Genomic DNA, 144,179 nt, shown 5'->3' with positions numbered 1-144,179 from the left:
CTATTAATCAGCTCAATTACTGCATCAATATGAAAAACAAAAAACATTATAGGTGATTTCTATTGTTCTTTGTTTTTTTGTGTAGCATTGCACTTATTTCATGTTATATGTGCCTGTTATATGTTTGGTTAGTAGAATTTCTGATCAATGTGCCCTTTAGAAAGTAGGTCAGGTTTAGATGTGATGTAGCATTACCGCAGTTCATTTGGACACCACAAGGGGGGCGCTGGTCAGGGGGTGGGGTATTTTTCTTCGGTATGATTTTGCACCGTGTACTTACATATATGAGCATGACCGAGGAGAGGGTCTTATAGGAATGAGGTTACAGCAGAGCTTTGTGTGGACCACCGCTGGCAATGGGCTGGTGCATTAGGGGGATTTTCAGCGGCTCTTTCCATACCGCTGTCCCCGTTTGCCACCATGTCTGACCCCAAGATACAATGGCAGGATGCTGTGTGGGAGGCGGCTCAAGGTGAAGGCTGGGGTTTTCCGGAAGGTTCCAGTATGATCGGGGTTCATCAGTCTATTTTGGAAGTGTATAACATGCTGCTGTTTTGACTGTGATTTTGAGTATATGACATTGATGTTTTCACTGTATGAGTACATGTTGCCACGCCCCCCCCCCCAGTATTTAAAGCATGAAGCACGTTCTATATGTTTTATATCATTTTTCATTTGGTGTTTCCAAGTGCTAATTGGCACTATTATAGCACGATTGTCACTAGTATACAAAGACAGATAGACTTTGGAAACACATCGAAATGCACAATCAGAGAACCAAACAAAATACCGTAATGACAGCTGTAAATAGGCAGCAAAAGTCACTGTGATATTCAGCTACATTACAATCATGAAAGCGATATCTAAACATCTCGTACAACATATCTTGTATCAGGAGACCAGTCATAGAACATGTTTCCCCTACATAATCGCACAGGTCTTTCCCAGCAATAGATGGCATCATAGTTTCAAGGCTTTTAACGTGTCTATTCAGCCAGTTCTCAGCTGCCCTGCAGTGGGACAGTATCTTTCAATCTCACCCGGCTGAGGCAAAGCATGTGTCCATCAAAAACCTTCCAGTAGTGAGAGTCGGCCATTTACAAAAAGGACTTTGTTCATCACTGTGCTTTTATAAAATACTGCAGCAGCAAAATTGCAGGCAAATTAGTGTCTTATTATTCTGTGATTTGCCTGTATTTTGCTTTAAACCACATTTGCCTGAAGTCAATTAAAACAACATTTAACAAAAACGGGAACATAGAATCTTCTGTACCATGTACAACGTTTGCTGCGTTATGCTAATTGAACAAATGCGGTTTTACATTTATATATACAAAGTTAACCAATCAAAAGACCCCCCCAGAACTCTGGCAGAAAGAGAACCACAGAATTCCTGCGGGTCAGGTTACAGCCGGGTAAACCGAAAGGCTCACAGCAGTGACTTCCAGTGGCACACTTGGAAGTGAATTTTGTGTAAATGGCTGCCTTTTTGAAAACGACACCCCCTGCAAAAAAATTAAAAAATTAAAATGACAGCACGGAAAACCCCTCTTTCTCCATTTATTAAAAAAACTAAACGAGCCCAGGGGTCAAAAGGTCAGCGCTCTCTGCACTCCGTGACCCCACACTGCAGCGAATGTCGGGTAGAATATTCCGGCGAAGTGCGGGACAGAGCCAGGGTCCAGTCCCAGGGGGGGCAGGCGTGCCCCCCTCACAGGGCTGATATGGAGCCGTGGCTCATGTCCATAAGGCAAATAGAAAAAAGCAGAGGAATAAGAAACAGACACTTGTGTAAATGGGATCATCAATGTTACAGAGGGAGAGACCACTCCCTTTCATAAAAGAGGGGTCACACGGTTTGGACTGTACCACCCGCCATTAACTCAGAAAGTCAGAACATCGTGTTTCTTGTCCTATTTTGTCTACAAATAAATTATACACAGATACAAAGCAAGTAAAATGCACCACACTCATGTGCATGGAGACCCTATATAGCATTAATACTTATAAACACATGGGGTAAATTTGCCAAAATTCTAGGTATTTTGTTGTAATTGTTCTAGAGGAATGACATGCTTTTTGACAGTTTTATTTGGTTTCCCATTCTCTTGGATTAAAACACAGAAGACTGAATACATTTTAAAGTACATTTGTCATTGTCATATTTGTGTCTCTCACCCCTTGAATGTGTTTATGGTCTGCAGTGAACAGTCCTGATTCTAGAGGACGCCTTTGGACCAGCAGATACACAAAAATGCAGCGAGGTTACCACAGAATAACGCGGCTGTATGCCCCGGTTCCATCTCTGTCAGTCAGGCCGGACCACCAGCCACGATAGAGGAGATGCCATCTTCCACCTGCCAGTCAGACAGGATTTCGAAGAACATAAAGGCGGAATTGTCCTTCGCCAGACCAATGGTCCACAAAACCATTATAAACCATAGTTTATAAGAGGCGTTATAACTAAATTAATCATAGAGGTATCAAGGATTAGGTTGCAGACACTAATGGAGAAAATGCAGCCAAAAAGCAGGTCCAGGCATCACTTCTAACAAATTTGAGCATTAATTAGTTTTCATGGTTTTTTTCTGAGCTTATGATGACTGAATGACCTGAAGACAAGCAAGGTGGGGGCAGGGAGAGGGGGAGGCTGGTGTGAGTATCAGCCATCACATCTCCTAGTGGGAGTCAGACAAGGCGGTACAGCAGGGTTCCCCACCCAAATACTGGGGGTAGGACCTGTATGTATGCTGGCCTTTGTCTCGGCCACGTAAAGAGAAAAAATCCAAACCACGTGTTGATGGGATTGCATCCACGCTGCCGGGTAACGGTAACAAAAGTGCCATTCTGGTCTGCGAAACATGTGTCCTTCTTTCGTGCGAATGCCGCTCTTCAAAGATCCTCGCCCGTCAGCCAGGAGCGTGGAGGTCTGTGTGGGCCCCACGCTGATCTTCCCTCACCCCCGAGTGCGTCTCCATCACACGATGACACCCAAACCCTCTGAAGTGACTCTTCCCACAGAGCTCAGGCCACCGCCCACGCAGCGGAGGAACTGGACCCCCCTTTAGCCCTGGGCTGGGGGCTTCGCGCCGGCAGATAAAGGTCTTGTGCTCGATATACAAGTTTGGACAACTTCACCTGGCCTAAGAATATCACGCACCCAACGGGGAGGAAATGATGTGTGTGTGTGTACACTGTGTTTTCAATGCTGCCAGCCTAACATCATGCTGAGATTGGGTCGCATTTTCTTCTTGAGCAGCTGCGAAGCCTCATATGGGTCAGAGCCCCTCCAGAGCCGGCGGATTTAGGGGCTTTGCTGCAGTGATATGATTATTCTACCAGCCACGGGATTCAAACCCACAACCTTCTGTATAGTGGCATGGGTCCCTCACCCACTTAGCTGCACACTGTCCCTGCTTTTTATAAGTGCTTTTCCTTCATTTATATTAGGAGAACCAGAATGAACCAGTTGAGCTTTAATACAGGTAATTAAAATTAAAATATTCATAAAACAGACATAAACACTGGCAGATCAATCACAAATGCAGGCTGACCTGCTTTATGAGTTCATTTTGGCCCACTGTTATAGATTCACTGTGATGGGATATGAAACGGTATCAGCTGGGGTCTATTTAGTTCCTGAACCCCCGTGACCCCTGAACTGAGGGGGAAATCCGGCCACACAGCACCAGCACAAGTCTGATCTTAGCCCAAAGTCTCTGATCGGTGTTGTTGACCCACAAGCACCACAGCTCCCCCCCCCCCTGCCAAACCCCCATCTGGAGCAGAAGTCTGAGACTTCAGTCGGGCTTGAAACTGGACCCGACTTGAAACAGACCCGAGACAGACCTGAGACACTGGACAGTAATAAAAAAATGACTTGCAAAATGTTTTGCAAACCAACACAAGTTGTTTTTGTCCTCTATTTGTTCTGCTGATAGATGGTCTTTGCTTGTGCTCCGCTTTCGCCGTGTCGGAGTCTGAGATGAACCCTGAGATGCTAATTAGACCAAGCTAATCTCATCTTATGACGGTATCTTTAATGGTGCCGTACAGTCTTAGCTCATTCTATCAGGTCCATTTCAAAGGCTCTTAGCCGTGTTCAGATCGACTGAAGTGGAATTAGCATTTATTTAAATCAGCAGTACACCAAGTCAAATGTCTGCTTTGCAACAAGACAGTGTTATGAACCAGGCTGCCTCGGGAAACAGAACGGTCATTTTTTTTCAGCAGAGGACACGCATAATCATCTCTGTCTCCGTCTCCGACCGCTCAAACAGACGCCTCTTCAACATTGTTTTTTGTTCCAGAAAACTGTCTCCACGACTTCCCCTGAGTTCTCTTTGATTGTGCTTTGCCGGCTTATCATAACAAGACAGGCTATTCAATTTCACAAAGAGATAGAGCAAGACTGATGAAAAGAGGACCTGTGTTGTATAGGAATACCCCAGCTAATGGCTACGAAATGGAAAGACAGGAAATTCTGTATGCATATATGCAAGCATGTGACTGCAAAAAGTAATTTGTAATAAATGTCTCATGAAAAACATTCCTAAACAATAAAAATAAATAAATTTGATATTGATCAGGCCTTCAAAATGCATGTTTTAACTATGGAGGCTGAGTGATCTGTTAAACAGTAAATACATCTTTCCTTAGCGCTGTATATTATTGTAACTTGTGAACAATGGACCGATGAATGCTGCAGGGTAAATCATTAATGTAAGTAACACTCATATCATCTGTTTGCAGTCAGGAATGTTACCACTTTTGTAATGTTTATATCTGCTTTTACAGAATTGGTCTGAAACACAAATGTGTTGAAGAATATCCTAAACATTCTGTTGTCAATAGCTTTACATTTCAGCATATTAAAAAAATGTATTAATTAATATTTCCTCCATTACCTATTTTCAGCACATTGGTTAGTTGAAGTACTGCATGAAAGGGAGAGTGTTGATTTGTTTGGTGTGATAATTCCCACTGAAATCCAACCAAGAACTTGGCAAGAAAAGACTGCAGTGAAAATAAAAGTGTTACTTTGCACATTCTGAGCAAACCCAGGCAGAACATAAAATCAGCATCTTCCGCTCATAGGAAATATTTCAGCCTCATTGCATGGATCCTGGGTCAGGGTAACGGGCTCACTGCATGGATACTGGGCCAGGATGACGGACTGATCGCATGGATACTGGGGCAGGGTAACGGACTCACTGCATGGATACTGGGCCAGGATGACGGACTGATTGCATGGATACTGGGGCAGGGTAACGGACTCACTGCATGGATACTGGGCCAGAGTAACGGGCTCACTGCATGGATACTGGGCCAGGATAACGGACTGATCACATGGATAATGGGGCAGGGTAATGGGCTCATTGGATCCTGGGTCAGGGTAATGGGCTCACTGCATGGATACTGGGCCAGAGCAACGGGCTCACTGCATGGATATTGGGCCAGGATAACGGACTGATCGCATGGATACTGGGGCAGGGTAACGGGCTCACTGCATGGATACTGGGCCAGAGCAACTGGCTCACTGCATGGATACTGGGCCAGGATAACAGGGTCACTGCATGAATTCTGGGCCAGGATAACGGACTGATCGTATGGATCCTGGGTCAGGGTAATGAGCTCACTGCATGGATAATGGGCCAGGGTAACGGGCTCATTGGATACTGGGTCAGGGTAACGGGCTAACTGCATGGATACTGGGCCAGGGTAACGGGCTCATTGGATACTGGGTCAGGGTAACGGGCTAACTGCATGGATACTGGGCCAGGGTAACGGGCTCATTGGATACTGGGTCAGGGTAACGGGCTCACTGCATGGATACTGGGCCAGGATAACAGGGTCACTGCATGAATTCTGGGCCAGGATAACGGACTGATCGCATGGATCCTGGGTCAGGGTAATGAGCTCACTGCATGGATACTGGGCCAGGGTAACGGGCTCATTGGATACTGGGCCAGGGTAACAGGCTAACTGCATGGATACTGGGCCAGGGTAACGGGCTCATTGGATACTGGGCCAGGGTAACGGGCTAACTGCATGGATACTGGGTCAGGGTAACGGGCTAACTGCATGGATAATGGGCCAGGGTAACGGGCTAACTGCATGGATACTGGGCCAGGGTAACGGGCTCATTGGATACTGGGTCAGGGTAACGGGCTAACTGCATGGATACTGGGTCAGGGTAACGGGCTAACTGCATGGATAATGGGCCAGGGTAACGGGCTAACTGCATGGATACTGGGTCAGGGTAACGGGCTAACTGCATGGATACTGGGTCAGGGTAACGGGCTAACTGCATGGATAATGGGCCAGGGTAACGGGCTAACTGCATGGATACTGGGCCAGGGTAACGGGCTCATTGGATACTGGGTCAGGGTAACGGGCTAACTGCATGGATACTGGGCCAGGGTAACGGGCTAACTGCATGGATACTGGGTCAGGGTAACGGGCTCACTGCATGGATACTGGGCCAGGGTAACGGGCTAACTGCATGGATACTGGGCCAGGGTAACGGGCTCATTGGATACTGGGCCAGGGTAATGGGCTAACTGCATGGATACTGGGTCAGGGTAACGGGCTAACTGCATGGATAATGGGCCAGGGTAACGGGCTAACTGCATGGATACTGGGCCAGGGTAACGGGCTCATTGGATACTGGGTCAGGGTAACGGGCTAACTGCATGGATACTGGGTCAGGGTAACGGGCTAACTGCATGGATAATGGGCCAGGGTAACGGGCTAACTGCATGGATAATGGGCCAGGGTAACGGGCTAACTGCATGGATACTGGGCCAGGGTAACGGGCTCATTGGATACTGGGTCAGGGTAACGGGCTAACTGCATGGATACTGGGCCAGGGTAACGGGCTAACTGCATGGATACTGGGCCAGGGTAACGGGCTAACTGCATGGATACTGGGTCAGGGTAACGGGCTAACTGCATGGATAATGGGCCAGGGTAACGGGCTAACTGCATGGATACTGGGCCAGGGTAACGGGCTCATTGGATAATGGGCCAGGGTAACGGGCTAACTGCATGGATACTGGGTCAGGGTAACGGGCTAACTGCATGGATACTGGGTCAGGGTAACGGGCTAACTGCATGGATAATGGGCCAGGGTAACGGGCTAACTGCATGGATACTGGGCCAGGGTAACGGGCTCATTGGATACTGGGTCAGGGTAACGGGCTAACTGCATGGATACTGGGCCAGGGTAACGGGCTCACTGCATGGATACTGGGCCAGGATGACGGACTGATCGCATGGATACTGGGGCAGGGTAACGGGCTCACTGCATGGATACTGGGCCAGGATGACAGACTGATTGCATGGATACTGGGGCAGGGTAACGGGCTCACTGCATGGATACTGGGCCAGGATGACAGACTGATTGCATGGATACTGGGGCAGGGTAACGGACTCACTGCATGGATACTGGGCCAGAGTAACGGGCTCACTGCATGGATACTGGGCCAGGATAACGGACTGATCACATGGATAATGGGGCAGGGTAATGGGCTCATTGGATACTGGGTCAGGGTAACGGGCTAACTGCATGGATACTGGGCCAGGGTAACGGGCTCATTGGATACTGGGCCAGGGTAACGGGCTCACTGCATGGATACTGGGTCAGGGTAACGGGCTAACTGCATGGATACTGGGTCAGGTTAACGGGCTAACTGCATGGATAATGGGCCAGGGTAACGGGCTAACTGCATGGATACTGGGCCAGGGTAACGGGCTCATTGGATACTGGGTCAGGGTAACGGGCTAACTGCATGGATACTGGGTCAGGGTAACGGGCTAACTGCATGGATAATGGGCCAGGGTAACGGGCTAACTGCATGGATACTGGGCCAGGGTAACGGGCTCATTGGATACTGGGCCAGGGTAACGGGCTAACTGCATGGATACTGGGTCAGGGTAACGGGCTAACTGCATGGATAATGGGCCAGGGTAACGGGCTAACTGCATGGATACTGGGCCAGGGTAACGGGCTCATTGGATACTGGGTCAGGGTAACGGGCTAACTGCATGGATACTGGGTCAGGGTAACGGGCTAACTGCATGGATAATGGGCCAGGGTAACGGGCTAACTGCATGGATACTGGGTCAGGGTAACGGGCTAACTGCATGGATACTGGGTCAGGGTAACGGGCTAACTGCATGGATAATGGGCCAGGGTAACGGGCTAACTGCATGGATACTGGGCCAGGGTAACGGGCTCATTGGATACTGGGTCAGGGTAACGGGCTAACTGCATGGATACTGGGTCAGGGTAACGGGCTAACTGCATGGATACTGGGCCAGGGTAACGGGCTCACTGCATGGATACTGGGCCTGTGTCTGTGTATGATGTTGTTGAGAAGCAGCATATTGCCAAACCATACTGATCTCTAATGCAATCCCTCTGGCTGATGTAACAGCAGGAAATAAGCACTAGCAAGAAGAACAATGCCAAGATCGCTATGTATCCCATACCAGACGACTGCAGTACATCATTTACAAATCTGAGTGCAGTTTGGCTCATTTGCATACCTAAACTGTCCATAGTGTATTTGCCTTGTGATGGACTGGCATCATATCCAGGCTTCGTACTGTCCGGCCATGACCCTTTACCCGCTGGACGGATGCTTAGATTTAGTTTATATTATGGTATAACAGGGTTTCAAGTGGAAGCATTTTAACTGCAATGATCTGCAATACATCCATATTCTGAACATGCACAGGTTTTTAATAATATGTCAATATGTATTACATGTATTACTGTATGCAGTACTGATGGAATATCCGCTATAGATATGGCTTTGATTGCCAAATTTATACTTCGAATATCACAAGTTTTCTTATGAAGTTGAGACTTATTTTCTCTGGCTTAAACTTGCAAAACCATTTGTTACAATCATGTATCTGAATTTCTTTGTTGCTTTTTTCGTCACGCCATGACTATAAGCTACTTCGTCACACTCCGTGGAAAAGACTGGTGGTGTTTTATGTTCCGAGGGACAGGGCAGTAACACAGATCCCTGTCGTGCCACGGCCGTAAACAGCTCGTCATGCAAAGAAGTTAGAGGTTCCATAGGTGGGGGGTGCAGTAACGTTTGTTTGAGGAGCAGAGAGATTTCGCTTCGGCAGGACTACAGCCCCCGCTGATTGGACGGTCATGAAGGCGATCTGGCCTCTGTCTAGCTTAAGTCAGACGACAGGACGGGAATGGTTATTCCTTTGGATCGCAGTAGCCGATAAGCAGCAGGAAGGAAGGAGATCTTAGACTGTGTCTTTTCAAAATAACCAGACTCACATCCGCAGGTTCAAAAGGAGAAGGAAAAAAAATATCCAGAAAGCTGCGGTGCTCTCAGAGCAGGGGACTTCATTAGGAAATGTATTCATTTCACAGTCAGTCTCGCGGCACTTTTAACTAGCTTTGTTTTCATATTCTGCAAAGGGACTGGGTGGGGTTATGTTCTTTACTTTATAAAAGGCTGGCCATATTTATGCCTTTTAAGTCATGGTTTGAAATTAACTGACAAAAAAAATGATTACCTTTCCCAATATGGCTAAGTACTAGTATTCATTTCCAAGACCAGTAATTTCACAGCATAATATAGACTCCCATATACACAGTTTACTCGATCATTTTTAGGGAAAAAACGGCCAATTCCTCTGGAAAAATGGAATATTGTTTTCGTTTTCCAGGACCAGAATAGTCCTTTTGGTATAGCCCAGAAAGGTCAGGAATGGTATATTGGAATCTTTCGATCTTAGCCCCTGTCTTACATTCCAAAGTATGCATCTTGTTAACAATGGATAATTACCCAGAATGCCCCTGTCTCCCATTATACAAGTCCTGGGAATTTGGGAATCATCTCAGCTAAAGGAGAAAAGTAGAGCTGACAGTAGCTACAAATCAGAGAGCTACGGCTTTTTTCGTATATATGGTGTAATGGGCACTAAACCAGAGGATATGGATGTTTAGCACAAAGGGCCAGACTAACAGCACAAAGGGCAACCCGCTAACAGAACAGGCAAATGCTCGTTTACAGATGTCAGATATGCTGGATCTGGAAAAGCCGTTCAGACTCTGCTCAGACAGCGACGCTCACCAGCACTTACTGATTTTCAGAACATGAATTTAAAAAAAATGACAGACAGCTTATACATATTTTTTCACCGTAAAGGTTGTTGTTAATAATTTGCCGTGTGGCATACTCTATATAGATCTGTTCAGCTGACCTCCGCGTTTCAAATGTTGAAACTCCGGTGCAGTGTTGCCTTCAGACTGAATACCAATGACATCTACTGCCCTCTGCTGGAATAAATCCTGAATTACTCTAAAATCGTGGAAAGGCATTTATCATGCCTCGTGACATCCTGGAGAGTTTGTTTCGAAATTTAAATTTTTGTTAATGCAAATCCAGATTATCTGAATACATGCAGCATTTAGACAGGGCCAGGAAGGTCATTATGGCTAAGTAACTGAATACGTGAGATGTGTGATCTAAGTGAATGCAAACATGGGGTAATTATTAGTGCCATATATAGTGGTTCTAGCATCTCAGAAACAATCTCCTTGGGGTTTTTATGCACTACAGTGTCTAGTGCACCGCTATTCAAATCACGGTCCTCAAGGTCCGAGCACTGCTGATTTTCCAGCCTTCATTATCTGTGAGCCTGGTCTGAGGCCTCTGGCCAATCAGAATCAGTAATTATTAAACTAACTACCTGGGAGAACTGAAAACAAGGCCTGGATTTGGAATCGAGGGCCAGATTTGGAGAACCCTGCACTAAGGTTTACAGAGAACGATGTGATGAACTAAAAAACACTGAAAATGCCTAGTTACACGTCAGAGGAGAATGAGGGTATATCGCCAGCGTTTTATTACCAGTATCTGTTATGTTGTAGTGATATTGCCATTTTTGTGTTTCTGCTTTTTCACAGAAGGTACATCACATGATTTGAATCATTGCTGCAATTAAAGGTCAGCGCTCTGGTTTCAGATGTATTTTTGATTTCTTGGTATTTCGCTTGCAAACATTCAGTGGCTGCTGTATGCATATGCGCGGCTGCCAGGCCCGTTGTGGGCGGACAGACAGGACAATGCGTCTGCAGGAAGTCCACGGGACAAGCAGCCCGTCTGAAAAGAAAGCGTCCGGCTGCGAAGGCTGCAGCTCGACATGCACCTCCTCACACGTTGCCTCTTCATCCGCATCCTGCTGAACAAGCATTCACAGTGAACTGTGCACTTGCGACAGTGCGCTCTGAGTGTCCCGCTTCCGTCCATCTGGGCACAGGTGGGGGCCCCAAGTGGGGAAATCAAAACAAAGGACTACCTCAGAAACCCACTTCCTCTTTCACGCTGCGTTTACGGTACCCTGTCTTTCTTTTGGTCTTTTTTAGGCATTATGCACACGTACCTTAAAACTAGCCTTAACCGGTTAATGTGAAGAGAAAACAGCAGCACAGGAAGATGCAGGGGCCTGCAGATGTGCACAGGCAGACTCCAGAAGACACTGAAGATGGGGCTAGAGAAGTTTCGCTTGAGCATGTATTACCGATACGCTCGGTATCATTATCGTTATACGCTCAGTATCGTTACAAGCTCGGTATCATTATACGCTCAGTATCGTTACACGCTCGGTATCATTATACGCTCGGTATCGTTATACGCTCTGTATCGTTATTGTTACATGCTTAGTATCGTTATACACTCGGTATAGTTATCATTATAAGCTCTGTATCATTATACGCTCGGTATCATTATCATTATATGCTCAGTATCGTTACACGCTCGGTATCGTTACACGCTCGGTATCATTATCGTTATATGCTCGGTATCATTACACGCTCGGTATCGTTATACGCTCGGTATCGTTACACGCTCGGTATCGTTATATGCTCGGTATCGTTATATGCTCTATAGCATTATACACTCGATACGTTATACACTCCGTCACACTTTGATAGGAATGTACCAGCATTTCGGGTCACTTTATGGAAAAGGCACGTCTGAAAGTCTGAAGTTTGACCTGAATCTATGACCAGATTCACACAGCTAATGGATCTGTATGACACGTGGAAGGGTAAGAATAGGGACTTCATTTGGGTGTGGCTTTAAGAAAGTGACGGACAAAAAAAAAAGAGAGAACCAATGAAAATTGCAGAAATATTCAGGGATAACAAACAGACGTCAGGTCTCAGACAGGGGTTCAACTGAGAGAATGGATATCAATAACTAAGTGTCACAAAGACAAACAGACGTTCATTTATGGTTATCAGTAAGTAGGTGCAGGTGAATGGAGCTGCCACCTGTCACCCCCCCACACCCGACCTTATATAAACCTCTAAGCCTTTGGCCTTCTAATCTACATACAACTGCACTGACCAGAATAATTCAGCTCATCAGTTCAAAATAATTCTGATACAATGTTTACAACAGTCAGTAGGAAGGTTCAGCAAACCATCATGTCACTTTTACTCTATAATTGTGTTTTTATCCTTTATGATAATCTAAACCTGCTGAATTACATACAAATCACTTTCTCACTTTATATCTTTTCAGTAAGATTAATGTGGACTTTTTACAATATATGCACAGTACTTTGATGATAAATACAAAGGGGAAGACAGTATTATCACAGGGACAATCAGAAAGTCGCAACTTGCAGTTAACAGGGCAATTTGCACGGCAACTACTCACTACAGTCACTTTCCACATGGAAAATGGAGAATTTGAGAAGCGATCTGTGAAGATCAGTCACGTCACCTGACATGCTTTCAAACCAGTGCTTCTCTAACCCAGTCCTTAGGGACCGCTAGACGGTCCACGTTTTTGCTCCCTCCCAACTCTCAGGGTATTTAGTGGGAGCAAAAACAGGGGCTTTCTGGGGAGTCCCCGAAGGACTGGTTTCAGAAACACTGCCCTACACGATCGCTACAAGAGACTCGCGCAGGAAATGCAGGCATGCGTCTGCAGATTTCACAGGTAGCATGGCAGGAAGCTGTGGCTTAGTTACTGATAAACCTTCATTCATCTTATCAGCCGACGTCTTCTGGGCCCTTCTGCAGAGGCATCTGTGCAGCTGAACCGTCTGACATCCTGCCAGATAGCAGCAACGCTGCCGGGGGCTGCTGAATAGGCCAAAGCCTGAGTCCGGAATGCGGTCCACGGGTTTTAATGTGGCCGACCCCATCGACCTGACACGCAGACACACCTTGTGGTGGTGGTGGAGGGCGGGGGGGGGGGGGGCTTTCCTCTGTCACCCAGTCCCCAAGGTTTGCGCCACTCACATAGTTTCCTAGCCGTTAGCCAGATGCCCGAGGTTGGCACAGAGTGAGTCTGTTCTTCTCGTACGAATGGTGTCCATTTGACTAGACAAGGACCAGTTTGCATAAAAGAAATTAAGTCTGAGAGATAAGCGAGATCTTCGGAGTTTTATCAACACTAACCAATCTGACCAGTCACACCATCGTGGAGTAGGACCGCAGCGTCTTATCAGGGGCTGCCGGGCAGTCCCCGTTTGTGAAACGCAATCCCAGCATGCACGGCGAATTCCGCGTGCCATCATGCAGCTGGGCGTGCCGTGGAGGCGGGGCACTGGAGGCCTCTTCCAGGGCAGAGTCCAGGCTCTGGCAGCGTGACTGGGCCTTCCCGTGGGGACGGAGGGCGGAGTCCTGGAGCAGCTCGGCCGCCGAAGCCCGTAGCTGGGGGTTCCTGTCCAGGGCGCGGCCCAGGAAGCCACGCAGGGCGGCGCTGCAGGCATCCGCGATGTCCTCTAGGGGCGGGGCCTGTTTGTGAATCTGGGGGGTGGGGGGGTGGGGGCAACAGCAGACATTAGAGGCTGGAGTTGCGGGATCGATACGGGCGATGGCAGGCATCCCCATACCAACTCAACAGTGATTTTTCAGGTTCTTCTTAGTGTCGCGGAACGAAAACCGCACACTGCTGTTCTGTGAAACAGAGACATTGTGTTCGCAGTACCGCGGCAGAACGACCACAGGCACCGCACAGAGACTGCAGAATTAAAACTTCGATCTAAGAAAATGGGGTAACCCGCGAGATCCGGATCGCTGAGTCTTCAAAATAAATCGGCACCTTTTTTCATGTTAGAAAATGTACACGAAGCGTAGAGCGTGTGGGGGCTTCTGTCTATCTTTCACTTGTGGTCAGAGGTGAGATTTCAAAGAAACTCACCCCATCTTGCTTCTAATTATTGCTTTTCTTTCAAAACTACTCCCTGACATCTCCACAGCCAAAAGGACATGCACAGTATAGACCATCAGCAGACCAACTGAAAGTAAAATACTCTTCACATCACTCTCTTTATGGTAATGTACTAAAATATTATTAAATAAAAAGGCACAATATCACTGACAGGAGATAACTGACAGAGTATAAAAAGTGCACAGTACTGTTTAATACTGGCAATAAACACATTACCTCACTGTGTAAATTCTGTTATAAAATGTAATATTGTACAAATTAATACTCAGCACATCATTGTCCTAGGGATTCAGTCTGAAACTGTAAATTAGTTGCTTTGTTGTTGATTTTTTCCAAACTGGCTTACAGTATATGTACAATGCCTGGTCAAAAAAAAAAAGTCACGCACTTTAATATTCTGTTGGACCACCTTTAGCTTTGATGATGGTGCACATTTGTCTACGTAACATCTCAACATTTTTCTCATCCATGTTTGCGTTCATTTCCTGCCGAGATCCTGTATCGATGAAAAGCGAGTTGAACCACTTTAAACGCTTCTTCAGCACATCTCAAAGACTTTCAGTGGGGTTAAGGTCAAGACATGTGAAATTGGTTCCTCGTGCTCCCTGAAGCACCCTTTGACGGTTGGAGCCCTAAGAATCTCGGCATTATCGTCCTGGAATACGCCCGTGCCGTTAGGGAAGGAAAGATCCATTGGTGGGATACCCTGGTCATTCAGGACATTCAGGCACTCAGCTGAGCTCTAATAATGATCCAATCACTGTCACTGTTTCTTGCTCGCTTAACTTCAAACAGTGACTTTTTTTTTTTTTGGCCAGACAGTGTAGCTAGTTCAATAAAACCATTAAGATTAAACGTCCAGTTAGATGTTAGCATTGCTTGCCCTTAACCACATGGACAGCCGCTGCTGCCTGTTTCATCTGACCCCTACTTGGTCAGTACTGGTGGCCCAACACGGGATATTCAGACCCCCCCGGGAAGAGCGGGAATGTAGTGAGGACACCTACTATATAGAGGTAGGAGGGGTAGGCCGATGGGGGGTATCGGCGCACCCAGGGGGGGTGTCCCGTCTGCATGTGGATGATAGAGGCCCCCAAACTGTAGACGTCAGCCTTGGTATTGTGACCCCGGCACAGCACTACCTCCGGACTCATGTAAAGCTGCAGAAAGACAATAACCGTACAGAACAGTCTGCCAGACGTCCAGCACAGGATCTACACAAAGCCGGCGCCATCTTTAAGGGCCCCAGCCATGCCAGCCACAACCTGCCCTCACTGCTGACTCCACAGGAGCTTCCACCTCAGGCAGTGAGCCCACTCAACACAGACACCCTTCATCTGCACATTTTAAATTCGCTTATTTTATTTTTAATATTTTATTTACTATTTTCTGTTTTTTTATTACACATTTCTTTACTAGCTCTCGCGGAAAGTTATTTTGTTGTCTGCATCTACTTCTGCTTCTACACTGTCACGCATTTAGCCTTGAATTACTGTACATTTATTTCTCATCCTTGGCACTGCATCACTGCAATGTGCCGTGTATGCAGTGAGGCTCAATGGCGGATTTGCTTGCAACTTTCAAGCCGATGTAAGTGACTCTGATTAATATTACATTCCTTTTAATCAATATAATGCCTGGTGTAGCCTTTTGTCTATAAACAAAGCAGAAATCATCCTTTCTACTGAAAAGCATAGAAACTCCTCATATGAAGAATAAAAAGAATCATATTCCTGGACACGATACAGTGCAATATCATTTTGTTGCAGTATTAGACTGCAAAAAACTGATAAAAGATAAACTGATAAAACAAAAACTCACAGCTAGCAATCATGATGCTAAACCGCCAAGTCTTCCCTCCACAAACACCCTGAGATCGGGCAGTAGCTCACCTCTGTCCCACGGAAGTCCTTAGGGTAGTACAAATCCCCAGTCATCTTCACAGAGAGTCCAAAATCCACCAAGACGGCTTTGGAAGACATCAGGACGATGTTGCTGGCTGTCGGGGGCAAAGATATTTCTTATTTATTGCAAAGGCAACTGGAAGTGATTTGAAATCCCACGAGTGAACACCAATCAATGTACCAGTTCATGGTAGGTTTGTGTCAAGTGGCAAACATCTTGTCTGAGACCGTTTCATTATCTCAGATGATCAACATTATGATCGATCTCGAGTTAAAAAGGAACGGAACAACGGTTTAACCCAAATATCCCGGGACCACCTACGTTTGATGTCGTGGTGGATGACCCTGCGGGAATGCAAGTAATCCAGGCCCCTGAGGATCTGCCTGGTCACCCAGATGATCTCGCTCTCCCACATGGGCCCAGCGCTATCCAGCTTCTCCAGAACCGAGCCGCCTTCCCCGGCCTCCATGAACAGATGCATGGTCCGGTCCCAGAGCACAACACCAAACAGCTCTGCTATGTTCCGGTGCTGGAGCCCAGCCTGGATCTCCACCTCAGACGCTCCAAAATCCTCCAGAGGAATCTAGAAGATGTGGAGAAAACCAAATGAAGAACCTCCATCCACCTTTTTCTTAGTCTACAAATTAAATGGTGATGTTTCTTTTTATTACCTAAAACTGGCGGCTGGAATTCTGAGAATTAGGAGAAATGCTTAATTCGTTATTAGCTTGTACTAAAAATGACCGTAAACATCTTTAAATGTGATTTTCCAAGCCATTCAATAAGATACTTTCAGTGTCTCACGTTGATCCTGAAGTTCATTCCATCCCACAGACATTAAACGCTTTGCAAGACATTACTGACCAGCTTGCAGGCCATCCGCTTCCCCGTTTGTGTGTCCTGGCCTAGGTGGACCCTTCCGAAGGCCCCCTTGCGGACCTGGCCAAGCTGAAGATTCTGGAAGGTTGGCATCCATGGAAACAGGAAGACGTCTGCATTGATACGATAGCGTCCTTCCTTCACCGCCAAGTAGGCCTGCAGAGAGAGAGGCAGGACATCACATCATTATTTAAAGGCTTTATTATTTATGCAACATAGCAAAATACTTGACAAGTATTATAGAAGTATTTTTTTTTTGTTCCAGTATGTCTTATGAGGCCTTGGAGATGCTAAAAGAGGAAGAACATTTCCGACAGAACGTGACCTAGAAAGCGATGCCCACACTGTGCAAAACCACAAACACACTTCCCCAAAGCACTGGATCCAAAACACAAGACAAAGTCAGCAAGCGCACTGAAGGACTGATAAATTACATCTGAGAAAACACATGCGCAAATTACTCTGAAATGCACACACACACACACGCGCAAATTAATTAAAAGTAAAAGACGTGAAAGTGGAGGCTCCGAATTGACACGAAAATTTAACAGACCGGTGACAAATGTAATTTTGGCATCTGCTTGAATTCATAAATGATACTTTAACAATCTAGCCTTCACACTGTATTAATGACTGGCATACATGGGAAATATCAGCTTGAGAGTTGATGCACATTTTGGAGCGTGGACACCACCTTGATAGAGCATGAGAACCTGAACTTGCCTTGTTGATCACTATCCCCATCTCTTCTGTCAGGTCTGGCATATGGAGGCCACTTTGTGCATTTGATATCAGGTTAACAAAATCCAGGAGATCAAACATGGTCCCATATCTGACTCTGTCACTCCATTTTGTGACCAAACCACCAGGCTCAGGACAGTCATTCATCTCCTCTTTTTCTCCCATATCATCTTGGAAGACGGAGTCTTCAAAGAGTGAGCTTTGATCTCCACGAGGATGGAAAAGGTCCTCCAGTTTCATGAAGCTGCCAATATCCATATTTGCCAGAAGAAGGTCGACAGCAGTCTGGTTGGTAAGTCTCATAGTATCACTATGATTGTCTGACCTAGGAGTGAAATGTTTCTTGACTCGAAGCGTGAGCACCAGCTGTGACCCTGCATCTACACCTAGCACACACCAGTATGGCGTTACCACCAACACCATTCACGATATTCACAGACGGGGAGTGGCCTACGTAAAGCGTTCCCGTCTCAAACTCCTCCCCGTTACCAAACTTCACAAACACTCTCAGGGTTTCGTAATAATTTTTTTCACTTCTTCATATTAGAAGTTTAAAGAAAGCATGTTTTCAGCTAACTGATACAAAATGCATAGCTTAAGTCAACAAAAGTTCGTGTTTTTTTTTTCCTTACTAAAATGTTGAAGTCTGCCATATTCACATTACATTGCATTTAAATGCTTACATGTGTTCTTACTCCAGAACAGTAAAACTTCGTCTAAATCATACTGCAAGGCACAAACACACTGGGGATAGTCATACAGAGCCAACCTCACGGCAGATTTATACATGCACCTGCTATAATTTATAAATTGTAGCCAAATTATGAGGTTAAAGGGGGGAGAGTAATAAACGTTTCAGAGTGATGGCAGATTTTAGTGATGCCTCTCTGCGGGAGCGGGTGTTGAGGACAGTCTCGAAATGGGTGCATGTGTTCCGGTGAAGACGTGGTCGTCTCTACCATATCCGTGCTTTGCAATCCAGTGATGAGCCGTCACGCCGCCAGGAAGAAAGGAGACCATCGTGTTAATCTCCTTATCAATTAATGCAAAGTTCGTGTCGTGAGAAAATAGTTCACCTCTCACGGAAGGCTTAATGTAACACAACGTTATCCTGGGTGGTGCAGATGGAAACATTGCACGGAGTGTCCAGACACACAAACACACTTACAAGAAATGCTTCCCCCCCACATCTTATTTCCATATACTTGGTACAGGAAACAAACAAATGGTTGCTTACTAAACTACGTCATTTGCGGCGTCAGACAGGGGAATCCCCGTATTAACTGGATTAAATCCTTGACGCTCCATTTCCTAAATCATCTATCGAAATACGCATCTACCTGTTACTTCGTTGTACATTAAGTGTCGGGAGAGCATGCAGGGAAACACACGTACGTAATCTAAGACTCCACATATACACACTAGACAAATACACAGTATAGACTCCCAGAGCCGATCCATGCGGGTTGAGATATAGGGCGTATAAAATGCTTTGATGACCTTATTTTTTCCGGTTGCCTGCGAGGGCACGGACAAGCAAACTTTCCAAGCTCTAGTCTGTTACTGTTTAAATACATGTCAGCACCGTTCACGCATATTCTGAAATTGCAATTGCAAACGTAATATCGCGTTCTTTATGCATTTAAAATGTTTGGTCGAAGAGGAACGTACTGATCGCTGTACTGTAGCTTATCTTACTTATAAAATGCTTAGGTTATGCCAGAAAGCCCTTTCGGCAGGTGTGCCCGTACGCAGTCTGCAAACGGGAAACCCAGACCGCGAGGGCGCTGTCATTACTGGGAGCACGTGCAGGTGTCAGAATCGTTAGCGCTGACTCCTGCTTCGGCTATGAAATTAAGGGTACTTTTTTGGTTTATAAATACTCCAGTATTTCTTAAAACAAAACCACATTGTGATTTTCGAAAAATTTCAAATACCCTCGTATATTATACAAAATAATTTATATCTTGTCATGCGCCATCCTGATCTTCTTCTATCTGTCCTTCCTAACAGATCGCAATTAAAGCTTGGATCTCTTAATTTGTCCATGAATACATTATCTATCTATCTATCTATCTATCTATCATCTATCTATCTATCTATCTATCTATCTATCTATCTATCTATCTAATGTTCATCGTTGTTTTCGTACCTTATTTTTGCTGCATTGTTTTTACAGACAGGCTCTTTGGTTAACCGATAAAAAAAGACATTTCAGATCCCACCCAAAAGTACCGACGTCCGAAAAAGTACCACGGCTGGTTTGCCACTTTAGGTACCGAAACTTTTGGTCAAGGGAAAATAGTGAAAGTTCCATAACAAGGGCTACCCACGCTTCTCTGCCCTTTGCCCGTCTTCCACAGCATGACTGACCTATTTCGGGGTGGTCTAGGCAGCGCCAGCAGTTTGCGGTAGGGCTGGTTAGTGTAACTAGCAGGGCGTCATGGGCTGTTTTCCTCTACAACTAATCAGAATCAGAATTTTTTATTGTCAGATAAGCCATTGCACTTAGCGTTACCAGATGCATAATTTATATGCGGCTGCCTCCCCCGACCACTCTCACCTGAGCCCCCACCTTAGGCCCCATCACCATGGTCACCCAGCACCCCTGCACTTAGCATGCAGTTGCACATCCGTTTTATTCTGCGCTGCTAAACACCCGCCTGCTCACGCTGAACATTCGCTTTTTCAGACGGTATTTATGTGTATGTATATTTTAATGTATCGTTTATATTTACCGCACTGGCCATGGTATTGGCTGCATGGTATTGTCTATATGTATATTTTACATTTTGATGTATTTTTTGCACGTTTGTATATATTCTATATTAGTAACTACTTTATTTTTTCTACACTTTAATATTTTTTATCTATGATAGACCAATTTTATATGCTATCTACTGAATTTGAACTGAAATGAATGAATGAATGAATGAATGAATATGAATGAAATGACAGCTTTCATTATATATTCAATCTCTAAAAATTCAACCCATTCCATCCACCTTGTTTCCAACTGCATATATGTACAGAGCACAGACAGACCTGGAGTCTATCCCATGCAGCACAGGGGGGCCTGGAGCCTATCCCATGCAGCACAGGGGGGCCTGGATCCTATCCCATGCAGCACAGGGGGGCCTGGAGCCTATCCCATGCAGCACAGGGGGGCCTGGATCCTATCCCATGCAGCACAGGGGGGCCTGGAGCCTATCCCATGCAGCACAGGGGGGCCTGGAGCCTATCCCATGCAGCACAGGGGGGGCTAGAGCCTATCCCATGCAACACAGGGCACAGGGGGGGCTGGAGCCTATCCCATGCAGCACAGGGGACAGAGGGGGCTGGAGCCTATCCCATGCAGCACAGGGGGGCCTGGAGCCTATCCCATGCAGCACAGGGGGGGCTGGAGCCTATCCCATGCAGCACAGGGGGGCCTGGAGCCTATCCCATGCAGCACAGGGGGGCCTGGAGCCTATCCCATGCAGCACAGGGGGGGCTAGAGCCTATCCCATGCAGCACAGGGGGGCCTGGAGCCTATCCCATGCAACACAGGGCACAGGGGGGGCTGGAGCCTATCCCATGCAGCACAGGGGGGCCTGGAGCCTATCCCATGCAGCACAGGGGGGCCTGGATCCTATCCCATGCAGCACAGGGGGGCCTGGAGCCTATCCCATGCAGCACAGGGGGGCCTGGAGCCTATCCCATGCAGCACAGGGGGGCCTGGAGCCTATCCCATGCAGCACAGGGGGGGCTAGAGCCTATCCCATGCAGCACAGGGGGGCCTGGAGCCTATCCCATGCAACACAGGGCACAGGGGGGCTGGAGCCTATCCCATGCAGCACAGGGGACAGAGGGGGCTGGAGCCTATCCCATGCAGCACAGGGGGGCCTGGAGCCTATCCCATGCAGCACAGGGGGGGCTGGAGCCTATCCCATGCAGCACAGGGGGGCCTGGAGCCTATCCCATGCAGCACAGGGGGGCCTGGAGCCTATCCCATGCAGCACAGGGGGGGCTAGAGCCTATCCCATGCAGCACAGGGGGGCCTGGAGCCTATCCCATGCAACACAGGGCACAGGGGGGGCTGGAGCCTATCCCATGCAGCACAGGGGGGCCTGGAGCCTATCCCATGCAGCACAGGGGGGCCTGGATCCTATCCCATGCAGCACAGGGGGGCCTGGAGCCTATCCCATGCAGCACAGGGGGGCCTGGAGCCTATCCCATGCAGCACAGGGGGGCCTGGATCCTATCCCATGCAGCACAGGGGGGCCTGGAGCCTATCCCATGCAGCACAGGGGACAGAGGGGGCTGGAGCCTATCCCATGCAGCACAGGGGGGCCTGGAGCCTATCCCATGCAGCACAGGGGGGGCTGGAGCCTATCCCATGCAGCACAGGGGGGGCTGGAGCCTATCCCATGCAGCACAGGTGGGCCTGGAGCCTATCCCATGCAGCACAGGGGGGGGGCTGGAGCCTATCCCATGCAGCACAGGGGGGCCTGGAGCCTATCTCATGCAGCACAGGGGGGCCTGGAGCCTATCCCATGCAGCACAGGGGGGGCTGGAGCCTATCCCATGCAGCACAGGACATGGGCTGGGGTACATGCTGGATGGGCTGGCAGTCCCACTCTTTTCAGTAGAAGTACATTCCATTGGGGGTTTTGATAATCCTTGATAAAGCTGCTTATCTGGGACGTACATTTCTGAAAACATCCAAACCCCTAAAGGTGAGTTACCATATAAGCAATTTACAGTTTATTTCCAAATACAAATAAATATAACATTCACGACTGTGCCCTTGAGGAGGTGTCCTGTCACACACATCATATGATAGACGCTCTTTTTGCCCCCGCTCCTGTGGAAAAAGCATTGAAATGGCAGACGAGGACGTCTGTTGAAGTTCTTCTTTCCATGGTCTTAGTTATTTGGCATTTATTATAATAGACTGAATGCCACCACTGCAAACATACACTAAGCTTTGTCCAGTTACAGCAAACACACTCCACCAAATTAACCCACGCTAAATGTAAACAGCCATTTGAATACTAGCCGTAAACTGCGAACTGAACTTGATTGGTGGCAATTAGGACACAAGAAAAAGTCTTTTTTAAAACATAGGTCTACTATAAGCATGCCAGCAGTGCCCCCCAGTGGTCAAGTTATGCTGTTCCAAACTTCAAGCCAGATATTTAGAAGAAAGAATAGCAATGTTTTTTTGTGAACCGTGAACATTATTTTTGCGATATTAATATTCCCATAAAATTTCTTGAATTTTATATTTATTTTGCATTATTCCATCCATCTTCCACCAAATTATCGTGGTCAGGGTTGCAGGATTTTTATATATATTTCTCTGGGAAAAGCATGTTTATATACAGTATTATAATGGGTCATTTTTCTGTCATACAATGTTCAAAAAACAAATAAATAAATTCGTATTTGAGCAGATTAAATCTGGTGCCATTCTAGACATTAATTCTGCCTCTTGAATGTGACATATATAGTGTCAGTGCTGTTAGCTGACTGCCGAAGTGCATGATGGGAAGTCTGTGCATACCGTGATCACAGGGTTCACCGTCGTCCACAGATAAGCACAGATGTTAGGCCCGTGTAAAGTCATTTTCAGCTGGCAAAGTAATGACTTATATTTTCAGCACATGCTGCTTCGATTATATAATATATATTATGAAACTGGTTGATCTGTAGTAGGCATCACATCCCAGGCTTCACCAGGCTGTAATGTTTGCTTGGAGAATTATATTCTCCTCTGCAGTTGTGTTGTAATGTCAGCATATATCCACAAGGTGGCAATGAAGTGTTTAGACTTACGTACTGGCGGGCTCTGACTAAGGAGCAAGTATTCTTTTATCATCGTGCAAGTGCGACTCCACTAACACAACGAAATTGACCAGGCAACAAGGTCTTTCCCCTTCATCTGTGCTCAAGTTGTACGATAAACGCATCTGCAATACGTCTGTAAGGGACATCTGGGGTTTCTCTGCGATCAGCCCTGCTAAAGATGTCAGAAACACCGTCAACTCATAGGAATGCCAAAAATGTTGGCCAGCGAGAGACATGAATAAAACTGTTTTCTCAAAAAGCACCTCCCTCACCCAAAATGTAATGTTTTTAGGACCTTGTTGGAGTGAGGCTTTAAATTACAATGTTGTTTTACATATTTAATTTGTTTAGATTATTCAGGGTGACTCACATAAATTTTTATGTAAGATATATATGAAGAATCTCTACGGTTGACAAGAAGCCAGAGTCATGATGGGATGTGGAGGGACTGGCTGGTTCCAGATCTGCTGAAGGCCTTATTATGGAGGCGTGTTATAACCATGCATTTCCAACTTAGACAACATCTATAAGCAAAGCCGGACTGGAAGAAGACGACTGCGGACCGTGGAGGAAGAAGCACAGACGACGCTACACCTGGACAAAAGATTATGGAGGATTCCCACCTTTGAGGGCATATATATTAAATAAAATAGCTGTATAATTTTATTGCTTAGCGTTCTGTATTTACTATTCGAAGGGGTATCTCAGTACAGCCCCCCAGAGACATGAAAAGCAACCTTTTTGGTCATAAGTCCAGCTCCTGATGTTATCTGCGGCCGCAAGACTTTTATGTCTTTCCCCCGATCTCAGTCACATAGTGAGCTGCTAGCAGATTCAGACACACCCAAACAAAGGCCCATCTTTGAGCAGAGATCTCCTGACATACGAAAGCCGACGGATCATCCGGTTTTGACCCTCCTGGTACACGGAGGTTGACTGACACATTTTTCTTAACACGCAGAACCACAAAAAAATTTTACGGTCAGTATTATTATTAGAGTTACTTATTAGAGACATGTATACTCAAATCAGTTTAAAAAGCAATTACAAAACTATTAATAAATTATTACTTAATAAAGCAGAACATATCCTTGGTGTTCAGTTTACGTAAGTTGCTAAAATATACTACAGGAAGAAAAACATTTTCAAGGAATGATCTGGGGTGGCTGTAATTCCTGATTTCTCTCAAGTGGTTCACTTGGATGGCTCTGTGTGGGTGGGTAAGCAAAGGCAATTCATGACAAACTGGCTGCCTTTTGATTATTTTTAATAACGGGGCTTTGTTGTAGCGCTGCACACCCGAAACATTTCAGGACACCCTAAAGTAACATATTAATAAAATTTCGTGCATAACTGGGAATCATCAAAGGCGTTACTCGTCATCTCTCTTAAAGCTGGACTTTTGTTTTCTGTCCTGCTTTGAATATTGACTTACAGGTCGGGCCAACACTTTCACGGCTGAGCAGTACGTTGCCAGGGGACCGCCCCTTTAAACTTTTGCCCTTTTATTTTTACTAAAACGTTTAATTCTTTGAGCAGAAGGAAAACATTTAAGGGGATCTTGAGAGTATCATTGTGTTGTGAGCTTTGAAGCCAAACCGCAGAGTAGCAGGGCCGCATGTGTTCTCGACGGCGTTTTCAGAAACGGCTTAAATTGTCATTAAATGGTAATTGATACAGCCTTTGGGGCTTTTGAGCTGAGACGTTTTGGTGTCGACTCTGAATGTAAAACTGTGATCTGGTCCCCTTGCCCTTCTTATGTATACAGCTGTATGGGGGGGGGGGGGGGGGGGGGGGGCTGGGGGGTGCAGAGAAGCAGGAGAAAAGAAAGAGTCACCAGCTCACGCAAGGCGGGGAATTATGAGTGGGTTGGTCATGGGAATCACACAAAAGTAAAAAAAGATAATTTAATCGCTCAGCAGAGGCGTTTATGTAAAGCAGTGGGTGCTGTCACTGTAGTGGGATGTGATCTGACCTCTTACAGATACATTTTCATTGCAATGGACATTATCATATGTAAACTGGTAGACTGATCTACCCGATCTTTTAAGATGGTTTAACCCAGATGTCTGATCACAGAAAATTTTTGGTAGAATAAAATAAAAACATGTTTGGTTGCTCCCGCAGCTTAAAGGGAGGGGGTCTCCCCTGAAGGAGCAGGGAGTTCTGCTTGTAATTAAGAGGATTTTTCCCTGGGTGCACTGGATGGCCCTCCGTTTGCACGGGAAGACCGGATGCTCTTCACAGTTTCTCGGTGGCGCAGTATTAAGTCCGTCCACCTCATTTGTTTATTTTGCCACTGTGCGCTCTGTGTGTGGAGTTACCGTGTTTTCCTCAGATTTCCTGGGTTTTGCATACGGCGGTTTCCTTCCAAACTTCTAAGGGTGTGCAGGGTAGCACTTTACTTGAGGGGACACAAATACTTAGGAGTAACTCAGTTACTGCTGAAGTACAACTCATCAAGAAATATAGTAGCTATTTGAGATAAAAGAAGCATCATCATTCATTAATGATGAACAAACATGAGATCACTAGTGTTATTCATTATTGTATCACTATTGTTCCTTCAATAGTTCCTTAGTAGTTCCTCACACAGAATTAAGACAGCAACAAATAAAGTGTCTGAGATAGGTGATGCTTCATGATTCATGAATTCATGTCATGAATTCATGTCATGAATTCATGTCATGAATAAACATGAGATCAATATGTAACTAACACTTAGTTTGTGGTTAATTCATACATAAGTAACATTATTTGTGCCCCCTCAAGTAAAGTGTTATCGACATGCATATAGGCTGATCTGTGCCTCTAAAAGCCCCCAGTTTGTGATTCTGAGTGAGTGTGGGTTAGCCCAGGGATGGACTAGTGCCCAGGGTGTGGCACTGCCTTGTGACCCATTCCGCCTGGGATGGACTTCAAATTCTTCCTCAATCCTGCATTTGATTAGCAGTTGGAAGACCAATGCATGGATAGATGGAAGGAACATTTAGTTTTGCTGACATTTGTGAACCCACATTTTTTCCCTCATCTACAAAACAAATCCTGTGTCTTTTCCAAAGCACTTGTTGCTCTTTGGCTAACATTGCTGTCTTTAATTACCAACAAAGCGGACACAAAGAAATTGTTCATTTATGGCCAATGTTTATCTGAATCAGTCAAAATCATAAAGTAGTCATCAGAGTTGACCTTCCTCTGTTCCCCTCGGTATTTTGTATATGGGGATGATGTTTTAAACTTCAGAGGACTCTGTAATGGGTTGATATCCATCCAGAAGTGTTGAAGATACTGGATGTTGTTGGGTTGGTGTGGCTGACTAGCAGCCTCGATGTGGCATGGAAGAGAGCAAACAGAGGCGATGGTCCCTATTCAAAAACAATGGAGGACTGGACGGTACGTATATAGGGGAATCAGACTCTTCAGCTTCCCTTATAAATCCTGGGCCAGGGTGAGGAGACTCCACCTAGTGGTTGAACCTAGAATTCAGGAAAAGCTTGGCAAATTCCGTCTTATCTACGCAACAATGGGCCAACTCTTCTCCTCTGCACAGTTGTTTGTGGCGATATGCTAACGCAGCCGCCATGCGTCTTGTATACTTGGAAGAGGCATATGACCGCATGCCCCCGCCAGATACTGCAAGATACTGCACGGCACTTTGGTCACTAATGCGTGCTATTCAAATCCTCTATGAATGTCGCAATTTGTATACTTGGCACTAAGTTATTTAGAGTGGGCGTTGTTCTCTGGCAAGGGTCTGCACTCCTTTTTGTGATTTTCAGGGCTAGAACATCAAGGCGCAGCTGCTGCTGGAAGGCGGTTCGGTTTTTGGGGGGCAGAAGCAACACCCCTGCTAGTTACATAATGGTTTCTTGTTTTCCGCCTCATCCAACCTGGACCTCCAACACCTAGTTGATGACGAGGAAAAAGGATCAGATCCTCCAGACCTGAGGCATCGATAGTCGGGTCTGTGAAGAGTTGTTTTCTGCTTTGACTCAGTGCCGGAGTTTAAGTGACTTGGGACCTTCTTCACAAGCAATGGTGAAAGGGAACTTGAGAATGACCAATGAGGTGGCTGCAGGTTTGGGGAAGTGGACCTCAGCCCCGCATGTGTGTAGGTCTCCCTGTGTTTGTTTACTGGGTTCTCTAGATTCCCCCCCCTGTAGTCGACATGCAGTCGGACGGACTGGAGTCTCTAAGCTGCCCATGTGTATGTGCCCTGCAGTGGGCTCTGGCATCCCATGCGGGACCTGCCTTGGCTGGTGCCCTGTGTTTCTCTGGACAGGCTTATGTCACCCTGTAAAGCATAAGCAGTTGAGCTCATTGCCACCCCCAGCCTAATTATAAATTTTCCTCAACTGCTCTGAGCAGTTGCCTCCACCACTGCACTGGCCCAACTGATCTGGTTTGAGCAGGTTCCACCTCTTCCCAGTTGTGCAGTTCCCCATAAATCTAAACTTATTTTACCTTACACCCAACTCAGGGGTGGTGCCAGTGAGGGGCTGGGGGTGCTGTAGGTATCCCTATGGTAGTCATAGCACCCCTTGGCACCCCCAGGAAATATCTGTGGAAATATCTGTGGCCTTCCCACAGTCTAGAGCCCTAATACCTCAGGGTTCCTTCACCAGTCCTTCCCTATTATCCTGGATGCTGCGTTATCCTTCTGCAAATTATCTCCAAGCTTAACCCCGAGCTGCATGGCCTCTGCTAGCGGTCGCTGCCCTTCGCTGACAAGCTTGGTCTCACCTACATATTAGTCTGTGTGTCATGGAGGACAAGATGGGGTAGGCAAAAAGAGAATTTCCCCACCGGAATAATACAGTGTCATTATTTTTATTATTATTATTATTATTAATAATTATTATTATTGCAGAATGAAATTAGCCATTGGCTCCAGCTTCCCTGCGACCCAGATGGATAAAGCGGTATAGATGATGGATGGATGGATGAAATTAGCCAAAACACAAATATGTTGCAAACTTTCATCTGCACACAACCTGCCCTTTCTTTTCATGGGAGTTTCTATAAATGTATCTGAGGTGTAACCTGTCCTAAGTAGGAGTTTTGCTTTGCAAAGCCTGGATTGTGGGTTTGATAGTCATACACCAATAGATATTAGGTAGTAACAGAGACACAAAGTTACATCCTTCGGCTGCTTAGGACTCCATTGTTATTACCACTGACATGGGTTTGTGCAAATGGAAGATACTGTGGAAATGCAGATACTGAACCATCGTACTGTGGAACCCAGGCTGAGACTTACAGAACCAGCTGTGTTACGTAACTGTGCTGTGGAAGACCACAATTAATGTTGTGTTACCTAACTGTGTTATGGAAAGACCACTGTTTTGGTTGTTACCTAACCATGTTCCGGAACAGTACCATTCTTTCTGCTTGTTTTATTTTTCCGTTCTGTTTTCTGTTCTTGCACTCCAAAGCGTAACTTTAGCCAAGAGTATGTGAAGGAAATGCTTAGAGACATACTACGCCTTGATTCTATCCGTATGAGTGTGTGTGTGTGTGTGTGTATGTGTGTGTATGTGTGTGTGTGTGTGTGTGTGTTTTTGTATTAATATATTGTATTGAATTTGTGACGGATTGATGTCATTGCCTTTTTTCCATAGAGATGCCTTTGAGCCTGCTCTGTCTCATTACCAGACTTATATTACCATGGACCAAAAGTGGATACAATGTAAACGCAGAAGTATTCACTGTTTTCTGACAATTCCACATTGTAACAATTCTAACTTCCCTTAAAAGCTGCAGTATGCATAGTGGTGTTTACGCACTGCATGTGGCCTGGAGCCAATCAGAAGCAGCACAGATAGGGAAGAACCATCCAATTTTACTTTTTTTTGGGTGGGGGGGATGGTTTGCTAAGTTGGCTCCCCCTCAGAAGACTGCACCCTTGGTGGCTCCCCCTCAGAAGACGGCACCCTTGGCGGCTCCCCCTCAGAAGACGGCACCCTTGGTGGCTGCCCCTCAGAAGACGGCACCCTTGGCGGCTCCCCCTCAGAAGACGGCACCGTTGGCGGCTCCCCCTCAGAAGACTGCACCCTTGGTGGCTCCCCCTCAGAAGACGGCACCCTTGGCGGCTCCCCCTCAGAAGACGGCACCCTTGGTGGCTGCCCCTCAGAAGACGGCACCCTTGGCGGCTCCCCCTCAGAAGACGGCACCGTTGGCGGCTCCCCCTCAGAAGACGGCACCCTTGGAGGCTCCCCCTCAGAAGTCGGCACCCTTGGAGGCTCCCCCTCAGAAGTCGGCACCCTTGGAGGCTCCCCCTCACAAGACGGCACCCTTGGTGGCTCCCCCTCTCACCTAATGCATTGACCAGCACTGGATACATACATAATTCCGCACTATGGACAATTTAAAGACCTAATCCACCTACTTCCATGTTTTTGTGCCACCAAATGGAACATGTGCAAGTAAATATGCAAACTCAGAGCCAGCTGAGTGTGTAATGCTCATTAAAGTTAGATCACATCATGTTTGAGTCAGTCTTCTGTAGCAGAGGCCAGCAAAGAGACACATGGAGTGAGGAGTTAGCCAAGCCTGAGGCATTTGATATTCCTTTTATTGCCACATAACCAGGTTAGTGGAATTTGGATGACACTTTATCATATAAGGGCAACATCTGTTTTAGAATCCTTCTACCATAATCCAGTTCAATGTGCCTACAACAATGCAGTTACAAGCTGACATTGGGATGATCCATTCAGGTTGGTTGCAGGGAGGTGGGGTTGGGCCAGTTGCTAAACATTCCCAGAGGAAAATGCCTCCCCACTCCCCACTGAGCTGTCAGCTGCCCCAAAGTTTTATGCCTCACCCCAAAACAGGTGGCATTACTGCTTTGCCTTCAGTCAGCACAAGCACAAATAAACCCAGAGAAAGTGTAAAACCAAAACCCCCGCACCCACAGGTCTGTTTGGTACAGCTCTTCAGTCTATAAAACACTTAGTGGGCTTCATTCCTGCCTGCCTGCTCACCCATACAGCCTTTTTTGTCATTCCCATAATAATTATTCCTCATTTTTTTCCATTTGTTTTAAGCACCCACCTAAACCTACAAAAGGAGTTTTATGTTGGTTTTAAAGCTTGACATAAATTAAGAGACCAAACCCCTATGTTGCTGCTCCTATTTGGTAAAAAGTTCTGCACCTTAATTGTCTTTTAAATCCTGACAGATGCAACCAATTAGACAGCAAATTGCCCTACACATTACCCGCTGGTGATATCAATATGGCCTCCTAACTATAACCCCCTGGGACCTGGGCCTCCTAACCCTAACCTTCTGGGACCTGCGCCTCCTAACCCTAACCATCTGGGACCTGCGCCTCCTAACCCTAACCCTGTGGGACCTGCACCTCCTAACCATAACCCCCCTGGAATCTAGGCCTTCTAACCCTAACCCTGTGGGACCTGGACCTCCTAACCCCCCTGGGACCTGGACCTCCTAACTCTAACCACCTGGGACTTGGGCCTCCTAACCCAAACCTCCTGGGACCTGGCCTCCTAACCCTAACCCTCTGGGACCTGGGCCTCCTAACCCTAACCCCCTGGGACCTGGGCCTCCTAAACCCCCTGGGACCTGGACCACCTAACCCTAACCCCCTGGGACTTGGGCCTCCTAACCATAAAGCCTGGGACTTGGGCCTCCTAACCCTAACCATCTGGGACCTGGGCCTCCTAACCCTAACCCCCTGGGACTTGGGCCTCCAAACCCTAACCCTCTGGGACCTGGGCCTCCTAACCCCCTGGGACCTGGGCCTCCTAAACCTAACCTCCTGGGACCTGGGCCTCCTAACCCTAACCCCCTGGGACCAGGGCCTCCTAACCATAACTACCTGGAACCTGGGCCTCCTGACCCCCTGGGACCAGGGCCACCTAAACCTAACCCTCTGGGACCTGAGCCTCCTAACCCTAAACCTCTGGGACATGGGCCTCCTAACCCCCCTGGGACCTGGACCACCTAACCCTAACCCTCTGAGACCTGGGCCTCCTAAACCTAACCTCCTGGGACCTGGGCCTCCAAACCCTAACCCCCTGGCCCTCCTAACCCTAACCCCCTGGGACCAGGGCCTCCTAACCATAACTACCTGGGACCTGGGCCTCCTGACCCCCTGGGACCAGGGCCACCTAAACCTAACCCACTGGGACCTGGGCCTCCTAAACCTAACCTCCTGGGACCTGGGCCTCCTAACCCTAACCCCCTGGCCCTCCTAACCCTAACCCCCTGGGACCAGGGCCTCCTAACCATAACTACCTGGGATCTGGGCCTCCTGACCCCCTGGGACCAGGGCCACCTAAACCTAACCCACTGGGACCTGGCCCTCCAAACCTTAATCCCCTGGGACCTGGGCCTCCTAACCCTAAGCCCCTGGGCCTCCTAACCCTAAGCCCCTGGGCCTCCTAACCCTAACCCCCTGGGCCTCCTAACCCTAACCCTCTGGGACCTGCACCTCCTAAAGCTAACCTCCTGGGACCTGCGCCTCCTAACCCTAACCCCCTGGGACCGGGCCTCCTAAACCTATCCCACTGGGACCTGGGCCTCCTAACCATAACCCTATGGGACCTGCGCCTCCTAACCCCAACCCTCTGGGACCTGCACCTCCTAACTTCCTGGGACCTGGGCCTCCTAACTCTAACCCTCTGGGACCTGGGCCTCCTTACTCTAACCCCCTGGGACCTGGGCTTCTCATTCCACATTTACAGGCAGCAGACTTCTCCAGAATCAGCAGGACTATAATACTGGACGTGTGTGCGTGTGTGTGTGTGTGTGTGGGCTGGGGGAGGACATGTGCTTAGGCAGCCTCCCTTCCCACTCCCCATCTGCATCTGGCACAAGGTTTACACACATGCCTTTGATTTGAGGGGAGGGGAGCCCGGCGGAAGGTTAGCTTACCGCTCCGGAATGTTCCGCCTCCACACAAAAGTGTTTGCTCAGACGCACTCACCGCCAGTGAGGGTTTGGCGACACGAGAAACCGGAGAATGCTCACAGAAGTCTTTGCGGTCACTGTAGGGGGGGGCGGCAGCTACAGCAGGTCCTAAGTGAACATTTAACGAATGGATCACCTCAGCTGGTCCTAAGTAGACATTTAGTTGGTGGACATTTTGCAAGTGGATCACCATTTCTGATCCTAAGTGGACATTTAACAGGTGGAACACCTCAGCTGGTCCTCAGTGACCAATTGGTAGGTGGATCACCTCAGCAGGTCCTAAGGGGACATTTAGCCCATCCATCCATCCATCCAGCCCATTGCAGGGCACGCTTGTGCCATTCACTCACACATGCACACCTATGGGCAATTTAGTAACTCCAATTAGCCTCAGCATGTTTTTGGACTGTGGGGGGAAACCGGAGTACCTGGAGGGAACCTGGGGCATTTAGTGGGTGGATCAATTCAGCAGGTCCTAAGGGGGCATTTAGCGGGTGGATCATCTCAGCAGGTCCTAAGGGGGCATTTAGTTGGTAGATGACTTCAGCATGTCCTAAGGGGACATTTAGTTGGTAGATGACTTCAGCATGTCCTAAGAGGACATTTAGCGGGTGGATCACCTCAGCAGGTCCAAAGGGGACATTTAGCGGGTGGATCACCTCAGCAGGTCCTAAGGGGACATTTAGCGGGTGGATCACCTCAGCAGGTCCTAAGGGGACATTTAGCGGGTGGATCACCTCAGCAGGTCCTAAGGGGACATTTAGCGGGTGGATCACCTCAGCAGGTCCAAAGGGGACATTTAGCGTGTGGATCACCTCAGCAGGTCCTAAGGGGACATTTAGCGGGTGGATCACCTCAGCAGGTCCTAAGGGGACATTTAGCGGGTGGATCACCTCAGCAGGTCCTAAGGGGACATTTAGCGGGTGGATCAATTCAGCAGGTCCTAAGAGGACATTTAGCGGGTGGATCACCTCAGCAGGTCCAAAGGGGACATTTAGCGGGTGGATCAATGCAGCAGGTCCTAAGGGGACATTTAGCGGGTGGATCACCTCAGCAGGTCCTAAGGGGACATTTAGCGGGTGGATCACCTCAGCATGTCCCAAGGGGACATTTAGCGGGTGGATCACCTCAGCATGTCCTAAGGGGACATTTAGCGGGTGGATCACCTCAGCAGGTCCTTAGGGGACATTTAGCGGGTGGATCACCTCAGCATGTCCTAAGGGGACATTTAGCGGGTGGATCACCTCAGCAGGTCCTAAGGGGACATTTAACAGGTGGATCACCTCAGCAGGTCCTAAGGGGACATTTAGCTGGTATCTTTATTAGCATATAGGGGGAGCAAGGAGGCTGGGTGGGCAGCACTGTCGCCTCACTCCTCCAGGGCTGGGGGTATGAGTGAGGTTTGCATCTCCTCACTGGCTTGTCTGGGTTTCCTCCTGCAATTCAAAGACATGAACTTCTGATTCCTTACCATTCCCAGGTGACTCTGGGTGATTATTTAAGGATGTCATGGCCTCAGGGTACCAGACTTGAAGGATGTCTATTGCACAAATAATATGCTTCTTTATTAATAAACTTTTTGAAAAGATAAATACTGTATTACATCCAGATTAAAACACTTCTGATTCAAAACAACATAATCATAAATAATTGCATCTTCTACGCTAAAGAAACAATTATATTTTTTAGCCGATTGACTTTTAAAAGCTTTGAAACTGAAGATCTAGAGATGAAACGCTAAGAACCTTAGGTAAGACACTTTTTGGGACTTGTCATTTGTTATATTTCTCTGGGTCCTTGATAATCAAGTCAGAGAAGATGCCCCCCCCCCCCAACACCACCCCCGGCCCCCAACTCCTCCTATTAATGAAGCTGCTGTATTTACGGGACTAGAGGAGTACTATCCTAGATCCTTGGGAAACACTCAAAAAAAAGCAGCACCATTAATTATTGAAGCTGGGGATTATTTATAATACTTCTTCATCCTCTCGCCTTGTGCTATAATAGCAGACGTGCCCCCCCTCCCCTTAAAACTCATGGCCCCCCATCTGTGTATGTGTCAGACACTTCCGTGGGAGACCGGAGGACGGTCCATCCATGGCCCACACATGCAGCGCTGCTTGTTAATGTGAGAATAGAAAACGTGTCAAAGCCTTTGAAGGGAAGTAAAGCGTGAATCCCTAACCCAAAATCTGAATTCCGGCCGCGGGGGTTGGGGGCAGTAATATTTCCATTTCTGCCTCCCACAATTTCCACAGAACTGGCACGGCGCCTTCTGAAGAGCAGAGTCAGGCTGTCCCATTTCCATTCAGAAGGGAAGTTGCAGACAGAGGACAACGGCGGCTGCTCTTCCGTGGTTACGAACCCAGTTCCTAAATGTACGGTGTGGTTCATAATGTGTCGCTCACACTGCTTAATGGGCGGATGTGTCACAGCCACTTTCAGACTAATTTTTAGACTTGTTGTTTAAATTTAGCGCAAAATATATAATTCTAGGCGTGGCACAGTTACTCAAGCATCCAGGGTTGTGGGTTCAAATCCCACCTTCCTGGGATTTGTTGCCATGCTGTGCTGGCGTCTTGCTGCACGTCTTATGAAGGACATTGCAATAGTCTAACCTGCCATACCTTTTAATTTAGTATTCGATTTCAGGGCTGCGGATAATCGCTCAAGGGAGTTTTACTTCTGAGGGCAGAACAAAAAATGATTGGTTCAGTGAGAAAACCAATCAGATTGTAGACGAGGTGGGTTGAAGTAGCTACATCTGATTTGTTGGTCCCGTCTCCTGTAGTTGCTTAGACCCACCTCCTCTACAATCTGATTGGTTATCTTTCTGAACCAATCTTTTTTTTTTTCTGCCCTCAGAACATTTTCGTGTAAGTAAAACTGCCATGAGCTGGACAATCACTTTTGTCTTTGCACTCGAAGCTGTAAGAAGCAGGTCTTGGGTGTGGGGCCAACATGACTATTAAAGCACAGGTTTGAGTGAAAAATGATACCGAATGAGGTTTCAGGTGGAGTCAGCAGAACAAAAGTTTGTGGCCTCAGAGTCAATAGCCGACAGCCAGGCATTCCTGTGGTTGTAGTAATAGAGCTGTGCAAGCCTACATCTGTACACAACATTGACGTCAGCACAAAACGTGATCGATAAGGGCAGATTAATGCTGACCAGCGCGTTAACAAAACAGTATTTGTATGGTGAGATTCTACAATTTAAATTTATAGTAATTCTTGGATATGTTTCTCTTCCAGAGTAATGACCCTGTGATTCCCCCACGCAGATGGGTGTAAATTACGGAGCGGATGGGGGGTTGTAAACCCCCCCCCGAATAATCAAAACCAGCCAATAAAACCCCCTGGGGGTGGAAACCTCACCCCCCCACACACACCTTTCCCCATGCATCTTACATATAACTCACAGGTTGTGTTTGGCTCAGCCGTTTAACACTCTGTGATCGGACATGTGCCAGCCCAAATACCATGGTCGATGGAGCGATGTCACCATTGGGCCTTTGAGCAAGGCCCAAACCCCCACATTGCTCCGGAGACTGGCTGGCTCTGCTTTCTCGCGGCAAAAGCATCTGCATAGCAGATGCAGTGTAACAGCTCTTAGCCTGTTAGCGGTGATGCTAGGTTGTCTGGTTTTTAGGGTTTCGCACCATGAAGTGATATGAACCAGCCCATCTCTGTATAGCGGAGGGCATGGATCTGAGCCTGGGGGCGACAGAGGTCAGGGGATCACGCTGGGAAAGTGAGCACCTCCACCAGGCAGGGGTCAGGTCACTAATAGGCCATAAAGACATGGATCCTGAATCTCCTTAGCATGTCGCACATGCCCACTGTCAAAGAGGACTGAAGTATTCCAGAGACTAATCATGAAAAACACCTTGGGATCACCAGTGACCACAAACTGCAAGCCAGTGGAACCATCACTCCCCAGAAGCTTCAACCGAATCACAAGCTAGAGCAGAGTGCTAATTTAGCTTGGCTCTTACTGCCCCTGTTAAAAAAAGGCAACAGCATTTTAACTTTCATTTTTTTTTTACTTTTATTTCATATTCTGAATTTGTTACCGATATTTGATGCTATACCTGTAAGCCTGTCAACCAGAGACCAGAAACAGGAGTTTGTCACCGGGGCGAATATTCCCTCAGTGTTTGTTGTCATGTGAGTGAAACCTGACTTATCGCCTGGAATGTGACTCAAGATAATGGTTAGATGTTCCTAGCAGGGATGCTGTGAATGCCATTCCCACGACTTACTGGCAGAAGCCATGTGACCCTCAGACCTCAGCCTTTAATCCAGCTCTGCATGTGCAAGGTCTCACAGACAAAGATACCAAAATGTTTGGCAAACAAGGGACAAACTGGTAGAGCATTACGGAGCAAGTTTAATACAGATCACAGTGAAGAAATTATGAATGAGTGTAACTACATTGGAACAGGGAGGGAATTTTTGCTCAATTCATGGTATTAATGATATGCTGATTGGTTAGTCTCCTCTTAATGATATCCTCATTGGCTTGTTTCCACTCAGTGATATCCTGATTGGATTGTTATCTTTTAGTGATGTACTGATTGGGTAGTCTTCTCTCAGTTATATCCAGATACAGTATCTGCCAAAAATACACTTTCTGGAAACAAGGGTACTTCCTAATATTTTACGAAATTCAGCCTTGCATCAGCTTGTATTCGCATTTGGGAGCAGGACCATTGGACACAAGTCAGTTTGGGCGTATCTGGATGTTGTAGCTGTCCATCCTATATGTAATACAGTGCTGTATTACATTGTCCTGCAACTGTTACAATAAGCGATACACGACCTACAAAGCCCAGTTTCAGGCATCTCTCCATCAGCGTATACCATTCACTATAGACCACAAACATAAATGCAATAGGACATGACCCAATGAAGTGTAACTGGAATAAAGAATGTATTTTTTCAGTTATTATTTGAGAATTTAAATAACATATTAGAATATTCAAAACAAAACATAAGAGGGTAGCATAGCAGAACCCAAGAAAACTGTAAAGTGGATTTCTCAAAATAGCCACTGTTGATAAAAGCTTCATGAACTACTTACACATCTTCTGTTCCCAGAGATGCAGGGTGCTTTTAGGTTTCTTGGCTTTAACTCTTTTGTCCAGTTCATCCCATAGACCAGACCAGTGTTTCTCAAACTGGTCCTTGGGGACACCCATTATCACTTCCTCCCAGTAGAAAGCTGAACCTGTGCGGGAGCAAAAATGTGGACTATTAGGTAGGGAGCTAGGAGGGAGCAAAAATGTGGACTATTTGGTAGGGAGCTTGGAGGGAGCAAAAATGTGGACTATTAGGTAGGGAGCTAGGAGGGAGCAAAAATGTGGACTATTTGGTAGGGAGCTAGGAGGGAGCAAAACTGTGGACTATTTGGTAGGGAGCTTGGAGGGAGCAAAAATGTGGACTATTTGGTAGTGGGCTGGGAGGGAGCAAAAACACAGACCATCTGGGCAGCCCCAAGGACCGGGTTGGAAAACACTGTCCCACAGGCCTGAAATGGGGAGACTGGGAAGACTGGGCATGCTGAGTACTTGTTTTACCCTTCACTCTCCGTCTTTGTCAGTTCCTTCTTGTATGATTTTGAGGAGGGGTTTCGGTCGTTATCTTGTTGTGGGCCTAGCTCCTGATGGGATGACCTCCGAAGTATGCTGCCACAGACACGCTGCTTGTGATGGAGATCAGCACCTCTGTCACCAGCGGAGCAGACCCTGACTGCGAGAGCCCCACAGGCTGACCTCATTCACTCGCCCCTCCCTGTGTCTTACAAACAAACGCCAGCTAGACCCACACAGTATATTTCAAATTTTGACTCCATGGTCCACAAACCCAACATCCACTCCTGATAATCATTTTAAAGCGATGGTACTAAATAGCAGTAGTAAATGGATTTGGAAGGAGCCACATTATTCACTGGTCAATAAGTTTTTGTGTTTTTCTTTGTTTGTTTGTTTATTTGTTTCATCAAAAATTGGGGAGGGGTGTGTTGACAGTCAAACAAAGAAAACGACTGCCGGCACGACATTGAGCATTATTCCGACCACAAAAGTCCGATATTACAAAAGAATTTTATATATATATATACTGTATATATAATATTATTTTAACCGCACAATCCATGACCCAATAAAAATGGTTGAGAACCACTGTTTTAAAGATAATTATGGTTTCAAATAGGTCTATTCAGACCTTTCACTGGCACTGCGTGTTGGTCGCTAAAAAGAAGGACTTACAAGTTAGAAATGACCGGGAAATAGGCAGGAAGTCATTCAGAAGCCTGAAACAAAAAAAAATATCAAAGATCGCAAGAAATAAAGATTCAGCTCTAAGGAACCGATAAACCCAATTGCCGCAACATAGTGGGGAAAAAAAAATTAACTATTTTATTATATTATGTATTGATGTAAGTATCTCAGTCAGAGAGGTACATCAACATGGTAAGAGGCTCTTTAAGTACTTTCTATGATGGTGTAGTTAGGGGCCGGGGTTGGGGGGTTGGGGGGTTGGGGTTGATGACAATAAAAGTTGTAGAAGTTGACTGGGGGGCCTGTTTTTAGCAGAAGCCCCTGGGCTATTTCAGTTGTCAGAGCCCCCACCACTATTTCCTACGATGGTGTAGTTAGGGGCCGGGGGGGGGGTGGCGAAGATAAAAGTGTTTGACTGGGGGTCGGGGGGTTAGCGACAGTAAAAGTTGTAGAAGTTGACTGGGGGGCCTGTTTTTAGCACGGGGCCCCTGGGCTTCAGGCCAGAGAGCCTGTACATTAAAGCCCCCCCTGCTTTCAGTCTCAAATGACAGCTCGATGCTCGGTGGGCCGACACACGTGGAAGTACGACAGCCCACAGCTGGAGCAGCGCTTCACCATAAAGTCATAGGTCAAGGAAGAACTGATGATCGTTTGCGTTCCCTCTGCTGGGAAACTGAAACTGTATCTGCCTTTGTATCTTAGGTCAGGGGAGCTGACTGTCTTTAAATGGCAATGAACACAAACCAACAAAAGACCAGCGATGATGACAAAGGGACAGAACCTCAAGCCCTTTGTGGGGGTTTGAAAAAGAGCCCCTCCCCAAACGACAGAGCAAGACCGCACCTTCGGACATGCCCATCAAACTACAAAAATGATGTCACGCTACACAGTAACAGGAAAACAACCATCCAGTCTACAGGGGATCTCATACATTTGTTGTCTGTTCAGAATTTTGACTTGTAGGAACTTCCTTAAAGCTGGTTCTCATTTTTAGAGACATGTTTAGAGGGGACGCAGACATCATGAGAAAGCTTTCAAAGAGTCATTAAATCTGCTGCCTGCAGTGGACGGGTCTCACGTCACCATCACAGGTGGGAGAGGGTCATGTCAGGTAGACTTCCAGGTGGAATTAAATCTGCTGCCTGCAGTGGACGGGTCTCACGTCACCATCACAGGTGGGAGAGGGTCATAGCAGGTAGAGTTCCAGGTGGATGGGTGTCCTTTGGTGTAACTGGCTCCCTGGTGCCTCGTGTGGGCAGCTGATTCCACAGCGGGTCACACTGCAAAAGGTGGGGCATCATGGGTAGTGGAGGAAACATCTGGGTGTTATCTGTCACCAGGTGCGTTATGTGTCCTTGTGAACCACAGATGCTTATACCCATGTCTGTCAGCCGTCGTCGGCCTGCCAGGTAATACAGGGACAACCTTCATTATGTGAAACTGTGACTAAGAGACCGATACACAAACGGAGTAGAACGACAGACCCTATAGCCCTGACACAGAAAGGGGCAACTACAGAGGTTTGCATTGTTTAATCACCCAAAATTGTTTTTAATGTAAAAGGGAAGTGAGGAGCTGTTACGGCTCATGCCAACAGGTCGCTGGTTCGAATGCCACCCCCACTATGTGTCCTCCTGATGTCTCCCCCAGGGACGCCTTTTTTCCCCCACAGTCCCGAAACATGTTCATAGTTGAACTGATGTCTCTAAATTGCCCAGAGAGTGTGTGCGTTGTGAGGGACCAGCATCCCTGCCTTGTGGCCTCCGCTTCCAGGGACAGACTCCAGTCTGACACCACGACCCTGCACTGCATAAGCCATTATGCAAGATAGCTGAATTTTAAAGGGTAATATTATTATTCTTTTTGTTGTTATACATTGTCAGTGAAGTATGAGGGCAACTTTGGACTTTTGACTGCTGAGTTCTTTTCATGCTCCCATTGAGAGAAAGAAGAGCCGCTGGAAGCCAATAATTTTGCTGTCCGGTTGCATTGTGTCAGCGCAATGAGTGGAGAGGGAGAAAAGATACAGCAGACAATGGTTCCATTCAGCGCCAGCCGCGATATGATTGGGCGCCTGATGCAGAGTCGCCAATCCCAAGTAAGGAAACGGCTGATGTCACCACTTCATACTGGAGAGGACGACCTCATGAAGAGGTTCCCGCTACACCACAGAGGGAAAAAAAAACAGCCTGATAGGAACGTTGCTCTCATTCTAGTTCATTCCAAATCCAGGCCTTGTTTTCGGTTCATTTAGTAATCGCTGATTCTGATTGGCCAGAGGCTTCTCCCCCGGCGCACAGCTAAAGGAAGGCTGGAACATCAGCAGTGTCTGGCTCATGAGGACCGTGATTTGAATAGCGCTGCCCTAGTGTCTCCCTTTTGACTAATACTGGATTAAAAATTAAAACATCGAATCCAACCCCGTCTTCACAATACCACTGTGTGAGCATTAGGTGTTGTGTTCCTTATTGCATAATATGTTAAGTCATGCAGTACATCGGAGTGAGCCTTCAGGGATTTTCAATCTTCACATTAGTCCCTAATCTTCCATCCAGAGCAATAAGCGCCACCATGACAAGAAAGGGGAGCGATGGCAGTTCAGAATCACCGCGTGGCCATTCGGGAATGAGACCGACGGTAATTATTCAAACGACACGGCCTGTTTAAATCTCTGCCCCACTCTGTCAGTCTCTTTGATTTTGCAAACTGAACTTGAAATATAAAATTGGAATATATAATTGCTTGATCTTAAGAGCATCCATATGATATCAACTTGTCAAACTTTTCCACCCGGAAGCCCCACCGATTCCCGTGTGAAATAAGCCATACTGTACGTTCTGTATAGAAATCCTAGAGATACTTATTGCAGGCTGTAATATCTCATTTCAGATTTAAAACTCAATTGAAATGATAAAGAATTCACAGTTGCCAACAGAAGTGATTATAATTAATCAAGTGACATTTATTAAACCTCGGGGAATGTAACGAGAGCCGCCGTCACATGACCAGAAGCCCACGAGAACCTTCTCTCCCTAGTTCTGGTGGAGAGCATGTGTTTTGATTTACTCTGGCATGTGCCCCTTTAACCAGGACACCGTTTAGACCGCCTTCCACCTTTTGAAATCTCGGCGAACACTGAAAGCACTTTAAATCACAGCCAGTACCCCATGCTGTCACATGGGCTGATGCCGTCTAATTGTAATGTCATTCCAAAGCTGCTGAAATGAGGCCCACCAGCCTCGTGATCCACATCGCTTTTGGTTAGATACTGGGACTTTCCAACATTTAGGTTGCACATCTGTAGTCAGTTACAGGCAGCACTTGCTGTAACCCCGGGATTTATTTCGGAAACGACAGGAAGTGTGTTTTGGGGCTTGCGACGAGTGCGGTGGTCTGCGAGCCACAGCGATCTAGTTGGCACTAGCTGTCTGCTCCAGAGGTAACTGGAGAACCTGGGGTGTAAGTCCTTGCTAGCAGATGTGTGGATGTATGTGTGGAGCTGCTGTTTGTGTTCTTTACCTATAAACCAACACAAGACAGACGTGACATGGAAAACATTCCATTTGCTAACCAGATTTATTAAAAGTGACTTAACCAATTGGAGCACTGGGGTTCACCACAGAAGCATTTCAGAAGAGTTATATTGGGTTCAACAGCAGTCCTAATTCCGGGAATTAAACCAGCAATATTCTGGGGACTGAACCAGACTGTGTCACCAATTTTAAACTTCATAAACCGAACAAAAATATTTTGCATCAGTAGCTGAACCTTCTGTTTGTGTTTTGCTCAAGATCAACTTTCCACATATATATTTGAATCTTGCCAAAATTGCATCATATCTATATATATTGTACAGTACTTATTATTAGTATATTAGTAATTATCACTATACGGACATGTAATTTGCCTTCTATTACCATATATTACTGTCTTGCAAAACATAGTGCTTTTGTGTTTATGTACAGACTCCTATTTTCGTGCTTGCAACTCAACTTTCAAGAAGCCCCACAACATGCTCGACAGGGAACAGGAAAAAACAGCATCTGCCAGTTAAGTCAGGCCGCTATCTGAAACACACGCCCCAATCTGGACTTTTCTACAGACAGTGGGCACACGATCAATTTTAACTTAACCATGTCATGAGTGGAAATCTTTTTGCATAGGAGAAAACTGTGATAAATTCTCAATTCCAAAGATTATATTGCTGAGAGTAAAAATGCATCTGCAAGCCACGCGTTAAGCAGAAAAACAATTATAGATTAAAAAAAAAATTCTCTATAAATTTTATGCACGACAACAGTACAGTTCATGTTAAAAGACAGTCAACTGGCATCCACAGGGTGAATCAGACCTCTAAATATTTTTTAAAATAATGAAAGTGTGGTTCTATGTAATACCTGTAAGAGGGGAATTGGCGGGTCGGGGACACTTTGACAGATGCAGGGGTCCCAGCACTGTACAGGGGCCCTGTAAAATGATACATAAAATAATATAATGGTGGGTGCCAAATTAATTTTATTAATCGATGTTATTTTTTTTTTTTGTGGTTATTTTCCATTAATAATTCTGTGTCAGTAACACTGGGTTCTGCTGAAATCCTCCGTCTGGACCGCATACGCAGGTTTGTGGGGCCAAAGGGTCACTTTCAGCGTCCAAGGCCCAGAACACAAACACTTAGATTTCGTGTCACCAAAATCGTTTTGTTTTTTACATCATGCGGTAAGCTGTGGGGGGAAAAGTGTTTATCATAGGAGCCCACAGGATCGCCTTCAAATCCGTAAATAGTTTCTGCAAATTACAGGCTTTGTCGTCAACTGCATATTTCGAACTTAGTTTTACAGTTTGTGAAGGAGGTGCAGCAAAGAGCTTTGTCATTATAGCGAATCCAGCTTTCATGAAGACCTGTCCTGCCTTCCTAACTAACTTCATGTTCCTGAAAGTTCGTTAAGGGTTCACAATATTTTTGGATAATAATATGGCAATATAAAGATAATAGTAATTAGTTTTACTGATTTGCTTATTGAAGCTACCGTTTCAGAACACTTGCTTGTATTGTATGTGTATGTCATCATTAATAAATAACGCACCAGAAGATAAATGCGTTTATTTTATGCAGACATTGCGTGCTGTCCTACATTGCCTTTAAACTTACATTTCTAGCGTATAAATGCGAACTTGCTGGTCCAGACTTTCTTCTCCAAGATTTATTTCTAAGGCCGAGTTGTCGGAATCATTAGCCACCGTGTCGTGTGATTTCTGCGGAGTAATTACTCTCCGGGGGCCCAGTCACATCCGTTATAAGTGAGGCCGTCAAATGCAGACGCAACCGCATTTTTAAAAACATCTCAATAAATATACTAATAAATGAGATGTTATTTTAGACGTAAGCAGTGACCTCCATAAATACCCAAAATGAAATTAACAGGATTAAAAGAGACCATTTCATGTAAAGCAAGCGCTAAATGAAGGACTGCTGTATTTGGCAGTAACTTTGAGCTTGAGAAGTTACAGCAGATGATTTGATTTCGTCTCTCTCATGTCTGGTTAGACGTGTGAATATTCCGGACCCCCCCCCCCTTTCTCCGTCCTGTCTGGGGGCTACGGGAACTACTTTTCTATCCCAGAACATTTCCATCCATCCATCGATGCTTTTTCTACTATAGATAATATTTTAAAAGTTTATTTACGGGGTCACACATCGTGCAGTTTTTACTGTAGATTCAGTTCTACAGTACATGATAAAACTGTCATCATTGGGGTCCCCCCCCCTTTTAACACAGCGGAGGTTTAGATAGACGAAATGATCAGTGCCCCCAACCTTCTCCACTTTGGGACGAACCAACAGCGAGGAGTGCACAGTGGTGAGGAAAATGCCGTTTCACCCCCCCTTCCCGTTTTTTCTGCCGGCCCCAGTAATAGACATGCTCAGCTTGGGCTGCCGCTCCGCTCCCAGCACTGGGGGGTGGGGGGATCTGCGACAGCGGCGTCGGACGCCTTTCAGGTACGTGGGTCGCTCTGTGCTTCGGGGCTCGTTTAAATTAGCTGGGGGGGGGGTCGTCGGGCGGCGTTTCTCGCATCCCGGCTTCTATGGTTTTTTTTTTATGTGTAAGATTGGGGTAAAATGCAAGTGGATGATTCGCGTTGGGAAACGTGCACGTAAAAATCGCAGCGCTTAAAGTTGCGGCTGTCTCACGCCTTTTAGTTACGGCGTATGGACCCCCCCACCATCACCACCACCACCACCCCCCAGCCCCCGACGTGCGCGCATATCTGCGATCCCCTGCGCTGGGGTCGGGACGTGAGCGCGCCGCCGAGCGGGATGTGATCGTACGCTGTCAGGCACCGTTTTTACAAACAGATTTTCAAGTTACGGCGTCCAGGAAGCGAGTATCTTCTCCTGCTGTCCCTTTGCCTGCAGTGGTGCGTATGTACCGTGAGTAATTTGATTACTTGGGTTGATTGGGTGCATTTATGTTAAAAACCCAACAGGACAGGTACACTGCATATATTTTTTATTGATCAAGCCTATTTTTTTTTTTTACATTATCTGCAGCCTGCATACTGACTGCAGCTCTTTAAGTAGTATACTGATGTTGGATTTGTCGCTTAAACGTCTTTATTTGACAGATGATGGCTGTTTTTAACTGTGGTGAAACAGTATTTTCAATACGGCGTCTTCCGAATCCCAATGCGGGAGTTTTCGCCTTAACTCTCCACAACTAAGTTCGGAGGGGAGTCGTAGGGCGGGGGCTTACAACTGGGATGTGACACTCGGTAAGCCTGACATTTTCGAAAAAGTACAGTATTATTGTTTGTAGCAATGGAATTGCAGTAATTTGTAAAGGTTTTGTCAAACTGGCATAGCCGTTCAACAGCAGGGACCAGGCGTGCCGCGCAGGTGCGTGATCAACAACTTCGGGTTGCAATGTAACAGTAACTGCATTCAAGCCAGTTACTTGGCCCAAAATCAACAAAGTTTTCTCTCTCTTTCTCTCTCTCTCCCTTCCTCCTTCTTTCTCTCTGTATGTGTGTGTGTGTGGTGCTACTGCTGTACTGCTGTGCCCAAAATGCAGTTCCACTTGCTGTGGTTGACCTTGTTCTGATGGGGAGGTACTATTGCAGGATCTCCGTTCGGAGCTCGTCACCTCTGTGCCCACGTACCTCAGCTTGTCTGATTATCTTTCTGTCTCCCTCTGTCAGCTTTCACAGACTAGTGTGGCCGATACCCAGTCTGCCGTACTAGTCTTGGCACCAGTTCGTCAGTAAACAAAGTACCAGACGGGAAGATGGCACCACGACAACCGTTTCCGGTAAACGGGGAGCCTGGCTTTCTCCCGCCCGACGGTTTTCCTTCGAAGTGCCGTCCGGTGACTCCAGTTGCCATTCGTGCCGGGTCGTTTAGTTTGGCAGGCGGTCGGCTCTGAGCGGGGATCGCGCTCCAGTCGTTTCCTTACTTGTGTCATCAGCTCGGGATGCTAAGTGTTGAGATCATCTCTCTTCTGTAGGCATAATTACGGCAGGCGTCGCTGGTCCACAGCCGGCCAGACAGCCTAAGTTGAAACAAGATGTTTGTGATCCGTGGCTTCTTGTGGGGGTGGGTCGTAACTCTGTATACATGAAAGCTGTACACTTTACTAAGCCAGCATGGTACACGATGCTCTGTATGTAAAATATTTTTCAATAAATAGCAACTGTTTAGGTAGAGTTAAATATGTATTTTTTTATTTTGTTTTTTTACAGATGGGGAGGATTGTTTGGTAATAGAAGCAAATGAGCTAGATGGAGCCTTAAACTGTACTTAAACTGCACTGTTAGATGGCGACTCGGAGCTTGTTAAATTATTTTGATTGAGCAATTCCAGTGCCGATTGGAGCAAAGCTTTGCGGTGAATTAGGCGAGTCGCAACACTCCCTGGAGGCAGGTTGGGATTCAGCACCGCATAGTCAGTCTTTTAACACATGTGTCTTTAAATGGGGAACAGGCCAAGGGTGACGTCAGACGCTTTGTGTCGGATTCTGGTGCCGAAAGGCTCCAGTTGTGGGATTCTGTTTTACGGCTCTGATTTTTGCACAAAGTTCAGCATGAATTTACGGCAGAATTTCTGGGTACTGCTGAGAGGACCTTAAAAACAAACCTAAAAAGTATGTCTGGATTAAATTACATTATGAACAAAATTATGAAATTGCAGCAGTTTTGATATATCATCGTATCATTTGCTCTCTGCTGAATTCCTGACTTCCATGCAATGCCACCACACAGGTAAACTCTGAACGTTTTAGTTTATTGAGAAGACAAGTTCAACCTTCTACATGTAACCTTTAATGACTTTTTCAGATTTTTCAGTCACTTTCAGGCTTAAGTGTGCAATTTATTCTTCCATTATGGTCAGGATCCCAGAATGGGTCATTGATATATTTTTTAAAAAGCCTTGTGACAAGTGACAGTCACAGGGCTATTCTGGTGGTAAATTATTAGTTGCTGAGGAAAACTTAATTTCACAGCATATCAACCAAATAGCTACTCTAAAAGACACTCAACCGGCCAGATAAAAAAACATTCAGTTTTATTTCATGATTTATACGGCATAGTTAACTGTAACGTCTTAGATATTAAGGGTTAGAAATGGTAAACACCAACCACTTCAATTCCCTGTGACTCATATTTTCCTACACAAAGTTACTAATGGCTAAACAAGCCTTGGATTGAGTCCTCATTTTAGTGAGTTTATCAAAGGGGTGCGTTTTTTGATAGACAATGACAGGAATGAGAGATTTTGGTTAAATAACTAGATGACCAGTTTATTTTAATTCACCATTAACAGGATGTCTGAGTGGATCCTCCAAGCTGGTCAGCCAGTGATCCTCCCAGGCACTGAATCTTACAGGCTCTGGGTTTAAATTAGTGCCACAGATTATTGCTGGAGGGCTCTGCAGTGGACAGTGAATTGCCTCGTTTGGCCACCAGGGGGGGCTGTAGGCTGGCCAGGGTGGATCAGGTGGATGATATGTAAGCCGTGGCTGGTGGCCAGTGTAGGGAGGCAGTGCAGGCCATCATGTAGGGCCGTGCCTGACACGTGTAAGCAGGAGGCCGTTAACACCGTCGTCAGCAAAAAGCCTTCTGTGGGAGATGCACACGGCGCGTTCATGTCGGGCATTATCCTGCTAGGGGGTAGTTTTATGAATGAGCAGAAGCAGGTGTGGTGGGTGACTTGTGACCTGTGTAATGCAGAGGAACCCCCCTTCCCCCCCGCAAACTCTAACACACCTGTTTTCAGCCTCTCTTAGACAAATAGGACTAAAAATAGGATAAAAATGAACCAGAGCAAGGGACTCCCTCTCAGTAATGCATGGTCATAAAAGTATTTAAGGACTTGGGGGAAGGAGGGGGGAGGTCATTAATTCTCTCTCTTCGGGGTGGGGAGCTTGCATTAAATTAATTTAAAATTAATTTTACACTAGGGATAATATCGACAGTGCATTTAGTCATATTTACGGTCTCAGAGGACTCCCGGTTAAAAATCTGCTCTTTTAAGCAGGTACTTTACTGGAGAATTCTGTTGACACTGAGGGATTAGGGTTAGGGTTAGGGTTTAGGGTATCTTATAGGGCATTCTGTTGACACTGAGGGATTAGGGTATCTTATAGGGCATTCTGTCGACACTGAGGGATTAGGGTATCTTATAGGGCATTCTGTCGACACTGAGGGGTTAGGGTATCGAATAGGGCATTCTGTCGACACTGAGGGGTTAGGGTATCTTATAGGGCATTCTGTCGACACTGAGGGGTTAGGGTATCTTATAGGGCATTCTGTCGACACTGAGGGGTTAGGGTATTTTACAGGGCATTCTGTTGACAATGAGGGGTTAGGGTTTAGGGTATCTTATAGGGCATTCTGTCGACACTGAGGGGTTAGGGTATTTTACAGGGCATTCTGTTGACACTGAGGGGTTAGGGTTTAGGGTATCTTATAGGGCATTCTGTCGACACTGAGGGGTTAGGGTATTTTACAGGGCATTCTGTTGACAATGAGGGGTTAGGGTTTAGGGTATCTTATAGGGCATTCTGTCGACACTGAGGGGTTAGGGTATTTTACAGGGCATTCTGTTGACACTGAGGGGTTAGGGTATCTTATAGGGCATTCTGTCGACACTGAGGGATTAGGGTATTTTATAGGGCATTCTGTCGACACTGAGGGGTTAGGGTATCGAATAGGGCATTCTGTCGACACTGAGGGGTTAGGGTATCTTATAGGGCATTCTGTCGACACTGAGGGGTTAGGGTATCTTATAGGGCATTCTGTCGACACTGAGGGGTTAGGGTATTTTACAGGGCATTCTGTCGACACTGAGGGATTAGGGTATCTTATAGGGCATTCTGTCGACACTGAGGGGTTAGGGTATTTTACAGGGCATTCTGTCGACACTGAGGGATTAGGGTATTTTACAGGGCATTCTGTTGACACTGAGGGGTTAGGGTATCTTATAGGGCATTCTGTCGACACTGAGGGGTTAGGGTATTTTACAGGGCATTCTGTTGACAATGAGGGGTTAGGGTTTAGGGTATCTTATAGGGCATTCTGTCGACACTGAGGGGTTAGGGTATTTTACAGGGCATTCTGTTGACACTGAGGGGTTAGGGTTTAGGGTATCTTATAGGGCATTCTGTCGACACTGAGGGGTTAGGGTATTTTACAGGGCATTCTGTTGACAATGAGGGGTTAGGGTTTAGGGTATCTTATAGGGCATTCTGTCGACACTGAGGGGTTAGGGTATTTTACAGGGCATTCTGTTGACACTGAGGGGTTAGGGTTAGGGTTTAGGGTATCTTATAGGGCATTCTGTCGACACTGAGGGGTTAGGGTATTTTACAGGGCATTCTGTTGACAATGAGGGGTTAGGGTTTAGGGTATCTTATAGGGCATTCTGTCGACACTGAGGGGTTAGGGTATTTTACAGGGCATTCTGTTGACACTGAGGGGTAGGGTTAGGGTTTAGGGTATCTTATAGGGCATTCTGTCGACACTGAGGGGTTAGGGTATTTTACAGGGCATTCTGTTGACAATGAGGGGTTAGGGTTTAGGGTATCTTATAGGGCATTCTGTTGACACTGAGGGGTTAGGGTATTTTACAGGGCATTCTGTTGACAATGAGGGGTTAGGGTTTAGGGTATCTTATAGGGCATTCTGTCGACACTGAGGGGTTAGGGTATTTTACAGGGCATTCTGTTGACAATGAGGGGTTAGGGTTTAGGGTATCTTATAGGGCATTCTGTCGACACTGAGGGGTTAGGGTATTTTACAGGGCATTCTGTTGACAATGAGGGGTTAGGGTTTAGGGTATCTTATAGGGCATTCTGTCGACACTGAGGGGTTAGGGTATTTTACAGGGCATTCTGTTAACACTGAGGGGTTAGGGTTAGGGTTTAGGGTATCTTATAGGGCATTCTGTCGACACTGAGGGGTTAGGGTATTTTACAGGGCATTCTGTTGACACTGAGGGGTTAGGGTTTAGGGTATCTTATAGGGCATTCTGTCGACACTGAGGGGTTAGGGTATTTTACAAGGCATTCTGTTGACAATGAGGGGTTAGGGTTTAGGGTATCTTATAGGGCATTCTGTCGACACTGAGGGGTTAGGGTATTTTACAGGGCATTCTGTTGACAATGAGGGGTTAGGGTTTAGGGTATCTTATAGGGCATTCTGTTGACACTGAGGGGTTAGGGTTTAGGGTATCTTACTGTGGCATTCTGTCGATACTGAAGGGTTAGGGTATTTTACTGGGGCATTCTGTCGACACTGAGGGGTTAGGGTTAGGGTATTTTACTGGGGCATTCTGTCGACACTGAGGGGTTAGGGTATTTTACTGGGCATTCTGTCGACACTGAGGGGTTAGGGTATTTTACTGGGGCATTCTGTGGACACTGAGGGGTTAGGGTATTTTACAGGGCATTCTGTCGACACTGAGGGATTAGGGTATCTTATAGGGCATTCTGTCGACACTGAGGGGTTAGGGTATTTTACAGGGCATTCTGTCGACACTGAGGGATTAGGGTATTTTACAGGGCATTCTGTTGACACTGAGGGGTTAGGGTATCTTATAGGGCATTCTGTCGACACTGAGGGGTTAGGGTATTTTACAGGGCATTCTGTTGACAATGAGGGGTTAGGGTTTAGGGTATCTTATAGGGCATTCTGTCGACACAGGGGTTAGGGTATTTTACAGGGCATTCTGTTGACACTGAGGGGTTAGGGTTTAGGGTATCTTATAGGGCATTCTGTCGACACTGAGGGGTTAGGGTATTTTACAGGGCATTCTGTTGACAATGAGGGGTTAGGGTTTAGGGTATCTTATAGGGCATTCTGTCGACACTGAGGGGTTAGGGTATTTTACAGGGCATTCTGTTGACACTGAGGGGTTAGGGTTTAGGGTATCTTATAGGGCATTCTGTCGACACTGAGGGGTTAGGGTATTTTACAGGGCATTCTGTTGACAATGAGGGGTTAGGGTTTAGGGTATCTTATAGGGCATTCTGTCGACACTGAGGGGTTAGGGTATTTTACAGGGCATTCTGTTGACACTGAGGGGTAGGGTTAGGGTTTAGGGTATCTTATAGGGCATTCTGTCGACACTGAGGGGTTAGGGTATTTTACAGGGCATTCTGTTGACAATGAGGGGTTAGGGTTTAGGGTATCTTATAGGGCATTCTGTTGACACTGAGGGGTTAGGGTATTTTACAGGGCATTCTGTTGACAATGAGGGGTTAGGGTTTAGGGTATCTTATAGGGCATTCTGTCGACACTGAGGGGTTAGGGTATTTTACAGGGCATTCTGTTGACAATGAGGGGTTAGGGTTTAGGGTATCTTATAGGGCATTCTGTCGACACTGAGGGGTTAGGGTATTTTACAGGGCATTCTGTTGACAATGAGGGGTTAGGGTTTAGGGTATCTTATAGGGCATTCTGTCGACACTGAGGGGTTAGGGTATTTTACAGGGCATTCTGTTAACACTGAGGGGTTAGGGTTAGGGTTTAGGGTATCTTATAGGGCATTCTGTCGACACTGAGGGGTTAGGGTATTTTACAGGGCATTCTGTTGACACTGAGGGGTTAGGGTTTAGGGTATCTTATAGGGCATTCTGTCGACACTGAGGGGTTAGGGTATTTTACAAGGCATTCTGTTGACAATGAGGGGTTAGGGTTTAGGGTATCTTATAGGGCATTCTGTCGACACTGAGGGGTTAGGGTATTTTACAGGGCATTCTGTTGACAATGAGGGGTTAGGGTTTAGGGTATCTTATAGGGCATTCTGTTGACACTGAGGGGTTAGGGTTTAGGGTATCTTACTGTGGCATTCTGTCGATACTGAAGGGTTAGGGTATTTTACTGGGGCATTCTGTCGACACTGAGGGGTTAGGGTTAGGGTATTTTACTGGGGCATTCTGTCGACACTGAGGGGTTAGGGTATTTTACTGGGCATTCTGTCGACACTGAGGGGTTAGGGTATTTTACTGGGGCATTCTGTGGACACTGAGGGGTTAGGGTATTTTACAGGGCATTCTGTTGACACTGAGGGATTAGGGTATTTTACAGGGCATTCTGTCGACACTGAGGGGTTAGGGTATTTTACAGGGCATTCTGTTGACACTGAGGGATTAGGGTATTTTACGGGGCATTCTGAAGACACTGAGAGGTTAGGGTATTTTACTGGGGCATTCTGTCGACACTGAGGGGTTAGGGTATTTTACGGGGCATTCTGAAGACACTGAGGGGTTAGGGTATTTTACTGGGGCATTCTGTCGATACTGAGGGGTTAGGGTATTTTACTGGGGCATTCTGTCGACGCTGAGGGGTTACGGTTAGGGTATTTTACTGGGGCATTTTGTTGACACTGAGGGGTTAGGGCATTTTACTGGGGCATTCTGTCGACACAGGGATTAGGGTATTTTACTGGGGCATTCTTTCGACACTGTGGGGTTAGAGTATTTTACTGTATGAAATTTGTTTGTGGCATATTAGTGCTTTTTTCAGCTCATCTCTTAGTAGTATTACGATGAGCTTCTAACACTACAAGAAAGCTGCATTATTTAATACTGCTTACAAAGGTCTTTCCTTTTGTTAATTTTAACCGTGGTGTCATGCATTCCTGACTGATTTGTCAAGTCCATGTTCGGTTTGGAAATCAGTGACATGCAGTAACCCTTTTGATCTGAGCCTTTCTGCCTTAAACGCCACGACGCTACCGTGTCTGGGAACCGCAGGCCTGTGATGGGTGTTAATGAACATGATACAGACCAGTCCTGGGGGGGGCAGTGTGGGCTGCGAGAGAGCTTACAGGCCGACCCTACAGGAGACCAGTCAGAATCCCAGTGTTCCATTATAAATTTTTGTGAGCACTTCTGTAACTTTTTGGAATTTTTTGTCACTGATTGTCCACTGTTTTGGGGCAATAAAATCCTGACCAACAGGCGTAGTTCAGGAGTAGCGGTAAGTTATCAACTACAGGCAGCCAATAAGATACTCGGAGCATTTGTAACTGCAACCAGTGACCAGTATGTGTTGGTGGCATAAGTATTCTGCAGGAAAATGACCTTCCACACAACCCACTAACACTCAGGATGTCAGTCTGATTCAAGCACTGTATGAATTGGTAGTTTAAACAGTTTATGGTGTTTTTTTTTTTACCTATTTCAGTTTCAAGTTAAGTGATATTGAAATCTAAAAAGAGAATGTTCAGGTACACTTATACAGCATCTACTGAATGGAACAGTTCATGGTATGATGAACCATAGATTTTGCCACAACTTTTCTGAGGGACATCTCAGATTTTGCCCAAGGAAATTTTCTTCTTTGAAGTCCTTCCTTTCAGTCTGAATTTCATCTATTAATTACTCAGTCACCTATGTACACTTTGTGATTAGAGAGTTTAGCTGGCAGTTGGTGAGTCCTATTGACTGAAGCCACGTAAACATCAATTAGCCACATACAAAACATTCAGCTACATACAGAAGTTCAGAAACTCTACAGGGACACGCGTTGCACTGGGCGCTCATGTATACGACGTGAACTGTATGCATTTTAACCAAATTTATTTCTTATCAAGTCTAACATTTCAATTTTTTCTCACATTTTACTTTATTTTTTGTCTTTGCTTTGGCTGTGACACAGATCGTGATGTGCTTAAACTAAAGGAAAAAGTTTACGTCAGTATCAGAAATCACCAGCTGTGAAGGTGTATCTGAATTCATATAAATATATATGTTGCCTCCCTGCATTCGTTTCCTGGTTATAAACGAATGTGCCATGGGGGGTTTCTGCTGTGACCCTTGGTAATAAAGTTACAGTTATATTCTATAGTTTCAGACATTATTGGTCAGATTGTTGTTTTTTCAGTGCCCGTTTAGCTGCAAGCATTATTTTGTAAGATTAGAGTCCTTTTTGATGGCTCATGGTTTTCACTAAAATGCACAAGTTAGCCATCACCGAACTCCCTGTTTTCACTGCAGTTCGGTTGACGTGTATCCGTCTGACAGCCTTTACGGGAAAAGCATATCTGGTTTTTAGTCCAAGCAATGTTTTTTTTAAAAGATATTTGGGAATTACTTCTATTTTAAAAGTGACTCCGTGTATTTTTGGAAATCTTGACACAAGTCAAAATGCCTCACCATGCTAATGATATGTCACAGCTCCCCCAAAAGCTGAATTGCAGGCCTCAGGTCCTCCCTCTTCAGTATGTGGGATGTCCTGACTCGACCAGATTGGACTGTAAAACGCTGACGTTCCCAAAAACTCCCAGCCTGGGCTTTTACCGCTTTTACAGGCTCTGTATAATTGCCCTTACAGTTTATCCTATGAAGCGTCAACGGTTTTGTTGTGGAATGCTTAGGCGCTGTATAAGAGGGAGGAGCTTAGTAACTTGGATGAACTTCATCTGCAAGGTGAACACATGAGTGTTTATTATAAGTAATACAGTAAAATCCCGTTGTAACGGACATCAAGGGACCTGGCAAAACAGTCCACAATGTGTATCCAGAGTTGCTGTTCGCCTAGAACACAACTACAGGACACCATTTACTCATGCCACACCCCAGCAGACACACTTGTGGTATAGATTATTATATTGTACATGTAGTAATCCAACTTTACCTGACCAGATGCATGACTATTAATAATCCCGACTACGTACGTATCTGCGCTGCATGTCACCGGCACGCCACGCGCCTTGTAGGTGGAGCTGCATGTCCGTTATAGCCGAACAAAACTACAGCTAAAAGCGGCCCTGGGGACCAAATTGTTTGTCCGTTATAAGCGAAATTCCGTTATAAGCAAGTCCACTATAACAGGATTTCACTGTATTCAGTTCAAGGAGTCATTTGCAGGGACCTGTGTATGCTGTGTGACCCAGCGGGCTAAGCCTCTGTGTCTGTGATCAGAAGGTCGCTGGTTTGAGTCCCGGCCTCAGCAGAACAGTAACATGTCCGTGGGCCCTTGAGCAAGGCCCTTAACTGCCAGCTCCAAGCATGCTGCCCGCTGGCTGATCAAGCTCTTTCACCCTTCGTAAGCTCGCTCTCATCTGTCTGTCTCACATACAGCAAGACGGGGTAGGAATGAAGGGAATTTCCTCACAGGGACTAATAAAGTATCACTCTTTTATTCTGCACTTCCATGCATCACAGGTAGAGGGCGCTAGTATTTAAACATTTCCATAAATAACGTTTGTATTGGAGCTGTGGTTTTTCCCACCGTCTCCCTGGAAGACATGAAAATCATACCCTCCCCCATTACTGTAGCCAAGCTCAAAGGAGATGCCAGCACAGGCTTCTGAAGAACTGTTATTTACATGCAGACAACACAAACTGTTGCCTTGAGTGAACCACAGGGCTCTGCTGCAAGTGTATCTGTATTGGAGGACATAACAGAGATTACCGAGTAGTGACTGGGAACTACACAGGACTTTGCTGAGTCAAAAATAAGTGCGGATTTGTAGAATGGAACTCATGTATGGCCTTCCATGACGGATAACCTTAATGTCGAGACAAACACAATTAGCGTTCAGAAAATTGTGGCTGACTGGTGCGAGATGTTAACTGTACAAAGTTCAGCAGAACACCAGATACCTGCACAGTAAATGTGCCTTCCCATTTATGAGATTGCATAGCATACTCAAGCTTGATCTTGACTAAGTATTATAGTGTAATGTGCATGTGAATGGATGTATGATATGTATATTTGTGTATATGTGTGAAATATCAAAAGGCATTTCTTTTTTGTCTTCTAAGTAGCGATGAACTTTCCTCTCGATTTCATGATGCTGGTTGTGAGTGTGTGGAGCAGTTCCAGAAGGGTTTGGACTTTGTGGCTGATGCTGAAGATAAGTCTTGTCCAGTAAAGATGGCCAAAATGGATTTTAACAGACCACATATAGTTGGCTTTGAGATACAGATCTCACATGTCATTACGACATCATAGAGATATGCGAAGTTAACTAATTACAGATGAACTGCTAATGGGATGTTGAGCGACCAGAATTCGTCAAATTGGGATGTGAACGAAGGCTATCCTATCTGGCACAAACCAACAGAAGGGCTACTGTGGCACAAAGGGGAGATAATTTTGATGATGATCGCGGGAGTAATGTATCACGGCACACAGGACAGAGATGTTGACGAGACACAAAATTAAAGTCCGGGTCAAATCTGAAGTCTCCATTGTGGTTCCAATTTGACATTACTATTTATAAAAACTTTAACCGCCGATTTGTTTGTTTCTATTAGTAACTGATGTGACTGAATGGGAATCAGCTAAAAAACTGCTTGTCTCATAGTTCCTCGGGCTTATATACATTTTCAAAGTAATCCCTATTTCAAATGCCTTTGAAGCAATACAATTTTTGGAAGAACCTAAGCACTTTTGTAATGTAGATTTTAAAACTAATACTTTCTCAAAAATAACATTGATGAAAACATCCCTTGAGCAGAACACTTTAACATTTTTATGAGCAAAACTTTAATTAGTGTGAACAATCACAAACATTGCCGAAAGAGGGTCCAATCTTGGCAGCAACAATCAACTGTGTACACACACACACGCACACGCAACTGAAACCTTTCCCGATATAATTCACAAAAGATAAGCTTCCTGTGTACGAGGCAGCCAGACCAAACCAAGCCGGACTCCGCCCTCAGCTATGGTAATGTGATGTGATCTCGTGCCGCTAAAGTAAATGCATGTTAAAGTAAATCGCGATTTTTATTTTAATGTATAAAACTGATTTGTCTTTCAGCTTGTGTCAAAAAATAATGTGTTGCAAATCGAGTTGGGAGTCACGTTAAGAGTGACTGGAGTGCATCTCGAGTTCGAGTCGCGAACTCAAGTCCCAATCTCTGACAGCGCATTGACTCCGTTGCGTACGGGCCTATGCAACTGCAGACCAGTCAGCGTGCCCATGCTGACCCCTGTCCACCTTTGAAAACTCCTACAAGGGCCATGTAAATGTTGGAACTGGGCCTTGGAGCAATGGAAGAAGGTCGACTGAATCCCATTTTCAGATGCATCATGTAGACAGCCGAGTATGTATTGAGCATCCGTGGGATCCGTTGGACCGGCAAGTCCGATAGACAGCAACGTAGCCCCATCCACAGCAGTGCTCTATACAACGTGTGTCGTGATACATTACTCCCAGAAACATGTTTAGCGGGTCTCTCTAGTGATGAAAAATAGGCAAAATGATGAACAGAACACAGAAATATAACCCAAACGTTTCTGTATTATCGATTAGGTTTTATAAGAGCTGAGGCCAAATTGATATTGGAATTTATGCATTGAATAGACCTTAAATTGTCTGTGCATATTTCAATGATAATGTTAAAAGTAAACTATAGGCTATTGCTGTTGGATTAATCCATGAATTGGCCTGTTTATTTCAAAGCAATGCAATATTTAAATGAGAATGTTTTAGTGTATTGATGTGGTATTGCTTCCTATGTACGAAAGCTGGGGTTAAAGTCAAAATTTTAGTATTCAACTCTATGCTGGATTCCTGGTTACTGGATAAGTAATTAGGAGATCTGCGGATGGTTTTCCTTGATGTGTAGGGAAAGATGGGTAGCAGATGTTGTGCTTCAACACACGATTTACTTGTATGGTTAGAAGGTCAACAGAAGTTCTGGGATGAAAACCTACCATGTCTGGCAGTGCCTTGGGTCTCATGTACCTTCTTGTGTCTCCTCAGTGATGGCCGACAGTGCACAGTGCCGCTCAATCCCTAAGCTCTGAGAGCGACGGTGTGGACCTCTTGCCCCACTCTGCCAAGGGTGGAAGTTCACCATGTACAGTGTGGAGGACCTCCTGATCTCCCATGGATACAAGCCACCGAGGAACAACGCACCCTCGTCCAGCGAGGGTCACCGTCTTGAGGTCGCAGAGAGAGGGTCAACGTCAGACAGCCATGGGAAAGTGGACAGCCATAGGGAGGATACCAGCGAATATGGGGAGAGGAACTGGAAAAGCAAGGAAACCAGTAGCAGTGAGGTAGAACTCCAGGGAGACTACAGGTGAGTCCATTTCATACCATCAATGACAGGCAAGTTCATTGCTCTGAAGCCCTTGGGGGTGACAAGATAGTTTTTCAGACAAAAAATGAGATATCGCCTTTAAGAATAGTCGCCCCTCCAGATTCTCAAATTTCACATTCATGGTTTGGGTTGTCCGTGAATTGGCCGTGAACAATTAAATTGGGGTATTTTTGGAGCTTGTGGAAAGAAGCTTGCAGACGACACATAAGCCGAAAGGGGTATCTACAGTAGTCGAACATCATGAGCACCATGACCTCAAAGCACACCTCAAACCGTACACGTATCTCTGTGTTCTGCGTAGGACAGGATCTTTTATTCTGTCAGGCTGCTCTGACCAGCTGCCTCTTATAACATACAATAGAGTCAGTTCATTATTATTTAGGAATGATGCTCAGTTAATGGAAAATGTTATGTAATGGATCACTTATAAGTGAGTGTGATTATACTCTAATCTTTAGTTGTTCCAAACTTCCCTATTTTCTCACATAAAGCTGTCTCTTCATTCATGACAAGGTGTCAGGATAAACAGGAGAGATAGAAGCATGCTTCCAGGAGTCGGAGGGTTGATTTGTCTGGAAATGTCTGATTGAAGTTTTTGGGAAGTTTAGCAGCTCATGGATGACAAGCTAAGGAGCTACGAGGGCAAGGTGAAGCATTAAAGACAGATCAGCCAAGCAAGACATCAATGTAGTAACCAGACTGTCGAAGCCATAGAAGCTCTACAAATAATCAGGTGTTTTCACACAATTCAAGTTAATCAGGAATAGTTTATTGCCAGATACCTCACAGTCTTGAAAGGGCTGAGGAAGAGTACTGCAGAACTGAGTTGGCACCTGGAGCAGTCTCAAATGCTCTATTGTCAACATACATGGCTTGCCTTCCACTGTGAGATAAGGTATAACGCATGGAGATTATGGGAATGTTATCAAAGGTCACCAAGTGTGCCCAAGACACAGGGGAAACTACAGCTTTTGTCAGTATGGCTGGAGATATGGATATGTAGGACGTCCAAGAGGGGACTGGTTTATTTAAGAATCTGCAGAAAGGAGGATTGGGGAAATCACCAAATGGGGGTCTGTGAATGCTGGTTCAGCCATAGTGAGTGGGCATGGGTCCCTTGGTGACAGATTAGGGTGGTGGTGCTCTCCTTAGGGTGCTCTCCTTAGAGTGTTCCCTTTAGGGTACTCCCCTTAGGGTGTTCCCTTTAGAGAGCTCCCTTTAGGGTACTCCCCTTAGGGTGTTCCCTTTAGAGTGTTCTCCTTAAGGTGTTCCCTTTAGAGTGTTCTCCTTAGGGTGTTCCCTTTAGAGAGCTCCCTTTAGGGTACTCCCCTTAGGGTGTTCCCTTTATAGTGTTCTCCTTAGGGGGTTCCCTTCTGAGTGCTCCCTTCAGGGTACTTGCCTTAGCATGCTCGTTTTAGGGTGCTCCCCTTGATGTGGTGCTGGAGAAACAGCATAAGCAGGTAACTTACCCTGGGTCTTCTCCCTGATGCTTTATGTTGCACTGGGGAAGACAGTCACCACCCCTGATTGGGGTAATTAATAGACACCGGCCGAGTCTTATCAGTCTACCCCACGGGTGGTTTCTGGGCTAACCGTGTAAAGCCTATTGCCACTGTTAGTTGGTGAGGTTCTGAAACAGGACTGTTGGTGGGTGGTGGATTCCCAGTGGGTCACCAATTCACATCCTTCCAGCAGTAGACTGGCAATGCTCTCAGGAGGAATAGTCTTTGCAAAACTGGACCCTAGATCTGGATTTTAGGAAATTCCATTGCCTTCCTGACCACTACCTTCACTGGTTTCATTTGGCACCCTGCTTTGAAAAGAGTTATTTTCTGTGCAACCAAACAATCCTGCCCAAGGACTGGTAGAGTGAGAGGGCATGATATGCTATGCATGCACCTTGTGTACATCAAGAATCTGGAGGAGGACAATACCAGGCTATACTGTATTCTCCAAAGACTCGGGCATGACTAACCCTGAAGGACAAGTGAAGGTTTGCCAAAGACAAAATAATGTTTGTAGGCTACATAATCACCTCTGCAGCGTTAACTCCCAGAGCCATTTTGGAGAGTATGGAATGTGGTGTTGCAGAGTGATGGCCACGGCAACTACCAGAAGAAGTTTCTTTTTCTTTATAACTTTTTATTTTTATTTTCATTAAACAAACAACAAAAACAAGGACAGGGCCTGCAGTTAAGAAAAGAAAGCAATCTCTCCAAAACCAATCAATCATTCATCCCTCTCTTCAGCCACTTATCCCAGTCAACCTCAAACATTTCTCCAGAAGAAGTTTCTGCCCCCCTTTGCATCATTTATGAGGTCACTGCAAGATCTTCCCTCAGTGATTCTGAAGGAGGCCTTAACAGCCACTCCAGCATCTGAATATCTATCCTCTTATCTGCCCAGTCTGAAGTTTACACTAGAGACAGGTCACAAGCCTCTGCTGTTCCTACAGAGCACTGAAAGGACTTCCTCCTTGAATTCTGGGGTTTACATGGAGGCTGATCTTATATGACACTGTGCACTTACTCGGTAAGCAGTTAATTACAGGAGACACCTTAAACTGAGCACCAGTGAAGTACACTTCCACTCAAGCAGAGAAAGAACAGGTGGCTGATGTCAAAGTGTATGTAGACTCTTGTACGATGTTACATAAGAACATAAGAAATTTACAAACGAAAGGAGGCCATTCGGCCCATCAAGCTCGTTTGGGGAGAACTTAACTAATAGCTCAGAGTTATTAAAATCTTATCTAGCTCTGATTTAAAGGAACTCAGGGTTTTAGCTTCCGCTACAGGAACAGGAAGACTATTCCATACTCTCACTACACGCTGTGTAAAGAAGTGTTTTCTCAAATTCAGTTTAAAATGTTCTCCCACTAATTTCCACCTATGGCCATGAGTTCTAGTATTTAAACTAATATTAAAGTAGCCATTTGGCTGAACAGCATCGAGACCTGTTAGAATCTTATATACCTGGATCATGTCCCCCCTTAGTCTCCTGTGCGTGAGGCTGAACAGATTCAGCTCAGCTAACCTCTGAATATAAGACATTCCTCTAAGACCAGGAATCATTCTTGTAGCCCTACGTTGAACCTTTTCCAAGGCAGCAATGTCCTTTTTAAGGCATGGTAACCAAACCTGCACACAATATTCTAGGTGAGGTCTCACCAAGGAATTGTATAATCGTAGCATCAACTCCACACACCTAGAGATATCCAACATTCTATTGGCCTCTTTTATTGCTTCCCCACACTGGCGAGAGTGGGACATGGAAGCATCAACATACACACCGAGATCTTTCTCGTAATCAGCTACCTTTATTTCAGTGGAACCCATAAAATATCTGTACTTTATATTTCTGCTCCCTGCATGGATTACCTTACATTTATCTACGTTAAATTTCATCTGCCAGGTATCAGCCCAGTCACTAATTAAATCAAGATTGTAGCCTCTGTGCTGCAAATTTAGTATCTGCTACACCACCCACCTTGGTGTCATCTGCAAACCCGTTTACTGTATGTACTGGTGTCAATATAATAATTTTAACGAATTATTAAAATAATAATTTACATTAGGAACAATAATGGTCCTAAAATTGAACCCTGCGGTACCCCACTATGAACGCAGGCCCACAGCGACATTGTGCCTCTAATAACTACTCGCTGCTTCCTGTCTGTTAACCAGTTTTCGATCCAAGCTGCTACAGTTCGTAAAATCCCTGCAGCTTTGAGCTTAAGCAAGAGCCGTTTGTGGGGGACAACATCAAAGGCCTTCTGGAAATCTAAGTAGATCACATTGTAGGCTTCTTTGTGATCAATTTCTCGTGTAGCTTCCTCAAACTACTGAAGCAAAGCAGAAGCAAATAATAGCCAGAAAACTTCTGTGTTATTACTGCTTTGGAGGTGGGTGACCAGAGAAATCCCTCCTCCCGTCAGAGCTTGGAGCATACTGGCCCAAGAGAAGCTGGCAACTCTTCCTCAGAGGAAAACCAATAGTCATTCCCACTTCCGTGAGAGATTCCATCCTCAACATCCTACATGAAGCCCACTGTGAAACACAGAACCAGAGATTCCCAGTTGGTTTGGTAGCCAATCCTGTGGTTTCAGGTTTTCTCCTAAATTTAAGCATAAGTAACACAACACGCTGGCTTGATGGGCAAGACTGCAGCCTCACACCTCCTTCACTCTGGCTTTGATTCTTTCCCCAAGCAATGTATGTGTGCAGTTTTCGCTCAGTCCTCTGGTTTCCTAATGCAGACAAAAAACACAGTGTTTTTTTTAGTTTGCATAACGTGACTGTGTGTTCCCCTGTCATAGATGTGTAATGTGTCCAGGATTTCCCCAGGCATATTGGGACCCTGTGATCGTTTGAAATACCGGTATCGGTATCATATCACAACACCAAAAAGTGGTATGATACTATCATTTTACAGATTTCGGTATTTAAGAAGTTATGTTACATAGTGATTGTGTCCCCTGTGCTTTGGGGAGAGAGAGAGACACACTCGTCTCTTGTGGGGAGATGCCACACAGGTGGTAGCTGGAAACCGCTGTTGCCCACTGCCCACCGCTAGCCAATAAGCAGGGCGGCAGAAGTGACACATGGTGTTATTTTGGTGTTTAACAGAACGACAAGGGTGAAGTTTGCAGACCCGACAGTATGCAATCGTGGGTACGAGGGGGCGGCATGTACTGTAGAGCCTGGCGAAGGGTCCGTCTCTTGCTCACCCTGATTTATATAAGGAGTTTAACGATAAGTTTTAATACATGTTAGTGATGTAATTTGGCGGTTGTTTCTGAGCCTGTATGCGAGTTCATTCGCATCCCCTTTCCCAATGAGAAAACGAACGCAAAGCTAAATGACGGATAGGACACAGAAATATAGCCCTAACGTTACTTCATTATCGATGAAGTGTTATAACACACTTGGTGACCAGAATCTTTGCAATGAATGGAGTTTAATTAATCTATGCATATTTCATTGGCAATGTTAAAACTATATTATAGGCTTTTGCTGTTTCATGAGAATAGGTTCAACAGGATAGTACCTTGTGTCATACTGGAACCAGGAGACAGATTAGGGTGACATTTAACCCACAATAAGCTTCCCAATCTTCAACTGGCCTAGTCTGAGATTTATGGACTAGCTGTATGTTCCCCATTTATCTGTATTTATGAGAACCTCACCTCTTACTGAAATTTATCATTAGTATAAATATGTAAGCAATCTAACTTTTGGTACTACGTTGCAGGTCCTGTGACGGAAAGCTTGGAACGACCTGCCAGCCAAAACCCAAAAGAGACTTGAACTACTGGAGAAGGAGGGGCCAGGATTTCAGTGTCCTGCTGAACCACGCCGATATGCGGGGGCCACATGGGGCAGAGTACAGGGTTCAGCCACAGGGCTGGGATGAGGCGGGGTGGCCCAGGACGAAGGTGGCGGAGGGACAGGAGCCACGGAGGACAGTGGCAGACAGGAAGTGGCAGAGCTTGGGGACAGAAGAATGGAGGCCGGCGGTAGGCCTGGGGCAGCAGCTGTTTGATGGAGAGAGCGAGAGATGGGCTCGAGAGCAGCACTACACCAAGGCTGCAGAGAGTTCCGTCCACTCCAGAAGCAAAGGGAAATCCCAGTCTCTCCCCAGGGAGCTCTTATCAGAGAGCCTTCAGGCCATGCCCATCATAGGCAGCCAGCACGTCGATGCTACCACCTTCCTCGGACCTTACGGTAAACACAACAAATGTATGAGCAGCGAAGGCTTGCTGGCAGAAAGGTATCGGCCAGCTGTCCACGCTTCCCTCTTGCCCCGGTTCGGCCGACCGGTCAAGCCACCTTCCTACGACGCCCACCAGCAGACGCGGAACAGCTCCGAAATGCTCGCCGGAGACCAAGGGCCCAGGTGCAGATCCGGGGACAAGTTGGGCGGTTGGTCGAAGACTGGGGAGATGAGGCAGGACAGCTTAACATACCAGCCTGCAGGCTCTGGATTAGGGCCTCCAGGGTATATTCCTCCACCTTCCTACAAGAGGCCATTGAATCAGAAGAGGGATCAAAAAAACTACGATGAAGTTTCCCACTTCCGATTGAAGGGGGATTTGCATCCAGGCACTTGGGAGGCATTGAAGTGGTACTCTAGGCCAAGGGGAGGTTCTTGGATAGACTACCAGGGAAACAGAAGTGTTCCTTGCCAAAAAATGACTAACCCGGGGTACTGGGATCAGCATCTAGGATGTGTGCAGTACTTGCCGTTCAATGACCCACGTTTGCGACACATCTCAGGTGGACAGTGTGGGAACTCTCTGACCGACGCAGACAAGATCAGAAACATCCACCGAGAGATTCCCAATGCTAAAGTGTTAGAACAGTCTTCTCATGATAGTGCCTTTCTCCCCAACGAGGGGCTAATTCCCAGCACAGATGTTAGCAAAATATCAGTTAATGAGAATGACAGCAGCAGTGGGTGGTATGGTGGCTTGCACAGTGGGAATGATAATCCCATCACATTTGACCAAAACTGTAACGAGTATCACAGAGAAATACAGACAGCAAAACTCAGGCAGAATGGAAGTGCAGACCAAGAGTTCTCTGATTCATCAGCACAGCTGAAGAACATTTCACCAGATGCAATGGAGACCACAAAACCAGTAAAACGGAAATCCGAGACCATATTCTGCCTGGTTTCAGTTCCTGTTCATTTGCAGTCTAATAGGAAAAATTCTGATCAGAATAACAACGAAACTCTGCCAGACCCAGCAGAACAAAGTGCTCCCAGCACTGAAAGCATGGACCATTTGCAAAACCAAAGTCTCCAAATTACATCCTCCACAAGTCTGGAGCTGCCACTACCTTTAAATGGTGCGACAAATAGGATATCTATAGGGAAGTCCAGTCTGAAGGAGTCAGTACCAACAAAGTCCCTCCAGCCCAGCAAACACATTGGCCTGCGATACTCCAGCTCCTGGCCTGGAGATCAGTACAGAGACCAGGAGACACAGACCTCCTCCTCAGAGGCCACTGAGGGTTCTTCTCACAGCTGCTTGAGTTTGCAAGCACAAGACCAGGGCCAGCCTGTCTCTGACACCAATGTGGAAGGAAGCCTTACGACAGACTATAGCAGCATGTACAGTTTTCATGCCATGAAGGGCCAGAAGACCCTGCAGCCCTCTAGTAACAGTGCTTTCTCCAAGACCTCAACATACTCAGATTGGCTTAACAGGAGCACAGATCCAATGGGACGTCCGACTAGGAAGCAGAAAGAGAAAGACAGCCTCTTGGTGCGAAATATAGAAGCTGTGCCTGCTCTATGCAATGGTGAAGAAGCCTTTGGTCAGTTCATGCTGAAGCCGGTTGGTCGACGCCCATGGGATGCAATTGAGGAACTTGAATCATTCAACAAGGAGCTTCAGGACCAGTTCAGCCAAGAAGTCAGCGTTGACAAGTGCATGGAAGACATCGACGCGGCATGCAGAGACCTTTTGGAGTGCAGGACCATCGGCAATAACACTGGAAACGACAAAGTGCCGGTCCGCAAGCTAGCAAAGGAAAGCAGGTTATCTGCGGAATCTCACAAGAAAGCTACATCCGCATTCCGCAGCAGGACTGCCGTTGGCGATCCACAATACAGGGAGGGGAAGAGTGCATTTTCCAGACCCGTGGCTAAGGCGGTGAGCTTTAGCGACCATTTGCAGAATGATGTTCTTGTCCAGTCAGAAGGTAGCTTTGCAAACTATAGAACTCCTGGTCAGATGATAAAAAAGACTGAACCCAAATGGGTTTCTAAACCAAGTGTCCCCGTGTCTCTAAACAAAGATGTCGGTTTTACCGAACTGCCTTCCAGTAATGTGCAGTGGGCCGCAAAGGAGCCTGTGCACGATGTCTCTGCACTGTCATACCCTCCTGAGTTTGAGGATTTTTGTCATTCCTTACAGTTGACACATGAATCTGAAGCCTGGACCACCACAGTTCCAGTGAAATCAAGACCTCTAGACATGGATGTAATATCTCAGGATTCGTGCAAGGCCTTTAGTTCTGATTCCAAACAGGAGAGCTGGTTTTCTACAACAGAGACAGAAGGGACAGGAAAGAACCGTATCCCACGTTTCAGTGGGGTGAGGAGTGTGAATGTGCTGAAAAGTCACAGGCTTCGTGGCCAAGGGGGTCCCATCTGGATTGTGAGTAACAGGCTAACCGAAGAAAAGAACTCGAAAGGAGTAAGTGTTACAACTAGTGACTGGAGGAGTCAACTGTCATTATCGGAGGAGCACCTGGAGAGTCTCCATATCAAAGCGAAAACAAATAGCATGCCAGAGGATCTGAGCACTCTGTATGAAGTCAAATGTGCTGAGGGCATTCCAGAGAATGAGCCGATAGAGCAGAGGGCGGCCCGGATATTGGGAATAGAAGTGCCCGCAGAGTCTTTATTTGTGGTGGACCAGAAAGGAGAGAGAGAGATGATTGAAAGTTCAGGGAAGGGTGTGGCTTTCCCCAGCCAAGAAGTTCCGGAGACAAGTGGTAGTGAAAATCAGAACTTAATCACACAAAGTAAAGAGGTTAAAGATACACAGGCTAATGAAGAGGAGCTGGATGTGGAGCTGGCCGTCCCCACTGGTGAAGACGGCCTAGTTACACTGACAGCTGGGGATAGCTCGGGGAACTGCCTGGATCTCGATCCAGGACTTCCAGATGAGCTCCTGGGAGATGAAATTAAAATGTGCGCGGCTATCAGTGATGACGACGAGTCTCAGAGGGTTGGCGACATCTACCAGAACCACAGTGGCCTCTCCATGACACCTGAGATGTTACAAGATTTGAACAGCACATTATCCTGCCAAACAGATCCAGAGAGGGTCAGGGAAGCTCAGCAACCCCAGTCAAGACACCTCATTTTTAGAAGCTCTGAAGGGGACGTGGAAGATGGGACCAAGATGGAAGAGCAGCTGGTGTCAGAGGACTTCTCCCGGACTCGCCGACCGTCCCGTGGGGGCACGGTCGCCAAGCGAGAGATCACGCTGGAATTCTGTTACCCACCTGACAGTACTCTGATGCAAGACATGGAAATGCCATCCTTCTCAGGTCAGAACGGGCAGCGTGAGCCGCGTCAATGTTCATGTTGCACTACTTTTTGTATATAGGATCATATTTTTGAAGTCTTATGAAAGGAAACTTTGTAACAAAGTTATAGATATTCATTGCTTTATGACAAGGTGTCCTTGGGGAAAATTTATAATTCAGTCATAAATCAGACTTACGTACATTTTCAGGTAGGTCCAACTTGATTAGTCCCATTTTTTATGCCAATGGTCTCCAACTCCGGTCCTGGAGGGCTACTATCTAGTAGGTTTTCTATCCTACCCGGCTTCTGATGAGTCACACTAGTTCTCAGGTAAATACCAGGAGCAGGTGTGACTCATCAGAAGCCAAGTGGGACAGAAAACCTACTAGATAGTAGCTCTCCAGGACCGGAGTTGGAGACTCCTGTTTTATGCTGACATGAAATATGTAATAGCAAAATGGTTTTAGAAATAGGTGCATTGGGAGAAGAGAAGGATAAAGGAAGTATCGTTATGAATATTACTTACGCTTTACATGCCATTTGGTTTTGCCTTGTGGTCCGATGACAGACACAGTATCCATAACCAAAAGGAATGATTGTCATAGTTCTGAAATTTTGCCTGTAGTGAGCTACTTCTGTCACTAGATGGGGATATTCTCCATTTTTTTTTCAACGCTAATCGCGGTCAAACATTTTTTTTTTCAGTGTTAATTCATGTTCCCGTGGTCGTTTAGGCATTAATTTTCACGGGTGCATGTAAACTTGATGCTGGGTTGGAATAAACCTAGCTAGAGATTGTACTTTTTTGATTAGAGTGGTAGATTTTATTGTCGTTGCTGTTGGACCAGTAAGAGACAGATTATTGGCAGATTTGACTACGTCTATAGAGTTTTTATAAACGATTCATAATGTTCTTTTTCTCATGCTTTGTGTGCTTTGTGACTTCTGCCTGCCTTTTGTAGGTGTTTCAGCTGCGGTTTGTCTCGCGGGATCTGCCCTAACAGTGTGCTGTACCCCCCCCAGACCCGTATGACCCCAGCCACGTGGAGAGAGTTTAGCCCCAAATCGCCACCTCACCCGGAGATGGAGTCCCCGCACTGTGACGCTTCTTCTTCCCCACAAGAACCACCCCCCCATCTCGTCCCCATGGCTCAGCAATGGCCTTCTTATTCGAGATAAGCGATGTTCACGCTCCTCTCCAGGCTTAAGAACTGTTCCACGGCCGACACGGAGTAGGCCCCCCCCCACATATGGCCATGTTGACTGGCCAGCGTTATGCAATTACACTGCACAGTCATGAGTCCTCTATCCCCTGCCCTAATCTCCCTGAAGCCAACACGACAGAGAGTTCGTCTCCAGCAAGACCGCGAGCCCCCGGTTCTCCAGACGATCCGGCCGCGTCACCGTCACAGTTACCAGTGACAGGGCTGGAAAGTTTCGCGGATTCTTGTTTGTTTATATTTAATTGGCTATAATAATCATGCTCCACTGTTATGTGCTTCAGTTCTGTATCACAAATCCCACCGAAGCTGAAGCCGTTTCTGAGTGTGGGAGGTGCGGGGCTTTTGGGTATTGCCACGTAGGGAATGTGGAATTTATGACTCTGGCCATAATAAATGACTGGGTGGGGGGGGGGGGGCACCCAAATGACAAGCAAATTACTTTTCACAGAGTATTTATTTTAATTGCATCTAAATCCTAATCAAGCTATACAATGTAAAAATTAAAGGATATTTTAACTATTTTTGTATTTAACCATACTTTATTTACCCACTTTAATCAAGCTGGAAATACATTATGCCTGTATATTACAGTAGTTATATATTATGAAATATATAATTTTATAGAACAGTGAATGGGGAAAGGTGATGTTAATCTTTGCATGCGTGGATGGCTGCAGTGTGCTTTCTGTCACATTCCTGTCTGTCCCTAACAGGTCATGGCCGTTAATCTATGCTGACACGATTTGATTAGGCATAAGAAAATGATTAATATTAGAAATCCTGTACATTCATGCAGATTTATGCATCTCAGAAATCATTAGAATGAACATGAATGTAGGAGTGATTTAATAACTTACCTTTGTTGTCTGAAAACCAAATTATTTTTATGGCACATGTAAGTAATTTTGAAGGAATAATTTAATGTGAACACTAGAAGCCGCTTCATGTCAAATACAGTGAGAGTAATTATTTCATAAATTCCATTAACGAGGAAATAGATTTGAGACTTTTGTGCAATACTATTTGCCAAATTAACCATGTAGAAATATTATACTTTTTTGCAGCTGTGTATCTGTACACATATGGCGCATATGCAGCTGAATACCATGGAGTCGCTATGCAAGGCTTTGTGTTTGCAGTGTTAGCCATTTTCGTCTGTAGCCATTACAAACATCTGATCAGCCTTTTAGAAAACAATCCAGCAACTGAGTCGGACTTACGCATATAAAAATTATTCCCATATTTTTGCAAAGAGGCCTGTGATATATGGGTTTATCTCAGGGGTTTTCAGCCTTAAACTTAAATGAGAGACCTACAAAAGAAAAAACAGAATTTGGGACTAATGGTAACTATGTAATTATGAACTAAGGATGGGGGGAGGTGCTTTAATGTTTCTTCTTCTAAGGTGTCCTTAGAATATATATATATATTTTTTCATTCTGCATAAACCAAATGACTGTACTTAAGTTTCCTCAATTTGTGACACATCCCTGCAGTTCCTACACTGACCCCCAGGGGGTCCCACACTCCAGGTTGAAAACCCCTGGTTTAACTGATTGGTTCACAGTCTCCACTACACTTCTTTGAGGAAGAAGTAGTGGTGGGGCTTTCGTGGTGACTGCTTCTCCTGAGAGCTTCATCTCAGCTCATTAACCATCTCTGCCGCTGAATCTGCTGGTTATCCCAAGTCACAAAATGTTGCAATCTTCTGGCCCTGTAGGCCAGCCATTGGAGTTACAGTGATGTGAAAAATTACACATCTTTTGAGTGTTATTTTGAAAAGTAAAGCCAGACAACTGAAAGAGGGTGTACTTTCTTTTTCACTTCATTGTATGGATCATTAATCTTTTATATTGAAGGCTAACGTGCAGCATAGACTGTTGTACACACCTTATAGTAATATTGTCTATTTTCATATGAAATTTTAGTGCTTTTTTTGTACACTGGCAGATTTGTCCCCTTCCTTGCATGAAACATGGGGAAGACGAATATATATTTGCATTTGGTATGCTGTTGATCTAACAGATAACTAACCATTATTTTTCATATCGCATATTTTTATTTACAAATCTATGCCAAGTACTTAAATGCGAAATATATTTTTAGAGTATATTAAATGGAAGTCATTTCTTTTTCTTTGAGGTACATCTATACCTTTTATATTCATAAAACATGCAAAGCAAACTGAAATGGTCATATGATGTGCCACCATTGTAAAATGACGAGGTTCATAAATAAACTCTTTGCATGTAGGCCTCGTGTCTGCCTCCGCTCCGTAAAGTCGCAGTCGCCGTTTAGACTCTTTTGCCTGTGTGTTGTTTTATGACTGAATGCGCAGCCCCTGCCAGTGTTCCGTTTGGGGGCTGTGGCACCTTCACACTGGGAGGGTTCTGTTGGCAGGGGGGTGCCCAGGTTTTACCGGCAGCTTGCCAGTCACTGGTGAAGGTTAACTCAGAGAGGACTACCTGTGCCAAACCCTCACGCCCCCTCCCCTTGCCAAAACAGTCTGACTTCCAGAGCTCATCGTTACAAAGGATATACATTTCTGAATCACCTAGTGGTATTCTGCTTATCCAGATCTCTTGCACCTCCATGGAAACTGTGCTGTGGGATAAGCAGGACATTATCAAGCAGATCTTAGTGCAGAGGGGGCTCTGCTTCCCTACAGAATCATCCGATTGTGACATCACTGAGAGGGTCTCGGAAAGCCATTATGTCCGTTGGGACCGTAAATTAAGAACTGCTTTCTTGGAAGCCATAAAGATATGAAGCCAGTGATATGAATCCTCCATCTTGCAGAAACCAGCCCTGACCTTAATCAAAGCTTAAATTCTCATTACGTTGTCAGGCCGCAGTAGCGATTTGGAAGTGGCCTAACTACCCAGTGTCTAACTACCCAGTGTCTAACTACCCAGTGCCTAATTACCCAGTGTCCCTACCTAAATATATCATGTTTGTTACACGTTTAGATCATTTGTTTGGTCCAATATCAGTGTAACCAGTAAGACAAAATAGTGCCAGATCGATATGGTTTCAAGTCTGTCCACAATCGGGTTTGGCCGCTCTTTCATTGACCGGGACTGTAGTCCTAAACGTTTATAATCAGCGAGCCACTGACCGCGGAGATTAAGCAAATACCAGCACGGGAAGTCATTAGAAAAATGCGAACCAGTGTGAGAAGATGTTCAAACTGAGGTAATAGACTTCCCACAGTACGCATTGACAGGCGTGAGCGACGAGAAATCAATGGACAATAGAGATGGAGGAAAACTGCTAAGCGACGGACGTGATGTTTTATGTATGGGAAGGCAGAGTATATTTCATTATCCGGGATGCACTGAGGTCGCGTGCGGAGTGCTGCTCCTCCCCCCTCCCTCTTGTGGCCCCTGGAAGCACCATCCGTGGTACCTTGGGGGCACGAAACATTTAAAATGATCCATTAAACACAACAGCCAACATTCAGCAGACTTACAGGTGTGTGTGAAAAGTCACTTCTCTGTGATCCAGTGAAACGTGGAATGTGCCTGTAGCAGAAATTAAATGAGTAAATGTTTACATAGCTATTACTTTTTAGGGGTAATAGCTGAAATATGCCGTCTGCAGTAGAATGGTGCCAAGTAGGAAAATGTGAAATGACAATGGATTTGTGTCCATTCCAGTGTAACAGGCTGGACTGCGAGCATCTCTAACCCTGCAGATTGCTGGGCGTTCCCCTATGTGAAAGCTCAGAGGACCTCACGTTCTGCACTCACATTCACAGTTTATGACATCATTTTCATTTTCCGAGAAGTTATTGTTCGGTAATTGGCCGCACAGATATTGCTGATATAAGTTTCCAAGACGAGTTTTGAAACCTCTTCGTACGCCAACGGGAATCAATCCTTCGAAAGACATCGGTGCATTTAAACCGGAAAGATTTACTCTATAGAACGGCGTGCTACAGGCTTCCTATAATTGCCGGCATTAATTAAAGTACAATTTAATCATGCTTTAGCCCGTGGCGTATTTTTTCTTCCATACAATGTACCAGTGTTACTCATCTGTCGAGATTATTTATACAAAACATTCAGCATGTCCTTCTCCGCCTGACACGTCGCAGCGGCCCGTCCTGCTTGATACAAAGCAGAGCACTATCACAAAGACAGTCAGTCACGATGCCAGAGTACCATCAAATGCGAGGCAGAAAGCACAGGCCACAGAACTCGTGTAGAGCACAGGCATATTTAAAGGGGCAACCAAGGAATTTGACATGTGGTGACAATTTGCAGAAATTAAGATCTCTTGGCTGTATTTTAAAGCACCTTCTGAACAGCTGGCCAGATGTTTCTCTTTGGGTCGGTGCTTCTTTCGCCTGTGCTATGACTACTTGTTATCTTCTGAAGCTGCAGACTGAGCCAGCTCCGCAGAACGGCCCGAATCCCTGATACAGAGAACCACCTGCCTTCCTCCCACTCTGATGGATGGACTTCCACTGATGGGGTGCTGGGCCCTGAGTACTGATGCTCTTGTAAAATGGATATATTATAATAAGCCAGAAATGTGACAGATAATAATGAATCAATAATGGCATTTCAACGCATCAGATGGACAAAGCCTGCTTGCTTACAAATAAATGACAAGGAAAAGGTTAAGGGGCATTTATGACGCACATCAGAAGACAAACTCGCAAAGTCAGACCAAAGTAATGCAGACTGGTCTGCTACCAGACATGATTTAATAAACTACTGTCAGTTAGGGTGTGTTTCCAGTTCAGCCATGTTCCCTTTGTGGGTGCCACTAAATTTCAAAAATCCTCAGTTAAACAATGTGGTTCTTCCAAGTCCTTCCAAATCCCCTTATGCAGTACGGATCACGGTGAGCCGACAGGCTAACGGTAAACACAAGTTTCAAGGTATGAGGTCACCAAACCCATGATGGGCGGGACACTGCGGCACTCCCGATCAGCTATTGGTTCAGTTCATTTCCCACTGGCTGCTTTTATCCATCCTCATTGGCTAAAACCTGGTGGGAAATGCTGCCAAACCTTTGTCCTGCCACAATGTGCACATACTGTATTTCTCTGTAGGTAAGATCACAAGCTCCAAAAACAGGGATGAAATTAATCAAATTACAGAAATATCAGATCATAAAGCGTAAATAATGTGATATTTTTGGAATGCCATGAGTGGACGGTCTATTAGTCGTCCCTGTTTTGGTCCCCTTCACCTCTGGGAATTCGTGCTTGCGGATTTCCTTGTGGAGATGGACAGAGCACACGGACATCTTCTCCACATACGTCGTGAAGCGGTGGACATAGTCCACAGACACCCTCCTCCACTACCCACTAGCCAAACCCCCAGGTGGCCCGCAGTGGTCCCTGTGCCTTAGAACAAGCCTTTGTACTCTAAGTGTGCACTTCAGATTGATGTCAGAAGATATTATATCCGAAGTGTTTCATTGCCTAGCCAAAAATAGCATCTGTGTTGTTTGTATAGTATGCATGGGCTTAAACGTAATACGCGCTGAATGTTATAATATGCAAACTCCCACTTGCTCCCTCCATATTGTCTTGCTCTTTGTTACACACACGCACACACACCTTTGCTCAGTGAGATGTCTTTGGAAACATGCAGCATCCAGCAGATGTCCATATTTGGTAAAGAAGGGGCGACTGTGACCAATCCCAGAGGGAGAAAATGTAGTTAACAAAGCCTGCATGCAGCCATGTTAAACAAAGTGAGTGATGAGTGAGTACTGTCGCCTCTGTAAGGACCGTCCTGGTAGCGCGGCTCCTGTGATGCTTCAACTCAAAAAGGAAATCCTTTCCAAAACCAGCCAATGGGAACATTGCACCCATGTCACTTTCACCTAAATGTGCTCCAGACTCGAAAAAAAACGAAATAGAGGCTGTACTAAAATTTATTCTATTTGTTTGGTGTGAAATTCAATGGAAAAATACTCTCATCAAAGTTTCGCGGAAGCAATATCATGTGGATAGCCAGTATGATTTAAAATTAATTGATGATACATTTCCGCGGTTCTCGTAAGATATTTCTAAATTGCATTATTTCATTTTCATTTTAGGTAGAATTTGGGTTTAGTGGGTTTTTTTTTCCACTCACTTGTTCTTAGTGATGAAAATAAGTGATAAATTAGATGATGAGATGTGGCTGTCTTTAATTTACGGCACCACGATGAATGGTTTAGATTTTGTTTTCGTTTTTCCAAGGGCTTAAACTGTGAGAAAGAGACTGATCAAATAGTCTGCTCTGGCCAGTACCGAGGACAAACAGACTGATCGGCGTAACGATTTCAGGATCCACGCTTTTATATGACAATAAGCAAAGGATGCAATCGCACGTCTAACGCATACTCTAATGCATAATCGTGTTATTGTAGTGCGATTATATCAAGCAGAATACAATCAAACAGCCAGTGTCAGAAAGAAATTCAACAGTTGTGAGCAGCTTTCATCAGGATTCAATATCTGAACAGTATCGGTGAGCTTGACGGGATGCATTTACCTGCGAGCTTCTGGGCAGCAGCGAGCGCCTGAACCCTCGCCAGCGGCCGGAGGATCCGCCCCGTGTTCGCCGTCCGGAAGCTGCAGGGGTGAGGATGTACGCCGGAGCAATAAACAGAGCGATCTTACTGAAACGCATGCAAGTTTTTAATCCAAACTGCAAAGGTGTTACAAACTGCGAGACTCTAATCCACTAGACGTTGTAGATACGTCAAACTAAACGTACAGAGGATAAAGAAGGGAATAAAGCATTTCTTTTAATCCCTGATCGTATATTGATATAATCGCTGTATTGTCCTGGTTTACGTGCAATCAAAACTGTCACAAAGAAGGCTGCTGAAGAGGAACTGTACGATTTACGGCAGGGATCCGTTTTTGGAGATCACATTCATAGAAAAAATGTAAGTGATTGTAAAATAGTTATATTTATTAAAATAATTTTTGCGAAATAATTTTTTAAAAGAGCCGTTGTTAGAGGTTTTTAAAGCTTCTTTAAGTTACATGTAATATTGCACAACGCGTTTTTTGTGGTGTTAATAAATTTGCCGAGACTATTATGAATAAGGACAGCTGGCAGACTTATTGTTAACCTAACACTGGCGGCACTGGTATGACAGAGTGGTCATCAGGTGTAGCTTAATTTTTAGTTAACCTATGGGTAACTAATATTATATATAAGTGTTTAATGTTAGTAAAGTGTAGAAACTCATCTTTCAATTTTGTGAACAGTTCAACAATTAGCTACCAATGCAATTTAATGCGATTCCCATGCAGCCCCGATGCTGTGAAAAACCAACTGTAGGCGATAAGCGAAAAGACAGGACACTGCAGGTGATATAATGTTACCCCCAGCAATTCAATCCTTATTGTCCAGGGACCATGAGGGTAGCGATGACAAAGGCGCTGAACTATTTCAGACCCTCGTGGCCGCGCATCCTCCGGTCACGCGCACTTAACTTGCGCTACAACTAACGCGAAAAGTCCGAGCGGTCAGCGAGGTTTCCATACTAACTTTTCTATGATGGACTGTTATTGAACTATGTAACGTAACAATTGTTTGCATTCTGAAGAATATTTGGAACTGGAGCCCATTTTTCAATGCGTCTGTTGTATAATGTATGTAAAACAGATTGTGAAACATCTAACGGACATTTCCCCCTTTCTTCTATTCTTCTGTAAGCACGTATCCAATACAGGTTTGTGACGCTGTACAAATCTAACGCATTTAACATTCCCTAAAAGTTCACAGGTTCCTGGATTGGGGGACGAACACTTTCTGTTTGCATACAAGGTGTGAAAATCCAAGCTGGACTGAGTGCGTTTGTAGTTGTGCAGTTTGTAAATCCAGCATCTTTCTGCAGTGCCCTTCAGTTCTGAACCTGTCCTCTGACTGGAAAGAGGTATCAATGAGTATTCAGGAAATGACTCTAACTGAAAAAGAATACTGTCAGGCATGGAAGGGTCCCTCTAATTAAGGTGGTATGATGCATGAATAATTGATGCATCTTAATGATTCCCATTGTGGACCTGAAAGCCTTTAACTGACAGTAGTACTGGATGTCTTATTTGCTGAATGTCGCGTCTGCAGAGAGAGACAGCACGGCAAAGCACTTTCATCACTGGGAATAAGCCAAAAATCAGTGAGTTGTTTACATTATGGCACTATCACATGACATGTTGTCTTGTTTCAACTCTGTGCTGGATAAGCAGTGGGAATATGGATGGATACGTAGGCCTGACTCTAGCCACTAACCACAAGGCATTCAGACTATTTGGAGAGCAACTTTCCAAACATTAGCCGTGATGTATTTAGGTTAATGGATTTACTACTAAAGCATAGCATAAGCCACTGGCCTTTTTGTGGTTCACATTTGGCTGCATGACCCAGCCAATAACGCGTCTGACTTTGGATCAAGATATTGACGGTTCAAGTGCCTTCCGGGTTAATAAATGACTTGCAAATAATCATTGCTGTGTTAATTAAAAATCCCAGCTGGTGTTAATGTCTCTGTTGGGGTAAACATCTTGTTCAGGATTGTCAGGGGTGTGATGTCACATTGTCTGCGTGTTTGCATACTTGACACTAAATGTTATCACATCTTCCACCTAATTTGAAATCTAAATTTGAAATTTAAAAATAATACAGATCTGATGCATGATGTAATTAAGTTTTTAAGCACCACATTTAACTGCTTGTAGCTGTTGTTCAGTATCTTCCAGGCTTACTCCTCCAAGCAGGACTGCTCCAGTGCAGTGACATTTCAGGTCACTGGCGTATTTTGCGACCCAGTTGAGCTACAGCTTCATCAGCTGCAGTAAACTGACCATAGCTGATGGTTCTTCACTGGTGGTCACTTGTCTAAGTGCTGGCTCAGGCAAGCAATCCCCAAAATATGGCCGCCGCCGTACTTGAGGGGCAGTGCAGAGTGCAGAATTTGTATTTCATCAGAAATAACTCAAGACGGCCAAGTATCACATTTGACTCATCAGTCCAAAGAGGATGTCCCAGAGGACTCGCGTGGCACTGGGAGATCAACATCTGATTGGTTGGTCCCCTCTCCTCTAGTTGCCTGGACCCACCTCCTCTACAATCTGATTGGTTATCTCTCTGAACCAATCATTTTTCCTTATACCCTCACAACATTGTTGTGTAAGTGAAACTCCCATGTGCGTGGTCTTACTGAGTGATGGTTTCCACCCCGTATCCCCGGAAAGAATGAATCCTCCATGTGTCCCTCAACAGAATTCTGGCCTCTGCATTTTTTTTTCTCTCAGGCTGTTTACATGTACTATAGCAACCCTCAAAAAAAAAAAGAAATCTAAATTCCGATTCAAGGTGAACGATGTGCAAAGACGCTGGAAATCAGGCAGCAAGTAGCAAGTGATATGGAGCATATTCTGATATGAGCAGCATTTTGGGTGACGAGCAAAGATAAATCAGCCAGGAATGGGCAGAGGTACCATGCAGCCCCAAAGACGCCCGGCACTCATTTCATTGTCCAGGTACCTCTGAGCTCAGGAAATGCCATGGTCTGTTTTATTTTTAAGTATTACATCGTTACCGTTGTAAACAATGTGGACAAAACAGCAAGGATTCAATGGCAGTAATACTGTACATTTAATAAAAGTGATATTGTATTTTTATGAATTATTGGTGCACATATAATACGTGCATATTAAAAATGGGAGTGTAAAGAACAAACATATCCATAGCAATCAGTGACGCAGAAAGGACTTCTGGGAAAACAGTCTTTGACTGGGCCGTAATATTATTAAATAACTACTGACAGGTGGCTGTATAACCCATTGTTTAGTGGATTTATTGTAAACATTGTTGAGTTAATGTTATGCCGCTGTGAAAGACAATTGTGTTTCAGCATATTACCGTTCAGATTATCTTTTAAAGAGACGGCATAAGTTAGCACATGGGCTTCTTTGTCCCTGCAGACCTCCTGGCTATACTGCCTTAACTAGCACCTGCTATTCGTTGCCCCGCCCAAACGCTGCTTCAGCCAATCAAAATCAGGCTGACATCCGGCAGTCGCCAGCCATGTGCTATAAGACTGCAGCGTATTGGTGCTCCTTGGAAGGATTGGTGGCACATGTGGGCTTTTAGTAGGGGGGTGACGAAACTGCTCCCAGTGTTGCTAGCGTTTGTCCTTTTATAGAAAAAACGACGGCCAAACACTCGCTTGGGCTAGATAAGCATATTGGAAATATCGTTCCTAATTATTGTTGTCGTAGCTGCAGTGAATGCAGTGAGATGGATGATAAGAAAGCATGAACGATTTGGTGAAACCTGCCGCCCGGATTCAATCTCCTTTCCCATCCGCCCCGCAGCCCGTCGTCATCTCGTCTTTGTTCACTTTGGGTGCATGATGGCCCGTTGGGATTTACTTCTTATGGCCGTGAGATGGCATCAGGGTCTTAATAACAGAAATAACAGGCTCCTCACAGGTGAACTGTGACGCCCGGCACCCATGTGGACGGTAAACCTGAAGCTGTGTGACGTCCTGAGCCTCCTCGGATGAGCGACTGAATAATGTCTTCCATCTGTGGGCAGCTGCATCGCCAACGCCCGCACCCCTCCCCCTCAGCCCCCCCCCCCCACCCGTCAGCCGTCCCCCTGTGCCTGGGACGGTGGTACACTCTCTGGGACAATGTCGCGCTTGTTCAGAGCTGCACGCCGCCCGCCAGAGCCTGCCGAGGCCTGCCAGCCCAGTGCCAACTGCTGCTCCACACCCAGGTCCCTCACACATGCTCAGTCACCAGCCTTTTGCTGCCAGCATTGTCATGCCCATCTGTAGAAAGAGCCAGAATTCCTAGCCCATGCCAGTGGTTCTGGACACAGACGGTGTACAGGATTTATAATTTTTTTGCGTATATGTGTCTCAGATGATTTATAAGGTTTATGTTAATAGTGTATAAAGAAACAGTATAGAGGAAATGTGTAAGTATGTGTTCCTTATTAATTTGTCTTTTAAATATTTTAGCAAACCGTGTCCTGTCCAATGAATGGAGCTCATTCTGAAATGTGGTATTTTGAATCTGAACTGCCCCATAAAAGCAGTTTACTACACCCAGAATGTATCAGTATAAATACCAGAGGCGGACATTGTAGATCCAGAAAGTAAAAATCCAAACCAGGATTTTGTTTTAACCAACCAGTTGAGCATAAAGAATCGCAGTCACAGAGTACTCAACTGGCTAGTTAAAACAAAATTCTGGTTTGGATTTTTACTTGCTGGACCTGATTTGTCCACCTCTGATAAATACATGCATCAAGTTTTGTAAAAGTATACATCACATTAGCAAAAGGTCATCTTACACATGCATCCATGGTTATAAAATACAAGCCATTCATTTGGTCATTTGTGAAACAAATTGGTATTGTATTTATGACTAAGATTAAATTATGTAGCTGATTTTTTTAAGTGTTAAAAAATAGGGGGGAGAAATGCAACAAGAGCTGAATGATTGAAAGACTGCTATCTACCTTTTTCACCAAAAGCCTTTATTGTAACATTAATTGTGAGATTCAACAAATCGGCTGTCAATTCATGCATAATTAAGAGCTCTTTTGTAAGAACAGCCAGCCTACATGGCAGTGTGCCAGGACCTGGGACAACAACGTGGAGGAGATTCCTGTATTACCGCTGCCTCTTGAGGCTTGGAGGACAAACATAATTTGCCCGGCTTTGTGGCAGTGAGATCTGGCGGCTGGTGGCTGGCATTGTCCTTCAAGAGCGTGCAATGTTTGCTCATTCGATGCCCTTTTATTACTTGAAAAAAAACCGATGAAGAGAGGCCAGCAGACTGAAGACGCCCTTAAAAGCCATAAATGATCTCCCACACTGTTTATTATGTAGCTGACATCAGAATACAGGCGGCATAAAAAATTATTGGCCATATTCTTTGATGGTTTGCCTCAAGTGTTAAATGCCAACAGGATACATGACCTCAGTCCTGCCCTATAAAATGTTCCGGAATGCCTTATGGGCATCCCACTGCAGCCCACTGGTGAGGTACCAGCCCTATAATCAGCCTTACTACAGAGCCCCCTGTCGTTGATAATTGGTTCAGTCCATATACACTGGTATGTTCCATTGTAGCTCAGCCAGTTGTATACAGTTCTGCTTTTTCCCTGTGCTCCCAGGCAAGCTTGGAAAATCAGCTTCCTAACTGTGAATATGTTTAGAAAACTTCCAGTTGTGTAACAGATGCCAAATAAACAGCCCATGGATAGTATAGGAATTATATATCGCCATATGTCCGTCTGGTTCGTGTTACCGCGGGTTTACATCCAGCGATACAGCCCCAGAACTTTAGCGCACTCCACTGCTAAAACACGACAATCCCGTCCAAGTAGAATGAAAGAAAATCTGACAGGCGTGTGCAGAGGTGCGGAGGGCGGGGCGGCCCGTCGCTCGGACAGCTGAGCGTTTCGTACGCTATTTATGGCGGCCCGTGTGGTTTGGGGGCGCCTGTCTTCAGGCCTTACATGGGCGCTCCTTCTGTGGGGGGCGGGGGGGGGGGCTACTCTCTTACGATCCGCCCTGGCCATTCCTGCAGTAGGGAAAAGAGCCACACTAACCCCGGTAATCTGCCAGAACCTGGGGCTGAAGTCGTTTGATGAGAGGATTTTTGGGCCCCCTACAGCATATCTTATGGTATATTTTGAGACCCACCATGAATGTTTCTTCACTTAAACCCCTATAAAGCTTTTCTCCTCTGTTACACATTCCTCTCCCAAACATGCTCTCTCTCTCTCTCTCTCTCTCTCTCTCTCCTGGGCCCCCTTCTCTCTCCCCCCCCACCTCCCCCTCCTGTTCCTCTCCCCACATTTCATGTTGCACTTGATGTCCCAATAGGAAAGCACCGTTCTATATTTGTAAGGTCCTGAACCATCTCCATTACAGATGGAGCGTCTGAACTTTGCCTCCCTCAGAGTCTGCGCCACAGTGGCCCCGCTGGATTGAGAGGTCTGCAGCGGTGCCCCCCTCCTTCCGTCGATTCGGACCCCTCTGCCACTCCCAGGCCCCGGACCCTCCTCATCTGCGCAGAACCCCTGAAGCTGTGAGGGAACCTGCGGATAACCGCCTGACGTTTGGATATACCAGTGAGCACAGGAAGCTTACAGCAAAGTAAGTCTTCTCTCTTCTGTTTTGACATCTAGTTCTGGAAGCCAGAGCAAAGCAGTACAGGGAATCCTAACATCCTTAGGTAAGAAGCAGCCCTGCTGTTTACATATGATCTACATCGATTCACGCTTAAACTCTTCATGGGCTGTCATGCACAAAGTCCTTCGTGGGATGTTGTGGGGAATTGAGACGGCGATGAAACGCTGTAGATCAATCATTGCGAAGCTTGAGAAAGTGCTATATTTGGCGCCCAGTCCGTGTCCAGGTTGGGTCAGCCTGGGTCGGCAAACGCAGTTTTGAGACTGTAGTTAACCATGTGTGACTCCATCACCCTGTATTTGATGAAAGCTGTGGTTGAGGGCATAGGTTTGGTTTCAACATTGATCGGGACCAAAACAGTCCCAAATCTTTACGGCCCTGTAAATACACACAGTACTCCTACAGTATTGCTAGGGCAACCACACCCAAATCTACTCCCTAGAGCAAGGTTCCTCAACCCAGTCCTTGGGGACCACCAGACGGTCCACGTTGAGAAACCCTGCCCTAGAGTTTGCAGTAAGATAACCTTGTGTTGGATGATTTAGCTTGGAAGCCATGCAACAAATGCATAGTCAAATTCACAGGCTCTGTCCTGTACTGTTGTTTTTCAGCTTGTTGAACCTTCTTGTGCCTACACTTTGCATAGTAAACGTCCCAGAAGCGTTCCTATCTCAGTGTGACTTCAGTCAGTGCTGGCATTATTCCTCTGCAGGAAGATGAAACGTTAATTGAAGACCAAATTTTCAAAACACACTCAGTCCATGAATATTGCCCCCCCCCCCCCCCGAGTTTGTTTTGTAACTCGTGCTTCGTGTTAAAGGTGAGAGTTTCTGGTTTGCAGGCTGTAGTGCAGTATGAGGATGGAACTCTTTAACTCTGCTGGGTGTTACTCTCAATTCATCCGTTCATCCACACTTATCCTGCTTATGGCCCAGGGAGGGGAGGGGGGTGAGAACTGTTATTTATCTCCACACATTTTATTCTCATTTTGGTATTTGGCATTTCCATCCACAATAACTTTGTACTCATCTCTACAGTTGATTCTTTATCTGGATCACTTCATGTTAAGTGCTTAGCTAAGTGTACTACAGTAGGACACTTCCAGAAAATTTAACCAATGTCCTTCTGGTTAAAGTCCTTAACCACTGACCGCAAGGCTCACTTTATTTAATTGTATGGTTTGGTGCACATCGGGGATCGTAGAACCATCTCCTTTGCACACCCACATCTCCACCTTCACATGTATAGGCTGCTGTCCCTTTTGTTTGTCCATAAGCTAAAGCTACAGAAGTGGGAGACACTTTCAGGAGTGGTAAGCGTCGTTACATGGGCAGTAAAATCCACTGTGAGAGCGTAACTTTAAATGAGGCAGAGAATATTGACATTTTCATTTGGGCTTTTAGATTCTGGACAAAACATCTTGTTGCCTTAGTTCACGGCATCTGGTTTCTCTCATTGCTGGAAGCCGTCGGTCTGTCAACTGTCGACGCTAAACTGGCTAACGAGTGGCTACGTTTGCTTGCGGAGTCACTGGTATAAGCAAGTGCTTGGGGTGGAAGCATGACCCGTGAGGCCTCAATCTAATTCACAGGGCTATATTCCAACCCGTGGAACCAGATTATCTAATGCCGTCGTGATGACCAACTTCTATGCGTGTGTGTAGAACACATGACCGCTCAGGCTAATGGTGACATGTGGTTACTGATCTGAGCTACTGGCTTTAGAAAACAAAAACACTGTATTGATAGTTTGAGAATCTAACTCTGCGTTGGTAGTTTTAATGCATGGTGATGTTCTGACGGGAGCAGTTCTGACTGCAAGACCTCGTTATAAGATACATGATTCTTTATTAGCTGGCCGAGAATCATTAAACGTGTGAACAGTACTTACTAAGAAATGCCAGACCCTCCATATTCTGTCCCGAGGAGACATTTGGGCAACTTGACACAAGGCATTGCACGTATTGGATTCATAACTGATCAGACTTTCAGCAGAGGATGCCCCCAGACTGGGGTCACAAAACAAAAGAAATCCCTAATAAGCAGACATAAGAAAACGTGTTTCATTATTATATTATATTATATTATATTATATTATATTATATTATATAATATTATATTATACAAATGCATGGCAGATTTTTCAGGGAACATATTTCAGAATTTTTTCCCCTATTATGTATATTTGCTTGAAGCGGTCTAGAGATGTTCTCGTTTATAATTAACATTGACGAGCAACTACGATCTGTTGACTTACTGTACCTTTGCCCTTTAAAGTCGGCTCTTGTCCAGCAAGCGCACATCACTGCAGCATCATATATTTTCTGTTTAGATGTCCTTTTCCGGCAGTGGGCTGGGTCATTTAAACGTTCGTTCAATTGCAGGCGGTTCATTTCGCAGTCATGTAAACATCAGTTATTTGTGAACTGAATTGATCGTCCCGGGGGTTGGGGGGGTTGGAGTTTCTGCACTGAAAAAGGTGTTTGCTTACTCTTTATGACTGCAGTATGGTATGAAACCATCCCTAAATGCGTTGGTGGGGTCGATGTGTCTGACAACGCGAAGGAAGGAATACCCCATGAATAATTCTTGCTCTGGGGGATTCCCTTTGGGTAATTTTTGCTCTGGTGAGAAATATTTTCCATTTTATCATTTATATTTCAGACAGAATGTTATTTTGTCCCTGCCGTTTGCCCATAATATGAAACTCACTGCCTGCGATTGTTCCATTTTTTTTTACCCATGACATTGATTCCAACCAAGTCTAATAGAAGGTGAAAAGGTGGTACATCTGCTTAATTTCCACATGTGATTTACTTGTGACCATAACGCAGGTAATATGTACAGATATAATTTACTACAATAGGGAAAAAAATATTTGCAAATGAATAGTTATTACTATATTAAAATATTGTTTGCAAATGCACAAATGTCCATTAACTGCACCGTTTCACCGTCTGATGTTTGAGTAACCTTGGTGCTCTGAGGCTTCATGCTTTTTTGTCACGAAACATGCCAAAATAATCTTTAGAAGCACAGTAAACACAGCAGCACAGCTATCCATCCATGTACATCGTCCTGAATGTGCCAGTTATTCCATCTATCCATCTTCTAACCATTTAGACATGGTCACAGAGGGACCTGGAGCCGATCTCAGGTGGCACAGGGCACAGGGCAGGGGGACACCCTGGATGGGATGCCAGTCTATCACAGGGCACAGGGCAGGGGGACACCCTGGATGGGATGCCAGTCTATCACAGGGCACAGGGCAGGGGGACACCCTGGATGGGATGCCAGTCTATCACAGGGTACAGGGCAGGGGGACACCCTGGATGGGATGCCAGCCTATCACAGGGCACAAAGCTGGGGTACACCCTGGATGGGATGCCAGTCCATCACAGGGCACAGGGCAGGGGTACACCCTGGATGGGATGCCAGTCCATCACAGGGCACAGGGCAGGGGGACACCCTGGATGGGATGCCAGCCTATCACAGGGCACAAAGCTGGGGTACACCCTGGATGGGATGCCAGTCCATCACAGGGCACAGGGCAGGGGTACACCCTGGATGGGATGCCAGTCCATCACAGGGCACAGGGCAGGGGGACACCCTGGATGGGATGCCAGTCTATCACAGGGCACAGGGCAGGGGGACACCCTGGATGGGATGCCAGTCCATCACAGGGCACAGGGCAGGCGGACACCCTGGATGGGATGCCAGCCTATCACAGGGCACAGGGCAGGGGGACACCCTGGATGGGATGCCAGTCCATCACAGGGCACAGGGCTGGGGTACACCCTGGATGGGATGCCAGTCCATCACAGGGCACAAGGCTGGGGTACACCCTGGATGGGATGCCAGCCTATCACAGGGCACAAAGCTGAGGTACACCCTGGATGGGATGCCAGCCTATCACAGGGCACAAAGCTGAGGTACACCCTGGATGGGATGCCAGCCTATCACAGGGCACAAAGCTGGGGTACACCCTGGATGGGATGCCAGCCTATCACAGGGCACAAAGCTGGGGTACACCCTGGATGGGATGCCAGCCTATCAAAGGGCACAAAGCTGGGGTGCACCCTGGATGGGATGCCAGCCTATCACAGGGCACAAAGCTGAGGTACACCCTGGATGGGATGCCAGCCTATCACAGGGCACAAAGCTGGGGTACACCCTGGATGGGATGCCAGTCAGGGCATATAAGTGCATGCACACACCCAGTCAGAGGATGGCAGTTTAGAGATGCCAGTCAGTGTAACAGAAGGCCTTTGGACTTTGTGATGAGAACCTGGAGGAATCCTAATCCCCAGCTCTCATTCAACTAGTTTATTATTTAGCTATTTCAGGCTATTCCTTTGGTATTCTTCGCAGTCCGTACTGTAATTGCGTAGCATGGTCTTCATGCAGAGATGTGAAGCTGGGTATTTTGTGGAAACTCCAGCCGTCTAGTCTGAAGCAGCGAGACCCCCTGAGGTCAGTGGTCCCTAACTATTTTCCTCTGGGGGCCAAATTCCATCAGCAACACAAAACCAAGATTTTCTGCGGGCGGGTGGGGGGTGTTCCTGACAAATCGGTGGAATCAACTGGGGGGCCCTGACGGATCTGTAAAATCGATCAGGGGATCCCGCCGGATCGGAGGAATCAGTTGCAGTCTGGATTCAGTTGCATTCTGGCCCAGATGTTCACATTAAAGCTGTGGGTGAAATGAAGATCTGAGGCACCAGTTAGCGGTCGCCACACCCGCGCCAAGACCAGCCCAAATGGTCTGCCTACCTACTGCCTTCCTAGCCTTGGCGTAATCTGATTATATCTCCTTGTTTCATCCCTGTCCGGAAGGTCAAAGCTCCTGTGTGACCCATGAGAGAAGCCAAACCAGTTTTATGAACATTAGGGGTCGCTGAAGCATGTGGCTGGGAAACGGCAAGCTGTTCTGTGTTGCTGTATGTTGTGGTCCCACTATAACTGGGTATAAATGCTCAATTACTGGTTGAATATCGATTTAGATTCTCATATTTTTTTCATTGGGCTGCTTATTGACTGCTTTCTGAAAGTGACTATGAAGAGGAGATGTTCGAGATGCAATGAATATGACTGACCCTTGAAAGAAAGTTTTGGCTGGAAGTTTCTCTGCTAGATAGATAGATAGATAGATAGATAGATAGATAGATAGATAGATAGATAGATAGATAGATAGATAGATAGATAGATAGATAGATAGATAGATAGATAGATCTTATTGTATTACAGAAACAGTGAAAAGCAGTAATAATATAATAGAGTCTAATCTAATCTAAGAGTAAAACCAGATCGAACACCAGAAATTAGATCAGCAATATAAATGTCTTCCTGACACAAATAAAAGCGGAGGTTAATTGGAGTTACCAAGTTGTTCCTACACGTGAATGTGTGCGTGAATGGCGTGGCTTTGCTCCTGCAATACGCTCCAGACCCCAGCGACCCTGCTTAGAAAACGGCAGAATGCATGGATGGCTCTCGAACCAGTGTGAAGGCCTCCTGTTCTGTGGAATGAGATTCCATGGATTAACCCGGCATAGGGGTGTTCTATGAGGGGGCGTGTGTTCTATTTATGGACACCCCTGCAAGACAGAATAACATGGTAGCGCCTTCTCCACAGGCAACTTGTTGCATTGCCTTTCACTGGCACGTTGGAATGAACAAGAGCAACGTTCATCAAAGCATAACAGAACAAGAGGCTACAGGTCAGAGGTTTAAACATTTGCACAGACGGATATTGATAAGGTCACAAGCCAAAATCTTGACCAAATTTAAGACATTTGAACAAACCCCAAAAACACGTGTAAGGACTATAATCTGTCCAATCACTGTATTCTACAATTACATCACAAGCTTGTTGACGAAGCTCATCTAGGGTCACGTTTTATAGTTTTCATTAAGCCGCTGCTTTGACTACTTATCTTGGTATCAGTCATATAACCTGGTGTTTCAGGTGTCAGTCATTTCTTAATGAAAATGTCCTTTCTAAAAGCAGCAGACCTATCTGGGTCTTCTCAAGTTAAAGGTTTAATGAGCTTATGTTTGTGTCCAAATTTAGTGTCAGAATAAAACCTCTCTCACAGAGCTAGTTTTAGATTGCCGTTGCAGAGCATCTATCTGGGACCACATGCATCACTATGCATCTGGAGGGAAGTGATTTTTCATCTTAATGACCACATGTAATGCATTTCATAGTTTATGTAATGATCAGGTTTGGCGATGAGGTTTTATTTATATAAGACCATATGAATGAGAATGACCAGATTTTCCAGCCTGCGAGCAGGTACCAGCAGGTTCGTGCATTGACTAGAAGTCAGAGGTGGCAAGTTCAGGTCCAGAAAGTACAAATCCAGACCAAGGGTTGGGTTCTCTGTGACTGTGACTCTTCATACTCAGCTGCTTGGTTGAAACAAAACCTTGGTCTGGATTTCTCGTCCAAAACACTTTAGATTCATTGATTGTTTCTCAGTCCAGAAATATCACATTAAAATACCTTTTTTTTTCTGGAAAATAAAGGATATTTCTTAGTCTTTCTGAAAATCTATGGTTTGTCATTATTTTTTGCAAAATCAGCACCATCGTTATCCATTGAAATGCAATACTTTTTTTTTCAAAAGGTTGACCAGAAATATAGGTCAGTTTCATCCTCAATTTTCTCACAGAAGCCTACGAGAAACACTAAATTAGGCACCAAAATACGGCTTGAAAACAAAGATTTTCAGGAGATTCGTAACAAAATCCCTCAATCGATGCTGAAATCTTGCCATTGAAATGAAAGTGAAGTCCTCACACTTTAGGTCAGACCTTTACCCCAATGGCCATTTCAACAGCCGCTAAAGATAATAACTTGAAATTTTTTGTGTCTGTATCTGGTATCAAAATAAAACATTCTGCTTTATTAAATATAACTTGGGCCTATTTTCAATGTTTACTTGCTGGTACATACTAGCAGTAGACATTCTTTATTTATAGCTTTTAAGGTGCTCATTGGGGTCTCATGTCTCATGCCCTGTTCCTCTGTGAAGTAAGTGAAGCCCAGTGACGATCATCCTTGTTCTTCAGGACTATTACAGTGGAAGTTAAGGTCTCCACCTTGGATGTCACTCAGCCTTTTTAGGTCCATTACCTTCCTTCAGAGAAACCCTGGATGGGAATAATCTCTAAACAGTTGGCAAAGCCTCAGTTTTCTAGGCCGAAGGTATTTTGATGATGATGATGATGGTGGTGGTCGTGGTGATGATGATGATGATGATGGTGGTCGTGGTGATGCCAGTACCATAGTAATGAAAGTAGTTATGATCATTATTTTGATGATTTCATATTTGCATATGAAAGAGATCACTTTTACATTTCTTTATAAAATATCTCTCTAAGTTTAGCTCACGATTGTGTCCCATTTAACAGAATTTGATATTGCACTAATCTGCTCGGTACCCTAGTCTCGGCTATCAGAGTAAGACCTCTCCTTGGACAACACGTGACAGGTGACCTCCTGATGTTCCTAAGGACTAAACTATGAGTCATGAACCTTCTGCCAGTGTCATGCTGACTTTCATTTACATGTCAATATGTCAGTTTGGTGCAAAGCCTTTCTGCTGGCAGCTGACCTCTGACACATGTCCCACATCGGGCCTGCACCACATTCCTGGCCACTCCCCAAACTTACTCCGCTCAACAGCACTGACCTAAGATCAGAATGTACGCGCAAGCGCCCACTGTCCTCTATACGTCGTGCCCTGACCTGAGATCAGTGGGTCCAGGCTGAGGGGGGAGCCGGAGTGGAATGTGGCTGTTTTGCGGCCTGCGCCGGGTATTTTGGTTCAGAGGGTGTGTTGATCGCTTTGGACGCTCGTTGTTTTTCCTTTTTTCTGTGTGCATAAAAGTATGAGTCTAAGTATGTGTGCGTGCTTGTGTGTGTTTTTATCTGTGAGTGTGTTTGTATGCCTGGTATGTGTGTGTGAGTGTGTGTCAGAACATGCTCGACGGCTGGATGCACATCAGCAAGCAGAGGTAAACACCGGTTTGTCCTTTCGGCCAGTGCATCTGCACATTGCCTTTTTAGGGGCATCTGCAGGGAGCTCGGTCAGAGGGAAAGGCAGGCCGGGGGGTGGAGCCAAGGGGCGGCACCAGCGTGTCTGCAGGGAGCGTGGTGAGAGGGAAAGGCAGGCCGGGGGGTGGAGCCAAGGGGCGGCACCAGCGTGTCTGCAGGGAGCGTGGTGAGAGGGAAAGGCAGGCCGGGGGGTGGAGCCAAGGGGCGGCAACAGCGTGTCTGCAGGGAGCGTGGTGAGAGGGAAAGGCAGGACGGGGGGTGGAGCCAAGGGCCGCACCAGCTTGTCTGCAGGGAGCGTGGTGAGAGGGAAAGGCAGGCCGGGGGGTGGAGCCAAGGGGCGGCACCAGCGTGTCTGCAGGGAGCGTGGTGAGAGGGAAAGGCAGGCCGGGGGGTGGAGCCAAGGGGCGGCAACAGCGTGTCTGCAGGGAGCGTGGTGAGAGGGAAAGGCAGGCCGGGGGGTGGAGCCAAGGGGCGGCAACAGCGTGTCTGCAGGGAGCGTGGTGAGAGGGAAAGGCAGGCCGGGGGGTGGAGCCAAGGGGCGGCAACAGCGTGTCTGCAGGGAGCGTGGTGAGCGGGAAAGGCAGGCCGGGGGGTGGAGCCAAGGGGCGGCAACAGCGTGTCTGCAGAGAGCGTGGTGAGAGGGAAAGGCAGGCCGGGGGGTGGAGCCAAGGGGCGGCAACAGCGTCTTCATAGAAAGCTGAGCTGCGGATCTGGGCTCTGTCAGAGCTCGCTGTGTCCACATAAGGGTCAGGATGGATGGATGGATGGATGTGGGTGCGGTGGTGGGAGGGGAAACCTGTCAGTTTTTAGCTTTTTCTCTTAAGGCCCCAGTGTTTCTGTCTCCTGCACGAGTCCAGCAAGTTGGATCCTACACTATAGCTGAAAGTTATTTTTAAATGTCCTATTGTGTAAGCAGACTGGTCTAATGTTACCTAGTCAATAGGTTTGCATCTGTTTAAAGCATGTGAGCGTGGCGGTGATTTCCAGCGGAGTAGGACTGCGTGCTTATGGTTTATTCTCTGTAATGTAAGAAATGTAAAGCATTTAGTGTACAGATCCACAGGGGGCGCTGTTTTGCAATATTGTGTAAAATCATGCAAGTCATCAGTCCCTGATATTGTGCATGAAAATCTTGACGGAATAATATGAAAGATTTCAAGTTTTTTATTGTCACACGCAGTGACATTCTTGTGCCACAGGGACAGGTGCATGGAAGGACAATAGGGCAAGTAGGAGTGCAAGAAAAGACATGAGAGTGCAATAAAAGACGATACAGGAATTGTAGGTGCCCCGTGGTGCCTGGAAATGCTGTGTAGCAGTTCATTGTTACGTCATATAGAAAGAAAGAACTGTTGCATCTGAATAGTTATTGGTGTCACAGGCATGTGTTATATCTGTGCATTAATCGAAGAAGGTGAGTCTTTTGGAGCTTTTAGACTTTAACTGCTTCTCTCAGGCTGAAGTCACAGGCCTTGCGCTGCTCTGGCGTGGGGGGCAGCTCGGGAAGTGCTGTGTAAACACCTCTGGATTTTTCGCTGCCTTGTCGGTGTACCCTTTTAAGGTGCTGCTCCCTCAATACAGAGTTTGCCCATAAAGGGTTTTTTTTTTCCCACAAGGCGAAGGAATGTTTCAGAGCAGATTTCGGCCCACTCAGCCTAAGAGGAATGTCTGCGAAAGACAGATCACTCTGAGGGACTGTGTGCTCTGGCCGCGGCGTCTGTTAACATCAAAGACAGCAGCTCGCTTACTCCCCTGCAGGCTTCAGCAGGGAGGGTCAACACTACTACTCTTTAGCTTTACTGCATATGTGAAAAAGGGCCACGGTGAGGTAGAAGGTCCTGTGAGGAGATGAGGTAGGAAATCCTGTGAGGAACTGAGGTAGGAGGTCCTGCGAGGAGGTGATAGGAGGGCCTGTGAGGAGCTGAGGTAGGAAATCCTGTGAGGATGTGATAGGAGGTCCTGTAAGGAACTGAGGTAGGAGGTCCTGTGAGGAGGTGATAGGAGGGCCTGTGAGGAGCTGAGATAGGAGGTACTGTAAGGAACTGAGGTAGGAGGTCCTGTGAGGAGTTGAGGTTAGAGGTCCTGTGAGGAGCTGAGGTAGGAGGTCCTGTAAGGAACTGAGGTAGGAGGTCCTGTGAGGAGTTCAGGTTAGAGGTCCTGTAAGGAACTGAGGTAGGAGGTACTGTAAGGAACTGAGGTAGGTGCATTGGCGGATTAACGAGGTCAAGGGCCCCTAGGCTGCACTTTTCGTGGGCCAGTCTTCTGTCCCCACTCACTGAAATGATACCACAATTAACTACAAAACTATTAAATGTTAGTAACTAGAACATCATTTTTACAAAGTCAAGGAGATAGTGATGCTGTATCAAATGAGTGCAATCACATCAGAAGATCAACAAACCGGTAAACTTACACTTTCACTTTCACATCAGTCACAGGCACTGAATAAAGACATCTCAATAGCGGGAACCTTAAAACATTATACTCTGGTCCAGTGTGTGTGAACTGCATCCACAATCTGCACGCATTTATCCAAGATAGCATGGATTATAGATAACTTTACAGAGAGGTACACATTCTAAAAGAGTATAACACAAGTTCTTACCATTAGAATGTTTTCCTCTGTGCATTTTTGATAAAGACTGATCCCGTGTAACAGAAACAGACCTAGCATACGCATATCAGAAAATACACAGCAGTGTAAAACGACAGCTGAAAAAGTTCCCCCATTTAGTCTTAACCATTCACCAATGCACAGACAAATGAGTGATCAATAAAGGATCATTTATAAAAAACAATAATTAAAAAAAACTAGACAGCCAATAGGGCCCCCCCTGATCAATCTGGGCCTTTATGCTGCGGCCTAGGCAAGTCTGTTCATTAATCCACCCCCTGGGCTCCTGTGATGGCTCCAGGTCAGGGGGTTCTGTGAAGAGACCGGATCCGAGGTTCTGTGAAGAGACAGGATCCGAGGTTCTGTGAAGAGACCGGATCCGAGGTTCTGTGGAGAGACAGGATCCGAGGTTCTGTGAATTGCGAATTTCAGGGGATTCTGTGAACTGCTAAGTTCGGAGTTTCTACAATCTGCAAGGTCAGCGAAATGTAGGTTTCTCCTTTCCCCTCCTGCCCCATGACTGAGAGCACACATGTTCAGAATGGTAATAGCAGGGCAATTGGGGGGGGGGGGGGTATTTAAAAGAAGGGGGCAGATCTTTGGCCAGCTGTGCTCCTTATGGTAGATACAGATGGAATTCTCTTGAAAATCAGACCATTGGCCAACTTCTAGAGGGTCACCAAAATGTCTATATCCAGGAGATCACTGAGGCAAGCTGCCTTCATTAGGATATCCTAACAAACAAGCTGTAGTACTGACATGTTCTGTTTTTTTTGTATACTGGCCAAAGATGTTAAAGAGCAGTAAGTCAATTGGAAAAATCATCTTTCCTTTACAGTGATTTTTTGTGAATCTATTTCTTTTAAACAGACAGCACTGCCAGTAGATTGTAGAGACTGTACCCCCAGCAGACTGTATCCCAGCAGACTGTACCCCAGCAGACTGTACCTCAGCAGACTGTACCCCCAGCAGACTGTATCCCAGCAGACTGTACCCCCAGCAGACTGTACCCCAGCAGACTGTACCTCAGCAGACTGTACCCCCAGCAGACTGTACCCCCACAGACTGTACCCCCAGCAGACTGTACCTCAGCAGACTGTATCCCAGCAGACTGTACCCCAGCAGACTGTACCCCTGCAAACTGTATCCCCAGCAGACTGTACCCCAGCAGACTGTACCCCCGCAAACTGTATCCCCAGCAGACTGTACCCCCAGCAGACTGTACCCCAGCAGACTGTACCTCAGCAGACTGTACCCCCAGCAGACTGTACCCCCACAGACTGTACCCCCAGCAGACTGTATCCCAGCAGACTGTACCCCAGCAGACTGTATCCCAGCAGACTGTACCCCAGCAGACTGTATCCCAGCAGACTGTACCCCCACAGACTGTACCCCCAGCAAACTGTATCCCAGCAGACTGTACCCCTGCAAACTGTATCCCAGCAGACTGTACCCCTGCAAACTGTATCCCCAGCAGACTGTACCCCCAGCAGACTGTACCCCCAGCAGACTGTATCCCAGCAGACTGTACCCCAGCAAACTGTATCCCAGCAGACTGTACCCCTGCAAACTGTATCCCAGCAGACTATACCCCTGCAAACTGTATCCCCAGCAGACTGTACCCCAGCAAACTGTATCCCAGCAGACTGTACCCCTGCAGACTGTATCCCCAGCAGACTGTACCCCAGCAAACTGTATCCCAGCAGACTGTACCCCAGCAGACTGTACCCCAGCAGACTGTACCCCCAGCAAACTGTATCCCAGCAGACTGTACCCCTGCAAACTGTATCCCAGCAGACTGTACCCCAGCAGACTGTACCCCAGCAGACTGTATCCCAGCAGACTGTACCCCCAGCAAACTGTATCCCAGCAGACTGTACCCCTGCAAACTGTACCCCAGCAGACTGTACCCCCAGCAAACTGTATCCCAGCAGACTGTACCCCTGCAAACTGTATCCCAGCAGACTGTACCCCTGCAAACTGTATCCCCAGCAGACTGTACCCCAGCAAACTGTATCCCAGCAGACTGTACCCCTGCAAACTGTATCCCAGCAGACTGTACCCCTGCAAACTGTATCCCCAGCAGACTGTACCCCCAGCAGACTGTACCCCAGCAGACTGTACCCCAGCAGACTGTACCCCTGCAAACTGTATCCCCAGCAGACTGTACCCCTGCAAACTGTATCCCCAGCAGACTGTACCCCTGCAAACTGTATCCCCAGCAGACTGTACCCCCAGCAGACTGTACCCCAGCAGACTGTACCCCTGCAAACTGTATCCCCAGCAGACTGTACCCCCAGTAGACTGTATCCCAGCAGACTGTACCCCAGCAGACTGTACCCCCAGCAGACTGCCTGACCCCAGCTACTTGATAACATGTGTCATCCCCTCTTACCCACGCAGAGGTGGAAATTTCAAGCCCAGAAAGTAAAAATCCAGTCCAAGATTTTGCTTCAACCAACCAGTTGAGTTCTCTGTGTCTGTTACTTTTTATGCTCAACTGGTTGGTTGAAACAAAATCTTGGACTGGATGTTTACTTTCTGGACCTGAAATTTCCACCTCTGTACCCATGGAAGGTCAACCTCTAAGGTCATCTACTAAAAGGTCACTAAGGTCATCTACTTAAAAGGATTCCACTATTTGAACAGTCTGGCAAGCAAGGAACAGTTATTGTCAATGTAGATCAAAAAGCATATTAAAAGGAATTAGAGAGCGAAAGCCTAAGACAGGATGCAGTGTGGAGGGTCATGCAGGGGCCTGAAATGTTTTTGCAGTGGTTGATGTTGGTGCTGAAGTAGTTGCTGAGTTTGGGTTAAGATACAGGATCAGTGTGAAGGTCGTGCTCTCAGCATGGCCGCCACCTCTGCCCTTTCGTGAGGGCAACGACAATGGCGTGTCCATCGAGGTCATACTCTTGTCAGTTCTGCAGCTTGGGACCCAGGTTGATGTGTTTTATTGAGCAGCTCCATGTTGCTGGTTTATTGTCATGGTCTGACAATCCAGCCCACCGCTCCCCTATGTGAGTGCCTGTGAATTTTTGGCCCACAAGCTCGGCATAAATCAAGGTGTTTTTTTGTGGACCGCATGCCTCTCGCTCCGTGCTGTGGGGGGGGGTCACACTGAGATCAGGTCAGGGCGGTGGCCCCCGGCTCGCCGTCAGCAGTCCCCTTGGGCTCTTCATGCAGCCGTTGGCGTTTCTGCTTTCTGATGACACAGATGAGTGGTAATTCAGGCTTGAAAGAAAGGACTGCATCTCCTAATGTCGATACGGGGATTTGCAGCTCTGCTCTTTGTCTGGGGGGGGGGGACTTCACTCCTGCCCCACCCCCATCCTGATTCCTGTAAAACCCCTTCTAATTTTTGCCGGTAATCAGATTATCGTCTTGCGCTCCGTTAGCCCTGCTGCTCCCTTAGTTATGCACGGGCATATGCGCGAGGGCGTGCCACAAGTGCAGATATGTCAGCGTCTGCATGGCTGCACAGCGGGCTGCAGCGTCTGCCTGCAGTCTGTTATTAAGTCTAGCCAGGGCAGAGGAGTCGGTCTCTGTCACGGCTCAGTCAGCCAGGGCAGTGGAGTGGGTCTCTGTCACGGCTCAGTCAGCCAGGGCAGTGGAGTGGGTCTCTGTCACGGCTCAGTCAGCCAGGGCAGTGGAGTGGGTCTCTGTCACGGCTCAGTCAGCTAGGGCATTGGGTCTTCGGTGGGTTTGTACTGTGTACCTGTTGGGCTCCATCGCTCCTGTTATTGTTTACTGAAACCCTTGGAGACTGGATACCTGAACCGTGTCCAGTGGCACCAAAAAAGTGCCTTTGAATGATTTCCAGGAGTGTGGACACCGTGCCTGTACTCTGAGGGGAAATGCAGCAGCGTGGGTTGTTGAGTCTTGTCGTTTTTTGCATGCCTACGGTTCTTGACATTTATTATTTCCATAGCCAGCTCTCTGTCAAATCAAGCCACGTTCTCTGCATACTAGTTGTGTTTTGGATAATTACCTCTGAGTGTGTGTGTGTGTGTGTGTGTGTGTGTGTGTGTGTGTGTGTGTGTGTCAGTCTGTGTGTGTGTGTCCCTCTTTGAGTGTCAGTCCCTCGCTTGTCTGTGATTGGCTTGAATCTCGAAGCTTTAGATAAAGCTATGCTTCTGATTTGTCCCAGACCTGTAAATAAACACTGGCACATTCACTGTCTTATGAGCTTCAGTCCACCCCCCACCCCCCAACCCCCCCAAATCTGACTAATCCCTCAATCACAGACATGCGCTGAGCTCCGAGCTCCACACTGACTATAGACTTGTCTGTCGGCGAGGAGACCGGCGTTCTGCATCCTGTTTTATCCCACCGAGGGAGACACCAGCCATGAGGAGATGCGACGAAGGTACGGTATTCTTCATCCGGACTGGGGGCCCCCAGCCATTCGGCCCGTGACCAAACGGCTGAGATAAAAAGCGGGAGGGAAGTTTGCGCTTGTAGTGGAGTAGTTTGCGTATCGCGCTTGTGTTTATCCCCCTGTAAGGACCTCAGCTGGCGGTTTAAAAGCTCTTGATGTAGTATCGATCTGCTCACTGTCCAAGCTGTGCTCCGAGCCGGTTTCGTCTGCCGCTGCTCCGCCGGTCTCCCGGCATGTTCCGTAAGAGCACCGCTCTCAGCGTCTCAGATTAGCGGATAAGTGCCGACGTCGGCTAATAAACGTTAGCATCGCGGACATCCTGACACTTATGTAAAGTGGAGTGCTGCTGATGTGTTATATAAACATTGGCAGTTATGGGTTCACCATTCAGTCGTATCTTTATGTAACTGGTTAAACCTTAACCTTGTTACCATAACAAATTCTGCTGATGAATCACTTCGTGTCTTTTAGAAATACTTCCAAGATGAAGTTCCTTCTTGTTTTTTAAATGATTTGTAATGTTGATTGCGTGTTTAGTTTCTGATTATTCTGTTATGCTTAAAGGGAGACATGATCTCCCACACTGTACTGGTGAATGATACAGGGCTATGCGATCTACTCTACACTTTGCTGAATATCTAGAGCTATGTTTCCCAATCCGGTCCTCGGGATTCCACAGTCGGTCCATGTTTTTGCTCCCTCCCAGCTCCCTACCAGACCGTCCACATTTTTGCTCCCTCCAATCTCCCTACCAGACAGTCCACATTTTTGCTCCCAGCTCCCAGAACAAAAATCTGGACTGTCTATGGGTCCCCAAGGACCAGATTAGGGAACACTGATCTATGGAACCAACAGCAGTTTGTGTTTTCATAATGAAAGAACTGATGATGTGGTCAATTGTCAACAGGGTTTATTGCGAAATTGCAAACTACTGCTTTATTTCTCCGTGAGGCTCGTTCATGCGGCTGTTGCCACTGAACGCACGGATAACGATGGTGCGAGCTATGTAGCAATTACATGTGTAGACCCTGAAAGACATGGCTTCCGGAATCCAGGAAATGGTAGCTCGCACCCTCTGCCCATGTTTACCTGTCAGCCAGTGTATGTATTACCTCTATAAGTGGCACATGTGGTCTGATCTAGGCTTATAACCAGCAGGTTGTCAGTTACAAGTCTTGGGGGTGAGATTACCTTCTTACCCTCAAACATGATACTTAATCCAACCACCGCAACAGATCTCTTTACATATAAGTAAAACTGTTAGAGTGTCAACTGTGCAACTAGCTTTGTGATGACTTCATTTGTCTTCAGAACCGTAATGTTGGGCAATATTGCGAGATATGAAACTATCAAGCAGTGTTGGACATTTCAGGTCCAGGAGCAAGAAATCCAGACCAGGATTTTGTTTCTACCAACCAGCTGAGCATAAAGTCACAGGTACAAAAGAACTAAACTGCTTTGTAGAAACAAAATCTTGGTCTGGATTTCTTGCTTGTGGAACTGAAATGCCCAACATTGCAACTAAGCATGGGATATCATGATTTAAGCTTCAGGGAACAAAAAAATCCTGTCCATCATTGTGTTATGTTTTTTTTAGTCTAACTCTTGATCTTAAAACATAATTCACTTGTTGTTAATGCAGGTGACTGGGAATGGTAGTAATTCAGTGTTTAACTGGAAAATTAATAGGAAAACCACATAGACATAGTTCATGAGGTGGTTCCAGAACAAGGAGCGTCGTAGCTGTTGTTCTGCTTCCTGCTCTAGGTTTTAGCCCCTCCTTCAGTGGGCTGTCTTTAAGCTGACCAGAGGTTCTGGTAAAGCATCCATGTCTTTGACTCCGGGCACGTGACTCAGGAGTCGGCAAAAATGGATTGACTACTCAATCGTGTCAGCGGAGCGCTTTTGGGAACTCGTGGAGGCTTTGAGAAGTGCTTGGAGCTGAGGGTTGGGCTGGTGAAAGGGTGAGGGACAGTCTATGTGCACTTCGTTAACCGAGACTCATCAAAATGTTGAAACTAGCGCACCATTAAATGTTAATTTAAACTGAACAAATGAATGTATTTAAATAAATGTTCGGCTGTAGTACTTCTCTCCTGCCTGCAGACTGCTGTCCGGCAAATTGCTGGACTGCCAATGTGCTGTTAACAGCATTTTGACCCCAACTCAGCAGTATGAACTCCACAGCACCATGCGACGCCTCCATTCCTCTCTGGTACTGATTGTACTGACTCAGGCTCATCTTTCATATGCCATCTCATCTTTTATAGACTTTGGACCCGGTTCTCCGATTAGACTTGGCAACTGGAAGACGTCGGAAGGGAAAGCTTTAAGGTACCATCGCCGCTGAGGAATGGCCCGGATTTGGGCGCCGGACTGGCAGACAGGACGCGGGGCCTCACTTTTAGCCGCGGCTAAACAGTGTCACCAGCAGTCTGAGCTTCCCACTCGTATCGTTTTACACCAGCAGGGCCCCTAACCCTGGTCCTCCGCAGCCACAAGCTCGGTTTAGTTAGATATCCTAAAATCTATAATTAATCAGCTGGGATGTTTATCAGGAGTGTCACAACCAGTGGGGGAATAGAGTCTCTGAAAGTACAGCCCTTGGCCATTGCGGCTCCTTAGTATAGAACAGGGTTCTTCAACTCTGGACCTCGATTCCAACTCCAGGCCGTGTTTTCAGTTCCCCCAGGTAGTTGTTTAATAATTACTGATTCCGATTGGTCAGAGGCTTCACACCTGACTGACAGGTAAAGGAAGGCTGGAAAACCAGCAGTGCTCGGACCTCGAGGACCGTGAGTTGAATAACCCTAGTATAGAACTTTCTCCCCATCTTCAAATGACTTTTTATACCTGTGAAAATGTCGAAGACTGTAATCTTTATTTGTGGTTGTATACCATTTGTGCCTATTTTACCTTATATACAGTATGCCTAGCGCCTCAATTTTTTCCGGGTCTGAAGTATCAGAAGAGCTCTATACATACAAAGTCAGTCTGACGAGCTGTCAGAATGAGAGTACATCAGTTGCAGTTGCTTCAGCAGTTTCTTGGGGTGCTTAATGTATTGGTCTTAGACATCTGGGAGCACGATGGATTTTATTTTAAATTATTTAGGCTGTAGGATTTTGGTATGACGGTCAGAAATTATAGCGTGTATTTCCAGCGGTATTTAATGAGGCCATTCCGCTGTGGTAGCTTTCACCAGGAGTTCTCCTCTGACGACAACTCTGACGTGGTCCAGGATACAGATGCTAATCTTTTAGCCATCCTTCCCAGGGGTGAGTATATTCTTCTTTGATAAACATTGATAAATCTGAATATAGCGTTACTGTGTATCAAATTAATATTGTTGGGCAATCAGACTAGACCTCAGTAACTGGTTACAGTCATACCTCCCAAATTTTCTGGACAATATTACCTGGGGCAGGCTTGTTGTTTAGGAACCCCCTCTGAAAAAGTCACCTTACCCCTCCAGTGTAGTGACTGTTTGTGGCCAACAGGGGGGCCCCAAACCTCAGGCACCTATGCAAATGTATAGTTTGAGTAGTGGTAAACAACACTGCTCATGCTTCACTAATTATCTGGATGGAAGAGGCAGTGATGCTTGCTGGAGATGTTTGCATAAATATCTTCTGTTATTAAGACACTCCTGCAGTGTCGAGTTCACCTACCTGACCTTCTGCTTGTGCTCCCACTTACCTGTTAAATAGGGTGTTGTTTTCCTTCCAGATGGTTAACCATTTGTTCCCCTCCAGTTTCAGAACTAAGGAAGTATTTTGAGCGTGTCGCCTGCAATTTAGAGATGAACAGGTAAGAGACCTTTACAGCTGTGTCTGTGGACGGCCGCAAACTCCAGTTTGGCCCGAAGAAGGCGCTTGCGATTCTGAAATTCAAATTCAATTCAAATTCAAAAAACTTTATTTGTCCCCGAAAGCGCCTGTTCTACAGTGATGGGCAAAACAAACACTTCATGAACCATTTGCCGTATTTTCTGACACCAGCAGATGGCGCTCTGTGTTTATTAAAGAGCTCAAAGCATGCCCCATAGCAAACTAAGAGCACCGCTTAGTGGGGTCAAAAAATACAGCAAATGGTTCATGGAGATTCATTTGGCCATCACTACTATTCTAGACTGACCGTGCAAACCCCTAACCAGCCTGTATGCCCTGCCCACTTCCTGGACACACAGGAAGGAGCGCATCGCCAGGCGGCTGGAGGGCATCGAGGGTGACGCTGGCCTGGTGTCCCACCGCCTGCTGGAGGAGGACACCCCACGCTACACACGTGCCACCGATCTCTGTGAGCCGTGTGTTGTGGGTAAGGATTTCGGTCAAGCAGCTGGACACCAGCTGAGTAACATAGAGTAAAGGTCTTAGATATGATACCATTGTAATGGTAGCGATGACATAGATTTTATTTTTGAGCCTGATGGGTCTCATCTCTGTCTTCCTGCAGTGCGGAGATACAGCAGGGAAGAGCTGCCGGTCCCACCAGCTGTAGATGTTATCGCCCCAGAGAGGCAGTCCAGAGTCCGGGTGCGAGCTGAACCGAAGACCACCCAGGCCCCGCCCTACAGCTCCACATCGGTGCTGGCAGAGCTGGACTCCAAGGCAGAGCGGATCGCCCGCTACAAGGCGGAGCGCAGGCGGCAGCTGGCAGAGCGCTACGGGATCTCCCTGGATCAGGAGTCGGAGGTGGAGCCCAGCACGCCTCGCCGTGGTTACGGGCGCACACGTACGCAGCTGGAGGAGGGGGGCAGGGGCTGTGGCCAGAGGCCACAGGAGAGACACTCCTTACGGGCTTCAGGGGGATCACATAGCAGCAGCTCTGGGGTGGGCCGGGTCTTCATGGCGGCACAGCCAGGACCCCTAGCGGCTGCCCCCGGCTCCTCGGAGCATGAGAGAGTGATGAATCTGGAGAACTCCAGGCGAGACCGAGACAGAGACAGGGGAGCCCAGCCTGTGTCACCCCCCAGCTACACAGACCCGCCAGTGTCCTCCACCAAGACCCCTCCCAGAGAGACACCCTTAGCAGGAGTGCCCAGCTCCCCCAGGACCGGCCGCAGAGCCTCCCTGCCCAACCCGCGGTACGGCGTCTCCCCCGGGGACTTGTTCATCGAGCAGCAGGCACAGAACATCCTCAACAGGCAGGGGTAAGTGACTCGCATCATGGAGGTGGGGGGGGACTGACTCGCTTCATGGATGGGGGGAGTCATTCGCATCTCTGGTAGAGGAGTCACTCGCATCATGGGGGAGTCATGTGCATTACTGAATGGGAGTCATGCACATCAGAGAGGGGGAGAGTCACTCACATCACAGTGAGGGGGAGGAGTTACTTGCATCACAGGGGGTCCTCGCATTACTGGCAGAGGAGTCACTCACTTCACGGAGGGGGAAGGTCACTGGCATCACACAGGGGGAGTCACATCACTGGGGAGGGGTCGCTAGCATCACATGTGGGGTCACACATGTAGGGGGGAGTCAGTCGCATCATATGGGGGCAGTCAGAACTGGAGGAGGAGTCACTTGCATCATAGGGGGTCACTCACATCATGGAGTGGGGGGGTCACTCGCATCATGGGGAGATCACTTGCATCATGTTGGGGGGGTCACTCGCATCAACTAGAGGGGAGTCACCGGGGTAGAATTACTGCCATCACAGGGGGCAACATGCATCATGGAGAGGGGGAGTCACTCATATCAGCGGGGTGTAAATCGCATCATGTGGGGGCCAATATACTTAAACTGAAAGCAGCAGCAACATTGCGCCCAGCCTGGGGTCATTTTAAGGGCTATAAAATCAACAGTGACATCCATCACACAGGAACATGTTTGTTTGGCATGCAAACAGTCCTGTGGTTGGCAGAGTGATCATATCAATGTTGGGCCCTCAAGTAAGGTTCAGAAACGCTTAAACATGCTCCAGGAGTGTTGGAATGGCTGATCCTGCACTTTGACCCAGGTTTCGCTCTCAGTCTGCGTGTGTCTTATCGGAGAACAAGATAGGATATGCAATAGGCAGGAAAGAGTCATTATCAAGAACACTGCTACTAAATAAATGAGCAGCTAAATAACTGAACAGAAATCGCAGGTTGCTTTAGCTCTTACATGCTCCTACAATATTTATGTTACTATGAGAGTCACCTGACATGTGCGTTTGGGGTCAATTTGACCCCAGGGTAGGTATGAGGGTTGGGTAAATTCATCAGCTAAACAGCTAAATCCAAATATTACCTTTAACTTATGAGATCAATAATTATGTCTACTCGTTCTATACTGTAATTATCAACCCTACCACCAGCAACTAACTCCCTTCTGCTAAATTCAATAATGTGCCATGCAATGTCATGTTAGTGGTTAACTACCTACATACCTGCAACATACAGACAGTAAGTGACGTGGGGGAGTTTGCAGAGCACTGAAAGTGCAAAACCCAAGATGGTGCAAGACAGGGGGGCTGGAAGCAAGGGTTTATATACATAATGCAATGGAAACAATGAATACAGCAGCATAAAGGATGGAATGAACATAGTGGAAAAAACATATTAAATTATTGTTATTGTTGTTATTATTGTTATTAAATAACAGAAAAGGCCATAAATGCCAGACAGACCAGGAGGATCCACCCATCTCTGACCCTGTGAGCTTTACGGAGCCGCTGCCTGACAAACCCACACTGTAAACCCTGCAGCCAGATTCCATTTCACATCAAAGACGCAGCAGCTTCCTATATTAGCCGCAGACTGGGAGCAAAAGGTCGCCTGGGAGCTGGATCCATTACGCGACGTTCTCCTATTGTCATAAATTTGCCTACCCTGGCTCCTTGATCCCCTGTGAAGTACTTTACACGCCTGCTGTGGTGTTTAGCCTTTAGCTGCCATTCAGACTTTCGCTCGACGCCGAACAACGAGCCCAGCCCACTGGCACCGGTAATAAGCACCCGAATATTTCAGCCAGGAGCGACAGCAACCAGGGACGGTGCCGTAGCTGCTCAGCCTACAAGACGTGGGCGGGTTTATTTCTAATATTTAATTCTTCACGGAGGGGAGCTGATGAGGATGTCAGCACGTGACGGCTGTGCAACAAGGAGAGGACTGTGCGACTCTACTGTGGGAAACCGATCAGCAGGTCATAACCCACACCCACCACATCCACTGGGTCGCTGGAAAACTGCCACGTTGTGTGTGTGTGACTCATTATTCATCCCTCGCTTGGGGATATTTTGGCTCATTTCAGGAAACTGTTGCTTCAAATACTTCCTTTCCATTTCCCGTTGAAAAACTACTTACAGCACATGAAGGTTATTATCAATTAATAACGAAGGAATAGTCCTGGGCTGAGATTTACCAATCTCTACGTCCACACAATTTCGGGTTTAATTACAGTACATGGTTTTCGCAATACTGGGGCAGATTTTTGCTTGATAAACAAATGAACAGCTTCATCGGATAGGCTAATGGAGCTAGCTAATGAAGTTAGCCTGACAGGGCTGGGCCGGTATCTTCAGGCGAGCTGATGACTCGCCCACGCGATCTTCAAAACGGGATTTTCAGAACACGTCCTGACATTGGCGCTGCCTTAAAGATTCTGCCAGACGAAGGCTTCAGCACAAGTCAGCCAGGGGCCTCCTGCTGCTTAAGGTCTATATCCATCGTTATTTTTGGATCAGGGCTTGGCCTAGAAGCTTGTTAGCTAGCAGTGGTTAGCGAGCTAAGGGGAGGGATCAGAACGGGGTGTGCCAACTTTTGAGCGACACGGACAGGTGGGTGGCGGCCATTGCAGGGCCCTCAGGGGCCAGTAAAAAAGTCAGGGGGGATGTTTGTGTGGCTCATTCCCAGGGACTGGGAGGCAGCATGGTGGCATAAGACCTGATCTGGTTCCAGGCACAGGCGGGATGAGCTTGTGTTTTCGGAAACGACCATAAGCCGTGTGGGTCCCTTGGTCATGTGTGGTTGCTAAGCAACGGAGGCCTAAACTGTAAATTGATTAATATAGGGCACCTGTCTGGGAATGCTGATGTCTAGACTGCACCTCAGTGCCCACGATCAGATAGCGGGCACTGGAGACATGAGTTACACCAATCACTAGACAGAATATGACCCGGTAGGTGATTTACCTTAATGTCAAAATGGTTGCCGAACAAAGAATGTTATAGAATCGGCTTTAACAGTATGTGTGGGGGGGGCATTTATTCAAAGTGACAAAGACACGCACAGCAACCGAAAAAGGTCACCTCTGCTGAACGAGCCCCCCCCCCCCACCATCTCTCCAGGACCAGGTCTCCCAGCATCCAACCTGTCCTGCCGTTTTTATTTACAGGATATTTCTGTGCCGTCTATCCCTGTGAAGTCACTCAGGAGTCCAGCAGGTTCGGTCCTGGATTTAACCTGCATCACATGGTCCTGACTGATTGTCGGTGGCACCTTTGGTCTATTTATATATAACATATTTATATTATTGATCTTTTTATCTATATGTGTGATCTATTATTGTACATTTTTCATGTTTAAAGTCCAACTTTATTCATTCAAGCTAAGCAGGCGTACACTGAACCGAAAGAGCGTTTATCCGTGTCCTTAATAACAGCTCTGCACAGAACATGAAAAGTTAAACACACAAGAAAATAATGAATAAACAAATAAAATGCTGTATATTGTGCAACTGTCGCCTAGGGCTAAAGATGTGATCACTTTATTCATTATAACCCATATTTAACAAAGCTTGTTGTTTAAATACAGATTCCTCCTGTTAGCTATAATAATAACGAATATGACGATTGTTTCTCTGTGTGCAGTTGGGTCTCTAGGTTAAGAGTGTTAATCCCCTCTGTTTCCCTGAAGTATTAAAGCTAGGGAGAGGCGGATGAAAGATGACCTCCCACACAGGAGTGCAGAGTTGGGGTTTGACGCACCACCCCCCAGACAACACCCCCAGGTCCCCATCCACCAAGTGCCGCCCCACCCCGATCCCACGCACGGCAGGATGGGCGCCGACCCCACGCACGGCAGGATGGGCGCCGACCCCACGCACGGCAGGATGGGCGCCGACCCCACGCACGGCAGGATGGCCGCCGCCCACCCCGACCCCACGTACGGCAGGATGGGCGCCGACCCCACGCACGGCAGGATGGGCGCCGACCCCACGCACGGCAGGATGGGCGGCGACCCCACGCACGGCAGGATGGCCGCCGCCCACCCCGACCCCACGCACGGCAGGATGATTGCCGACCCCACGCACGGCAGGATGATCGCCGACCCCACGCACGGCAGGATGGGCGCCGACCCCACGCACGGCAGGATGGCCGCCGCCCACCCCGACCCCACGCACGGCAGGATGGGCGCCGACCCCACGCACGGCAGGATGGGCGGCGACCCCACGCACGGCAGGATGGCCGCCGCCCACCCCGACCCCACGCACGGCAGGATGATCGCCGACCCCACGCACGGCAGGATGATCGCCGACCCCATGCACGGCAGGATGATCACCGACCCCACGCACGGCAGGACGATCGCCGACCCCACGCACGGCAGGATGGCCGGCGCCCACCATGGTGTAAGGTCCCAGCAGACACCCAGCGCCCGGCGCCCCATCGGCCAGTACCGGAGCCCCGAGAGGAGAGCCAGCATGGAGTTTACCCCCGATATGCAAGTGGCAGGCGGCTCGCCGGTCAAGACAGAGGGGCTGCTGCGGAGCAGGAAGGCCGTGCTGCCCTCAGAGGTGCGCCACTGGGAGAGGAGCGGCGACACTCCCTATAGGGCTGGGCCAGGAGAGGAGGAAGAGGACGATGAGCAGTCAGTTCGCATCATAGGTCGACGGTTCAGCCGTAACATGGAGGATCACGCACCCAGATTCATGGAGCAAGACCCGAATGTGGTGCAGCATGCCCCGGGTCCTCCTGAGCACATCCCAAGAGACGTGCAGCACATCTCCAGGACCTCTGAGCCCATCCACAGACATGGAGATCACACCAGGCCTCAGGCCCATGCAGCATACATTCAGGAGCGCATCTCGAAACCGATGGAGCACATACCAAAGTCCACTGATAGCACCTCTAGGATGGTGGATCATATATCGAGGGCCGGAGATGTGGTCATCAGGCCTGTGGAGCGCACATCCAAAGCCATGGAGCACACACCGAGGCGGGCCAGCCACATCACAAAGCTGGGGGATCTCAACCTTGGCCAGCAAGAGGTGGAGCTGCCCGAGGGCTTAGCCAGGGACAACGACCTGGGTGATGGGACGCCCATGTACCTCCAGAGGGGCTCATCGTTCCTAGCAGGGCAGCATAAAATCACGGAGGCCCCCTCGATGGCCATGAAGCCCAAAACCCGCGTACGGTCCATGTCTGACATTGGGGTGCCCCAGAGCGCCACGGTCTACCGGAACCGGGAGAGCTGGGATGGTGGCGTGGCCAACGGGGAGCTCAGCACCCTGGACACCAGGGTCTCTGTGGCACAGCTCCGCCACTCCTACCTGGAGAATGTCAATACCAACATCAGGAAGCCAGAACCGTAGGTGGAGCGGCGCCGGACGGCTGACCCATCCATGACCTTGTCTAAACCCCCAAATAACTGCTTTTGGTGACGTCTCCCACCCTCTAACACCTGGAAATCTGCCTGATGACCCATATGGTAGAAGCAGGGTGCTCCCAATACTAATGCTGTCCTAATACAAGTCTGGCACCTAGCCTGACCAATGAAAGCCTGGCGTCCATGCTTGCGTGCCCCCGCATGTCACATGAGTTTAGATGCTGTCATAGTAAACCTCACCATTTTGTGTTTTCTTCCAACGGGCCATCCGTCTTCCTCGTTCATATTATCCCCCTTTTCTCCCCCACTGCCTCTGTGGTGGGGGTGCTTGCAGGGAGGCTAAGGTAGAGCTGGCAGCGTTGGATGTCAGGCCGGAGCGCGAAGGGGGGCCGCGGAGACCCCGCTGCTATATCGTCCCCGGTGACGATAGAAAGACTTCTGAGAGGTTTAGGACTCAGCCAATCACCTCTGCAGAACGACTAGAGTCCGATAGGTAGGCGGGGTGTGTATTTGGGGTTGCAAGGGGGCAACCTGCCCCCAGCCAATGGGGAGTGAGAACTGACTGTGAAGACGGGGCATGCTGTAAAAGAGCCATGTGATGCTCTGTTGTGAGAATGATAAGAGGGTTCCCATCTTCAAGGTGGCTGTGGCCATTTCCCAAAAATATATTTCAAACAAATGCTAAGAGGCTATAGTGGATATTACGTAATTTCCCATGATATTCCTCGTACAATGGTCATGGACCTAGTGGGAGGAAAAGAGGCTGTGAGTGCCCTCTGTGGGACGGGAGAGGAAAGGCCACACAAAGACCGTGTGAATCGCCCATTGTCTCCACCTTCTGCTGCTCTGATCCCATAGCACAGAAAACAGAGGAGAAGCTTAATTATGTCGATTTAGCATATTGCTACGGCTACCTCGCCCGTCACGTGTGCTAATTGCTTCTCACATTCTCTGGTCTTTCCCAGTTATAGGTCAGCATCTCAGCTGTTTACTCTGAGATTTTACCCCTGATCACTTTTAACTGGTAACCTTTCTTTTCCTCATCAGGACCCATTTAAGTCCTACAGAGCTACAGAAGACGGAAGGCAAGTACCAAGGAGCAAAATAAAATGGAGAGGGAAATAGTCTTTATTCTAGAAACTGAATGGATATTGTTTAGGAGTTTTGTTTTGTCTTTGTTTAACTTGATGCTTATTGTCAATGAAGGCTACAAGGTAGAGGGAAGTATTTGTTAAAAATGTGTTATTAGTGATCGCTGAAATACAATATGAAGCAACAGAGCAATTCATCTGACAACAATATTCAGATATGATTATTGGATAACTGGACTGATTTGTAATGTCTTTAGCAATATTGTGCCTTTGTTTTACTGTTTGTCGTGTTCCTTTGTGTACATTTGTCTGCATGTTCTTGAGGCTGCTTGTGTGTAGGATCAAAGGAATCTCATTTTAGGTCTCTCCTTCAGTCATTGCTTCTGGCCTGTGGGCAGCACCACGAGTGCCTGCATGTCTGTGTGAGAGGTTGCACATTACCTCGTGTTATAGTGCATTTACTCACACCCCTTTTCTGTGTGAGAGATTGCATGTTCCCTCGTGTTATAGTGCATTTACTCACACCCCTTTTCTGTGTGAGAGATTGCATGTTCCCTCGTGTTATAGTGCAGTTACTCACACCCCTCGTCTGTGTGACAGATTTCACGTTCCCTCATCTTATAGTGCATTTACTCACACCCCTCGTCTGTGTGAGAGATTGCATATTACCTCGTGTTATAGTGCATTTACTCACACCCCTTTTCTGTGTGAGAGATTGCACGTTCCCTCGTGTTATAGTGCATTTACTCACACCCCTTTTCTGTGTGAGAGATTGCACATTACCTCATGTTATAGTGCATTTACTCACACCCCTTTTCTGTGTGAGAGATTGCATGTTCCCTCGTGTTATAGTGCAGTTACTCACACCCCTCGTCTGTGTGACAGATTTCACGTTCCCTCATGTTATAGTGCATTTACTCACACCCCTCGTCTGTGTGACAGATTGCACGTTCCCTTGTGTTATAGTGCACTTACTCACACCCCTCATCTGTCTGAGAGATTGTACATTCCCTCATGCTATAGTGCACTTACTCACAACCCTAGTCTGTGGGAGAGATTGCACATTCCCTTGTGTTATAGTCCACTTACTCACACCCCTCCTCTGATACTGTTCTTTTTTCAGGGGAGGAGGAGAAGCTGGACGAAAGAGCCAAGCTGAGTGTGGCTGCCAAGCGCTCCCTGTTCAGGGTAAGCACCCCATGCGGGGGCAGAGTGGGGCACCATCTCAACAACAACACTGAAATCTAAAATGAGATGTTTCATTCCATTCCTCCCATTTTCATTCATTACATTTACATTTACATTTACAGCATTTGGCAGACGCCCTTAGCCAGAGCGACTGTTCTGTACCTCTCCATTTCCACTCTATTACATTTCCACTCTATTGCTATTTTATACCTCTTCATTTCAATTATATTCCTTTTCATTCCAGTTCTATTACACTCCATTTACATTCTTTTCTATTCCATTCTTGTTCAATTCCTCTCCATTTCTGTTTGGTTCCGTTTCATTTCTGTTCTGTTTCTGTTCTATTCCATTTCATATTCGTTTGGCTCCTTTTCATTCCTGTTCTATTCCATTCTGTTTTCATTTTGTTACAGTCCATTTCTCTTCTATGAAATTTAATTAACATTGTGTTCCATTTCATTACATTCCTGTTCTTTTCCATTCCATCCCATCTCCACTCTGTGCTGATATATTCCATTCCTGTTCTATTTCTCCCCATTTCCATTCTGGACCATTTCTTTCCTATTTTTTTCTTTCCATTTCCATTCTGTTCCATTCTCTTCCTGTTCTACTCCTCTCCATTTCCTCTCTGTTCCATTCCATTACATTCCCATTCATTTCCTTTCTGTTACCACTGTATTACAAAAACATACTTCGACAGCTAGTGAACAAAAACTGTACTGTATGTATTGTATTCATTTCATTGATGTCCGATTTTGCAGGGTAGAATGCCAGCTCTATACAGAGCTCTGTATCTCTCTTTCTCACCTCCCAGGAGCTGGAGAAGACCGGTGATGGCAGTGTGCCCAAACCGGTATCCCGCAACGCCGCAGTAGAGAGGCGGCTCAGGCGTTTACAGGAGCGTTCCCACACACAGCCGGTCACCACTGAGGAGGTGGTCATCGCCACCACGTAGGTCACCTTCCATCACACTGAATATTGTTGCCAGATGAGTGTTTTTCAGGTAAAATACGTTTGCTGGACCTAAAGTTCCTTGTTTAATAGAAAGACTCTTCCTCTGACTTATAATGAACATTCACCATATAAAAATGACTGTGATTTTATTCAAAACTTGATTCAGAAGTCTATACAGATTTAAGATGAATAAGAAGATTCTAGATTCTTCTATAACCCAGGCTAAGTTTCCTCTTCACTCTGTTTGATTTATTTTGCATTTCAGTAGATTTATTGTAGCTTAACTGTCAGTTGAATCACATTCTTCATTCTCTCCATTCTGTCCGATGTGACGAAAAGCGTCCCTGACCCCCATTCGCGAGCAGTGACCGCCCACACCACCGCCCCAAGCATCCCGACCCCCACACTAGTCAGCAGCACAGTGACACGCTTCAGGTACCCCACACGGGGCTTCTGCACATGCACAGAGCGCACAGCGCTGCTCGGCTGCCTCGCCAAAGCCTAAACTGGCCACCTGACTCTCAAGGGTTTTGTCTTTAATACTTTAGGACCAAAGGCATGCAAATTTCTATGTGCGCTGCATAAAGCTCTTGTATGATCTATGTTAGAGTGAGATACAAATGATTTTTCATTTGAAGTGCATGTATGTTCCATGTTGGCACCACAGCGCCCTCTGCTGTCTGGAGCGCTACAGCTTGGTCTTCTCATGTTTCGGTGCTATTTTTGCTAAGTTTGGGATGCTGCTTGTTTTTAAGAAGACAGCAGCAACAGTCTTTAACTGAATGTTTTGATTTCACTTTATGAGTCATTGATACTGTCATATCACTGTTTATTTGGTTTGGGGGTGCATTTGTGTTGCTTCAATGAGGTAGCGAGTGTGTAAATGTCAATGATGCTTGCATGTTTGCCTATTGAATCAGCATGCAGTTTTGTTTACAGTACTTTCACACTGACAGACATGTGCTTTAACCTTGAGATGTGTGTTTTTTAAAGAACTTGATCTCACAAAAGTGGACAAATACTTTAATATGCAATATAATTCAATACTAAAATGCTTTATTAAAAAAATATATTGTAAAGAAAAAACTAAATTCCCCTGACATATTGTTACAAGCTTTTGCATTATCTGTAAAACTTTGATTAAAAAGTTATTTGCATTGGTTTTCTTCATTCCTGCTTAGATTACCTGCTGTTTCACATATTTATTTCCAGTTATTCCATTGTATGCATATCTTTTTTGTCCATTTCCCACCAGCACACTTGATTTAGCTCATTCGACATGTCCTTTCATCTTCTCTCATGGAAATTAAGTTAGTGGGTGACAGGTTGCTATCTCTTCCTGTCATTCCTCCTCCCAGCCTACAGGGGTCCTCGCAGCAGAGCCCGGTGACTCCAGAGACTCACTCAACTGAGGCGGTGATGACATCAGCAGTACCAGCAGCAGTGGAAGAAAAGGTACCAGAGGAGCCGGACCTGTCTGCCCTCAGCCTGACAGAAAAGATGGCGCTCTTCAACCGACTGGCACAGAAGCCAACATCCAAATGGCTGACGGAAGGGGGGGGGAGTGGGGTCGCTCAGCGCAGAACCTCCAGCCGCTATCAGACCCAGCCCATCACCCTTGGGGAGGTGGAGAAGGTACGGAGCATCCCGGTACAATCATAAATGCAATGCACCTATCAGAACCTCACAGGGGTTGCCTGGCAACCAACCACTTCAGCACCTTTCCTTGAGTTTAAAAAAAATGTCATTTCATAACAGTGGGTCCCTTTCAGATTCCCCAGTTCCTCGTCAGGTACAACCTTGACAGCAACCCAGGGACTTTATTTGAGATCTTGTTCTACTTCAAGGACATTTCCCAGCACTTCACAGTTCTTGGCCAACCACACGTCTCTGTTAATGATGAGCTTCCCTAAGAGCCATCGGTCCTGCAATCCCGAATTTTTCCTACAAGCTGGACCGTGTCTGACATCTCTCACAGCAGTAGCACTCTGCTTCTCGTACCGCCATGGTGAAACCAACCTGTCTCTGGTACAGGAAGAGGTTGCTTCGGGTGCTCCTCTGGTGCCAAAAGATGATGTAGAAGAGCAACAGAAAGAAATTCGGCCTGAAACCGTAAGGGGGATCATCTGCATTGTTCTGCCCGAGCTCGCGTAAACCTATTGACCTGCTGTGTGTCCTGAGATGACGAGTCAAACTGCATCGAGTTTGATTATATGTCATGGTAATGTTTGCCTGCCTCTACAAACAAGTTTACTCCATCTGTGCAAACGTGTTTTTTTGTGAATTGTCATTTGGACATTTATAGAGATTGTTTTCTAGTAGTAGGAAACATGCACATGCAATTCTTCTGACAGGAACTGAATCCCCAATCCTAGAGATGTCACATTTTTCCATTGTGGAGGTGGCTATAGAGTCACACACGGAACCACCGTGTTTTCACCGACTGTTGAAAAGCTGGGATTTGGGGGGGCGGCATGTTTCCCTAAAGAAAATCGTGGGCGTTCAAGCATCTGCGACGTGTGGCCCCTCACCCGAGGACGCCGGAATGGCCGCAGTTGAATGAACGACATGTGACCTCCGGGCAGAAAGGGGGCGATCTACAATGAAAAAGAGCCTCAGCAGAAATGCCAAATACAATGGTACCTCAGTTCTCAAACTCATTAGAACTCAAATTTCTTAAAAGTCGAACCAACCAGTTTGAAAAAAAATTACCTAGAGCTTGATCTGAATCTCAGAAGTCAAACCGTGAACGCCAACCTCAGATAACTTGTATGTGCGGGGAAATGTGTCACGCGGCACGTATCTCAGCGGAAACAAAGGGTAACGCTTCAGTCTCAGCCTCGCATTTGTTGTGATAGCACCGTGCATGTTTACACTAACTGAATACATACAGTTAGACAATGATAGACAGTAACAGTAATTATTATTATATAATAAAATACATTTAAAAATAAAGATTTCTTATTCGTTATTTTAATGTTAACAATAAACCATTAATACATTTAATTATAATAATATTGTCGTGCCGAGCGGGGACAGAACGGAGACAAAGGCGCAGACGTCAAGGTATCGGGGAATACGGGGTTTAATTACAGGTAAGGCAGGCAAAACGCAGACGGACAATACAATGACCGGACTGGGGAAACAAACTGAAACACGGACGAAATACAGAGGACTAATGACAACAACCAGAAACAGCTGATCACGTGGGGATTCCACATGAGGTTAACGAGGGGGCGTGGCACACGGAAGGAGCGGACAATCGGGGCAGGACACATTGTTTTTTTAACTTTACACATTGTTTAAATACATTTATTTTCTTACTTTACAAATTACTGTTTTGATAAATGTTCTTAGATGTGTTTAGTACAGTACATGCTCTTCTTGTTTTATCCGGTTTATTTTGTGTTTAAATGCTAAAAAAACAAAAAACATATTTAGGTGTAATTTTTTGGGGCCGGGAACCAATTAATTGGTTTTCCATTATTTCTAATGGGGAAAATTAGATCAAAACTCAAACTTTTTAGGATTCGATCCGGAGTTCTGAACGGATTAAGTTCGAGTTTCGAGGTACCACTGTATAATGAAGCGTCTTGCACTCTTATTTTCTCATCATAAACATGTGAGTTTGGATCTGTCAGGGCATTACTATCAGAAAATTGAAGTTGCACCTTCGATCTGTGTGGTCTGCATTTTGTCGTCAGCTGAATTTAGAGGATCATGCTGTTGTTCTCAGTTGATGTGGTCGTCTGTTGTATGGTCTTCAAATTCTGCATGACATTCCACATGGGCCTTCACAATAACTGCTCTTCTGATGTATAAACGATCAGAAGTTCGGTGGGGAGTGATGTGTCAGACCCGTTGCTCCATGGGGACGCTCCCTGCACATTAGGCGTTCCTCATGTCTCCCCCATCGGTCCTAATCTTCAGCCTCAGTCGAGCGTGTGGGAATCGCATGGTGTCAGCATGTGTGATATGCTCTGGGCTGCATCTTCATACCCAGGGAGCATGGGTTCTAATGGGATTAATTATTGGTTAATTAGAGATGAATTAACATGCTGCTTTGTCGGGCAGGAGGTGAGTCACTGTGATGCCGGCCTCACCGTTCAGTGTATTCGGCTGCCTTTGCGCACCTGTCGCATGTTCCTGCGATTTACGTTGCTCTCACCCCATCTCCCCTACCATAGGTTCAGAAAGGAGGAAAGGTCAAGCCTGAACCTCTATCGGCCCTGCTGGTCCGGCAGAGCCCAGCGCATACCACCACAGTTTCGGTTGCCCACGTGGGTGATGTCCACCTGAGCAGATCTGCCACCATTGCATTCAACCCGGGGGTGGGGGCCAGCGAATCGGATGCCACTCCGGTTCCGCCCAAGCGCCGCAGCCCCGCCCGTGTCGATGACGTCAGTGCCCCCAAACCACCATGTCCGCCCCATCTGGAACAGTCAACAGAAATCAAAAGCTCCTCCCACAGCATCTCATTGGTCGGGCTGCGGCAGCAGGCGGGGACAGAAGCAGAGGTTGATGACAGCTGTGGAGCTGGAGGGGGCGGGGCTAGCTGGAGGAAGCCCTGCCCCCCTAAGGGGGAGGACGAAGTGAAGCATCCACCAGCCACCCAGCCGAGCCCGTGCAGTCAATGTGGCCCCACCCCACCGTCGAGGCAAGGCGCCCCCCCACGGAGACCTGAGAGCACAGTCGCCCCGGCAACACAAGAACATGGGGGCCACGTCAAGGAAATGAGGACGTCCTCACAGAACCTGTACGAGACAGAGACGACGGTAGTGGTGCACTCCCAGACCACGGTGTCAGGTAAGGGGGGGGCGGGGGGGCGCAGGTGCTGATGTGAAGCGAGCGACACCCCCACGGCTTTCAGACGAGCCCTCAGCAGGGACCTCAAGCTGCCCAGAAGGGCTTTTGTCATGCAGACCGGCCCTTGGGGGGCTCAGTCTCATCTACATACTTTTCATATGCTCACTTTGTCATGGAAATAGCATATTTGCCGGCACGATTAGTGCTGTTACTACTCGGGGTGCATTTTAGGAGCAAGTGAGATGGCTGCACGTATATCTCTCAGCGCGCCGGCTCCTTGCTCCCCCCACACCATCCCTGTGTCCCCAGTCTGCCTGTTTGTCTAATCTTTTCTGAGCATGTGCATGCAGAGATGGATTCGGGGGGGAATTCTGGGGCGGGTGTGCCGGGGCTGATCTGTATTCGGCTCACTGACAGACAGGGGGGGAGTTGTGGGTGGGGGGGGGTAGATCACGCTTATTACCGCCTATCCGGCACAGAGGCTGTACTCGCCCGTGCAGGGAGACACAGGCAGGCGGCACGTCTGCCCGGGTAATCAGCACGCGATCCTGCGAGGAACTCAGAGACTCATTACAACTGCTTTCCCGCAGCCTGCGGCCCCATTTCCATCCCGCGTGAGTGTGTGTGTGTGTGTGTGTGTGTGTGTGTGTGTCTGTGCTCACGTGGGCGTGTCAGACACTGCTGCCAGCTGACAGTCATTGATCGCTCTGGGGTTGTAACGCCTGTCCTGTTTTCTGCGTGGCTGTGTGCGCGCACGCGCGCGCGTGTGTGTGTGTGTGTGTGCGTGCGTGCAAGCAGAGCTGCAGGAGAGCAGTGTCTCTGCAAGAGCAGCGGCTTCAGCTGCTCCCAGGACCGGCTCCCAGGCTCCGCCCGAGCAGCAGCCAGGCAGCGCGACCCCGGCAGACCGCCAGGGAGAGGACGCGGACGGGATGTCAACGCAGCAGATGTCCATCAAGGAGAGGTCAGTCCTGGGGAGGCGGGGGAGGGGGGGGGGGTAGCGGTTAGCGACATTCTGCATGAATGGTGGCCGTCCCCCGGGAAAGTGTCACTGTCAATCAGCATGCTATTGTGCTGGGGAGACAGTGTGGGGTGGTGGCCGGGAGAGGGGTGTGTCACAGGGGGCGCACACGCACGCGCGTGGGTGTGTGTGTGCGTGTGTGTGCGTGTGTGTGTGTGTGAGATTGTCATTGTCTATCTGAATGCTGTCTACAGCAATGAGATTCAGACTATGACTTCCCTATTGAAGATGCAATCGATTCTTTATTCTTATGTCATTTATTTGCAGCGTCCCCTGTTTCCAGCGCCCCCCCTTCCTGGGGTGTGGTGTGGTGGGGGGGGGGGGGTGATTGTGGTGACACGGGTACACAGGTCTCACCTTGGATCACATTGAGGAATGTAGGTTACTGTTGTCCCGGAGATGGGATTTATTCCTGGAAGCACAGAATGCGGAGATTTGGCTCCGGGAGGCTCTGTGGGTGCGTGTTAGGTGGGGGGGGGGGGGCTATCTGAGGAGGGGGCAGGGGAACTGGGTCGTGTGCCTGTCAACGGGGCATTTAAACTGAAAGGGTGGGGCAGCTCTCAGGACCTCTAGAGGTTAAGTGACCCCCTTCCCTGTGGCTGCCACTCTTGTGAGTGAAAACGGGCGCTTTGTGATGTCAGTTCGGTTACAGGGGCCATAAAATCGAGCTAGTCAGGTGACACATGGCATTAGGAGGACAGTCCTACACACTCGGATTTGAACCAAGAGCTGGGTGGCATTTCCTGTTGGTCAGTCAATGGGTGCCTGAGCGAGACGAGGATCAAATGAAACACCCGAGGCTTTCTTGGGCCGGTTGCTGTATCCTGAGGTTCGTCCCCTTGCTGGTGTCCTTAGTATTGCCAGGGCAGCGTCTGGCAGTTCGCCCCCTACTGGACGTGCCGGTAAACTGCGCCACTGCAGATCTATGATAGAATGTGGGTCATTATATAAGCCTGTGTTCCGCATTCATTGGGCGCTGACCCAATCCATCCATCCCCACATGGGGCTGTCCCCATTACAGTAACAGAACCTTTCATTTTCCCTTAGGTCTATGGATAGCTAATCGCATTAGTTTAAAACAGGGGTGGCTCTATCCTTGGGGTCTATCCTTGACCCCACACCCCTAATGATGTAGATTTGTCCTCTTTAGTGTACATATTCTTCCCTTACTTTATTCACTTTCCCATCATAGGCTAGACTCCTGAAGTTATGTGTGGCTTAGCAAGTTAGAATGTTGTGTCTTTGAGTAGAAGGTTGCTGGTTCTAATCCTGTGGCCCATAGGGTGGTTTTGGGCCCTTAACCTATACCTGCTCCAGAGACTGACCCTGCTTGCTTAAATGTATGTTTCTTCATATAAAATGGTCTGCTAAATATGTCATGAAGTTTAGTTGAATTGGTGTCTGCAAATTGTGTAACTACACTATATGACCAAAAGTCTGTGGACACCAATTTGTCCAACATTCCAAAATCAAGGATATTAATATGAATTCACTATAATACGCTCTACTCTTCTGGGAAGGTTCCTATTAGACAGTAGAACATTGCTGGTGGGATTTGCTGCCATTCAGTTGGAGTATTGGTGCTGGGTTATGAGGCCCCATTCTGTGAGCTTGTGTGGCCGAGCACTTCGCAGCTGAACTCGCTCAGAGACGTTTCCACTTCACGATCACCTCGCATGCAGTTGACCAAGGCAAAGCAGACCAGAAATTTGATGAACTGATGTCACTTTGATGGTGCTCAGTGGACAGTCACTAACGTCTCCTGTACAGTTACCCATTCCGCTGCCGATTTGTGTTGTAGGAAATTGTGTGGCTGTGTGTTTAATCTTGAGTTCCATTTACTTCGGAGGTCAGAAGGCAGACCTGGGATTGACGTCACACCCGAGTTAACTGCGTTCCAGTGCAGCAAGTCGGAAAGCCATTTTGCAATAGCAGGGACCCGTTAAAAAAAGCAAGATTTCTTGCTTTGCCAGATAACTTGTTGGATTTCATTTACCCCAGTTTAAATGGCCTTTATCTTCATTCATGTACATTTAGCCCAAACTATCTTAAATCTGACAAGTTATCAGGCTAAGCAAGAAATCCTGCTTTCTGAAAGAGACCCCAGTTCTACCCCAGTTAGCCATTGTTAGCAATATCAGTGGATAACAACACATTACACCGGTATTCTATGCATAAAAACACAGCAGCGACACGTCCACAGATAGTGGTAGGACAATACTGTGTGTACGACCAATTTAATGAGCCACAAATAAGACATAAGTGCTAATAAACAGTATAAAACTACAGCTTTAACTTCTGCTGATAAAGGGCGCAGCCATCTTGGATTCTGAGCTCGGGGTTGTGAAGATCCCTCCGACTTTCTGAGTAGGCACTCTAACTCCGGGGGCGTTTCAGTTGTAATTAGGAACTCAGAATGAAATAAATTTGAGTTAAAATGGAATGCAGTATTTTTAAACACCTGTGTCAGCAGTGGGTGTGTCCTGATGAGGCGTTTCCTGTCCACTGCCTTGTATCCTGTGCTTCAGTAAAGACTCTGGGATCATGGTGACCCTATACTGCAGTGTTCACCAATCCAGTCCCCAGGGACCCACAGTCGGTCCACGTTTTTGCTCCCTCCCAGCTCCCTGCCAGACAGCCCACATTGTGGACTGTCTGTGGGTCCCCGAAGACCAGATTGGGAAATCCTGCCGTACTGCGTAAGCAGCCGTGAAGTATAGATGGCAAGAGTGGTTCCTTCCTCTGATCCTAGGGTGGCCTTGCTGAAGAAGAGTGGGGAGGAGGACTGGAGGAACAGGATTAACAAGAAGCAGGAGGCGGTACAGGTGGCAGAGAGTGAGACACAGCTGTGGGAGCAGGAGCAGACTTTCAAGAAAAAGGTAAGCCCCACCCACCAGGCCCGCCTTCTTAAGTAACAAATAGAAGCGGATTGATTTTGAGTGGCAGCAGTCAGGAACCAATGAATGTACACCTTCTGGAGGATTGATTTGACATGGCTCCAACTCGCCACCTTGTTTTTGTTTGTAGGAGGAAGGGAGGGTGATCGATGACTTGGCAGTGTCTGATGAGTTCTGGGTAAGCCCGACACGTACGCTGATGGCACTGGTCACCCGGGGGGGGGGATCGTGACCCTGTGACACTTTTTTACAGTCATGCCCCCGTGTTTCACCCTCATCCTCAGGCTGGGGTTTGAAGTGGTCAGGCTCCTCTTCCCCTCGCGCTGGTCTTGACGCTTGAGCATAGTGTGCGCTGGTCTATCCGCTCGCTCCATTTGTGCGAGGGCCGAGTGTCCTGGCAGTAGCAGCTGTCGTTACGAGGCTATTGCATTAACAAATAAAACAGCCGATCAATGCAACAAACAATCAAAGCATGACCTTTTGATTGTGGTCTATTTGGTCCCAGTCTTCGTAGTATCTTCCAACACTGCCCCAACCCTTTTGTAATTAGTGCCCTGTCTGTCCATCTATCCCATGGGGCTGTCTGTCTGGTCCTGCCTGTAGGATCCTGTCTTTTCCACCACATACTCTCCTCCTCCTGTCCCTGCTGGGCAAATGAGCCAGCTCATTGATTCCCAGCCCCAGGTGAGCTCTTCCACGTTACCTTCCCAGGGTGTTGCCTCAGCATCCTGCCTGCCTCCTACCCCTTGTTCCTTCAGCTTCTGTCCGCTTCAATGCCATAGCGCTTTTGGAATGTCGGAGTCGCATTGGGAACTGATGCTTCTATGCAGTTGATCCATTGCACGTGCGCGTGTGTGTGTATGTGTGTGTGTGTGTGCTTGGGGTAGGTGAGAGGGAATGAATTATGCTGTCTTGTTGGGACAGCTGCAAAAATATGCAAAAAACCTGAAACACATCAAGAGACACATTTTTTTCTTTCCAAATTCATCTGCAAATATTAAAATAGCCTCCTAAAAGTTTTTCTGTTCAATGCATTTTTACGTAATTCCAAGCACAGTTTCCACAACCCGCAGAAATAGCATCATGGATAGAAATAACAGCAACTCAGGTTGCACAGTACCGATATTCTCAGAGCAAAGATGATAGGGGAAAGGAAAAAACTTGAATAGTATTTGTAGGAAAAAAATATCTCTGGGAGTCCAAGGGTAGGATAGACTACAGTCATGTGAAAAAGAAGGTTTTACGTATCAGGACATAATTTTTAAAATCCATCTGGTCCTTAGCAGGTCTTAAAAGTAGATGAACAACAACACATGACATATTATGCCGTGTCATTGTTTCTTTAACAAAAGCTAAGCTAAAATGCAGAAGCAGTGTGTAAAAAAGGAGGCAGGAGAACTAAAGCTGAAGACTTCACTACCAGCAGCTTTTTTATTTATTCACGGAATCGCTTAAGACCTTTATCTTGTTATCTGAGAACGCAGTCCGGGTTTTACACAGTAATTAGGAGCCTGATCAACAGCCCTGACCTTTCAGTGTTTTCAGAGAAGAATTATGAGGTCAGTCCTTAAATTAATGACAGGGTAATAAAGAGACAGAAAGGCAGGGCGTGTTCACGTTTACATCTGCTTGGCTGCCGGAAGCGTGTGACTCCTGCTGCCTGAATGTAGGATTTAGTGTAATCTGCTACAGAGAAAATGCACATATCTCTCTATCCTCGCAGCGAGAATTTGTTTTATTCTTGCAGTATTTCAGAGATCAAAATCAGAACAGGGCCGACGTACATTTCCATATTGTCCATTTAATTGCTTTTCGTACTGTACATTGTACACCATCAACATCAGTTCTGCCAATGATAAGTAGGTCTGATGTATAACAATTCACGTGTTGGGGGGGTCACATGTTGGATAGAAACATTTTACCAAGTTTGTATGAAAAATGTATATAATAAAAAAAACCCAGTATTCCTCTTTTGTCCAAATTAACTGCTATGGGAGGATGAAGATTATAACTGAAGAAAATTTGGTATCAGTGAGTATTTTGAGAAGGGCTGACTAATAAAGATGGGCTATTACTGTAGCTGAGCTTATCTGTTAACCAAGGCAAGAATTCTGCAAGGCATACGGAGACTGTTTGGGAAATGTATCTTACCAGAGTTACATCCCCCTCTGTACGCCATTGCTAATGGACCTTTAGATTCTAACACTTTCTTTGAGCTTTATAACACATTGACGTCAATCTCATTGTAACTTAGACTGTTGGGGTCATTTTTCATTGGTACTAGGGCAGACAGTACTGCTAGCAAAAGAGTCATACTCATGTCAAAAAACCTGGACTGGGAGAAGTATTGCACAGGAACTGCTTAATTACTGCAATTACAAATTTAAAAATTCCTTAACTTTTGAGTCGCAAATGACAAGCTCTTCGTTGTCATCGGCAGACATTCATTTGACGCACCTCCTTCTGGCTAGTGATGTGCCAGGAATCCAATCTTTGAGCCGTTAAACCCTAGGATTCTCCTCTATTAGCTACAGGGCCTGCAGTCAGCATATCTTACAACCAAGTCAAAAGCAGCCCCATAATCCGAGCATTCGATCCAGTCCTCAGCTAGCTGAATATCTATCATAGTGCTAATGTGTCCCAACAATACAGAAAGCATATTCTTCAGCAGCGACTGTATATACCAGGACAGTCATCCATATGTCTGAGGGGGACCATCAAAGTGTTTGTATGGGAATTCAAGTATTTTTTTTTACTTATAAGAAAAGGAGACATAAAATTTTTTGAAAATCAGCTCCTTTGACAGCTTCTCTGTATTCTCCTTGTATTTTGCTGAGATTAGTGGTGGGTAATTACAGTACGCTAATCGGGGGTCCCCACGTAGACGTCTGTGTGAGCCCTGCCTGCCTGTTTGTGTGACTGATCTTCAGCGCCAACTCACACAGACCCCTGCCTTCCGCTTCGGTCATTAGCGAGTCTTGGCTGGACCGCTTCTCCTCCGCACGCGGTTCCTCTCCCTGCCTCCTTTTCCTCACTTTTCGCCTCCTCTTCTTCTCTTGCCACCTGCTGCCCCCCCCCTCCCCCTTCCTTGCCCAAAGGCCAGCCCCCCCAGTACCACAGAGCCCCCCACCAGACAGGTGGATCACCTTCACCCATGGAGACGGAAGGTGAATGTTCTGGCAGGCTTTCCACCGTGACGGTGTGGGACCAAACGCAGCTTAGCCTCGCGGTCAGACGGGGGGTGCGGCCCTACCCTACAAAGCATGACAAGGGTCATATCAACATCCCGACAACATCCGAGACATGCGGCCTCTGCATTTAACCCCTTCCATTCTGCAATCCCTGCAGGCCGGTGGTGACCACTCCCCTTTAGCCTACATTAATGGTCTGGTGAACTTAACATGCCTGTTAAGACATCACTCTGGGCTGGCAAGCAATTTACACTGAACAACCCAAGATAATGCCCGTGACTCTGGTTTTTCTAATTACACCGGTTGTGACATTTATTCTCAATTCATGCAGGCACATTAAGTCCATAAATTGAGCAGTCCGAGAAGTGGTTGGCGCGGTTCATCTCAAAGGACGATGGCATTTCTGTATATGTCTTTTCCTCGCGCCGCTTTTCTCCCAGCGCATCGGCGAGGAGATTGAAGCCGAGATGACTATCGAGGAGAGGAAACAGCTCATTAGCTCCAAGGAGGAGACATGGAAATCCACTGGTCAGGGGGCAGCCAACGACTCTTCTCAGTTCACCGTGGCTGCGCGCATGGTCAAGAAAGGTTAGGGCATAACCTCGTCTACCTCCCTCACCTCCTCCCTTCAATTTTACCCCGACCTTTACCCTACTTACTCTCTTTCATATTCCACCCCTATCATGCCCCTTCTACCCCTGATTTTGCCCCCACATCCTTTTAATCTGATCATGGATTGATCTCTGTGAGGGAACATTGAACCTCTATCAAGGAAGTATTTCTCAATCACTTTTTCTTGGTAGTGCAATTCCCAGTCAAGTGTAATTTCCACTGATCTACACGATTGGCATCAAAACTGCCAGAATTAGGGGTTAAAACTAGATATCCTGAGATTAGATGCCTCGATGCAGTTTCCATTGGCAACAAACAGTGATTGTTTACTGGCTCAAAGCATTTTCTTTCTCACTCCTCGTGATGACAACCCTAGCCTAATGGTATGATCCATTCATCCTGTACCAATGACCTCCAGAGTCTATTGAAAAGCATTGAAGGGGAAACCTTCAATTAAGGGGGCATCTGTACAACATAATGGTGCTCTGGTCCTCATTGCATTCCTAGTATGTCCTTGTCAAGAAATTCACTTCTTTTGGTGTGTTGATTTAGGAATTGTGGGGCTTTACATTCAGTGGTATAAAATGAAAAACTGATACAGTAAAATTAAACATAAAAGGGTTGAGTACTTTGATATTCCATGCATCCAACAAATAGAGAAGAGTGTGTAGTTTCCCGTTTATTGCAAGCATGATATAAGAGAGTAACAGAAGAAAAAGATAAGCCGAGATAACTGAATCCAAAACCTACTGGTTTAATGCCCAGAATTTAAGTAATTATTTAAGTGAGCGAATGTCCAGCTGTAACAAATGAACACTGCTTTATATTTTGTGGTAATGTTCAGAGTGACTTACATCACACATCTCATCCGTTGCTTAGCCAAACTGAACCTCTTGACCCTATCTGTGTGCTGTATGTATTCAGTTGTGGCTTTCAGCAGCCTGTCTGAAATGAAATGAAATGAAATGAAATGAAATGATGCTTTATTTGCCATTTGCACAAATATGTGTGCGGGTATATTGGAATGCTTCAGTTTAAGCATATCCCATCTTGGCTTAATTCACCCCTTCCTAATAAACAGATCTTTGCACTTAAATTATGAAGCCCCCCCCCCCCCACACCTGTTATCCAGCAAATGCACCTTATAAACTGGCCACAGATGTATAATACAATGTTATATAATTCAGTTGGCAGAAAGTTATGTGACCTTATAGCAGGGGGGGGGCAGTCTTATCCTTAAAGGGCCGGTGTGTATGCAGGTTTTTGGGATAACCTGTAGGTCAGCTGTTCAAACCCAGGTGCGAGGACTCTTCAGCCAATCAGTCCTCTAATTAGTAATCTAATTAGGGAGTTGCAGCGAAAGCCTGCACACACATCGGCCCTTTGCGGATAAGATTGCCCATCCCTGCCCTCATCTGGCAAAGGTGACACAGGTCAGGTGATCTTGTCACCTGACAGCCTGTACAGTGAGCATGATGTCATGACTTAAGATCTCTGCCCCTTGCAGGTTTAGCGGCACCCGCCAGTCTCCTTTCCCCGATAATCTCCCCCCTGGGAATCCATACGCGGGGCAACATGTCTGCCATCAGCAAGCCCCAGGAAGGTGGGTCACATGGCAGCTTTAGGTCCTTGTTATTCTTCGACTTGACCATCTATCTGATTCTGGGTCAGTTTCTTGGTTTCCAAAAGGTGTTCTCTCTCTTGCAGAAATTGAGGTGAGACCAGATATGAACCTAGAATCTGACCGAAAGCTTGACAAACTGGAATCCTTTCTTGGGCGCATTAACAGTAAAAGTAGGTATCATAGCCCGTTAGGTGGTGCTCCCAGTGTTTGCCACTTTCTGACATGTCTAACGGCTCCCATTCCCCATGTTTAAGTGGCAGGCCTCCAGGAGACAACCCTAACCGTAACCGAGAAGGCCGTCAAGGAGGTGATGAAGCTGGACGATGAGATCTTCTCTAAGTTCTACAAATGCATGACTGATTTTCCCCGGATGAGTGGCAGGATAGAGATCGATGAAGACTTCGACGCCATCTTTGGCCCTCATACGCCCAAGTAGGCTGCGATTTCTATAAATCCTCTCAGTCAGCCCTCAGATGCGCGGAGAGCTCATTTTGCATTCTGACATGTCTACCTCTCCGCCTCCTCGGCTCTCCTGTCTGCTTCATCAGGCTAACATCTGCCATGGTGCAACACAAACGGGAGGTCCGGCCACTGCGGAAGGTGCAGGCATCACGCAACCCGCTGAAGATGCTAGCGGCACGTGAGGATATCCGGCAAGAGTACACAGAGCAGCGGCTCAACGTGGGCGTGCTGGAATCCAGGAGGATGAAGAGCGAGAAAAGTGAGCAGCCTCTTCCTCTGTCATTTTCATTTATTGCTACTCACACTTAGAGTTTAGAAGAGTGTTTTCCAATCCGATCCTCAAGGACCCACCGTCGGCCCATGTTTTTAGTTCCTCTTAGTCCCGATAGGGAGCAAAAACATGGACTGTCTGTGGGTCGCTGACGACCGAATTGGGAAACTCTGCTTTAGAACGTTAGCCTACTCAACCGTATGTCTGCGTGTACGTGTCTGTACCGCAGTGTCAAAATCCTCCAGCTACTCCGAGGCCGCTCTGGCGGGCCTGGCCAGCAAGGAGAGCTTCAGCAATGTCAGCCTGCGCAGTGTCAGCATCTCCGAGCAGATGTCCAACAACAGTGCCGTGCCCTACAAGACGCTCATGCTCATGCAGGTCAAAGGTAGCCCGACTCATCTTTTGGTCCGTTTCATGTCCATGCTTAGCAGCCTGCGACCCTGAGAACGATTCAGGGCAAGTAAACGCAGGACTCAAACTCTTTGCCCCAAAGTCCTTAACTACCATGCTATCTGCTGCTCTCACCTGCTCCGATCCCATAGAACACGATGGCCGACCTTTACAATCTAATCAGGACTTCCTATCGTCATCACATTGATGTGAGAAACGTGTCAATTCCAAGCCAATTTCCATAGTGAGGAGCTGTTATACGACTCGAGGGTTTATAAGAAAAACATTGCATAAGTCCTGCCTCCTTAGGCGCAGTGACTTGCACAGACAGTGTCCGAACATCGACGTCAACGCTGGCCTAGATATGTGGAATTGAGGGCAGGCTAGGGGAAGCTTGAGACAGATATTTAGTGGTCCTTTGGCCACATATAAGGCATCTGCTGCAGTTGAGGTTTCGGTGGAGACTATTCTAGGGGTTTCACTTTATGATGCTTTTCTGCTCCCCTTTCTATGGTTCTTTGTTAGTAGGAGATGTTAACTGGATACCGTATAAGTAACCATAGATGCTGAAAAAAAGTAACCGCTATCATTTTCTTGGCTTGTTCTCCTTAACGAAGATATTTTATTTTATGAAGAAAGAACTTCACGGCTCTACTGAGCAATCCATGTCACTGGATAGAATATCTCAACTAGATAGGGTCACTAGATAGAGTTTCTAGAGTATGGGTCTCCAGCTCCAGTCCTGGAGAGCTACTGTCCAGTAGGTTTTCTATCTATCTGGCTCCTGATGAGCCACACCTGTTATGAGGTAAATACCAGGAACAGATGTGGCTCATCAGAAGCCAGGAAGAATAAATCCTTTTGGATAGTAATTATTCAGGACCGGATTTGGAGACTGTTCTAGAGTCACTAGATAGAGTTTCTCAACACAGTGTTCCGGGACCCCCCGACATTTTTGCTTCCTCTCACAGGTGTTCATGATCATTTGCATTCTTGATTATTTGGTTCAGGTGTGTTCAGGTGCTGACATTTGACAAAGATTGTATCTAGCTGCCTTTTATGTCAGTCAGGCAGAGAGCATGAGGTAGAGAAACGTAGCCATCTTTGTTGTTTGCAAAAACCTTTAAGCAGAATGACTTAACAAGCTTACAGTTTTGTATTTCGCCCACTTTTAGAACTGGATACCATAAAGGTTGTCCTCAAAGTCCCGGTCGCCCTACTGAGGTCTGTCCTTCTCTTGATGAACGGAAACCTGACCGGACTCTGTTCTCTGTGTCCAGGCCGGAGGCACGTGCAGACGCGGCTGGTGGAGCCGAGGTCCTCCTCTCTGAACAGCGGCGACTGCTTCCTGCTAGTGACGCCCCAGAACTGCTTCCTGTGGATCGGAGAATTCGCCAACGTCATCGAGAAGGCCAAGGTGAGTCAGGAGCCGGAGCGGCTCGCAACGAGGCGACGGGAGGTCGCCGGCCTCACCCTTTGATGCTAATGCGATTTTCCGCATGGACGCTCGTGCTAATTGCGCTCCCTGGTCTGCACTGCTGGAGCACAGGTCGATATAAATGCTGAACTTTCCAGACGGCCAGATGCTGATTCCATCCAGTGGTTTTAAGTTGCATATTGGAAAAAGCAGAGAATCATCTCCATCTGTTTCTTTTTTCTTTTTTTTTACATAAGAACATAAGAAATTTACAAACGAGAGGAGGCCATTCGGCCCATCAAGCTCGTTTGGGGAGAACTTAACTAATAGCTCAGAGTTGTTAAAATCTTATCTAGCTCTGATTTAAAGGAACCCTGTTCCAGAAGGTCTTCCAGTGCCCCATAAACCTGAACCCCTCTTTCCTTTTCCTTTTCTTTTTGAAGGATTGTTCTAAGCGTTAGTGTTGGCCTCTTGCATTTACAGAGGTTGCAGAACACCTTACATGTTGCTCTGGACCAGGGTTCTTCAAATCTGGACCTCGATTCCAAATCCGGGCCATGTTTTCAGTTCTCCCAGGTAGTTAGTTTAATAATGACTGATTCTGATTGGCCAGAGGCTTCACACCTGGCTCACAGGTAAAGGAAGGACGGAAAACCAGCAGTGGACCTCGAGGACCGTGATTTGAATAATAGGGGTCTAGACCTTTATTTCTTCTGCATTTTGACTAACGATTGCTTGTTGATCAGGGCAGGACTGTGACATCTCTCACCAGCTCCTCTTGCAGCAGGAGTACTAGACATACTTCCCTGTGGAATGTTCTAGAATTTTATCTATAAAAGTAAACATATGACTTCCTGTAAAAAGTCACAGGACACCTCAACATACCTGGCCATAAAGGGTAAAAAATAGGGCACTATTAAATTTATTATGAGCCTTTAGCAGTAAGGCACAATGCCCTGAATCACTCTGAAAGTTATTTCAGCACACATGTCTTTTCTTGGAATGTTTTATCCATTTCTCATGCCGTTTAGTGCATGTGCTATATGCTAGAGCAGTATTTCTGCATTTTTCATTTTTTGCACTTTTTTTTTTAATATTGCTCCTCAGGCTGCTGAACTGGCCATGTCCATCCAGACCAAGCATGACCTGGGCTGCCGAGCAGGCCAAGTGCAGACCATGGAGGAGAACGCTGAGACCCAGACGCAAGTGGTCAACGAGTTCTGGAACATTCTCGGGGGACAGGGCAGTTACCAACGTAAGAGGGACCCTGAGTCACGGCTGTGTGTGTGTGTGTGTGTGTGTGTGTATGTGTGAGTTTGTGTTTCTGCACATATTTTCATCAGGATTATTGTATTTTTATTTTTAGGGAAATATTCACACAAGACCAAACATCACTTTTCAGTCTATTCTACTAGTTTTATTAGTTTTGTAGTTGATTGATTAAAAGTTGAAATCTCTACAAAGAATACATATAAAACAAAGGAACAGTTTTTCTCTGTGTCTGGGAGTGTTTGTGTCTTTCACTGTGTCTGTCTCTCTCTGTGTCTGCCTGTGTCTTTCTGCGTGCGTCTGGCCATGTCTGTGTCTTTCTGTGTGTGTTTGGCCGTGCCTGTGTCTTTCTGCGTGCGTTTGGCCATGTCTGTGTCTTTCTGTGTGCGTTTGGCCGTGCCTGTGTCTTTCTGTGTGCGTCTGGCCGTGTCTGTGTCTTTCTGCGTGCGTCTGGCCGTGTCTGTGTCTTTCTGTGTGCGTCTGGCCATGTCTGTGTCTTTCTGCGTGCGTTTGGCCATGTCTGTGTCTTTCTGCGTGCGTTTGGCCGTGTCTGTGTCTTTCTGCGTGCGTTTGGCCGTGTCTGTGTCTTTCTGCGTGCGTTTGGCCCTGTCTGTGTCTTTCTGCGTGCGTTTGGCCATGTCTGTGTCTTTCTGCGTGCGTTTGGCCATGTCTGTGTCTTTCTGTGTGCGTCTGGCCATGTCTGTGTCTTTCTGCGTGCGTTTGGCCCTGTCTGTGTCTTTCTGCGTGCGTTTGGCCCTGTCTGTGTCTTTCTGCGTGCGTTTGGCCGTGTCTGTGTCTTTCTGTGTGCTTTGCTGTGCCTGTGCCTATCTGTGCGTTTGCCTGTCTCTCTTTCTATGCATGTTTGCCCGTGTCTGTCTATTTGTGCATCTATCTGTGTCTCTCTGTTTCTATGTCATGGTGATTTGCTGCAGTCATTTCTTATTCTATTCTTCTGGGGGTTTCTGTCCCAAGAGAAGCGAGTAATTCTTGCTTTTATAAGCGGCTTTTTGGAAGAGCCTGACTGTTAACGATTAAAATGACCTTCTTGCGGGAAAGTACAGAGGTAGCACATCATTATACGTAACCAGGGGTGTTGTAATGCTTACTCAGTCTGAAGCCCAGAGGCCTCCGCTAAAACGGGGTCTCTAAAGCTTAACCTCCCCCCCCCCCCAGTGGACAACTTTTAACATCACCCCAACCCCCGAGCCCCAGCCCCCCCCCCCCCCCCCGCCCCAAGTCCCGGGGCGACAACTGCACCATCGTAGAAAACAATAGGGAGGTCTCTGACCATGGTAATGTGCCTCTGGGTGTGACAACTCTGTCTGCTGCGTTTATACCCACTGAAGCGTCTGGCCCCCCCGAGGAGGACGAGCTATACGAAAGCGCCATAGTGGAGACCAACTGCACGTATCGCTTGGTGGACGACAAGCTGGTCCCCGATGATGACTTCTGGGGAAAGACTCCGAAATACTCTCTGCTGGACTCCAAAGAGGTCAGTCGCTCGAGCATTTCCCAGCACATCCGAAACATTCAGTGCGTCCTTATTTTTCATCCATGCACGGGTGGCCTGGTTGGTTCTGTCGTCTCTGTGTTATGTATCTGCCACCTGTGATGTATTCAGGTGGACCTTTAATGGAAATCAGTTCAAGGATGTTGTTAAAAGACAAACAAATGTGTCCCGGAATGGCCCTCTGTGATTTACGGCTGACCTCTCCGTCCCCGCAGGTTCTGGTGTTTGACTTCGGCAGCGAGGTCTACGTGTGGCACGGCAAGGAGGTGACGCTGGCGCAGAGGAAGGTGGCCTTCCAGCTGGCCAAGCACCTGTGGAACGGCACCTTCGACTACACCAACTGTGACATCAACCCTCTGGACCCGAGCGGCTGCAATGCGCTCATACCCAGGCAAGATCTGGCCTCCCTGTCGTCCATCAGCAGAGATACATCAGTAGAGATACAGAGTATTGTGCCAATGATGATGAGGTCATAGGTTCAAATCCCCAGCAGCGTGCATAGATTATTAGATTATAACCCTTTTACTGTTAGTCATTTTGGATAAAAGCGAAATGAAATTTCGTTTTTTATTGATGTAAAGACTGGAATGAAGACGACAAACCATGATAACACGCCATTCTGTGGGTTTAATAACATCATGTACGCCAGAGGTCTCAAACTTACATAACCTGGAAGCTACGGGCTAGGCAGTCTTCAGCTCAAGTGGGCTAGGCAGTCTTCAGCTCAAGTGGGCCACTTGAGTTATTTCTAACCACAAAACAAACGAGAGAGAATAAAAAAACAATGTACGCCAATATCGTCAATAATCCGATTATCACTTTGAGGAAAAACATTTTCTAAAACAACTTTGAATGCCTTGACTTAACAAGTATGCACGCCCTTTAAGTAATACTTTGTTGAACTTCTTTTTGCTTTGATTAATGCAATAAATCTATTTGGATATGTCTCTGTAATATATTTTGTAGGACAGAGGGTTTGACTGGGCCATTCAAAGCCATTGAACTTTTGTTTCAGCCAGTCTTTAGTTGGGTTCGAGGAAGTAAAAACCTAGACTCACTTCCCTTTCTCTAAAGTCTTCTCGGCACCAGGCAGGAAGTAAATGTACCTGACACAACGTGTAAGATAAAATTGATTTTATTAAGGCAGGGCGCCCTGTAGTTGACAGCAAAGAAATATCCCCATTCTAAAGAAGTGAACCTGAAAACAAAGAAAATGCTCAGTTATTATACATTTCTGCAACTCCCCTTAAAAGGCAATCTTCTACCCCATTGGTTAAGACAGGGGCTCCTGTCTACATGCAGAGTGCATGATGACCTCAGAGGTATGTAGCCATACTGTATGATATCTACCATAGGTTCACTGAAGACTATATGACCTGCACTGTCTGTCTCACCTACATTACTCAACACGTTGCACCTCCAGCCTGAGCCAGACTGTGGTCACACCACATAATATTTAAAGAGTGTGGCCAGATTTAACCTGATAAACCGTGGATATTTTTTTTCTATTGAAAAATGTGAAAATATTTACTATCCCCCAAACCCAAACTGCAGAGGCCTTAGATTGAACGCCAGCTCTCCTCCAGATTGTTGTTCCCACCTGTCCGGATGTTTCATGCTTGACGTGAAGCCGCCGGTATGCATAAACACAGCTGAGTGTGCAGCAAACATCTCAACTCTGAACCGTAGACCAATCGCAATGCCTCGAACCAAACAAGGCCCTTCTCCGGACAGAAATCCCAGAGGAGCTGGTGACGAGCTCTGGCCTGGTCAGGAGGCCTGATGTTTTGTGTGTCCCGTGACGTAGGAAAGGCCAGGGACGGCCTGACTGGGCAGTCTTTGGCCGGCTCACGGAGCACAACGAAACTATCCTGTTTAAGGAGAAGTTCCTGGACTGGAAAGAATCGAAGAAACCAGCACAGAAGAACGAGAATGAGCAAGTCAGTCAGCAGAAGGTACGGCATTTCTCTGTGATGCCTGAGCACTGTCTTTTACACCTCTTTATGGGCCAAACACAAACACATCCATCACCCGTTCCTAGTTTTACAGACAATGTGCCCTTTTATATCCTGAGTTAATTTCCCATATGTCTCTGCGTGCTTTTTCCATTGGTATGTCCAAAATAGCATGTGCATAAACTCCCTTAAGCATTTTTGCCTGCTTACGAACTCCGGTAAAACAGCAGGCCCCCTCTTTGGGCCAAAACTGACAACTTTCGCATCCAAGTCCGTGACCCAGTGGTGCCCCATTAATCCTATGACACAACACCCACAATCCCTTGGGGCTGAGGCTTTATGTCCCAGGTGCTCTCAGGTATACGTGCCCTGTTTTCCCTTCAGTTTAGGATGTTGCAGGCTGTGAAATGACGGTAATTTCATGGAGCATTGTGTCGACGAAACAATATTGCATTAAAAGTCTGTGTTTGTGTCTGTGGGCGAGGTGTAGGCATCTCACGGACCATGCACGGTTTGAATGTATCTGCTAATTCCTTGGCACGATGACAAACGCAGTGTCACGGAAACATCTGAACGTGCCGGATGCCGTCCAGCGGGCTTCACGGTCGCAGCGGGGGTGCCAGTTACGTGCCTGTTTCATGCCCTGTCTGCGCTCCTCATCTCTCTGCCATCCCAGGAGCAGCGGGGCTACACGTGCCAGCCGTACAACGCGTCCCTGATGCTGCCCGTGCTGCAGACGCCCGTCAGCATGATGCTGGAGGGCGTGGACGTGGGCAGGGGCTACGGGCTGCTGGAGGGTGACGACCGTCGGCGCTTCGAGATCAGCACGATGGGTGTGGACGTCTGGCACATCCTGGAGTTCGACTACAGCCGGCTGCCCCAACAGAGCATCGGGCAGTTCCACGAGGGCGACGCGTACGTGGTCAAGTGGCAGTACATGGTGAGCGCTGCAGGTCAGTGCCACTCCGCTGCCCATTCTCCTCTAGCTCCGCCTACTACTCCACAGCCTCCACCAATGACAGTCTAGCCCCACCCTCTTCTAACTCGCATGCTAACCTCCTCCACCCCATCACATCTCCACCATGGCAGTTCTGCCTCTAATTATAGATAATAAGGAGTTTGATATATATATATATTTATGGTTTTAAGACCCACAGATGGAACCTAACTCATCACATCCTGTGAAGGTTTTACTTTTATTCTGAAGGGCTGATGACTCATTTTGTGTGTCCTGAGGATGCTGTGTGTCTTAAGAAATTGTCGCTCATTTTAGAAGAAGATAATTGTGCAAGCAAAAGGGAGATTAGAGATAGGAATAATGTGATTAGCACATTATTGCATGAGCATCACCTTTTATCAGGTTTATCTCTTTTAATTTTTTAAGTGATAAACCTGTTTTAATAACCAGATGTCCAGTTTGTGAGTGCTGACAGTTCAGGGTCGGAGATGGTAACTCAGTAGAGGCAGGAGCAGAGTGAGGGATAGGAAGGAGGGATAGGAAGGAGGGATAGGAAGGCCTACGACTGCATGCTGCATAAGCATGGTGCCTCTTGTGATGTGTAAATTTAGTTGAGGCAGAAGCAGAGTTACACACATCCAGGTATGATGTGTCTCTGCAGTACAGGCATTGACACACTTCCTGGTGAAATGTAGACTGCAGTAGAGGCAGTGACACATTTCCTGGCAAGATATGTGTCTGCAGTAGAGGCAGTAACATGCTTCCTGGCGAGATGTGTGTCTGCAGTAGAGGCAGTGACACATTTCCTGATGAGATGTGTGTCTGCAGTAGAGGCAGGAGCAGAGAGAGACACTTCTTAGCGAGATGTGTGTCTGCAGTAGAGGCAGGAGCAGAGAGACACACTTCTTAGCGAGATGTGTGTCTGCAGTAGAGGCAGGAGCAGAGAGACACACTTCTTGGCGAGATGTGTGTCTGCAGTAGAGGCAGTGACACATTTCCTGGCGTGATGTGTGTCTGCAGTGGGCAGGAGGCAGAATCCCGAGCAGGTCCGTGTGGGTGGCACTGGCAAGGAGAAGTGCTGCTACTTCTTCTGGCAGGGCCGGCACTCCACGGTGAACGAGAAGGGCACATCAGCGCTGATGACTGTGGAGCTGGACCAGGAGCGCGGGGCCCAGGTACACCCCCCTGACTTCTGACTCCAGTGGTCCCCAATCCCAGGTCCACAACCAGGATTCCACCAGGCCGGAACACTGGGGGTGTGGGGGAGAGGTTGGCCAGTTTCCAAAAATAAATAATCTTCAAGCCACAACATTTTAAAAGACCCCCAGTGATTGCTTGTTCTGATCACATCTGAAAAAAAGGAAAACGGCTAAACTTATTAAATCTGCCCCTCCGATCCCACTCACCCCTTTACTGAAGTTTTACTGGTGCGTGAACTTTTAAACCATAAACAAATCCATGGTCATCAAAATGTTGGGAACCTCTGTTTTAAACAAAAACTGTGTAACTGTGCAATCTGTGTTGTGTTGACTCATACCACATAATTAATAGAAGCATATTCCAGGAAATCTGGTGTTATTTTAGTGTGTGGCCATATGTATCTGTGGGTGTGCATATACCATCGTTATGATTGTTCACTTCACTGTTTTTCTAAATTTATATATACTTTTTTTTGTTTACTGTTTTATTATAATTTTTTAATGTTGTTTCATAATAGGCAGTTTTAACCTAGAAGGTAATTTTATTCATTCAGATATTTATATAGAGAAATTCATGAAAGCAGCCCTGGGGACTTAGAACCAACAACCTTCCGGCGACAGGTGAGGTAACCACCGTGGCTGTGTGTCCCTCTACAGGTACAGGTGCAGCAGGGGAAGGAGCCGCCGTGTTTCCTGCAGTGTTTCAACGGCGGGATGATTGTGCACTCGGGGAAAAGGGAGGAGGAGGAGGAGAACACGCAGAGTAAGCGCCGGCGCGGTGTGTGAGCGCGTGCGCGTGCGTGTCTGCACACGGGGGTAATCACCGGCCTCCGTGCGTGTCCAGGTGAGTGGCGCCTTTACTGCGTCCGTGGCGAGGCGCCGGTGGAGGGCCATCTGCTGGAGGTGCCCTGTCACTGCAGCAGCCTCCGCTCCCGGGCTTCTATGATCCTCCTCAGCGTCAACCAGGCTGTCATCTACCTGTGGCATGGCTGCAAGGCCCAGCCACACACACGCCAAGTAGGCCGGACGGCAGCCAATCGGATCAAAGAGCAGTGAGTCTGGGCCAATGGGAAGGCTTCTGGGCGGGTTTCTGGATGGGGTTCTTATGATATGTGTGTCGCAGTGTGTTTGATCCATAATAGAGGAAGCTGGTATGTTTCTTGGAGGTTCTCAGCTCTCCTGGCTTTACATTCTGGTTCGCACTCAGAAAGAAGCTTCATAATGGTTCCTCTCTCTCATTGGGCATCTTAACACATAAGCAGTGATGGTGCCGAGTAGGTCTTCCTAACTGGAGAGGATGGTGCCGAGTAGGCCTTTCTAACTGGAGAGGATGGTGCCGAGTAGGCCTTCCTAACTAGAGAGGATGGTGTCGAGTAGGCCTTCCTAACTGGAGAGGATGGTGCCGAGTAGGCCTTCCTAAATGGAGAGGATGGTGCCGAGTAGGCCTTCCTAACTGGAGAGGATGGTGCCGAGTAGGCCTTCCTAACTGGAGAGGATGGTGCCGAGTAGGCCTTCCTAACTGGAGAGGATGGTGCCGAGTAGGCCTTCCTAACTGGAGAAGATGGTGCCGAGTAGGTCTTCCTAACTGGAGAAGATGGTGCCGAGTAGGCCTTCCTAACTGGAGAGGGCTGCCGTCTAAGTCTTGGGTTACGTAAACCTTATAGCAGCTGTAGTGTCCTCCTGAAGGAGCAGGAGGTCCGAAACCTGCACCGCGATAGTGACCCTCACCAGTAACCGCAGCTCGTGATCTCTGTCCGCACAGGTGCCCCCTGGAGGCGGGGCTGCACAGCAGCAGCAAAGTGACCATTCACGAGTGCGACGAGGGGGCGGAGCCCACGGGATTCTGGGAGGCGGTGGGAAGGAGGGATAGGAAGGCCTACGACTGCATGCTGCAAGGTAACCTGGGCACCGTGGTATATACTGGCTTTCCAGGGGTACAGGTTGAGTTTTGTCAAATATCCATCACAATACAAACATATCAGTAAATTCATATCAGTGAATTTACTGTTCCCAAAATTAAGTGAACAGTTCTTTCATCTGGTAACTCCATACTGGTGTAGATAGGCCAGGTAACGTTAGATTATCATTGTATTATGATTAGTCCTGCACTTGTGTAATACTGATGAATGTGTGTACAAATTGTCCACAATCCATTCTTAAATGTGTGAAGAAATGTGATCACTGCCATCTAGTGGTCACTATAAATTAGCAGGTAGCATTTATGTCTCTATCATACATATGATGCATACAAGCAGTGACACTGCATAAGCATTAGTGACCGGTTGCATTTCTGGTCCCAGATCCTGGGAAGTTCAACTTCACTCCACGGCTCTTCCAGTTGACCAGCTCGTCGGGGGAGTTTGTGGCACAGGAGTTCTTCTTCCCTTCCAGGGTGGCTGAGCTGGTCAGCTCGCTGCCCTTCCTGCAGGAGGACCTGTACGCCGCCTCTCAGCCAGGTACCCCATCTCCCCCCCGCTCCTGTCTGCGACAGACGCACAATGTGATGTCACTTCCTGTTCTGACCACACGTGCCGTTTCTGTGCCGCAGCCCTCTTCCTGGTGGACAACTTCCACGAGGTGTACCTGTGGCAGGGCTGGTGGCCCCAGGACTGCGAGAACACAGGCTCCGCCCGCATCCGGTGGGACACAGACAGGAAATGTGCCATGGAAACGGTGCTGCAGTACTGCAAAGGTCTGCCGTGCTCTGGTTTCACCCACTGAAGCCGGGACTTTGTTTCTTTTACCAGAAAACTGAAGGCCTCTTATAGGGATTAGATTGTATCAATGGGATGGCGTCCTGGTTTGGTCTGTGAGTGTGGGATTCTGGGCACGTGTCATCAGCAGGCATTTCCCCCTCGACAGAGAAGAATGAGAAGAAGCCACAGAAGTCGTACCTGATCCACGCTGGCCTGGAGCCCCTCACCTTTACCAACATGTTCCCCAGTTGGGAACATCGGGAGGACATCGCTGAGATCACAGAGCGGGTGAGCTCTCTCTGGCGCCCCCTGGCTGCCACTGGCCCTCTCGCTTTATCAGGGAGCCGCACAGGCAAGCCAGCACTGCACACGTTCAAAGTGCATGTGTTTCTATATGATGTTTAATTTGCCATTAGAGTAGAGTACTGGTACATTGTAATTCTTTAGTTTTCACGTATGCCGTCATGCTCTCCTTTGAGACATAAACACAGGCTGCATCTGAAATCATGCGCTACGCACCTTCCACTTAATGAGGAAAAAGTACACACTACTAAAGGTCACTTAGTGTGATTCCTTAGGGCATGAGTACATCGTGCCTGCGTACATCTTCCAGACACACTGCGTTAGCTTTGAGCTTTACTGATGGATGCCCTGCATGACAAGTACCGAAGAAACCTCAGAAGTCACGTCTAGGATTGTGGGATTGAAACGTAAACAGTGTCTGCAGACTTTGGATTTGACTGGATGTATGGAGCCATCTGAGATGTTTTTGTTCCCTAAGCAGTGCCCACTATGGTTTTAGACACACTGTAATATTTTGGTGTGCTATTTAGTGTGGAAGTGTACGACTTCAGATGAAGCTGGACATACAGTCGAGAGTAAAGCTGGGGGTCAGAGCACTGGGTCAGCAATTTATTTGGCTTTTTTTTTTGGGTGGGGGGGGGTTAAGGGCCTTGCTCAAGGCTCCCAGAGACACATGACTACTGTGCCAAGGATGGGATTCAAACCGATGACTTTCCGATCACAAGCAGAGAGGCTTAAACCCCTGCGCCACACCCCCATGAAAGCTTCAGCTGGGAGAACTTTTTAATGACGTGTTTGCAAATGGCTTCCTGGGGATCGATGCCGTGAGATGTACACATGCGTATGTCTCACCCACCAACCTCCTGTTCACCCCCTATACCCTCACCATGCTCCAGGAAGCTGAGGTATGCAACCAGATCATCCTAGTGGAGGAGGTGCTGGCACGGTTGTCCAAGAGTTGCTACCCGCTGGAGGAACTCTTGGCACGACCCCTTCCAGAGGGGGTGGACCCACTGCGCCTGGAGATCTACCTGTCAGATGAGGACTTTGAGGTGAGGACACACCCCCTCCCTCTCTGTGAGGAGGAAGATGTTTTTCTTTAGATCAAAAACTCAAGGTCTTTCCCCACTGCGATGCACTATTCTGTATTTGAGTTAGCCAGTGTCAGCCTTGCTATATCTGAATTCTATGAGAAGCTCTGAAATCTATCTAATCTATCTAAAATCCCCTTCCAAGTTTGCATCACATCCAAGACGGAGAAAGGGCGAGCATCAAACACCCCATTCCCCCCCAAAAAAAAATTAACAAAGAGTTAGACTTCAAGGGTATTAGTCCATAGCTATTGAAGATTTCAGGCTCATATTACTGTAGCAAGCAGAGGTGTACAGTACTTCCTAAATATGTGTCCTCCAGCTTAATTACGCCTCTGACTGGAGCAGATATTAGGAGCTGCTCAGGGCAGTAGTGCCTTTAGAGGCTAGTCAGAGCAGAGCTTGATCATGGCCATTACCATGTTCACGACGACTCCTAGTGTTTATTGGGTCACCATTTCCTGTTGACACCCCGCTCTGCCGTGTCTCGATTTCCCAAAGTCACCGAGGCCCAAAGGGGAGAGAAATACACCCTCAGTGTGACTGAGCGAGCGGGTTTGGGAGGGGGCTGACTTTACCAAGGGCTCTTAACGACATTGCTCTCCTTTGGTCACCAAAAAGCGCTGTTTTGTGTTCTGAGCACTGAGGCCCGGTTTAACTCTAAGCTCCGCCTTCCAGGATATAGGGGCTCCTGAACGGGTGAGTCCCATTCCAGCATCGCCAGGCCCCCCTGCCTCTCTGCCGCCCCCCACCCCCCAGACACCCCCTGCTTATGTCCCCACCCTAATGCACACGGCCCTCTGACTCTCTGCGTGCAGCTATGACTCTCTCTTCTCTCACTACATGACTGTCTTCAGAATCACAAGGGGTCTTTACACCAATGTGCCATTTAGTTTTTATTTTTTGGTTTATGTTTAACTTTAATTCACATTTATTCTTTCACTATCAGCACAAGCATGTTTGTTTTTTTTTGTCACCATTTGTCACCATTTGACTTATACTTCACTGTATTATGCATTTTATGTTCTGTTTATTTAATCACATTTGTTGTTCGTCCATCTCCCAAGTTGCTTACCCATTACAGAGTGACGGTGAGTTTGGACGTTATCCCAGGAAGAACAGGACACAAGGCAGGGTACACCCTGGATGGAATGCCACTCCATTACAGGGCACACACACACACACGTTTGTAATTATATCTTTGTGGGGACTCTCCATTCATTTCTATGGGGAGAACTCTAATCCCAACATGACGACCTTAAGCCCTACCCAGCCCAAACCTTACCCATGGTTAACCAAACAAAATACTTTTGGCATTTAAATTTTTTTGATTGTATTCACAGATCTTTGTGGGGACCTGGAAAATGGTCCCCACAACGTCAAAATAAGAGGTTTTTATTACATTTTGGGAGACATTTGGTCCCCAAAATGTAATATAAACATAATCCACACACACACACAATGGACAATTTAGAGACACCTGTTCACCTACTGTAATAACGTTTCTTGGTCTGCAGGCTTCAGAGCTTTGAAGTTACAGTGCTAGCCACCGTGTCGCTTAATATATTTAATTTTTGCATATATGTCTGTATGTCTGTATTTATTTGCTTCACATTTATCAGATGCTCTGCAGGATCTATCTGCCCTTATACTGGTAATTTAGCCTCATCTCCGTGTCAGCAGCTAAGTTAACAGTAGACTCTCGCTTGACTTTGGAATCCTGATAACCACTGAAGTACATTTGTGTTTTTCGATGTGGCATCTGAGTACAGACGTTTCTGTGTATTTATGGCCCCCAGGCTTTGGGTGCGCCGTGGTAGCAACACAAAACTTTTATGAAAGCAGGTGATCCAAAATGCTACTCTGATAACTCAAACCTGTTGAATCACTTGAATATACATAAGTTAGGCGCCCATTTAGTGCAAAATGCAGATTCAGGTGAGTCTAGGGTTGGCACCTAATCCATGTCAGAGGGGAACTATGAGCTACTTCAGGTTTTACAAGCTACTTTATAACCAAATGGCTCCTGTGCTCAACCTAATTGTTGAATTGTTCTTGTGATTTTATTGGTTTGTTTCCTTGATTGAAAATCTCATCCAGCTCTTTCACATTAACATTAGTGACACACGCATGATTACAGGAGACTGACCAATCAGCACACAGCAAGAACTCAGTGCTAAAGTGAAATCCAGGTCCTTTTAATTGAAATGGTAATTTGCAAACCGTATCCTACCTGACATGGATTATCCGGTCACCCCTGTCGGCTCCTCTGGACTCGTGCTGCTAACGTTGTGATTAACAGGAGCGCTTATTTTGGCAGCGCGCTCTGGGGATGAACCGGGATGAATTTGAAGGATTGCCTGGATGGAAGCAAGTGAACGTGAAGAAAGCCAAGGGTCTGTTTTAGAGGGAGTGCGGTCTGCGGCGGTCAGGGTGCAGTCGGAGGGGGGAGGGGCTCATCACACGGCCAATGGCATCGCTCCGACCTCCCGCCGGAAGCCATGAAGGGAATCGCAAGTGCTGATTGGGCGAGGAACAGAATCGGTCAAGCCTCCAGGAAGCAGTCGGAGATACTGTTTCCTGGGGGGGCTTTTTGGGTGTTCTTTTCTTTTTCGATTTTATGCCTTTGTAGGAGGGTTCCCAGTGCTCTGGAGACACTTTTTCCAGGAGCTGTCAAGAAGTTGCTTTTAAAATATGCACATGTCCTTTTCACTGTACCATCTACCATTCACCCCCGAGTAACACCAAACTGGGCACGTGCTACCTATCCAAAGCAGTTTTTGTGTGTTTGTGCAATATATAAATAATTTGTATTTATGTAAACATCTAATAATGAAGGAAAAAACAGATGCGTTCATACTGAGGGGTTTGTGTCATATGTTGATAGGAATGTTCATTTTCTGTTGACTCTTAAATGGAAGCAATGGAGAAAAAAAAAATATTAATGCCAAGGATTTACTTTTTATTTTGCATTCTGAAGTGTCTGTGACCCTCTGCTTACAGGTGCTAAGATCCGATTTGTAACTTAAAGGCATGGAATTAAAATTTCCTTGTGAGTTTAAACTATGTATAGTGCCTTGCTTTTGTGTACAGTTTATATACAGAAGGATTTTAGTCTGCGTTTCAGAAGAACCTCTTTGTGATATAAAGGAAATGAGACAAAATAAAATCTTTAAATCCCCGTTAGAGTACTGTTTGCACTTTTGTTTAGTTAAATCGCATTGTGCATCTAAATTAAACTAATGGCACGGTCACTTTGTGACTGACAGCTGAAGAGTAAATCGCCGCTTTCTGGAAGAGAGTACTTTTTAAAAAAAAAAAACCCACCCGCCTGTCTCCAGGTGACAAGGCACTTGTTTAACATTTAATTACACGTTGGCCTGTTCCACACGACCAGTCTGTCACGCCTACAGCCGGCTCCACTTTCACCCTGCAGGGCAATTAATGTCCAGCAGGGGGCGATATGCATCTCATAATAGCTTTATTAAGTCCCTGTGTGAAGCAGCTTAACAGCTTTGATTGCTTACGATCAGGTGAAAATTTACACCTGATGACTGGGTTTCACGTACATGATTTTAGAGAAATTTCCCTCCATGTTTATGCATAAACTTGCGTGGAAGACCGGCTACGTGGGCAGAATTGACCGGACCAAACCCAAAAAACTGTAGAAGAAAAATGTTGCTGGGCTCTAAGACAAGATATTCTGATTGGCAGGGCTTTGGGTTTTTGGGTACAAGGCTCCCGCCAGTCCTCAAATTCAGTGTCCTACCTAACATAGCCCAGAAGGGAGGAAGATCACATGGTTATATTTGTTTGAAATACTGCACATCCTTTTAATGTTTAATACTTTAATGTTAAAAGCATCACTTTAGTTCAGTGGGAAATGCTAAAACATTACAAGAAAGCTTGCCTTGGTTTGCATTTAAAGTAAATCATTATTATTCCATAGCAGATAAGCCATTTCTATGTATTATTCTTTACTTTTTAAAATGTCAACAAAGATGACTCACAGGACAGATATATCAGGTGGGCGTAATTTTTTTTTTTTAATCTAACTAAGAAATATTTATCAAACTGTTAAATGTGCAGCTTCCATGCAGGATCAGGTACATTCAAAGTAATATTTTCATCCTTTGGTGTAGAATTTAATTTCCCTCATTTATAACATCCGAGGCTGACCTAAACTCCCTAAACTCCATAAACATACCCCTGATGTCCATCACTGAACCCGCGTCCCTCAGGGTCTGTCCTTCAGTCATTCCTTTTCAGTGTCCAGCTTTGTGAAACATCTCTCCATAACCTCGGGGTCATCTCAGGTTTCCAGAAAGAAATCCACACGAGTGCCAGAATCACCAATATTTTGCAATAATATATTAATTTAAAAACTGCATTACAAATGCATATATCACTAAGACTTGTGAGAGGTGTGGGTGTGAATATTTTCATGACAAACTACTGTAAAATACCAGAAATCTCACAACCCTCATGTATCCGTAAATGTTACACAACACTCTCTAAGGTTTCATAGATCATTTCATTATTCTGTATTAAATTTTTTATTATTCTGCTGTTATTTATGCTTCCTGGCACTAAAGATGAAGGGACCTTCACTTACGTAGGAAAAAACACAGCAGGTGACAATATATACACAGCTGAATGCTGCAGAACACAAACCCTAAATCAGATCCCAGACCAGCATGGTACTTAGTCCGCTGACGAGAGCACAGCCCCAAGACCACACTGAGGGCCCTACAATCTGCCTGATTAATGGTGTTTCACGTTAGTGAACTGCTGCTTCCAAATGAAGTCACCGGGAGGAATTAAGCAACTGAGATTGTGTTGCTGTGGTTGACACCTGTTCGCAACTGTCTAACGCCAAAAAGAAAAAAAGTAAATAATCACCAGCTGCTCTGTTTAACTGCTCAAAGGTTCGGATTTTTTGCCCAGTCCAGGAGTGAACATGCTCCATGTCACTAAGGTCAAGGAAGACAGAGGGACGCAATGTATCTTCTCAGTACCTGAAATTAACACTCAATAGCACTACATTAACCTTCATACATATATAAAGCAACATACTATAAAAAAAAGTTTATTATAATTGTCGACATGGACTCCTGATGACCAGTAAAACAGTTTTTTTTTAACTCCCTAACCTTGTTGCTGATTGTTTCTGCTCCTCTTCCTCTTAGGTTTGCGGACAGACATGGATAGTTCAGGTCCAGAAAGTAAAAATCCAGACCAAAATTTTGTGTCTACCAACTAGTTCAGCAGTAAGAACAGCAGTCACATCGTACTCAACTGGATGGATGAAGCAAAATCTTGGCTTAGATTTTTACTTTCTGGACCTGAACTAGCTACCTCTGTTTGTGGAATATACCAAATATGGGAAATATATGAATTAATCTGCCCCTGTAACAACCATCCATCTTCTACCAGCTTAATCAGAACAGAGTCATGGGGCGACCTGGAAGAGACCCTTGGGCAGAAGGCCAGCTCATCACAGGATGCTCACAAAATTAGCATTAGCCTAAATGCTCACAAACTTACAGTAGCATTAGCCTAAATGCTCACAAACTTAGCATTAGCCTAAATGCTCACAAACTTAGCATTAGCCTAAATGCTCACAAACTTAGCATTAGCCTAAATGCTCACAAACTTAGCATTAGCCTAAATGCTCACAAACTTACAGTAGCATTAGCCTAAATGCTCACAAACTTAGCATTAGCCTAAATGCTCGCAAACTTAGCATTAGCCTAAATGCTCGCAAACTTAGCATTAGCCTAAATGCTCGCAAACTTAGCATTAGCCTAAATGCTCGCAAACTTAGCATTAGCCTAAATGCTCGCAAACTTAG

General features: G+C 46.6%; 3 protein-coding genes and 2 long non-coding RNA genes across 16 annotated transcripts; 2 read left to right on the top strand and 3 right to left on the bottom strand.

Annotated features, from left to right (window-relative positions):
* Positions 1-13,263: 13,263 nt before the first annotated feature.
* On the bottom strand, positions 13,264-19,544 carry LOC111840193 (mitogen-activated protein kinase kinase kinase 8-like). Its single transcript, XM_023804754.2, has 6 exons — positions 17,745-19,544; positions 17,007-17,177; positions 16,464-16,725; positions 16,130-16,236; positions 15,245-15,397; positions 13,264-13,813 (listed from the first exon to the last, which is right to left on the bottom strand). The coding sequence occupies exons 1-6, from the start codon at positions 18,183-18,185 to the stop codon at positions 13,475-13,477; spliced, it is 1,473 nt and encodes a 490-aa protein (XP_023660522.1). The 5' UTR covers positions 18,186-19,544; the 3' UTR covers positions 13,264-13,474.
* An 8,924-nt stretch (positions 19,545-28,468) lies between these two features.
* On the bottom strand, positions 28,469-75,263 carry LOC140588782 (uncharacterized). Its single transcript, XR_011989990.1, has 3 exons — positions 75,158-75,263; positions 37,615-37,761; positions 28,469-32,639 (listed from the first exon to the last, which is right to left on the bottom strand). It is a non-coding gene; the product is annotated as an uncharacterized lncRNA (long non-coding RNA).
* Positions 44,663-70,906, top strand: LOC111840192 (junctional cadherin 5-associated protein-like). Of its 4 annotated transcripts, none has more exons than XM_023804752.2 (5): positions 44,680-44,813; positions 45,171-45,232; positions 58,038-58,359; positions 63,634-67,451; positions 68,455-70,906. In XM_023804752.2, the coding sequence occupies exons 3-5, from the start codon at positions 58,133-58,135 to the stop codon at positions 68,487-68,489; spliced, it is 4,080 nt and encodes a 1,359-aa protein (XP_023660520.2). In that variant the 5' UTR covers positions 44,680-44,813; positions 45,171-45,232; positions 58,038-58,132; the 3' UTR covers positions 68,490-70,906. The 4 variants fall into 4 exon arrangements, with proteins under 4 accessions (XP_023660518.2, XP_023660520.2, XP_023660519.2 ...); XM_023804751.2 differs by having other exon boundaries at positions 45,171-45,245; XM_023804750.2 differs by lacking the exon at positions 45,171-45,232 and having other exon boundaries at positions 44,663-44,813.
* On the top strand, positions 74,422-141,506 carry LOC111840191 (supervillin-like). 8 transcript variants are annotated; one of them, XM_023804744.2, is made up of 44 exons: positions 81,224-81,326; positions 81,605-81,732; positions 81,833-81,879; positions 99,166-99,229; positions 100,091-100,173; positions 100,651-100,705; positions 101,085-101,212; positions 101,351-102,047; positions 105,735-107,405; positions 107,758-107,916; positions 108,471-108,508; positions 109,638-109,702; positions 110,517-110,653; positions 110,996-111,091; positions 112,015-112,291; positions 112,691-112,768; positions 114,844-115,462; positions 116,261-116,423; positions 119,233-119,359; positions 119,508-119,555; positions 119,981-120,061; positions 122,476-122,544; positions 123,009-123,156; positions 124,688-124,783; positions 124,888-124,974; positions 125,059-125,236; positions 125,353-125,525; positions 125,767-125,922; positions 127,208-127,344; positions 128,452-128,599; positions 129,960-130,105; positions 130,339-130,514; positions 131,931-132,078; positions 132,755-133,031; positions 134,057-134,211; positions 134,893-134,998; positions 135,080-135,287; positions 135,998-136,131; positions 136,536-136,691; positions 136,784-136,927; positions 137,098-137,219; positions 138,131-138,286; positions 139,004-139,024; positions 140,646-141,506. In XM_023804744.2, exons 1-44 carry the CDS (start codon positions 81,324-81,326, stop codon positions 140,730-140,732), a joined length of 7,992 nt encoding a protein of 2,663 aa, XP_023660512.2. In that variant the 5' UTR covers positions 81,224-81,323; the 3' UTR covers positions 140,733-141,506. The 8 variants fall into 8 exon arrangements, with proteins under 8 accessions (XP_072566989.1, XP_072566988.1, XP_023660515.2 ...); XM_072710888.1 differs by lacking the exons at positions 81,224-81,326; positions 81,833-81,879 and adding an exon at positions 74,422-75,245 and having other exon boundaries at positions 81,605-81,800; positions 137,077-137,219; XM_072710887.1 differs by lacking the exons at positions 81,224-81,326; positions 81,833-81,879 and adding an exon at positions 74,422-75,245 and having other exon boundaries at positions 81,576-81,800; positions 137,077-137,219.
* LOC140588781 (uncharacterized) lies at positions 131,243-140,687 on the bottom strand. 2 transcript variants are annotated; one of them, XR_011989988.1, is made up of 3 exons: positions 140,559-140,687; positions 135,060-136,717; positions 131,243-134,386 (listed from the first exon to the last, which is right to left on the bottom strand). It is a non-coding gene; the product is annotated as an uncharacterized lncRNA (long non-coding RNA). The 2 variants fall into 2 exon arrangements; XR_011989989.1 differs by lacking the exon at positions 135,060-136,717 and having other exon boundaries at positions 140,559-140,664.
* Positions 141,507-144,179: the final 2,673 nt, after the last annotated feature.

The sequence above is a fragment of the Paramormyrops kingsleyae genome, chromosome 4 (genome assembly GCF_048594095.1).
Source record: "Paramormyrops kingsleyae isolate MSU_618 chromosome 4, PKINGS_0.4, whole genome shotgun sequence".
Taxonomy (NCBI): domain Eukaryota; kingdom Metazoa; phylum Chordata; class Actinopteri; order Osteoglossiformes; family Mormyridae; genus Paramormyrops; species Paramormyrops kingsleyae.
This window is presented reverse-complemented; position numbering and strand designations above follow the sequence as displayed.

Coding starts and splice junctions, on each gene's coding strand:
- LOC111840193 (XM_023804754.2), bottom strand. CDS start 18,185: ATGGTGTTGGTGGTAACGCCATACTGGTGTGTGCTAGGTGTAGATGCA. Junction 17,178..17,744: donor TGGGGATAGTGATCAACAAG/GCAAGTTCAGGT, acceptor CTCTCTCTGCAG/GCCTACTTGGCGGTGAAGGA. Junction 16,726..17,006: donor AGCGGATGGCCTGCAAGCTG/GTCAGTAATGTC, acceptor CACATCTTCTAG/ATTCCTCTGGAGGATTTTGG.
- LOC111840192 (XM_023804750.2), top strand. CDS start 58,133: ATGTACAGTGTGGAGGACCTCCTGATCTCCCATGGATACAAGCCACCG. Junction 58,360..63,633: donor GAACTCCAGGGAGACTACAG/GTGAGTCCATTT, acceptor ACTACGTTGCAG/GTCCTGTGACGGAAAGCTTG. Junction 67,452..68,454: donor GGAAATGCCATCCTTCTCAG/GTCAGAACGGGC, acceptor TACCCCCCCCAG/ACCCGTATGACCCCAGCCAC.
- LOC111840191 (XM_023804744.2), top strand. Junction 101,213..101,350: donor CTGTGAGCCGTGTGTTGTGG/GTAAGGATTTCG, acceptor GTCTTCCTGCAG/TGCGGAGATACAGCAGGGAA. Junction 137,220..138,130: donor TCGCTGAGATCACAGAGCGG/GTGAGCTCTCTC, acceptor ACCATGCTCCAG/GAAGCTGAGGTATGCAACCA.